The sequence below is a fragment of the Antennarius striatus genome, chromosome 12, assembly GCF_040054535.1.
Source record: "Antennarius striatus isolate MH-2024 chromosome 12, ASM4005453v1, whole genome shotgun sequence".
In the NCBI taxonomy this organism is placed as follows: Eukaryota; Metazoa; Chordata; class Actinopteri; order Lophiiformes; family Antennariidae; genus Antennarius; species Antennarius striatus.
In genome coordinates this window covers 17725563-17848266 of record NC_090787.1, presented here as the reverse complement: position 1 = coordinate 17848266, position 122704 = coordinate 17725563, and the positions used below count along the sequence as shown (strand labels likewise).

Here is a 122704-nt window from a genome sequence, read left to right as displayed (position 1 = left end):
TGTGCGCCGAATCTGGATCAGTGCCCAGTAGAGTAAAAGGAATCATGTCATGAGGGTAACCTGACAGTGGAGATGGATCTGCATCTCAGAACCTCAGCTAATAATATTTGGGGCCACCATTGCGTGAATGAATGAATGATTCTCTTCCTCAGCTGATGCGGAACAGTCTTGTGCATAACTCTCTGCATATCTAGATCTGCAGTATAAAAATAAAATAATTAATATATAGAACATTGTTTATTCAAGCAGATATTTTCCCCTCTGGTCTGCACAGTTTGCCAAGAGACCATATGGGAGGCTTTCAAAATCTTCTGGGACCGGCTGCCAGAGCAAGACGAGTACCAAAGCTGGATGAGTCAATGCCAGAACGGCACGGTCATGGCCAAGGATATGGGCATCTTCTTCAGCCAATCAGAGGAGCATCAGGCTCTGGTTAAAAAGGTTTGTGCATGACAGAATGTATATGGAGTAATGCACATCAGGATTACCACTCTACAGTTTATACTTACAACAGTGCATATCTTTTTTTTCATCCATAGAGAATGTCTCGAACAGGCATGAAAAGGTAGAAGAAAGTCTCCGCCTCTTTTTCCCCGATGCTCACCCAACATTTAAGTCATGAATTTGTTGTGTCAGCATTACATCTGAGTTTTGTAAATGTGTCTTTTTTTCCCCACCATGTGTAGTGAGCCCACCAGGTCCTGGCAACAAATGTGCAGGTAAGGTTGTCAAGGCTCTTCAACCTTACCTGTTCATATTCTTACCATCAGTCACCACACATGACATCATGCTCATTTGTTTGTGTTCTATTTGTGTTTATTAGATTAGATACCACTGCAATATTTACACTCTATATATAATTATAAATCCGTATATAATTTAATACTGGCAATATTTTATTCTTTGTGCTGTCATCAGCAGCATATACAGTACCTTTATACTATGGACCTGCATAGATGTGAAAACAAAGAATCCCGTAACGTTACACTCTGGTTACGTACATCTTGTAGTATCGGTCATTGTAGGCCATTCTCCTGTGGAGGGTTAATGAATCGTCAGTGACATCAGCATGAAGGTGCTTGCCAGAAAATACAATGATGTTACAGTTGAGTTCTTACCTCCTTCAGGGTCTAAAAGCCTCTTTTAATCTATTGAAGCCTGATCAGAAACCTCTAGACATAGGTTAACCATGGGTTAAACATAGTTTAAACATACAGTAGGTTAGAGGGCAGATGACTGCTACGAAAACCTTTAAATCTGGTGGATTTAAAAAAAAATTTGGATCCCCAATAAACTGCAAACAGTCACCTAGATACCATCCAAACAAAGGCTGATGTTTTCAATCAAGATCCATGGTTTATTCCCGGACATATTAAAGGACGTATATCTAAACACCGACAGTGTCACATAAGTTAAAAAAATGGATCAACGATGGCTGAAGGCCCGTCCTTCACTGAGTCTCATGGACATCTGTTCAGTTGTTTTTAAATAATCCTGCTGGGAAACCAACGGAAAAAAGAAAGTCAAAAACTAACTCGATACTGTCACAGGTTGCTAAATATTAGGAAATAACTGTATTTTACTGACGTTTACACGATTCAGTTTTACTGTTGTTTCATTCAACATGTTATTGGTATTCTCATAAGACAGTTTAGGACAACCATTAAAAGAAATGGGTCTGTCAGGTTATATAAGACTCAGTTTTCAGACAATATTGAATTTGTGGCCATTGATTCTGACATTTGTAGATTCGCTGGTTAAAAACTGAAATAAATAAATGACCCTAACCTTATGGTGATCATTTTTAAAACATGTTTTCACTGATGAGAGAATCTCTGATGTTCCACAGCACTCCAACACCAAACACAGCTGAGACTGCTGAGGCTCCTGAGCTCGGTTAGTGTTTCTCCTGTTAGCTTCCTGCAGTATATGCTCACCTATCGTTGGATTATCATCCTGTGTGTTTTCATGTACGTATCTACTCAGTAAGCTCTGAAAATCCTCTCTGTGTGTGACTCTGGCTGAGGAAAACTCCAGCCTGACATCTTCAAAATACTTTAAGTTCTTTAAGTAGCCTAATACATCAGGAATCTTGGCATATGCCAAAGCTTTCAGATCGCATGCATTTGAAATAAAACAGTTTCTTTATTTCTTTTCTTTTACCTAGAAGACCCAACTGGAGGAGAGGGGATGGATGGAGCTGCTGTGACAGTGCAGGAGGTAGAGGAGAGTCCGGTGAGTGCACACAGTTCTTTAACACGTCCTAGTGTTAGTAATCAGGTCTATCAGGCAGGTCTAACTACTCTATTACTGCTTATGTCCACAGCTGGACAATGACATTGCAGTGGAGTCTCCCACCTTCCCTGTGCTGGAGCAGGTGGTGGAGCTCAGTATCCTCCTGACCGGTGAGATGTACGACGACAAGCTGGACGATCCAGCCAGCCTCCAGTACCAGACACTCAGCCGGCAGCTCGCTGAAAAGGTTTGAGTCTGACGCTGTTTCCTCTGGCCTGTCGGTCTTTAAGACTCTCCTTAGTGCTACTGTATCTTGGCCTCAGCATGGACTAACTGCATCTCTTGGTTTATGGTCAGTGATGGATGGTAGCTTGCCTTGTTAATTTTGATAACACACACTTTAACAACAGCAGCAGTTAAAACCCAAGCTGTTGAGCAGGAGCTCAAAAACACAGATTTCATCATATGTATTTGGCTTTGGAAGAATAAGAATGTCTTATATTTTTATGGTGTGTCTTGGGAACAGATAAACTCTTGCATATGCACATGTGAACTCACCATTGGATGCGACCCCAGCGTTTGTACAGATGCTGGGAAAAATCAAATAGTTGTCTAGCAGTCAGCTCAATAGACGCATGTCGGAAAGCAAACAGAAGAACAATAACAGTATCACAAGCACACACTTGATTTTGTGTCGTTTTAGTAGGTACTGACCTACTTTTGTGTTCTTTTTGGAGATCTGGCATCAACACAGAATTTGCATGCCTTCAGTTATGTATCCCCTGCATCCAAACAGGCTATCTGTGAGAGAGAAGTGGGGTCCAGGGAAGGACTTACTGAATGTAGAAAAGGAGAAACTGGAGGATTTTTCACAGATTAAATAAACTAGGTCATTTAATCTGCAGAGAAACATTCATATTGCTTTTAAAGGAGGAGAAACGAGGCCCTGTAGATCAATAAAAAATGTTAAAGACAGTGCAGTAATCAGTCCACTGAGGTTTTATGATGCGGCCTCAGCACAAATCATTCAAGACCTTTGAGCCGCTTTAAGCAAAATGAGCTCTTCAGTAGCAATAAATCTGATTTAGTTTGCCAAGCAAGTTCACTGTAAGCTCATCAAAAATGAGCCATAAACCACTGATCATTTTTATCCCTTCAGATTGAGGATGCTCTGGAGGGCCTCCCTGGGTTTAAGAGTGTGTCTGTGCTGGACTTCAGGTTGGTCTCTGCTGTAGTTCAGCTCTGGACTGTCCACACATTAACGCACACACACACACTACCTCAGCTTTTAGCATTAACACAGTTTCCCTCTTCTTCTTCTCCATAGGCCCCAGAAGGACACCCATGGGTGAGTCACCAACGGCTGTGGTAGTTTGCCCTTACATGGTTCTCCCCCAGCTGTCTTGTGTTTAAGCCCACAGATCCCAATCAGCCATTCCTTAGATCTTGATTTGTGTGAGTGTGTGTGTGTGTGTGTGTATGTGTGTGTGTGTGTGTGTGTGTGTGTTTGTGTGTGTGTGTGTGGCATCACCATCATTTCACGCTGTGTTTACGTACCAGTGAGTGTGGACACATGTTGAGGTGTGTCACTAGTTGCCGACGGTAATGAACTTAGTTGAGTCACTCAGCTGTTAAGTGGGATCAGGACGGGTCCAAGAGGAGCAGGTGTTCCTCTATTGAGTAAATTATCAGGGATTTATGACCTGCTCCCTCTGCTCCTAGTAGAGGGTGAGGAGGAGGAAGGGCAGAGGAAGGAATGTGTAGGTCAGGGGATCAAAGGTGAAAAAGTGATGACCAGGTGTGGAAAGAGCATTGAGATGCTTTACTAATACTATAATTTATTACCAATGACAGTTAAAATTACTCCAAGAGAAAATATGCCGGTCTTACATGCCTTGCAAAATCAGGTGCATATGTGACACTATGACAGTCGACACACCATAACACTGGTAACCATAGTGATCAGACAAATGGGAGAGAGGAACATGATGCAACAGGAATAAAAGAACACTGTAGAAATAATAGTACTGAGTGCAACTCCTTTAAATCTGTATTCAAGTTTACTTCTTGCTGCATGGCAGACATAAAATGTAATATATATCAAACACCAACTCGGCAAATGCTGGTTTAGCATTAGCATCATTAGCTATACAGCCACAATGTGCAGATGCACTGCCCGGCCAAAACAAAAGTCACACACTCTAATATTTCGTGGGACTACCTGTAGCTTTGATTGCAGTGCACGTTTGCCGAGGCATTGTTTTGACAACCTCGGACAACGTCACAGCATTTATTTCTGTCCAGAATTGCATTAATTTTTGGCCGAGTTCTTGTATTGACGATAGGAGTCAAACCACTCTGCAAGGTCTTCTCCAGCACATCCCATAGAGTTTGAATGGGGTTAAGCTCAGGACTGTGGGGGCCAATTGATGTGTCAAAATGATTCCTCCCTGGACCGCTCTTTCACAATTAGAGTCCGATAAATTTTGCCATTGTTGTCCAGGAATACGATCGTGCCATCCGGGAGAAAAAATCCATTTATGGGATTGCCTGGTCATTCAGTACATTCAGATACTCAGCTGACTTCATTTTTTTGCTGAATAATATTGCTGAGCCTAGACTTGACCAACCGAAGCAACCCCTGATCATAACACTGCAATTTGCTTATTGAAACCCAAACGGTGACTTCTTTTTGTGGCCGGGCAGTGTACATTAAATACACAGAAAATATTTAAATCTCCTCATAGCCAAGCTATAATTGCCATTGCATGGTGCTGCTAGCTGCAGATGACAGGACGCAGCAGGAGTCGTCTTCCTGTCTGGCGTTCTACGTGTGAACCTGCGGGGAGAGAAACGGCCCGTCCTTCTAAATGTGTCTGAGCGCTGGCACGTGCTCCGCTGTTCGCCAGGAACCCATCAAACTAGGTCAGAGTGGAGCAGTCACATGAACGCTGATAGATGGCTTTTTCCAGGCACTGGAATGTCTTGTGAGGTTTCCGTGTTTAATATGATGATGTTGACCATCCTGCTGACTTTCTGATATTGACCATTTTTTGGCATATGCGGTTGGTCTCCTGCATTCCACGCTGGAGTAAATCACCCGACTCATTAGTCATCTGTGAGTGCCCCGCAAGTCTTTTAACACGTTTGGCTGTTAAGTCGTGCCAGTGTTGAAAAGATTTTCAAGGTCTTGGAAATCTGGCCTGTCATTCAGGAAATATTATTGTCTCCTATCTTAGTGTGTAAATTTGTGTAGAAGATGAAGGGTCAATGGATTTATGGTGTTGTGTCTCTGTTGATACCAAGTTTGGGCTCAAAAAGATGTACTGTAAATGAGACTTCCTCCTCTCACTTATTACTATTGCTATTGCTAATTATTCTTAACTTTTTGTACCTATATAAAAAATGGTTCCAAGCAGAAGAATCAAACTGTATCAAATGTTAAACCTGAGCTGCTAAGAGCTTCTAAAGGCTAACATTAGTGTCCCAATCTAAATATTAAAATATTCTTTTTGGAAACTGTAGTTTCAGATCATCTCACTACAAGCTTTTTATGTGTATTGTCATATATTCTACAGTTAACAGGATAAAATTATGGTCCTATTGTTAGCATAACAGTAATTAAATGTAATAAATTTTTTTACAGCAATAATACAATTCAATGCAATTATACTGTGTGGTCACTTTATTATATACAGCTGCTGATGAACTGGTCGCACTGGAATGACTTTCCAGTTTTGTCATTCCTAAATGTGAAAAATATTGGAAACACGTCTTAATACGAAGGAGTTCAGTGCAGCAGCACCAACCCGGTATCACAGTATGACCTTACTGGATCATGATAATGAACGAAAACCCAGCCTGGAAACTGATCATGGTGTGGATTCAATCTGTGTCATCAGGCGGGATGGAGTGGCGGTGGACTACGCTGTCACGGTGGTGGTGGATGGAGCAGGAGTCAGCAGTGAACAACTCAACTACCTGACCTTGCAGTCCAACCGGGTGGAGAACTCGTACCATGAGGTCAAGGAGCCTACGGTGGTCCACACCGTCAGCGAGGTCAAGAACCTGGACACTGAAGCCCTTCATTACGATGAGCTGGAGGGAGGTAAGATTATGCATGAGTGTCGAGCTGCAGAGGCCTTTCTTGACCTCTGACAGAGACCACACGTGCCACCATTACAGCCATTTATTTAATTGGGATAGCAGTGAAGAGAATATACTGGAAGAGGCCAGCGTACGCAGGGCAGGGAAAACATCCAAATGTCATATCAAATGCAGAGACAGGAGACCCAGCACTGATATTACAACATGTGCTACACCACTTGAGAAAATATTCCAGAGTTTTAATAGTCTCATCTGTTTCTTATTTGTCTGCTTTTTCTGTTAAAAAAGGCAGAGACATTTTTATATGAAGTTTTAGCTCAAAAGTCAGCCTCTTTTAACATATAACAGAGCCATCTGTTAAAAGAACTCTATTTTGTGCTCCAGTTAATTCTCGTCATTAAACAGTCTCCAAAGCAGAAGTACAGTAAGTAAATAAGATGTTAAAATGTGAACTTTCTCTTTTACTGTGGATTTTTAAGTCTTTTATTCTGGTTTACACTCAGTGAAGTTAAGTCTTTATCTGATTCAACGTGGGGAGTTGATGCCACCACACGTACCAGAGATTCCACATATGAAAACCTGGATCTCACAATATCCACAATTCTTTCACTGACAGTTCGGATGCATACTCGGGTGTGTTATCCTGCTATCACCAAATGTAGCCCTGAACCATTAGCCACTAGCACCCCTTTATAACACTGCAATATCAGAATATTTTTCAGAGTTGCAGTCTTCCGTCTCAACCGGTGTTATCTCCATTGAGGCATTCCATCAGATGACCTCTCTCTCTCTGGGATCACAAAAGTCTTTCCGTTTTTCACATGTGCACTCGTTCAAACTACTACATCTGTTCAATTTGGCCAGTGACTGAGTATGTTGGCATGTCCCCTTCCCCTGACCAGGTCCCCTGTCCACAGATGTGGAATCCATATCTGTTGTTAAATGTGCTAAGAAGCTCCCCTGGATATGAGCAGAAATGCTCACATTAATATCCCTGGACACGTAGAATGAATGTTAAGCAGTCTCATGTGGTTGATGTGTGGCTGTGGTATTTAAAGACAAAGCATAGACCAGTTTTCCGTTTTGGTCTGGATTCAGACAGCCTTGGCCTACAACAGCTGATACTCAATTTGGATTTTAGCACTGATTTGTGATTTACATTTATTCCAGAAAGTAATTCTGTCAAAATAAAAGCTTTATTGAAGTTACGTTACAGTTGAAAGAATTCTGTTCTCCAGACGCGACTATTTTAGGTATTTGGCCCATTTGCATTTTTTTTTTCTGTGACATTCTGTATTAATATTTGTTTCTCTGCTGGTTCCATAGTGTCTGAGGCCCCTGAGTCTGTCAGCACTGCAAGCAGAGCCACGGTCAGTGACAAGTTACCTCCACAACCATTAGAACAGCAGTCTGTCTTTAGTCCGTCCAGCAGCTTTGAGCTGCACAGAGTTGACGAATCGCATTTGTGTGGTTTGACAGCTATACTGTGGCTGATGTAGTGATAATGTGTAACTGGTTCGTGATACTTTCCAGACCACACCAGTGCAGGTAGGAGATGAGCTCACCAGCAAGGATCAAGTAAGGCTTTGAGGATTAGTTTGGCTCTTGCTATAATAATCCACTGCTATTCTGGGGCAAAAGATACAGTGAAAGAAGCCACAGCAAATAAAGACGTGAGGCAGCACATACAATTTTTTCAGACCATAATACTCGCTGAAGTCTGTATTTGTGCTGTTGTGTCATTGACTTTCCAATTGTGATGGCAACCAGACTTTAGCTTGCATTACATATATCTGCTGCTTCACTTTTTAGCTCAGCTGACGCAATGATTACGGTAATTTGGCTCATTACAGGAATTGGTATGGTTTGCTAAACTTCTCAACTGTAATTACTTTACAGTCAAAGAGCTGCTGGGCCACCAAAGTTCTTCATTTTAGATGCGGCTTCTTCTTTTTCCATCATTCTTTCAATTGATATTTGAAGAATGAGGCCCGCAGTATAGCATGGAAAAAAGAACCTCTTCAGTATTTCAACACATGTGCTTTGTGAAATTTTAAATATGAAGTAGAAACCATCATCAGTCTGTTTTTTTTGCAGATCAAAGACACTGATGATCCACCAGAGCTCATGATTCTAGAAAAGGGGGCTGAAGATGTCAACAAGGAAGGCATCTTGCCTGAGCTCTCTGAAACCAACACAGTGGCGACAGAAGAACACAACATCTTTATTCTGGAGGAGAATACAGTTGTGTCTCCAGCTCCCATTCCGGCCACCGGTGCACCTGGAGTGGACAGTGAGTGTTTCCATGATCCTAAAACATAAGCCTACATTTATGCAATTTATCCTCTTTGGATTTTTTTTTTTCAGTTCTACATTTCTGCAAATTTGATTGGTCTTTAAATACTTTTATCAGTCCAAAATCAATCTTTTTTTTAATCATACATATAGATCTGTGGTGATCTGCAGAATATTATCAGAATTGACTCTCGAAGATGGACATTTCTCTTGTTTTTGCTTTCCAGGCTTTGAGGAGGAAGCCCCTGTCCTGAAGGACAAAGTGCAGTTTCCTGTTGTAGAAACGTACCCACCAAAAGAGCTTCCAGATGAGCTTACCTCTCCAGAGCTACCAGATGTCGTCACGCTGCCAGAAGTGCCAGTGGAGGTCGAGGCTTCTGGTTCAGAGATAAATGTCTTGGAGGACCTGCTCCAGCCATCCACACCCACAGGAGCAGTGTTGTTTGAAGAGACTGGTTTGGAAGATGAGCTGAAAACAGAAAATGTCACCATAAATCCAGATGAAACAGTGGAAGTCAAAGTTGCAGCAGCGGGAGAAGATCTGATTACTGTTCTGGAAGAAGTTGCTGCGAATGAGGGAGAGATTCCAGAGGAGATTGAGAGCCTCACAACGGCTAATGAGACGTTGGAAGAAGAGCTTCTACCTGCTCAAGTCCCTTCTCCTGAGGTTGTAGATGTAGCACTAGAAGTACCAGTACCCACAACGCAAACAGTCCTGCTTCCTGTTGATGAAGACTTGGTAGAAGATGCAGTAGAAGAGTCCAACTTTAAAGGTGCTCCATCCGCAGATGAAGGAGTTAACTCTGAACAACCAGCAGAAGATGAAGATATGATGACCTATCCTGAAGAACCTGTTTTTGAAGAGGTTGGCATTGAAGAAGAATCAAAGAGCAACGGGCAAGAGGCTCTGCCTGAATCTCCAGGTGTAGAGGAGGAGACCCCAGATGCTCCAAAACTCTCAACGGAGGATCTGATAGAGGATGAGATCATATGGGTCAACAGAGATGAACCAACAGCGACAGATTTTCTGAGTCCACCGACGGCACTGTCTCCTGAAAGGGAGTCGCCCATCACCCAAGTCTCTGACATTAACCCCGCTGCCGAGGGACTACCTGACGCCGTGATGCCTTCACTGGTAGAAGTAAAGAAATTGATGTTAATGTTGAAAAAATTACATTTTTACATTCATTTTTTTTCATTGCTAGCTTTTCCTTTCAATGTTTAAAGTCAAACTGAAGTTTGAATTCTCAAATTTTGTGTGTTAAGATAACCTCAGGGGGACTAACACGCACATTAGTCCCCCCCCCAGTTCTTTCTGATTTCGAAATGGTGATAGAACCATTTTTCAAAAATTCATGACAACAGCATTGAAACAACATGCTTGGCTGTAGTTGACTGAAAAATGGTAAAATGACACAAATTTCTAATTCTGTGCAAAATACAAATGGAACTACTCCAGTGAGGAATGGGTCTACTCTGAGATATTCCAGTTGGACTCCCCAAGGGGGGGTTGCCCAATAAGAATCCAAATCAGTTTTGACCATCGGTTTGCAGGCATGTCAATAGAGATATATACTGTTCTGTCAGTTTGACTTTGAATTTCTACGGGTTCCACATTTGCATCTCATTTGGTAAAGCATCTCTTTTTAAAATCAGTGCACTTTTCATCCCTCAGATACAGACCATTAATGGCTTGGACGATGCCACTGTTCCAGACCAGAGCTACGATATGATCAACTATGGTTATGGTTTGATCAACCACACAGAAGAGGGAAGCACTAGTTTGCCGTCTGGAGTGGCACACGGCACAGATTATGTCAGTATCGCCATGCCTATGAACCCTGGAAGAGCTCTGATGGTGTTTTTCAGCCTGAGAGTGACCAACATGATTTTCTCAGATGATCTCTTTAACAAGAGTTCTCCAGAATACAAAGCTTTGGAGCAACGCTTCCTAGAACTGGTAAATATTTCAGTTACTGAGGTTTTGATGTTATTCTTCAGTGTTCTCGTTTGCATGCATCCTTGCGTCTTTGACACGCATTTTTTGACAGGGACGCACGATCATCAAAGAGCGTGTGTCCCTAGTACGCAAGCTTTAAATGCACTTCCATCCAGCAAAAATATCCACGATTTTTCCATTTCTCCACTTAAATTTCGAACCCAGGAATCGTTGTTATGTTTTGATCTTGCGCGAGTTTCTGCCTTATTAAAAATCGACCAAACGACAACACGACGTCTGCTCGTTTTACACGCTGCAGTGAGAGCGAAGAGTTGGTTAGACTCCCCAGAGCAAGCATAAGCTGGATCCTGTTGGGTTTCTCTGTCTGTTAAAGTGCTTTGAAATGTCTGCTGATGTGATTAAGCGCTATGCAAATAAAGGTTGATTGATCAACACCAAGCCTCTGAAGAAGGTACAAAAGTTGGATAAAAAGCACATGACAATGAGTGCTTTCTTGAATAAAAAACAATCAAAAGTTAATGAGGAAAAAGAGACAGATATTACTGACAGGTATTAAGAAGAGATATTACTGAAATTTGTGTGGAGAAGGCTCTGTCAGCTTGGTACAGTGTCCACAGGAGAATATGAATTAAAGGCAAAGAAAAATGTATTGAGTGAAAAACAAAAGTGAAAAAAACCCTGTATTACTTCTTTATTTATTTCTAAAATTGTTTCTTAAATGACTACTAGTCTTTAACATTTTGATAAAACACATAACACATTACTGTTTTTTTATTTTTTACTTACACAGTTATGATGTTGTTATTAATACAATTTAAATTAACAGTTTGTTTAGTTTATATATTGTACTACTGGCAAAACTCAATCCTTGCCTATACTTCTGTTGTATATTCTATTATTACGTTTGGAATACATAAAAATCATGCTGGTATGCACACATTTTTCTTGAAGCGCATCCCAGGGATGCACTACTTTCTTGAGGCAATACGAACTCTGGTTATTGGGTTTAAACTTGGTTTTCTCACAATAAATGCTGTTTTCGATCTTCTCTCAGCTTGTGCCCTACCTGCAGTCCAACCTGAGTAACTTTGAGAACCTAGAGATCCTGAACTTCAGAAATGGAAGCATCGTGGTCAACAGCCGGATGAAATTTGGCAAACCTGTACAACAAGGCGTCACTACCACTGTTTATCTCATTCTGGAGGACTTCTGTAACACAGCTTACCAGACCATGAACCTGGCCATCGATAAGTACTCATTGGATGTCGAGTCAGGTGTGTTCTCACTGAAGATTTTAGGTTTCGGCCAACAATCAGATAGCAAGTAATGCCTGATAAGTTCTTTATGTTAAGCTAATGTGCTGCAACCAGCTGCAAGTCCAAGTTTCATAATAAAAGCATAAATGTTGATACGTCTCTTTGAACTCTCAAAGAACAAATATTTCCCCAAGTCTTCAACTATTCTATTAATGGCTGTGATCTAATTACATTATTTTGTCAAACCCTGAATTCAGTAGTAAATTAAAAATAAAATGTAAAATGCTTAGACGTTGTCATCAAAAATCTTTTCAGATAACTGAGGAGGACAAACTTACTTGACTCTTAAATGATCGTCAGCCCTGTGGAACCTGTTGCCAACCTGCAGTTTCTCTTGATCCTGAAATATCACCTCCTAATGCTTTGGTTTCCAGGTGACCAGGCTGACCCCTGTAAATTCCAAGCATGCAACGAATACGCCGAGTGTAAAGTGAACAAGTGGTCAGGGGAGGCGGAATGTGTCTGCAGCGCTGGCTACTTCAGTGTGGACGGCCTGCCCTGTCAGAGTATCTGTGAGCTGCAGACAGACTTCTGCCTCAACGATGGCAAGTGTGACATAATCCCTGGCCAGGGAGCTATCTGCAGGTGAGACGTGAGGGAAATGATATGGATGTGGGAAAGAGTGTCTGAGTTGGCAGGTTCACAAGGCCAGTGTTTCATCACAATTAACCTGACAGCTTTGCAGACACTTGATTGCAGCTGCAGGAGGCCAGAATCCTGGCTTGTTTATTTAAAGGCCTTTTGTGTGATCATGTGGGAACAGGAAATCTAAAATTCAATCCAAACATTTGCTCAATACTTTATTTTTTCTTTTGGCTCCTGATACTTGGGAGGCAACTGTGTTGTAGTATTGACTTCATTCTAGTCCAAACTAAATATATGTGATAAAAATTTAATTTTACAACACAATTGATTTCAAAGATTAATCAGAAATATTCAAACATTATTATTATTATAATTTTTAACTTAAAAGTAGATGTGACCCCTGGTATGACATGTTGGGATCCTATGTTTAACATTATGATGTGCATTTTAAGCTCTAAAATATCATTTCTTTTGTCAAATGAAATATTGAACCTTGTGTAACTTGTCTATTTCCTTTTATAAATATTTGTGTCCGACCACATTTTCTCTTGTCCAAACATAAATTTTCATGGGTTAATGTGTGTCAAAATACTCAAATAATCCAAGTCAGTGACAGAAACATATCCTCTGGCTCTGTTGGGACTTTTGTCTGCAGTGCACTTTTTGAATGATTGCTAACAAATAGGAGACTGCGTGCCAAAAGAGTCTTTAGTTTTATATCACAGCATAAAACATATGGGTAGCTGAAGAGGCCGTCGAGTTTGTTTATTCGTCCAACCAAAAGTATTGTGTTTCTCCATGGAGACCGAAAACAAATATTTGAATGTTACTCCAGTTATTCCAATACAACATATTAATGTATTTATGAACAGAACATTTCGATTATAGACATGTTAATAACTATGTCAAGGCAAAATATGATTGAGATGTCATGTATTTTGACTCTTTTTAGTCATGGGTGTGCATTTTGTCTTCCTGATCCTTGAATGTGGAAAAGTTTTCATAGAGGAGTGTGGAATTAATTTATGACTGTATGCTATTATCTCAGGTGTCGCGTTGGAGAGAACTGGTGGTACCGAGGAGAACACTGTGAGGAGTATGTGTCTGAGCCGCTGGTGGTTGGCATAGCCGTGGCCTCCGTAGCTGGATTCCTATTGGTGGCCTCTGGGGTGATCTTCTTCCTTGCCAGGACGTTACGGGATCAGTACGACAAGGACGAGTCAGAAGACCCCATACGGTGAGGAGAAGCATGCACGCCACATGAAGTAGTTGAAGCATTGTGTCTGTCACAGTTGTTCACCATATATTCTGTATATATTTAATTTAAATACAGTTCTTAAAATGAATAATATATGTTGATTTAACCTGTAGAATCTTTCTTTATCTGCCTGTGAAAGAATCCTGAAAATAAGCAAACCTTGCTTTTATTTTTGACATGGAATAGAAAATACCAAGTTTGTTGTTTTTGAAGTTTTGTCTTCGCAAAGTAATCCTCTTTAATTTAAAGGAGTCTAGTTACTTTCCTGAAGGGACAGAATAAGTTGTGACATTTCATTACTGTTCCTCAGTGCAGCAGCCAAAGTTCTCCTTTTCACCATCCATGACCATCCCTCCCCCTTTGCCTGGATTTCGCTTGTCTTTCCTTTTGCAGACACAAATCTACCCAAAGTATCTGTTGTCCATCTGTGTGTGTGTGTGTGTGTGTGTGTGTGTGTGTGTGTGTGTGTGTGTGTGTGTATGTCTGGCGTGCTTCACTGAACAGCCTGTAGAGATACACTTAAACCTCTTCTAATTACCTGAACAGATATGATGCTGATCTATTTCCAAAAAGCTTTAATCACCAAAGACAATCAGATTTTCTGTCTTCAGGCACAAATGACCAGATGTATCCAGGGTTAAAACAGGCTAATGAACCCTGAAGTCTTATTTACTGCAGCTCAGTTTTCTCCTCTGGCTTCCAAGGTGATCCACTACCTCCGTCTCATCTTGCCCTCATGCTTTGACTGACTTCTCTGTTTTGCATGCTGCTCCACAGGGGGGCAGAGAGCCTCCCGTCTCTGGAGAGGGCGACCAAATACAACCCCATGTATGAGAGCGAGGCCACCACCGGCTACAGCCACTACTACCGACGCTATCCTGAGGCTCCTGTGTACAGCAGCGCCAGCGCCGAGGCCTCCACCGACTTCAGCAGTGAGGAGATACGACACATCTACGAGAACAGTGAACTGACCAAAGAGGTGTGTGTCGGTGTGTCGACTGCCATGGATATTGATGAAGAACGTGTCCCAGCCATTTTAACAGGGAATATTAAACTTTGTTAAATGTTAAACCATGAGTATTACAACACACTCCATATGGTGCCAATAAAGTAATTGTTTTATCATCCTGATAAACTGAGTATAAATACAGGTTATTGTCGGAAATGTGTGGTTGTGTCTTTACATCTTAAAAAGCTTATAAAAAAAGCCTTTTACAAATGGGAACATTCTGAAAACCATCTCGGACAATAAATCTCTTAGGAAAAGAAAAAAATAGTTTTTCTGCAGTCGTTTGAGTGACATAATGAAATAGAGGTGGTGTTTTTTCTGACTGCATTTTTGAAGTTGCAGTCATTGTACTTACGTAACTCATACACTTGTAGTTAAGTACAGATGGGAGATGCTCATTGCTAAAAACTATCTGGATGTGATAGTTGATAATTCAGTCGTATCCCCTTCATTTGACCTGAGGATCTGAGCTGGAATATCTGTTGTTGTAAACTTCTTTCAGCACCAGCTGGTTTTCGCTCCGTTGAAAAGGAAGGTTTTGTCCATAGAGTAAAATCTCCCATTTCCATTCAGGCAGAGCCTGTTCAGTTTACTGGTTTACTGTGTGATGCATTATATCCCCTCCCAACTGATATAATTTCTTTCTCCAGGAAATCCAAGACAGGATACGCATTATTGAGCTCTATGCTAAGGACCGGCAGTTTGCAGATTTTGTACGGCAGCATCAAGCGTGAGTGCCTCTCTTCATTTTCCTTTTATACTGCAATGAGATAAACACATGGACCAAATAAGACAGGATATGAGCAAATAGGGAGGAAAGTGACCTTGCGAGACTGTAGTGAAAAAAGGAATTTGTTGTTATTTGGAAGAGATGAAGTATTCCAGCCATGCCAAAACAATGTGGAAACAGTTTTATCATTGTTAAATCTTTGCCAGCCAGGCCCAGAGCAGCAAGACAGAACCCATTACGAGACCCAGAACTTCCCTTTTCTACCAACAGGATGGCAGAAGAGATGTGTTAAAGTGCAGCAAGGGTTTTGAAGTCAAGTCCATCTGTGGGTCATTGTTGCTGAGTTGCGGGTACTTCTTGTGTTGAAAATGAAATAAATATTTGATCTAGAAAGATCATAACTAGTATTTTTGTTTGTGTGTTTGTTTGTTCTGCAGTGTCATGGATACCCGCAGAGACAGCTCCTCCATGTAGACGTTTTCTCTGAACACAAGGTACAGTATGTTGTTCCTTACTGTAAGGTTTTTTTTTTTACACTTCCTCTTAAGACATTTATCACAAACACCAACCTCAGTAAGTGTGCATTAAAACATGCAAGAATACGTCTAACCAGGTTTAATATGTAACACTATTATAAAGTCCTTAACAAAAAAATGTCATGTAAGATCTAAATTTCAATAATAAATGGGTCCCACATCAGTAATGATGCAAAATTGGCATAATGGGCCCTGGAATGAAAGGTTTACCTCTGTAATCTAATGTTCAGCATGTTAATTCAGTGCTCAACTAGATAGGTTATAGGTACCAAAGTAACCTGTAGCTTTAAAAATGATAACTACAGGATTTATATCTGGGAAATGTGACACAAAGCATTCAAACCACTTTGTTTTGGACCACTTGGAACATGCATGCCTTTCTTTTCGTTTCGCCAGACGTTTGAAATCACTTCCATTATATGCAGTATGTGAAGCTGCACTCGGGAGATGGTAACTGAATACATTAACACTCGTTTGGAGCCTCGTGTGACAGCCCTGATTGCTGCCTGTAGAGAAATAGTCACACAACACCCCATGTGATACCAAAATTTGTCATTTTAGCATTTTGAACAAATATTTGTGACATTTTTGACAGAGCCTACCGATGATCCCTCCCCATACGGGTCAGTCCCTACATTCGTGGGCAAAGGAGTTGAACATTCTTGCTCCTTCCTGGGTGCCTTCTTCTGATTGGGTGAGATGACTGTGACATCAGATGGCGTATTTGCTGCTCATCTACCAGACGTCTCCCTTTGGCAAAAACTGTATCGCGTCCTCTTACTTGAAATGTTGTCATACACATCACAAAGCTGGCCACAGTAGTATTTCTGCTCAGTGGAACAATCATAATACATCATATGTATATGTTCTTAAAGGGGAGAACTTAAAACTGTGAATATGTGAATAGTTTTGCTGTTAGGGTGTTTCCTCGTCAGAATTTGTTCTCTTTAGGACTCACAGAGGCACCACAAGAGTTGCTCCTTTATTAGTCAATGGTGCTAACTTAATTTAAAGTATACTTTGAAATGACGTTATCGTTGATTATTTTTGTGACTGGAAAAGGCAAAGACATGCATCAAGTCTATGTGTACTGCTTTTCTGTATGCATTTAAACATTAAAGGAATAGTTCAACAATTAAGGAAATTGACATTCTCGCTGTCTGGCAGTAAGTGAGATGGGAAGATTGGTTTAACTGTTATCTGATATCTGATGGAACAGTTAAAATATGACTTTACAGTTAGCCACAATTAGCCTAGCCAGGCAAAGACTTAAAACAAACGGAGTCTACCCAAAATAGTACATAGATATGAAATTAAGTTGTTGTGTGTTCTTAAACGTTAGTGGAGCTGGCAGGCTGGTTTTGTGAGCACTGGGCAATGCTTCTTCCTGTTTACTGTCTTGGATCTGTGCTAAGCTAAACGGCTGATTGTTGTAGCCTTACATTTAAGATATGAAGTCATTTTGCTCGTCACAGATAAAATCCTCCCAGAAAGCACAAACATGCATTTCCTGAAGTTTTGAACTATTTCTTTGAGGTCGCCAAATTTGTTCATCAGTGTAAACGTAGCTTTTCGTAATCCAAACGCTGAGTGGAATTTTATTCCACCTATTCGTCTGCTGGCAGGTGACTCTTCTGCCTTTTTGACAACACCATCAATCTAAAGCTAATGTTGTGACTGGTAGACAGGAGAAAGTGGAAATAGTGATGATGGGAGAAGATGTGGAGAGCATGAACCCTCCATCACTCTACAGTCCAGAAATCAGTGAAAAACTTCTGAATGGAAAAAGGCTGTGAGGCATGGAGCCAGGGGTTTCAAACAGTGTTTCAGATGTTGCATGTCATTCAGCAGAAAAAACAGGGGAAAGCTGGCTGACAACCAACGTGCTATTTCAAGCAGTATCTACTGCTGAAAATACTTCAAGGTTAGCAGCCATTATCAAAAATGATCAACCTCGTGAAGCCACCTGCCAGAGTATTTCCAGTGTTTTCTTTGGCATTGTATTGCAATGTTCCTCCCTGAACGTATCGTGTATGATCCGCGATGTTCCTTGAGTGGACCTTCACAACTCAATACAATATATAGGTTTTTATCATTTGTTGACCAGCGTGGCTGTTGATCAGGAGGTCCGTATCACACGCGTAGATCACGCTCTAGATTCTTGTTTACATTGAATGCCTCTCGTCTTTTCCTCTCTGAAGTCCACTCAAGCAAAACACCAGTGAGGCAGACTCCTGTGACAGTTTTATGCCTTTTGCAAACTGCATGTTCTTTTTAAAAAAAAATTCCATGCATGCATATTTATGTCTGCATGGTTGTTACATCCCGTTTCAAAGCGGTGATGTATTGTTTGTTAATGTGTTCACCTTCACCCACTGTAAATAACACTGGAGCTATTAACAGTTGTCGGATGTGAATCGCGTGTGTTTCAAATGCTTCAATATACATGTATGATCATTTTCTTTTATACACCTGTTTCAGCATTTTAAAAGTGTTATATCTTCATGTAAAATTATGAATATAATATTGCAAGATGTGCAAAAATAAAATGTTTGACATGAAATGCAGACTCTGGTGATGGAATTTGGTACATCTGTGCAGGCTAGTATTGACTACATTTTTTAATCAAATATGTTCTTTGAATTATATTAATTAATTAATGACTAGAATTACAATTATCCTGCAAAATATGATGATTCATTTAAACACTCTGGGAGACATTTTTTACTTGTACATTTGCCTGTTAGCAGAAGAACATAAATGAGGAAATAGACTCAGTCCAAAGGTAAAAGATTTATGTCTGTCTCCAAAATCCACTAAGATCTACTCAATGTTCATTCATTCATCTTCAGCAACAGCACTAACCACTAGACCATTGTGCTGCCCCCTTATCCATATTTCATAGATTTTAATTTGAAAGGATAAAGTTTGTATTTGTTTCTGGCACTAATCCTCAAATCAAGGTCCCATTGTGGTCACATTCTGTAGGAGATGAAGAGAATATAAAATATTTCCATCAAGTTGTTCCTTATGCTTCAGTGTTTTTGCAAAATAAGACAAAAAGATTTATGTCAGAGGTGTCCTGGTTCACTTTTTCCCCATGCATAGTTTTGCAGTGAGAAGAATTTAAGCCAAAAAAGAGAAAGCCGGAGAAAGTTCTCGTTGTAAACAATTTTTTAAACTATTTTGTGCTTTTGGCTGATCTGGAGCAGGATCATCAAAATGGAAAAGGGTCATTAAGAAACCCAAGTCAAGTAGTCGGTCATTCAAGAACTGTAATACATGTAAATACATGTAGAAATCAACTGAGCCTGTTTATTCTAAGTCTGTGTGTAATGTAGATACAGTATATGTAGGACTACAGCAAAATTTACATTTTATTCTGTTCACATGTCAGTTATTCATTACATACCTGCCAATATAATTTGTATTCTTTCCTTCACCTTATGCACATTTCATTAAAAAAAAAATCAGTAACAAAGCTCGAATTATGCTGAAATGGATGCACCATAACGTCTATCAAAGATGAATGTGAGCAAAATTAATTGAAATCAGTTTTAAATGTGGATAAAAATGTCAAACCAACAAGCTGCAGAGAGCAACAGTGAGCTGTGACCCTTCAGAGAATTGGCAAAGCACGTGTGGAATTTCACAATAAAAGACTGTCCTTGGGGCTGTAATGATTCCATCTGATGTGGCCCAGGAGGACGGATGACTCGCCTGGTGAAGACCTCTACCATTGGCCCCGTCATCATCCAGAAAACCAAAAGAGAGGGAGAACACTTGATCGCCTCCTCAGAGTCACTGACGTATTGACTTTTTCAACTATGCTGTTGGAACAGGTGTTGAGCCTCTCGGATAATCCGAAGAGAAGATTAGCCTCAGCAGGTATGGATTATGGGCTCATCTGCAGCCATGACAGCCTCTAAAAGAGTGAGTACCAGTAACCTCCGCAAATGTGCTAGGATTTAATCTAATGCCTGCACACAAGTAAAGGAATTCCCCTGATGACAAAAATAAATAAATAAATTGAAATGAGAGGAAACTGAATCCAGCTGCTGTGCTTTTAGGTTTTTGGTATCACCAGTGTTCCAGAACTTTGGATTTTATTTGACGTGCTTGGTGAGGCAAATGGGTGATGGAGCACTGAATGACATTTGCTGTTAGAAAATTAAATAATCATGGTTATAAAGCTGGAGGGTGTGCCTTGTTTGTGTCTTTTTAAATGTGGTGATCACGTGTGGACTGTGTCTCTGCATTGGATCAGGTTGGATCTTTCACCTACATCTTTGCCATTGGGTAATAGGTGGAAAATAGAAATAAGTAAATGAGCGAGGAAGTCATGAAAACATGCCGACAGAATGACGTGTAATGTTTTCTTGCTGGTGAAGAGAAGTCCCAGGCCCACCAAGCCCCACTGGTGGAGGCTGTTTCTGATAAGATGGGCTGACATGTGTCCATGTGAGAAAAGGATGACCTGATACAGACCTCTGTTCAAGTTGCTGCCAAGTTGCTGGCTGTTCAACTATGACACTACAATGGTGTGCGATGAACCTCTGGGTGGGGGCCAGGTCTAATTTAACTCTATGCTTCACTGACTTTGGTGTTACTCCCTTAATGTTGGAGCTCCCATGGGTCTCACTGCTTTACACACAAAAGAAACTAAGTAAATAAATAACCATAATAAAAGTAATAATGTTTACAAAACGAACCTTTTTTATCTTTTCAATATTATTTTCCTCTTTATGGACCCCGGCTGATCTCATGTTGGAACAAGCCTTGACCCCCTTGTGGCCCCTCTAAAATGCAATGACGACAGTTTCTCTTAGGAACCAAGGCAAAGCAGGAATCTCGCTATACAAAACAGCTGTCATCGTGAGTTCCAGAGAAAAATAGAAGGCTGTGGCTGCATCTAAGGATTAAACGCATTAATAGATTATCTGCAGATTGTAATTGAAATCAGTCAGAAACGTGAATAAATGGCCTACTCAGTTTTCACTAAAGCTGCTTCTGTTTTCTGACAATATTCTATGTGAACATCCATCACGCAGCCTCAAGACTGATGAGAGAGGAATCTTTTCATTAATGAAGAGATAAAAAAGACACTGAGCAGATATTAAACGATACTGAGGTGTACATGAAAGAGTCAGTGACGGCTGCAAACATGCACCTAAACTTGGTCTCCATAATTTAAATGCTGAGGTAAATAGCTGAGGTAACGGGCTGCACTCAGGGGTCTCACAATGTTAAAAAAAATAATGCACTCTGTTATAAGGATCTAATCCAAAACATATGTTTATAGATAAACTAAGTTTTCTAATGTTTGGTTTCACAAAAATGTGTGAATTTCATGTGAATTGACTTATTTCTGTGGATTCAAACCGCAATGGAAACATTATTTTATTATTACGTCGAAATAGAATTTAGTCAGGGCCCGAAACACTAATAAGAAGAAAGAAAGAAGAAACTCCACTTTATTGTCCCCAACAAGGAAATGATCTTTTCACTCAGGCTATACATGCGTTACATATACATACATTTACATATGTATTAGACTTGCATATAATAAATTATTGTGCACATGGCGATGTTACACTTTACATATTTAAGAATGTGTTTTATCCAAACACAGACGTTACAGAAAAAAGTTGTGTTTTCTCTCTTCATGTTGTATTAAAGAGTTACATGGTTGGAATCATTGATGTTCTAATGACGAAAAATGATGATGGTGAAGGATTATCTCACAGATGCACCGAGGTGCAGCTAAACTTTATTATTCCTGTTAGTAGTTGATAATTGACGCTGTCTGTTGTGTCTGTGTGTCTCATAATTATTTTTTCTTTTAGCAATGGAATATCTTGTTGAGCTGAAATAAAAACTGAAGAAAGATTGATCAGCTTACATTATAGCATCACACACAAACACTTGCAGTGATGGGCTGTTGATGCTCCTCCTCCTGTGCCACCACAAGAGGGCCATATATCTGCATTCTACGACAACTGAATAAAATCAAACTCATTTTGAGTTGAATGACTATCTAGAAATGATGAGTTATTTCTATTGAGGAAATTATAAACTCTTTTACATGGTCTGACCTTTCTAAATAACATCTGACTGCTTTGTTCCAACAAACCCTTGAAGTAACCTAAACTCTGTTCATGGACAATCAAGTCCTGCCCTCCTGCCTCTACTCCAACACTGGCCTGTAGTCATACTGGTAAGTCTCCAGAGGTGTTATCTGATATCTCAGTAGGTCCGCAGCTCATCCCGGACTCAGGTTAAGTGTGTCATAAAAGTCAGGTGATAAATAACAGAGGTAACAGGAAGTGCAGCCCACACCTGCTGGCCATTACAGAGAAACTAAAGAGTTTACCTGGTGGTCCTGTTTCCAATCACAGAAGTCATTAAAGGTCAGGTATTGTAATGTGTTAAGGTCTGGTCCTTCATTAGGTTGAGCTGGTAGAAATAGTAGCTTAGTAACTTTAACCTGGACAACAGGTAGCCCAGAGGCAACAGAATAAGTCTAGCAACCTGAAAGCCAAATCCTGTTAGAAGCGCTCCTTATAACCAATATTTATAAAATGAAAAATTAGCTTTATTAAAACCGAGAAGTTAATTCATAACTAAGGGAACGACTCTTCCACCTGCCCTGCAGGCTGCATTCGCATTTGTTTTTTCAAAGGCTGTATTTCACACAGTTGGACTAGTCTTTCCCTTCTGTTTTCAGCATCATCAGACCCATCTCTCAGCTTCCCTCTTTACAGAAAATCTGAGGAGACTCCATCATAGCAGAAACCCTGATTCATGGGACGGATTCCCTTTGTGGTTTTGGCCAGAGTCTGAGCAAAAAAACCAGACTCACAATAAATCACATCACTGTATTCAACATCTCATTATTCCTCTGTAGTCTCTCCAGATTTAAAAAAGTTATTATTCTTATTGTTATTGGTAGTATTATTATTAAGTAATTATAAGAATTATAATTTGTGGATCTCAGACTCCAAAGAGTAAAAATAAATCAGTGGGCAACAAACTGATTTTACAAAATGAATGTGCCTCACAAAATCCTGATCACTGCAGCAGGCGGGCAATAAAAACAGCAGGAATCCCAGCTGAAACTCAGAAAATGACAGGGGGATGAACAAACCTGAAGACTGAGTCAGGCACATGCGAGTGGGTTCCAAATCTTACAAAGAAGTAAAACACAAGAGTTAGAGGTCCCAAACCCAACTACAGAGTTTGTGTCCTCTTACTACAGTCTGATGAAGAATGGAGTGAAGGGAATGAGCTTCCACAGGGGAAGACCAGGAGACAGCAATGGGCTGGATTAATCTCAGGTGTGCTTCATTTTGTGGCAGAAAGTGGATGGAGAGTGACCTCATAGCCATGCCTTACCCCCCCCCCCCCAGACAGTATCAGGTTTGGGCATGGAAGGGGAGGAAGAATAGGACTGATACCTGCTTGCCCAATTATTACTAATAGTCTAACTCTCCATCATCTTCTGGGGAGGAAGGAGGAGGAAGGGGAGGAAGAGCATATTACGCCCCATTACTTCTCTGAAAGAGATAGATAGAAGACGAGTAGGGGGATCTGGGGGAGGAAAAGCATGTGAGAACACCCGTTCTCACGTGCTTTTCCTCATCCATCTCCAACAGCTGGGTTAAAAACAAGTAAGTTTTAGGGAGGAGAAGGACATGTAGGAAGACTCCTCCTCCTCCTAAGCTATACTGTATTTTTCTCCTTCTCATCCTCAACTATTAATGAATGTTGGTCCTTTTCTGTCATTCTTCTTCTCCATTCTTCCCTGAAATCTTACTGCTTCTCCTCTCGTTCATCTCTTTCCTTCATTAGAATACTAACTTTTTCAGTCGCTCTTACAGAAGTTTCTCATTTCATCATGTCTTTTTACGTATTTTGACTTCTGTATTTTCATTCTATGAAGATTGTTGACCTATTACTGTCTCAGTGTTTTTCTGTGGGGGTGTGTCAGAAAGAGGACGGGAGAGAAAAGCGAACGGAATGGAGGGAGAAAGAATCTGCAGTTGCACATGGCTGGATTGCTGCTCCCCTCAGAGCCCACGTGCCTCACCAGCAGTTTGTGTACGTAATGGGTGACGGAGAGTTCATGTGTTCATCTCTGTATGTGGGTCATCCCTCAAACTGGTGTCAGTGGATTAGCATTAATTATCTCTGTTTTGGTTTTACAAGAAATTTAATTGCATGTAGACCTTACAAATTACTTCCACACCATGTTGTAAGAAAAAAAATGGGATGTTGGGAAATGCTATCCCATTTTCAGGGAACCCCTTTCTTTGTTTCTGCAAGATTTTCAGAGCTTGAACATCATACAAGTTTTAATTTTACTTGCTCTAAATCACAAGGTACCGACGTGCCAAGCAGCAGAGTTGTGTATTTGGACATCTTATTGGGCATCATTAAATTTATAGTAGCATCCAGATTAATATCTGGACAGCAATACAGAACTGCAGGAACTCAATGAATAAAATGAGGTGTTGATTTCAATTTACGTCAACCCTTTTTCCAACCTGGTCCCACTTCTCATCCAGAAGTCCCACTTGAAACATAATTCAGTGTATTTGGTGACTAAAAGCATTTTTTAATTTCCTTTCTTTTTTTTGTCTATTTGTGGCCCCGCAATGCGCTGGTGACATGTCTGGGGTGTACCCCACCTCTCACCCCTAGCCAGCTGGGATAAGCTCAACCAGATTCAGATAAATGGCGCATAAGTGGAAGAGTGAGGTTACAGGGAGAAGAGTTCAAGAAGGTGGAGGATTTTAAGTACTTATGGTCAACAGTCCAGAGCAATGGGGAGAGTGGAAAAGAGGTGAAGAAGCATGTCCAGGCAGGAGTGATGTGTGATAGAAGAGTTTCAGCTAAAAGGAAAGGTGTAAAAAACTGTGGTGAGACCAGAGATGTTGTTTGGTCTAGAGACAGTGTCACTGAGGAAAAGACAGGAGACAGAGCTGGAGGTAGCAGAGATGAAGATGCTGAGGTTCTCTCTGGGAGTGACCAGGAAGGATAGGATCAGAAATGAGTTTATCAGAGGGACAGCATGTTAGAGGTTTTGGAGATAAGGTCAGAGAGGCCAGACTGAGATGGTTTGGACATGTCCAGAGGAGAGAGAGTGAATATATTGGTAGAAGGATGCTGAGTTTTGAACTGCCAGGTAGGAGGCCTAGAGGAAGACCAAAGAGGAGGTTTATGGATGTAGTGAAAGAGGACATGAAGGTAGTTGGTGTGAGAAAAGAGGATGCAGAAGACAGGGTTAGATGGAGGCAGCTGATTCGCTGTGGCGACCGCTGAAGGGAAAAGCCGAAAGGAAAAGAAGAAGAAGTGGCTTGTCTCGTCTACAAGAAAATGGATTGACAGTCAAAGGGTTTTTCCTCTGTGGGCTACTTTGGAAGTCACAGGGTGATTTATGTCCCACAGCTGTGATTGTCCTGTTGGGAAATAGAGTGTGCCTGTCTGCGTGATGAGAGTAACGACATTAACAGTGATACAGATCTGTCCAAGTGAAACACTGTTCTGAAAACCTCCAGTGGCTGACGCAAGTGAAATCACTGATACCATACTGGTCTTTTTCTAAGCATGGAACATTCCACAGGTAAAGGGTGACTAACGAGGGGGGTGGATTCATTATCATCACCCTGGCAAAGAATGTGTTACTGAATGCGACACATACACTATTTTATGTTCCAGCCCAGCCCAAAATAATCATGAAATATTTATTCAGCACTTTAAGTTTGACTCGTCATGGTGCATTTATATTTTTAGCGTTTCCATGGCAACAACTTGTTCCCAGCAAGAGTGCGGTTTGCTGTGGAAGGATAATTTGTGAACTGAATTATTTATTTGACAGACTTTACACGCAGCCCTGGCTCTGCTCTCCTGATGATGTTGTTCTTGACATCAGTTGCTCAGGTTCACAACTCTGAGAAACAAAAAGGATGTTATTTTAAGTCTGAAAAAGGTTTGGGGTTAGGGTTAGGGTTTAGGGTTTAGGGTAAAGGGTTTAGGGGTTAGGGTAAGGGTTATGATTAGGGTTTACTGTTAGGGTTAGGGGAAGTGTTAGGATTAGGGTTAGGGGTTAGGTTTATGGGTTAGGATTAGAGGTTAGGGTTATGGGTACGGGTGTTAGGATTAGGGGTTTGTGTTATGGATTAATTAAATTTTTTTATTTTAATTTAATTTAATATACTTAAGAAATCCCCGAAGGGAGATTAAGAGCACACTCTAGTTAATCCAATCAAATCACATGCATATGTCAGTGTGTACAGGCCCTGAACAAACAAACACACACAAGGAGCCTGTGCGCATGCAGAGGAGGTACAGTAGCGGGCAGCTCCTTTGTGGTGCGCCACAAGTGAGCATCTTGTAAAGGGGGACGCCGCCTTGCTCAAGGGCGCCTTGGCAATGCTCCGGAGTTGAGCTGACACCTCCCACTGTCAGCTCACCTCCGGGTGTTTTTTTGGGTTGGAGCGGGAACGAACCGCCGATCTCTGAACATCGGATGACTCGCTCTACCGCGCACTCTACCACTGAGCCACCGCCGCCCCGATTAAGGATTAGGGTTTAGGATTTAGGGTTAGGGGTTAGGGTTTAGGGGTTATTGTTTAGGGTTAGGGATCAGGGTTAGGTTAAGATTTAAGATTAGGGTTATGGTTAGGTTTATAGGTTAAGGTTTAGGGTTAGGGTTGTGGAATGTGGTTAGGGTTATGGTTTAGGGTTATGGATTAGGGGTTAGAGTTAGGGGTTATCATTAGGGGTTAGGGTTATGTTTTAGGGTTAGGGTTTAGGATTAGGGTTATGGGTTAGGTTTATGAGTTAGGGTTAGAGGTTAAGGGTTATGGTTTTGGGTTGTGTTTAGGATTGTGGTTAGGGTTTAGGGTTAGGGTTATGGATTAGGGGTTAGGGTTAGGGGCTATTGTTGGGTGTTAGGGTTTATCGTTAGGGGTTAGGCTCAGGGGGTTAGGGTTAGGGGTTAGGGTTAAGGGTTATCGTTAGGGGTTAGGGTTAGGGTTAGGGGTTAGGAGTTAGGGTTCTCAAGAGTCAGTCCTTGAGTTGAGACACAACTACATTTTCCTGGAGGGAAAATAATCCACTTGTTACAATGTGGGGCAGAAATCTGAAATGAGAAAACAGGCGAGTGACAAAATAAATTATGGAAAAATAAAAGAAGAAAGTCCAATTTTATTATCCCCTACAGGGAAATGATCTTCTACACTCAGCTTTATACAGTTCATGCATATATGCGTTGGACCATGCATACATACATTGTTGTGTACAGACCCCTGAAACAAACACAACACACTAGGGACCTGTAGGCATGCAATTAGTGCAACAACAGCAAACAGTATATAGGAGAGGCAGAGTGACGGGTCGTAACTTCAGGGTGCACCCCAAATGAGCAGCTTGTAAGGGGGACGGAGCCTTGCTCAGGGGCACCTCGGCAGTGGCTGGGAGGTGAGCTGACACCTCCCACTGTCAGCTCACACTTTGAGGATGGCTGGGCAGGAGCGGGAATCGAACTGCCGCTCTCTGATCATAGGGCGCCCGCTCTACCGCTGTGCCACTGGCGCCCCGAAAAGCTAAGACATGATAGGATATGTAATGTGATGCAAATGTAGAAGTACCCCCCCTCCCTTCCCCTGGTAGGTGAATAACTGTACTAACAGCATATGCATTAAGCAACATGTCTGATATTTATAACTTCAAAAGGGGGTTTATTGTGAAATTAATAAATATTGTTAACATTTTCATGCAGGAAGATATTTTTAAGATGAATCTGAGCTCACATTTTGTCAAAAACAGCTTGAATTGTCATCCTTCTTTAATCAGCGGGAGGTTCAGAGCTGGTCCTCTGGCAGAGATACGAAACAGTTGGCTATTTATCATCCAGCATGAGTTGGATGTTTGGCAGTGGATATTCTTCTGTTTTGGTGATTGTTGTTGTGTTGTACAAACACAGACCCAAAGTCTGGGACAGTCTGCATAGAAAACCCCCAAAACAACATACTTTTGTTGTAGTGAGTTTCTTTTTCCCCACTGACATTAAAAATGCTGAATTAGTTTGAGCTTTTCTATCTTCTCCCATATTTTACCTACACCATTTAGTGGGCATAGTGGTGTGTTTACTTCATTATTTCTAATCGTTCTGGAACTGCTCAAGAATGCGAATAACATGATCTCATCTTCCTTGTTTCAGGCCTCCCAGACTTAAGTGATTCCTCACTGGGAATGACTGCTGCAGGGAAACCTCTTCTGCCTGTTAGCCCATCAGCTTCAAGTGACAGTCATGCATATTCTGATCTAAAAACACTGAGCCCACAAGATGATGTCATTCGCTTCAATGCTTGGTAGCCACAATGTTAAATGATAGCAACAGGAATTTAAAAAAAAGAAGCAACCCACAGTATTCTCCATTTACATCATCATGATTTTACAGTCTTGGATAGATTGTTGTCTCAGTTCTTGTTTCATAACTTACTCCTCTATACTGTTTATGAGGGAATCCTGCTGTTAGCTGTCATAAATATCCTTTCTCATTTTCTTTGGTTGACTTTCTGCGTGGAACAACAAAGCTTAATCATTCCCAAATGTCTTTTTTTGGCAGACCTGGACTCGGCAGTTCAAGCACAATGAAGAGTAGAATTAATGACATCACATTCCATTGATTTTTGTATTTTGATACGTTCTTGCTTTGAAAAGTTTTTGATCCATCATCATTCACCCGTTGTCTATAGTTTCTAATCCTTTGGAGGGTCAGATGGAACCCAACGTTGGGTCAGAGGTGGGGTACACGCTCAACACGTGCCCAGTTCACGAGAGGGCCGTCTCACCAAGAGACAAACAACCACTCTGGCTCACATTTGCATCTATGGGCAATCTAGAATCACCACTTCACCAATGCTGGACTAGTGGAGCATCCTTAGGAAACCCAACCAGAATGGAGACCAAACCTTGAATGTGAAGACCTCAACTCCTATAAGATCAGGGCAGTAGTGTCCTGTAATGTGTGCTGCTTCAAAATTCTACACTAGTCAGTCCAATCCGTGTTCATGTCTTTTGTTGAGCTGTAAAGTTTCACCTGTTGTAGTCTCGGGCTCATGGGAAATAATTTCTGCTTTTGCATCAATAAAAATAGTAGATTATTTATCTTATTGAAATATGTTGAGGAAAACAGGGTCGGTAAAGTCCAGGCTTAGACACTAGCATGCTATAAATATCAGTGGAATGTAAACCAGTATCTCTGGTAAATCTTGGCTCTTTATTTCAGGACGATTTCAGTTCTGCTCCAGAATTATGTCAAATTTGGTGTTTGTGTAAAATCCCTGAAAAGGGAATTAATTGAGTCAAGCTGCATGGACACACTATTTCATTGGACCACGAGGCTGATAACATGAAAGAAACATGAGTTCAATGACACGAGAACATCAACATGAGCAGTTTCCTTATCCATCAAACGTGTCATTGACTCCCGTTCTCCATTTACATTTGACCATATGTGGGTCTTCTGTGAGTGCGAACGTCTTGCGGATCATTGAGGTCGCAAGACGCCGAGTGGAAAAAGAAACCGGTCTTAGACAATATGCAGATGTAGAAAACAGTGAGGAGTCGAGAACCTCTGGGGACGCCTCCTCATATGGAGAGAGAAGCTGGAGTGTCTAATGTAAGTCTATAAGAAGCAGACAGTAGCAGGATTATCAGACTGTTCGTCATCATCAAGAGGTCAGACCAACTGTCTATAAGTTATTCTGCATGTGGAGCTTCAATTTCTTTCTTTTTAAGAGAATTTTTCATTCATTTTGCAATCTTGGAGCTGTAACTGCACCACTCAATGAATAACATTACATTTTATAATACAGAAAATACCAACACTTTGCACTTCATGTCATATTTTATTAAGCTGCGATAAGTCACTGTTAACTCTAGCACATTAGTATGTGTCCTATCTAAATGTCTAAGTAACGACATACTGTATATGAATACATGAAAATGATTATTTCCAGTCTATTAAATATTACACTGATAGAATTCACCAAGGCGACTCATGTTCTAACTCAAGTCTTGGGAGCAGCAGTACATCACTCTTTTGTTTTTAACTGATGAAAGAGCTTTTCTTTCACTTCAGGAAGTGCTAACCCCCTCAGCCAAATGCTGATCTTAGCATTGTTGACATTGTTTGGTTTTCAACCAATAGTAACGCTTCACTCTTGACATGCATATGGAAACCAGACGGTCCTTTACCCAAACAAATCTTTAGAACTTTAACTAGTGCGTGGAATCCACAAACTGTGGCCTAACCTGTCAGATAACTGGTAAACTATCCAGTCTTGTATGACGTGTCATGCGTAGAGTAATGCCCTGCTATATCCTCTGATATTGTAGTCCGGAAACTATCTCCACACTTTACTGACACTCTCATTGGTTTGCATGCATGGTGATGAAACTTGCCCTTGCAACCATCTGCTAGTAATATAGTGAACAGTTGAGGCAAAAAACCTCTAAAGACACACGTCAGTTTCAGTGTGTTAGTATCAGACAGTATGTCTAGTTATACTATGTGCAGTCGGCCAGGTGGATTAAAGAATGTTTTGGAAAATTTAAAAAGCCTGTGAGAGAGAAGGTGAAGTTGGGCTGAGTCTGGCATCAGGGAGCAAGGGTAGTTTTTCCAATCTCCATCGTCCGCCTGCAAGTCACCTGGTCACAATTAGACCTGGATGTCACTGCGCTTCCCTTCTATGACCTCAACAATCGTCGTCCGGCCAGAGCCGCTCCCACACACCAAGGACTGGAAACAAATCAATGCAGCAGAAACACACTTTAATATCAATGAATTTAGTTTCACCATGTGACTATCACACATGCAGAACATCCCAGATTTGCAAAAAGGCAAATTCTTCTTCATTAGCTTATTCCATTTGACTTCCTTTATCCTTTTCTTGAAGTCTTCGTTCATGCACATGAAGTTTGAAGAACACTGCTCACTCGTCTGATGATCGCTCGTCAATCAAATGTAGCTAAATGCTACATTTGATTGACTATATGCTTCAATATGAATGATTGTCAGTTGCATGTAAATAAATCTCAATATTAATACATAAGTTTTATGAATCTGGTTTCAGGACATCTATGCCTGACAAAGAGGCTGAATGAGTTTTAATGTATCTTAAGAACTAGAATTGGAGGAAACCATCGTGGAGTAATACACGCCATAATAGTTAAGCTGCTGTGGACTATTCTGCTGAAGGACTTCTGACTCTACATTTCTCATCACTGTCCGTTTCAGTACCTGGATTGCAGCTGTGTGTATACCTCGTCAATAGCATGCTCCCAGACTCAGTTTCATCTCTATGGACTGTGATTGTTCCTGATGGCTGTCACTATTGAACGTTTAACCCTCTTAGGGAGACGTAATGATTATCTGAGGTTCTTCCTTTCTAATTTCAGTTTTTCCTCACCTGTTTCAAGAATCCAAGGGTAGAGCGTGTTCCTCTCTACAGATTGTGAAGCCCTCATAGGCAAAATGTCATTTAAAAATTCGAGCTATACAAAAATAAGTTTTTTTGATTTATTGATTGTCCATAGCTAGTTTATTCTTTAATTTGACCTGACACTTGGGCTACTGCGGCCTGGTATTGCTTAAGTCTTAGAAGATGACAAAGGCAGTAATATTTTGTTTTTGAGTCCTGCAGATCATCGTATGGTTTAAGCTGTTCATGCTTTTATTCCTGTGTTGAACAAGGAACTGTATTCTTATCATATTCCCGCATGCAGAGCAACTTGCGTGATTTTGACCAAAAGAAGGAGAAATAAAATGTATACTTGGCTGAAGGACTGAAGAGTTGTTGGATAGAGTCAATCAGTCTATAGTTTAGCCCACTGTCTGGTAAATAAGCAGGTTTCACCTGAGGCTGAACGTTTCAAATCCTCTGTTCAGTGTCTGGAAACTAGTTTAATGGGAAACACAGGGATGAATAAATGAAAAAAGACTTAAGAGTTAGAACTTCCCACTTTTCTAATTAGGTGTTGGCCTGTTTAAAATCTTTCTTTAGGTTTTATTTGAGGAATCATACCTTATTGCCAGCAACCATATCCTGTCAACAAAGAAAATTCCCTTGAGAGAAAATAGGAGAAATAAACGAATAAAAATCCTTAGATCACTAATGATAATTGTGTTAGACATGAAAGCCAGTCACAGTGTTGTGCTTATTGATTTCTTCAGGTAAATGTCTGAATAATGAGCTCATTTGGATCAAATTAAATGCAATCAGGAATTAGTCTGGTCATTACAGCCCAGACTTTTGGTATGGAGAATATCTCCACATGTTGAAGAAGGTCAACAGCAGTCAGGAACATTGTCGAAAAACAGTGACTGAACAATGAGTGAAATGTGTGTTATATGTCTTGTTGAAGCGTATACTTAGTTGTCTCTGTGTGTTATTTCTCAGCAACAGAGGAAGACTGGAGTGTGGTTGATATGTATTCACCTAAGGACTGTTTAACATTCATGAAGCACCGTTAATGTGGATGATGTGAATTACATCAATCAATTTTTTTTCATTCTTCAGCAGGACTTGAAGGAAGATACGTGATCTTCTCTGTTTGTTGTTCTCTTCGCAAGAAGTCTTGCCGATGGATTTGGATGCAGTCCCAGGAGAAACTCCATCTCAATGTTGTTCTGCCTGTCCCCATGTCAGTGATCAGACATCCACTAAACTACCTTACCGTGAAAGTGCTGCTGCAACTACTTTTAGGAGTTTAAAATGAATATAGTTATCAAGTGGTGCAGGGTTGAGTTACTAATGAACATATGGTGTCTCAAATGGGGGGAAACATGAACAGTTCAGTGCTCACTCCAATGCTGATTAAAAGATGTCTGCAATGACTTGTTGGAGAGTGGGGCCATATGTTCACGATGTGATTGGACAGCTCTCAAAAGAAAACAAGTGATAACTTGTTACCTGATTTAATTCAAGGCTTAGCCGCACATTCTCAAACCAAGACTATATAAATCCCAGTACAAGTGATAGGCGATTTACAGTTTGTGTGTTCACATTAACAGATCAATCCACATATTTACAGTTTTGCCTACTCATTTACAAATTAATATACTCTTGGGAATCTTAACAGACATTTGAAAGTTTCTTGTTACAGATTTAGAAATCCCATTATTCAAGGATGAAACAATTCCCCTGCGATAGACGGTAGATTAGGAACATAGTAAACACCTGTAGATCACAGGCTGGAGAGTGTGTTTAAAGATATCCCACGATGAAGCACAGACATCTGAGGAAAAACACTGGCTATTTGTTTTTTTTAAATTCTGCAGTAATTTTACCTAGATGTAAGAGCTATAAAGACCAAACACTGCCACCTCTAAACCTATAATCCCTCTGAGGAAATGTAGCATCAGTTCTGTATTAATATTCATAATTACTGAATGTATAAATAACAATCTGCTAAATTGTTCACCTGAGGTAAACACATATGTCACTGCTCTGTCTGTTCTTATTGGGTTTCAACTTTCTCTATTTATTTCTGTTTAGATGATATACTTTTCTTTTTCTTTAATCCTGCTTCACTTCAGCCCAAAATAACCCGATGGGAGCCTGTCCCAATGATATAACGGGAATTTATAACTTAATTCTCTGGGGGAGAACAGACTGCATAAGACCACACCGATCTCTTTTCTGTTTGACCTATCTAAAGAAATGCTGCTTCAATTAAATGCAAAATTCCCTCATCTTTACTCTATTTTTATTGATCTTAAACTCTAAACAGCAGCGTTTTTGCCACCACAAGCTTGGGGGTTGATCCAGGATTTCATGAGTGATTCAGACCACTGAGGAGTGACTGAGAGCAGCTGCAGAGGGGTTTCTCCCCCTTGAAAACAGGGTAGAGACGACATCCCGCAGCACTACAGATGGATGGATTGATATTGTACACACTCAAGTAAATTGCCAAGATCTGTGATACAACAACATGAGCTGTCGGCTTCTTCTAAACCCGTATGATCATCAGGCTGCACATGTTCTTGCCGTTGTTTTCTTTTAAGTGATGTTTCGTCTCCAGCTTTCAATAGTTAACGTGTAATTTGAGTACAAAGTTCTTATAAATCCCATGTGCCACGTCTCTTTCCTTGAATCGCTTCAGTGAATTTATATGTTGCCATGGCCTGTCACTGTCAAAACAGACATTTTCACATAAGCTGTTCTTGTTAGAATTTTTTTTTGGGCAGACGGTAACTTTACTTTAAGTCTTTACTGGTTGAGTTTGACACTTGCCACAGAGACCTTTGACACCAATTCTATTCAGTATGGCCTCTTCCTCTTCCACTCAATCAATTGTTGAACTTCTATCATGTTCTGCTGTTGCCAACTCTCACCGTTTGACATAAAGACAAGTAGTGAAGTTCTACAGGGAGGTATGTGTTTCTCTTTTGATGCTGAACAAGAAGTGCAGTGTATTCATGTAGAACCTCGTATGTCATCATCTACCAGATGCTAATTTACAATATTTCAAATCTAATTTCTGTTTTTATTGGTGTTGAATCTTCCAGTCCAGATGGTTTAACAGATAAATGATGGGATAGAAAACTGGATTTAAGTAGTAATTATTTTTTTTAGAAACTATCCCAAAACAAATTTTCAGACTGCTACATCATTTATATTAAACTGTGGCTTTTGTATTATGTTCAGTTAGTTTTAAATGATGTTATGGGCTGATGTTGATGGGGGAATTATTTTCCAGAGTCCCTTGCACTGGTTTCCATTTGTTTTCACCTATTTTCTGGGCTGTGCTAAATCTGTTTAAGCACTTCTATCTTACTCCTTTCTGTCTTCCAGCGACTGTCTTAGTTTGATCCAAAGGTTTATTTGTCTTAATCACCCAGTGAAACAAGGACAGAGTCGAGACAAAAAAAAAGGCTTTAGCACAATCATAATACCAAGCCAGGAAAACAGACTCACTTCAATTAGACATTCTCTCCCTGTTGATTTAAGTTAGACCAATTTCTCCCAGTTGCGGGACCTCTTCGCACTATTTATTTTCCTGTCATTGAGTGACAAACCTGATAATATTTCAGGGGTGATGTCACATTGATTGAAAGAAAGCATTAAAAATACATTACATTTTACATCAAGCAATCAATCATCATCTAAACTTTGTTTCAGATGAAGCAATAGATACTACATTGTCCTCATTGTTTGCTAATTTATGGATACAACTTTTATGTTAATCAGGAAAAAAATGAATTAATAAACTTCTTTATTACAACAGGCTATATGTGACACCTCTGTCTTGACTCAAATAATGAATAGTGTTTTTAGAAAGCTTCATGCTACAGGGCCTCTTGCCCTGGTCAACAGTTAAGATAGAGAGTCCAGACACTGGTGGTGGTGGCGGCTGGTGGCTCTGCCGAAACTATCAGGCTGATGAGGCTAAAAAAAATGATGATGCTTGTAAATTTGCAAGAGTATATGCAGGCAAATCAGTTATATGGGCATGGAGATAAAGAAAAGGATATTTTAAATGCGCAGCAGAAAGATCGTAAGCTAACAAAGATGATCCACTGAAGACAGCCTGACATGACAACTGAGAGCCCTCAACCAGACAGCAGCATATTACAAGTCAACATTTTTGACATGATAAATAACCACAGCACCACAGAATGTAAATGAATAATTTTCCTAACTGAAAATGATGTCTATATGGAATCACTATTCTGACTTCACTATACGTTTAGAGGAAAGTTTTACAGTGCAGCTGGATTTTAATTTCTGGAGACAGTTTCACAATAAAATAAATGGTGAAGTGCAGGGAAAGAATGAAGGGAGTAGACGTGTACTATGTACAAACACATCTAAACAGTTTATTCGTTGGCTTCTGAAGGCCTCCTGTGTTTGCTCGGCTGTGCGCACACTGAACCCTTCTTCAGCACTGGTGTACAGTACAGGCTGGCCTCACACTGCCTGCCAAAGCTGCACCGTAAAACATGATGTCAGAATGTGTTGTAATGTTAAAACTAAATGTGATGTTGGATGCTTATTCGTAAAAGACCAAGCTGAGCAGTTTAGTGTCGGGAGATGAAAATGACTTTTGTGTGATGTGCATCTGCTATATGGGTTTAGTCATAAGTGTGTTATGAAAAGAATTTAACGGGGCACCTATTTAAAAAATGCCTGCTTTCCTGCTCTATTGATCTGCTTTTGATTTTGATGCCTGATGAACCAGAAGAATTATTCACAGAAAAATACAGTTCTTCTGCATTTGTTGATATAAATTTGGATTCTATTGAAGGAAAGGTAGTCGCAGTAACTTCAGTTTGGTCTGTCTCTCTTCTCACTTGCATCCAGCTGGTAAGAACCAGCCTTCCCCATCATTTGTAGTATGATTGATGGCCACCTGAAGAATATCCAACATTCACTGTCTTATGTTTTGGGTTTGCACATGTTATTAAATGTTACACTTGGGGGCGGCAGGGGCTCAGTGGTGGAGCAATGTCTATTTTGGGGCATCAAGCAGGAGCTGCCCACCATTCTACCTCCCACTGCATGCGTACAGGCCCCCTGTGTGTGTTTGCGTGTTCAGGGCCTCTACACACTAATATATATGCATGTGACTAACTAGAGTCTGTCACTAATTTCCCTTCGGGGATTAATCCACTATATAAAATAAGAAAAACGAAACAAAAAGAATTTACAGCTTGTTAAACACTCAGTTGATAATCACCATAATGCTCTAAAGAGCCAGTCAAAATGTCAATCTGTTTGTCGTGTGTCTGTATCTACAACATGTGTGTGTTGTGGAGTTGTTGAAACTATTTCTAGTTAAACAACACTGAGAGCACTGTGGCTTTTAAAAGACTTGGGGTGCAAACATCTGCAGATTTTTTTATTCCCATATCGGAGCCAGATATTCACTTAATGCCTGTGGATTTGTCTAGTATCTGCTGTCAGCTGTAAGCAGTGTATGTAATCCTCCCATCTAATGTTATTATTTATCCTTCAGATGGAGGGACGATCTTCACAAGCACACTCACTTACAGTACATAATAGCAAACACTTTTGCACAGTCACAGACGCAAGCACGCACGCACGCACGCACGCACGCACGCACACACACACACACACACACACACACACACAGAATTAGAACCACATTGAGCTTGTGGTTGCTCTCTTTTGTTCCACAGACATGTTTAGAGCGGATGAATTACATTTGTTTTTTTTCTCTGCCTGTTGGTCATCCTAAATCCTTTTGTGTCATCACCAATGATACGGTTGTCACCCATGGCTTTCTGGAAAGAAATATTTCCCACCATTTGGTAGTTGGCTGCCTATCATTGTAATTGTGGCTCTAGTTGTCACTGTGTAAAACAAAGAGTTGTCTGTTGTACAGGTACAGCATACATGTGTATCAACACTAAGTGTGTGTGTGTGTGTGTGTGTGTGTGTGTGTGTGTGTGTGTGTGTGTGTGTGTGTGTGTGTGTGTGTGTGTGTGTGCGCACTGTGACAGGGTCCAAGACTTTTGAGCTAATAAGTGATTATTTGGAGGACTATTCCATACATAATATTTTCCACTTTGCTACACAGAAGAGGAATCGGTACAGTTAAAATGTCAAAATGTGGTGCTATAGTGATGACACAGTGTGATTTCTGTGGTGTGAATGAATATTAGCCTTTTAATTGGAACCTTCATCCTAGTCCTCAGATGCCTTGACCTGGTATAGACATCTGAAACTTAACAGGCCACTCCAGTCGTGGCATCAGCAGAGTGGAAAAAGAGAATGGAAAAAACTAAATTATTGTCTTTTTCCATACTCAAATTTGCAACCAGTCCAAGTGAGGAAACTTAGCATATGCGCGACAGAGCTGTGAATGACCTTCTGCTCTTGGCCATCGCAGGAAATGTTTTCCAATCGTCTGAGAATATTGGCAGCAAGAAATCAAAGATGATAAAAAAAGCTTGAAGTTTTAACGTGTCATTTTCATATTGAGAAAAATTTTAGTGAGTGATTTTCCACAGAAGTATAAGTGAGCCATCCTCAGGCTTGGTGGCTGTTAGCCTGTGGACAACAAAGAGAAAATAATTTGATCCCTCAGTGTCGTCAGCCTTAATTGTGAAGGCTACTACGTTATTTGTACCTGTCCCTGACATGTGCTGAATGGTGCATGTTGGCAGGTGGAGCTGGTGCTATGTTGAAAAGTCATAAAATAAAGGGATGGAAAGGAATAAAATGACAAGCATGTGATGACAGAAACAGATAGAGGACAATGTTCCTGGCCCGTTGTCCTCCGGCACATTAATCCTTCACAAATCACAGGAATAGCCAGAAAGGAATCATGGATGTGTGCAGGAGAAGAGAATACCAGAAGAAAAGGGAACCTCACACTGATTTAAAGTAAGGAGATGTGAAAAAAAAAAGAATTAGTGAAAGATTAATGCATTTAGTAATTGTCTTTGCATTTTATTCAACTTATTATTATACCATTCATTGAAGATCAGTTCTCAGATGCGTTTTATAATCCAGTGCGCTTTATGTATGAAATGTTTCTTTTAAATAGGCCATTCATTGAAGGTGCGCCTTATAGTCCACTGTGCCTTATAGTGCGGAAAATACTGTATACAGTGGTACCTGTACTTATGAAATTAATTGGTTCTGGAAGAAATTTTGTAAGTATTAAATTTTTATGCAAATGCCCTGATCCGTTCAAGCCCCCCAAAATTCAGACATAAATGTTTTATAAAGCATTAAAATGCATCAAAACATAGTACAAATACATGTTAAATTTAGATTATTACCTAATAAATGAGATTCGTAGATAATGTAAAAAATAAAGAATAGAGTAAAGAATAAAAATGATGGTCATTTACCTCTTAACTGCTGTCCTAATTGTTTTTTGCCCTCTTTGGTTCATGCGCTCCTATCTCACGATGCCGAACAACAGAGTTAATTCCAGTCCTCCTTTTGAACTTCTCCAACCACCCACGCAATGCCTTAAACTCCTTAAACTTCCTTTTATTTTAATAACGTGGTGATTGTAGATGCATTACAGCCATATTCTTTGGTGAGATCAACCAAACGCATCCCTTTTTCATGCTTTTCTATGATCTCTTCCTCTGTTTTTACGGACAAAAAAACCTCTTTTCTTCATCTTTTCTTTTCCTCTTTTCTCTGTCACTTTCTTGGGGTCCATAGCGAATACTCAAAAAGTTAATATATTTGCGTAAAACACGTCAGAACACGTCATGGGTCGAGGGCTGAATGAAGAGGACGCTGCACGGACACCTATGCAGCGTCATTAGCCAATGAGGGACCTCCTCATTGGCTAAGAGGAGGTCCCTCTTAGCCAATGGGATGCCAGGATGCTAGGTAATAGCCAATGGCAGAGCAGCTCTAAGAATGTTGCGTTCAGGAACCTTTGGGAGCTGCGACTGGCAGCCCATACTGTGTTTGTAGCTTTCGTAACTCGAATTTCTTTCAAAACTAGAGGCAATATTTTCCTGCTGAGGGGTTTCGTAAGTAGAAAATTTCGTAAGTAGAGGTACCACTGTATATCTTTGGTCTTTTTAAATAAACAACCTGAGTACAGTTCTAATGTAGAAGTGTGGGAATGGTAAACCCTCTTAAAAGAGTGGGCTGAAAACCTAAGATGTGAACATTTATCGCAGATTATTCTGCCAAAAATATCCCTCCTAAATATGATGATATTTGCTCCTTGGTGGCTACAATCTCCTTCTCGGCTCCACACAAAGAAGAAAATAGAATAACTAAATGAAGGTAATACAGCTTTATTCAAGACACACTGAATAACAGAAATTAGCCATTTAGTTTGAGGCTGATTTGTACAGTCAGAGACTCTGCTGCTAATACATAAACAACTACATTCTACAAGAATAAGAGGTGGGATTTAAGAGCAGAGCAGAAGGAGCGGTGTTGGAGTGATGAGTTGAGGATGGTGGAAAATCAGGAAGCCTTTGAGCAAATGAAAAAATCAAGACGAGCGAGATGAAACAAAGAAACAAGAAGTGAGGGAGACAAAAACGTTAAAAGGTCTTGCATTCATAATCCAAAGTAAACTAGAAGTATATTTAATTTAATGTTCATAGAGTATTAAAGAAAAAGTGAATTAGTCAAACTGATGCGTCACTGAAAACTGTGGAGGTTACTTGGAGTGGAGCTAAATTCATGTCTTACATAATAACCATGGGGGGGTGGGGGTCATACTGTTATTCTATTAATATTATTATTATTATTATTAGCTCTTATTCTGATTGTAATCTTTCCTTATGTGCCTCCTTTAACCTTTGAACATTTATATCAATGAAATGATGTGAGAAATTCAGAGGAGAGATGGTTCTCTAAATATTTCAAATGTGAAAAGGATTCCAAGCTGCTTTTTTTTAAAGGGTCCCAATCTCCGCTTTGGTTGGGAAACAGTAAATCTATCATCTTGTCATCTACCTTGCACGTAAAACCTTAATGTGTAAAGCTATAGAGGAAGTATCTACATTTTTCAAATAGAGCAATGTAAAATGTGCTATTGCAGTATTCTGGGTTTACTTAAGTTAAATTACAAAAATATTGTCAGTAAAATTTACTTAAGTAAAAGTAGTTATTCTGAAAGATAAAACCTTCATGGACAAATGAGGATTAGATTGTTAACACTTTTGCTTATTAAGACTTAACTATTTTTTGTTTGATAGTAGATGCCACTGTTTCCCAATCTTGTGGTTTGGCCTTTTAAAAGTATCAAAAGATAAGTCGGAGGCATGTTGAAATGATTAATGGAAAAACAGAGAGAAAAGTCTTCTGGAAAAAATATGGTTCAGTTTTTGGACTCTATTGTTCTTTTTTCTTGTCAAAATTTGGGATAATTTTACCACTTTGTGTTTCAAGTACTTACATAAATGAAACCATATGAGAATTTTAGAGGAAATATCTCTTTGGTGGAACTACTAATGACTCATACACATCTGCTGGAGTCACAAATTAAAAAGATTGTGAATCAGTAGATTTAAATTTAAAGAAGGCCTTCACTTTTATATCTTGTTTTTCATGTCACATGTAAAAAACGACCATTGATGAAGACATACGATAAATATCGTGCTCTAAAAGTATGAAAGAGTAATGAAATTAAAATATTAAACAGAAATAAAACATTTACACTGCTTGAGTACATTAACTTTTTATTTGTCTATATCTTTATCTATCTTTATCTAGTTTGTTGTTTCCACAGAATTCTATGATTCATCCATTCTTTAATAACAAGTGACGAGGTCTGGGGTCCAAGTGCAACCATCTCATCAGGGACTTCCTCTGGACCTCTTCATTTCCTGTCTACATCATTTCCTGCCTCATGTGATGACACGTGGTATATAGTCAACTGGATTTAAAGGTGGAGATGTTGGACTAAATACACCCATATGCACGTGCAGCAGACATATGTGCGCCTTGCACAAACACAAACATTCCTTATCCTTGAGAACAAGTTCTGATTGAGTGTTTTGGCTCATCATGAATAAAATTGGCTGAAGAAAAACACACATGCACAAATGTGCACACAAACAAAAGCAAAAAATGTAACCCAGTGATTGTAAACCATGATCACAATGAATTAGTGTTTGTGATGCAGACATGTTTCAGTCAGCTGGTCTGTGGTTCACGTAATGCAAATCTGTTTTTTGTCATTGGCAAAAAATACATAAATATGAAAATTAGACATTGTTTCCATGGATAATGACAGCCATACCCACTGCACATCGCTTTTTGGAACAACTCAGCTTAGATGACTCTTCCAATTGCCTTTCAATCTTTTTCTCATTGAAGAGTGTCTTTGTTTATATGGAATTGTTGGGAACAGTTTGGTTGAGCCCACTCACATTACAGGGACTTGGTTCTGTCCCGGGGACCCAATAAGTGATCCTGTCAGCTTACTTTAACCTCTGTAGGACTTTTGTGGTTGCATTTAATATGTTATGGTTAAATTTAGAATCAAACTTATTTGGGGTTGGAGGATGTGTAAAATAAAATCCAGACATAATTTGATTGTGTATGATGTAGATGTGTTTTGGACTTAACAAAATCCCTCTACAGGTACACATACTGTATGTGACATACCGTGTTATGCATATGTGCTTAATGTGGTAGTTGTTTTTAAGGGAACCTTGCCTTTAATGGATAGAACAGCCAATTCTATATGACAGTAAATGGGAAAGGGAGTGAGTGAGTAGCTATGGGGTTGTGAATGGGAGTAAAGCCCATGTCCTTTGCAAGAGGACAAAGCCTCTGCACAATGTAACTCTGCACCATTTGTGCCCCCTGGTGTGATAGTTTAGGTAAATGAGTGAAAGAAAATAGAAAACAAGCAAGTAAGAACTAGAACCAAGGCAGTCAGAGACTGCAACATCCTGTGACACCCCTGAAGTTGCGGGATGTTGCAGTCTGTGAATTCAAAATTTTACCCTGACCTACTTTCACAGGTCAGGGTAAATCAAAGCATAGGTAAATCTAAGCACCAGCTTTGATCTATGCTCTCACTCACACTGGCCTTCTATCTTATCTGCTTCCGGAATGTACAATAGTTGAAATTTGACCTTGACCTAGTTTTCTCAAGGTCAAGGTCATCCTCTCATTTTTCATCCCCTTTGCCACCCGAGTACTGTGCGTTTTGTTTCATCTCTCTATCTGCAATGGTTGCGAAGATATTTGGTGGACTTACGGACGGACGGAAAGACGGACGGACACACAAACACTGACAATTACAATTCATCCCCTTCGTGGGATGTAACAATATTAAGCATAAAAGGGTCTCTGAGGATTGAAAGTAAACTAATTGGAGACAAACCAGACTCAACAAAAGAAAAAAGAGAAATGGCTAAAGAGCCAAAGGAGGGCTGGACAAGAAGTTTCACTCCTCTTCCAGCAAAAAAGAACATGAGATAGATAGAGACAAAATGCAAAAGAGAGGGAGAGATGAGGGAGGGTAATGGGAGTGGTTGTGTTTGCTGTATATATCCCCTACTTCCATTATAGGGCTATAGAAGGTGCAGGAGCAGCCTGCTGCACTCAGTCCGGTCCAGTGTGCTGCACCAGCACTGAGGAGCTCAAAGAAGCGGTCTAGCCCCTTTTGGACACACCCCACCCGACTCCAGCAGCAGCAGCACACCCGACTCAACCTGTTGCAGAAGATTTATTCAACCAGCGTCATGTTTCTGTCTTAATCCTGCTGCAAGATCTCTAAACTGGATTGATCTTGTTTCACAGCCAGTTAGTCAGCTCTGAGACTCAGAGCCGACCATCAACGCCACTAATGATGAGGATGCATTCAAGCGGCTTTCTTTTCTTAGTCCTCATGGCCTTTATCTCTGGGATTGTTCTCTCTGGGCCCTTAAGTTCTCGCAGAACCAGAGGTAGGTGATATCTGCACCTATGTTGTCCACACCAGGAGACACTGGTGACTCCCTGTGTTGCTCAGTCTACTGTCTGGTATTCCAGATGTTCAATGCTTCTGGATGACACTGGCTCAGTAATGCATTGATGGGTTTAATATGGTTATTCTCTGCACCCTGCCAAATGCATGCTGGGATATGCTTTGAAAGACAATTAGTAAGTTGGGTATTTGCAGCAATAATAACTGAATATTGAGAGACAGATGTACAGAAATCTATGTAGTGATTAAAAGTAATTAAATGTTTTTCCTAAGATATCTTTCCTTCTTTTATATTGTTCTGATATACAGTTATTACCAGATTCAGTTGTGATTATTAAAATATGGCTCTACTGTAGCTCCACCACGTGTTCCTCACAAACTGTACTGAGAAAAAGCACAGTCTACTGTTGAGGATGTGTTCTTCAGAGAAATTCAAAATTCAAAATTCAGTGATTTCAGAAAGAAAGTTGATTCTTTGAACTACGACTCATAAGCACTGACTGAAATTGACTGTTTTGTTTCTACTGTGTATTGTGTATTACTGTAAGGGCTTTGACATAATTAATATTTTGTTCATGGTTTTGTTATGATGTGAACCACAAACCTTCATGGAGCTGCTTGCCAGCCTTTCAAACTGTTTTGATTAGAAACCAGTGCATTATGGTCCCTGTTGTTCATCTGGTTCTCCTGACAACCAGGCGAGCAGACACAGCGACACAGCCCAGTTACTGCTCCCAAGTCATAATGACTGAGTTTCCAGTGTGAGGGTCAGCCTGATGCAATAATGTGACCACCATTAGAAAAATTTGATGTTTATAAGTTGGCCAATTATTTTACTAACTTCCTCAGGCCGGGTACGTTCTCTCATGTTTTATATTAGCGCTCTTATTTATCCTAGCACCTGAAGAGGAGGGCAGTAGACGTATAATTTCTGGCATCTCCAAATTGTTTCCTGAACAAATATGGAAAAAAACCACAACATCTTTCCATCGTAACCCAGCATATAATTATTTGAATGCTTTTGTTTAAAGCTTGAAGAGAACCAGTGTCAGAGCACCCAGACCTCTCACTCCCACAAACAGCGATTCTCCATCATGCCACAAATGAAAGCTAAACGAGTGTGTTATAACGTAATGAGCCCCTTCTGTCCAATTAGGGTATTCATGACGTTCTTGGAAAACAAAGTTTCCATAAACATCATGCATATTTACCATATTTTATTATTCTCTCTCTCTCTCTCTCTCTCTCTCTCTCTCTCTCTCTCTCTCTCTCTCTCTCTCTCTCACACACACACACACACACACACACACAACAATCACATACAACACACGCACACATGCACGCACGCACGCACACACGCATGCACACATGCACGCATGCACGCACGCACACACACACACACACACACACACACACACACACACACAGACATGCTGTTTAGTGAATCAGAGTTTAGTGCCCTTTGAAGATGCTCAGACAGGAGAGTAAGACCTCAGCATCCATGACGTTTTCAAATCAGACCCTGGTTTGTTCTTCTCAAGGGTTTTATTTTCCCTTAAATGTTTTTCTCCTCTACTTGGATTAAATAAATATATATAAATCTGAACGACTTATAATAAAATAAATAATTTGCCATGACGCAAATGTGAGACAATATATGGCCTGGAACATGCTGCTAAGCCAAGCAAAACAATTCCACATAACATTCAAACACTGATGAGAGAGAAACATTACATGTGAGAGGAAGAAGAGAGGAACGTAGAGGTTTGCATTGAAGAACAAGACAAATTTAAAGCACCTTGTAATTTAAAAGAGGATCAGGGTTAATACAAAGATAACTGCTGACCCATATGGGACGGCAGAAATAGACTGAAGCAGAAGTATGATATGGAGGAGTGCCAGATGGGAAGGAAAACATCTGTTGAATCTGGCAAAGAGGATAAATGTTGTGAAAGAAGAAGGTCAGAATTTTAACAAAAGCGGTTAACAAATGCGGGAGTGTAAACCCGGGCAAATCTCCCTAACGCTGGGCTGCAAGGTGAAGGTGAAGCATCAGATAGCATCCTGAGTTAGTCCAGAGTTACTTTTGGCCAGGTCAGATGTCATTTGCTCATGACCTAATTTAGTTTATACCATCTGTGCTCTAGCTAATGCAAGGTGCAGAGACGTTTTCACACTTAATTTCTTCAAATAAATGTGACTGTTTTACAAGACGGCCGTAAAACATCTGTTTCTGGGTTCGTGGTGCAGGAAACCAAGATTCCCTTGCTCCTCTCCTCTTCCAGGACGGACACCTAAGAGGCTGGAATACTAACTGCACTAAAGGCACCATGCATGCAAAAGCAAGATAATTGTGTGCAACAGAAAACGTTTGAACTGCAGTCAGTTTTAATGACCTCTATAGATGTGAATTTGTGGAATAAATTGAGTTTGTTTTGGGTGTTTTGCAGTCTGAGGAGCTCAGCTGTGATGTGCAGCTGCTCAAGGCCAACCAGCATTACTTCATTATTCTGTGTAACTTTCATCCACCAAATCTACCACAGTCATTTCAACAGAGTGGAAAAGTTCTTTTCCATTACATATTTTGAAACCAAAACAATCCTTGTGGCCGCTGTCCAAGATTTTTTTTTCTTCTTTCTGTTCAGACGTTGTTTCAGCTATTTCTGGTTCACTAGTTCACACATCAGAATGCGTGGAAAAGTCTTGTGATGATCTCAAGTTTATTTTCATTTTAACCATGAGCGTAGAGACAGAGGCTTTGATGTTGTCAGGCTGTAAGTCAGTTGTTGATGTTAAACTTCGCACGTTGCACAGATATATACACGTTTTTAATTTTCAAAAAAACAAACACACATAAAAATATCATGTTGCTCTGCAGTTTAAAGTGAAAAGAGCGTGTTATGGTGACAACCCCATTAACCCACTCCCTCTCCCAGAGGGTCGTTAATCACTGCTGATGATCCCAGATAGCTGCTCTGCTCAGCCAAACGCTGACTTTACAGTTTAAAGGCGTTTCTTCTTCTCAGGCCAGCTGGATTAGAGCCTCTTGCAATTAATCTCAAACAGAGTGATTGGTGAAGTATCGGTGACGTGTTTATCAAATGATTTGTGAATGGCAAACTCTGACTTGTTTATTGACTCACTCCCTGTATTCTGGTTCTGACGACTTGTTCATGTTCTCTCCATAAGAGGGTAAACTGCTTATGTCATGATAATGAACCTGAAACAGTTATGGAAATTAGATTAAAAGTATATTATGTAGGTCTGGAAGAACTATGGTCTGCATACATGTAAAATATACACAAATACATATGTATTTGTATAAGAGACTCAGGTATACTTTACACAACAAATACTTTGGACATGCTTATTACAATTTCATCCTAGTAGCCATGCATGGACAGAATAATTGTGTTATTCTGGGGTGTTCATTTAGAAAACCATGATTTTCCACATTATTCGTGGATGTAAACCAACAAACATGACTTTGCAGCTCAGCTGGATTTTTTTTTAATCAAGTTTTCCTCTGCAGATGATTAATTATTGGAACTGAGTGACTGGATCCTTTCCTGAAACTTTACTTATTTTACTATGGAAATACTGATAATTCCTAACAGTCCCAAAACAGTGTGTGGCCCGAGTGGTGCAGCTTTGGACAGGTTGTTGTGGGTCTGAGCCAGTGTTTGCTTGTACTGGGGTTCAAAATGCACTCCCAGAAGTTTCCCCTCCCTTTGAGCCAATTCCATTTGTGCTTCATTGGAAATATTGATGATAGAATAAAAGCTATTGCATTTTTGATGGGAAACACATAGCTTGGAAAGCGTGACAGTGTTTTTCAATTCAGGGCTTCCCCCTCTTTCACTGTCAGAGCCTGTTTTGGTGTTTGGAAGCCACAGGCAATATTCAACCCACAATGTTCCATTATTTCATTTAATACTGAAATATGAGTCAGGGACATGGGTTCTGAGGCGTATTGCACAAGTCACAATCCCAGGAGAAAGTCCATTTAATCTGGCAAAAATTGAAATTTGATATGTTTTTAAGTGTAACCAAACTGATAAATTTGCACAAATTGATTGACTAGAATAATGAATGCACTTTAATCCCTCCCATCACTGTACACCATTCTGAGAATTCACTAGTGTGGATATTTATTATTTTACGGGAGCAGTGGCCAAGTGTCAGTGACTTTGAGTCCAGCAACACTCAGCTAGGATTTCTATCATTTAGTAGCACGTGTGCTAAACACACACAAATACACACACACACACATGTTGGCCAAGTGTTCCTTCCAGTCACAACTTTGGATGCAGTTCACTTCAAGTAAAAGTATGAAACTCATTGAAGACGACCTATGATGCACTCCTTTCATTTAAGAATACCATTTTGCCAAGCAGCTCTGTGCAATGTCTCACCAAGACCTCAGATCAAGTTAAGTATTCATAGTTGTTTTGACCTATAAAAACCAGCTCATCTGAAACCTCTGCTGTCTGTGCCTCATTATGACTCAATGTTTGAGGCTTGTACAAATATCTGTCCCCAAACTCTACTGATTGGAGAGGCATTATGAATAATGCACTTCTGCCAGGAAATATGCAGGTTCTTGAAAAGTAAAGCCAACACGTGCGAGTGTGTGTGTGTGTGTGTGTGTGTGTGTGTGTGTGTGTGTGTGTGTGTGTGTGTGTGTGTGTGTGTGTGTGTGTGTGTGTGCGTTACCAACAGAAAGACATATATATATTTATAAAAACTATTGTTTATGTGTCAGTATTCCTTGTCCAACCTGTCCATCTTTTTTCCTTCAGGTTCTGATCTACAGACAGAACAACAAACAAAATGTTTAGCATCAGCTCTCTTGAGCCCATGTAATAATAATCTTTATTTTTTACTTCACTTCACTTCACCTCGTCACAACCTGTCTCCATCATTACATTGTGAATAACGAGACTGTTTTGAAGCTGCTTACTTTCACCCGTTATAGACTAACCTGTTCATCTGTGGAATGTCTATTGTTACTGTTGACTCTGTCACATCTTGTCTAAAATGTGTTGCTGGCAACATTTGCAAATTCAAGATGGTGCTGATGAGGGAAAACAATAAGTAACTAAATAATAAACAAGAATATAACAACTGTCTTTGGAATGTTTTCAATTTAGCATATTCAAGAAATCCTCAACCAATGACCACAGTCAGTTTCATATGGATTTTTGAAAGTGTCTCAACTCAACTTTTTTTTGGAATCTTTGTTTAAGAAAAGAAAATGATGTACTGTATTTCAGAGCGCAGACTGACTAGTCGTACAAACGCTTGATCCTGTAAGTGGGTGACCTCTGTACTACCTGAGCCAGTTTCACAAAGGATTACTCTGAGTTGTACCTACTTTATATTAATTATTATTATTATTATTATTATTATTATTATTATTATTATTATTATTATTATTATTGAGTGTTTCCTGTGTTTTTATTACATTATTTTTATATATGGATTGCTGTTATATACATTCATCTTTACTTTGTGTAATATATATTCACATCTTCCATTTATTTGGAACTTAATTTATATACTATTAAATCCCATCTCTTGTATAATACCTGCATGAAAAAGTATATATGTGTTCTATTTAAAGCCATTATAAACTTTGTGACTAACCTTCCCTCAACACAACACATTTTTAGTCCTCTTCACCTGTGTGTCATCAGTGTGGCGATGTTCTCAACAGAACACGTTTGAATGTTTGATGGAACATCGTGTCATCTACTGTCTCTCCAGTGAGACGTCAGAATATGAAAGTGCGTATCAACGCCACAGGAGACACCATCGTGATGAAGTTTTTACATCCTGATGCTGACACCAAACTTGAAGGCTACATTCTAGGTTATGGCAGCAGTTTGTTCTCCAAACAATTCATTCAGCTGCCTGAGAATGGAGAACCATACGAAAGTGAGATGGGTAAGAAAGTCTGTACACATCACCATCTTCTTAGTTATGACTAAACAAAGGATAAAAAAAATCAGCAGGACCTCAGATCTATACATTCCAGATCACTGTTTTCTGTGTTTAGATGCTGAGCCAAAATACCTTATAGCTGTCCGAGCCATGCCAAACAATGAGGTGAAGAGGCAGTGCACAGGTAATCCGACTACAAACACTAAAAAAATATGGTAAAAGTATCACTCAATTAAGCATGAGCAACTGGGAGGTAAAATAATATGTTAATTTGTTCAGGTAAAGTGGAACTGGAGAAACCACTTCACTTGGTCATCGGGTCGGTAACCCCTACTTCTGTCCTCCTGTCCTGGGGGAGTGTGCTGAAAACCCCCTATGAAGGCAATATCATGAACGACTGTCTTGAGGATGGGTGAGCTCACTATTTTACGGTCATGTACGACAACAGTAAGATGGTCAAATGCTGATATCTTTAAATGTTTTCAAAAGTCTTTCACTCTCACATGACTTATTGCAAATTCTGCAATAATGATCCTGCAAGTCAATGACTTGACAGTGCAAAATAGAGACACAGTATCTGAGACTGAGATAATTAGAGATGCATGTAGAGCTGCTTCCTGCAGGCAACTCAAGCACACTTCAAATATACATGCTCACACACATTCATTCAATTAAGCAGGATTTTACAAAAACAGACAAGTGGATTTTTGTGAGAATTGTTTGAAAGGAAGAACCAGGTTTCTTTAACATTGACAGATTTTGAAAAACTGTTCAGTCATATTGAAACCAAGCAAGGATTAAAAAATGAAACATAGTATAAGGATTAGGTACTGTATGTAGTGAGGAGAACAAACATAAGGATTTTTTGATTATTTTTGTTTCTTAATTAGAGATAAAGAGCTTGTCTGGCTCTGGTTGAGGTATCCTCAGCCTAAAGCCTACTGAGTTTATAATGACTGTTCCTCTTTCAGGACGATACATTGTGACTCATATCTGTAAAAGTTAACAAATAATCAAACTAATCACAAAACCATTGTTTCTTTTGCTTCTTTTCCTCAGTCACTACACTGTTCGTTATCGTGAAAAGAACAGGAAGTGGAACTACCAGACTTGCCCAACTAGCGACACGGTCATCGATAATCTGAAGCCAAATGGACTCTATGAGTTTGGTGTCCAGTCCAACACTAAGGATGGCTCTGGAAAGTGGAGCAAGCCTGTCATTCACAATATCAGCAGAGCAGGAATAGATGGTAAATACCATGCAACAACTAAAACAGTCAAAATAGAGGTGTGACATTTGTTTACATGAACATGCCGTCTCAAATCAAGTTTCATGACTCAAGTATAAATACGATTCATGGAAAAAAGGCCAAATTATTGCTACCAGCACCTACAAGGCACTCTCTAGCCTTCAGAATAAACATATTCCTAGTTTTCAATATCTCCACCACGGGGGTTGGGTTTGTTACCCATTTCCATTGAATGAATAGTCAGACAGTGAAAGTAATGACTGCTGGACTGACTCCCACAAATGTTGGAACAACGGTTCAGAGACTAGGACAGAACCCCTGGAATTTTCTAATGAATCTGGACACAATTTTTATAACTTTCACTAAAAATCCAAGAAGGGGCTGTTTTCACTATTTTCTGTAATTACAGAAAAACTACTGAACAGATTTTGGCAGGGTTGGTCATAGGCTAAGCAGACCAGTGTAGAATCTTGAAGGTATAAGCTTTCAGCTGGATTTTCCACGTAATTTTATGTGACAACATAATGGAGGATGATGATTCCAGGGGCTATGATGATTTCACCTGTAAATACTGTCATCGCTGATTTCTTCCCTGATTTTTGTGTTGTGTTTCTAGAGAAGACCATCAAAAAAATCTTTAAGTGTCCCAACAACACACCTATGGTATGTATTTATATGCATATACATATATAATATTTCTTAACAATAATGTAAATATCATATTATGAATTTGTTGTAAAAGTTGTTTTACTTGACAATCTTAATGTACTTGTATAAGGCTACAGAGATTTCAAATATGCTTCCAGTCCATCTAATTAGTATTTTTTCGGAACAGGGTTTATAATGGAGTCCATATTGTGCATTTAAGAGAGTGAACTTGTGTGATTGTCAGGATTGTTGCCTAATTTTCCATCTAACTGCTTAATGGAAATAGCAACATTGATTCAAAGGCGGACCCTGCCAAAAGAGCAGTCTGTAACTACATCTGAAATGGAAAAAAAGAGGTGACAGGAGAAAACTGAAATGGAGTGCAGAGTAGAATGGTGGCACTGATTTAGACAGCTTATGTGACATGTCACTGCTTCATACTTCTGGAACATCACAACTGTTGAGAATCAACAACATTTTTCTTTTCATAGACAAAAGGAAAGGGAGTCTGGAGGCAGATTACCAATACAACCACTTTCTGTAAATATTTTTAAGACTAATTCCTTCTCATTGTCTTTTTGTTTTTCATGTTTCAGAAACCTTTAACACCGGGTCCTCGCTCTTTACCACCTCTGCCCCCTGAAGGTAAGGTAATATGGACAAACTGCACCAAATAAACATCAAATGTATGCTTCATAATATACTACGATTTATTGCCTTTTAGAAGTCTTTTTCAGGATTTCTGCTGTAAAACTCAGGGCTGACAGAGTTTCTATTATCAGTTGTGTAAAGAATCTGTCCATAAGAACAGGTTTGCACAAAAGGTATGCACAAAGCTATAATTGAGCTACAGTGAGTGTAGCTACTGGTGACAAAACTCAAAAAATTTTATCAACCGATTCTTTTGTTCCATTAATTTAACTGAAAGTGTTAAAATTCTCTGGCTACTACCTCAACAGATTTGATCCACCGTTGAATGTTTTCACTCTAAAAATATTTTGTAGACCACATAAGAGCTAAAAAGACACAAACATCAGGTGAAATTATTTTGAAGAACAGAACTCAGTGCTTATGGGGAACTGGTTCTTGAAGATAACTCCCAACAACTCTTTGTTTTTCCAGAATAGGGTGAAATCTTATACTGTACATGACTCTTTTGACTAATATCTACCCTCCCTTGTCCTTTTCAGTTCACCATAACAAGACCCAGGCCAGACTGCCCCTCTCCAAATCTATATCACCAAAGACAACCCTTGGTAATGAATTTTCACCAGGGCAAAAAGCTCAATGAAAAACTCCCAAAAAATATGGTACACTACCCAGGAACTAAATAGACACGTATATCAGGTGACATAAGTTTTGGAGAACAAAACCAATTTTTCTGCTCTCGAACAAATTCATGACCATAACTCTTTTCCACAACTCTATTTTTCAGGAATAAAAGGACATCTTATATGTTACTCTTTTGACTTACATGTCTCTTCCCTTGTCCGTGTCAGTTCATCGTAACAAGACCCAACCCAGACTGCCCCTCTCCAAGTCTATATTACCAAAGACAACTCTTGGTAATGAATTTTCTGACACTTAATGTTTTCCCTAGAGCAAAAGGTTCAGTGAAAAACCTTTTTTGCCAGGAACTAAAAAGACACCTTGAGATACGGGTTTAGTTTATTCCGTGACCGCGCTCATAAGTCAAGCAACTTTAAAATAACTAAAATCATTTTAATTCATTACAAACTAGCAAAAAAGTTCCCTATCACCTCAGAATTATGGAAGAAAACATATTTTTTATCAACCAATAGACATGCAGACTTTCTTCTGCATAATAAATTATATATGTTACGTAAACAATGATAAAATATGAACGGGGGGTTCATACTTTACCACCCCCCAAAAGTCGCATGAACACACGAGCTATGTCTTTACTCCGTGAAATAGAACGTGATCCGGTCTCAGCTGATGTTGTATCCATCTGCCAACCAATGGCTTGTATCTCGGAGGCGGTAAAGGCTTGTATCTCAAAAGATTTGTTTGTTGAGCAGCTCGTATCTCAAGGTACTCAGTGCTGTTCTGGAACATGTTCATGACCATAATTCTTTTCCACAACTCCTTGTCTGGAAAGAAATCTTATATGTTATTCTTTTGACTTACATTTCTCATCCTTTGTCCTTTTCAGTTCACCATAACAAGACCAAGGCCAGACTGCCCCTTTCCAAGACCATGTCCCCCAAGACAACCCTTGGTAATGAAATTTCCGAGACTTATTGTTTTCAGCAGGGCAAAAAGTTCAGTGAAAAAAATTCCTAAACATTTTGTGCACTACCTAGGAACTAAAAAGACACAGTACAGTAGTACATTGAGATATGACTTTAATTCATTCTGTGACTGTGTTCGTAAGTTAAACAAATCATAACTCAAACTAATTGTCCATAAATCCATCCATTATCTTATCACTGCTTTTTTTGATGTCGCGGGTCATGGGCACCTGGAGCCTATCCAAGCTGGTTTAGGGCGTGAGTTGGGGGAAACTCCGGGCGCGGGTCCAGTGCACCGGGGATCCACACCGAGACACAGACAACCACGCACGCACACACTAATACATACGGTCAATTTGGGACTGGTCAGCTCACCTGGAGTGCATGTTTTTGGAGGTGGGAGGAAGCCAGAGAACCCGGAGAGAACCCTGACAGACATGGGGAGAACATGTAAACTCTGCAGAGCGGGACACAAACCCAGAACTGCCTTGCTGTGCGGTGACAGCGCTACCCACTGCACCCTAATGTAATTGTCCCCATTTAAAATAACTAAAATCAAGCCTTACAACCCACAAAATTATGAAAGAAAACACATTTTTATCAATCATGGGACATGCATACTTTACCTGTGCATAATTGTTTATATACAGTATAAGTTACATAAACTATGTTAAACCATCACTAATCTTGCAGTAAAAGTGGATTCAGATCTCAAGTTTGACAGCCAGATCAGGGCAATAGTTTAGTCAAGCTTTTATCATTTGAGGCAGCTGGCCAAAATAAAACCAATTCTCTCGAGGCAACAGTTTGAAATAGTAATCCACGCCTTTGTCACCACTAGGCTGGACTACTGTAATGCCCTTTATGTGGGGGTTAATGCTTCCTCCATCTCCCGTCTCCAGATGGTCCAAAACGCTGCTGCACATCTTTTGACCAGCACCCGTAAACATGAGCACATTACCCCCATTTTAGCCTCACTCCACTGGCTGCCCATGCATTTTAGGATCCATTTTAAAATTCTTTTATTTACTTTTAAATCCCTAAATGTTCTTGCCCCGCCCTACCTCTCTGAGCTTCTACACCCTTACGTGCCTACTCGCTCTCTCAGGTCAGCTGATCAGCTGCTCCTGAGTGTGCCCAAAACCAAAAGGAAGCTCAGAGGGGATGGTGCCTTTGCTGTTGTAGCTCCTAAATTATGGAATAATCTGCCTCAGCAAATCAGACAGGCCTCTTCTCTGTCTGTTTTTAAATCGCTTGTGAAAACCTACCTCTTCTCCTTGGCTTTTAACACCTAGCTAGACATAGGATTTTATTTTATTTTATCTTATTTTATTGCTCTGATTGTATGGCTTTTACTTTTACCCATGTTTTATGTTTTTAATTAATTAATTTTACTTACAATATTTGAGCCATTTTGTCTTTTATCTATAATGTTTTTATTATTCGTCTATACAACACTTTGGTTGACTGTGGTTGTTGTAAAGTGCTTAACAAATAAAGTTGGATTGGATTGGATAAACTATATTTAAGTATAAAAAGGAGTGAAAAAGTCATGGGTAAACACAAATATGTCTTTACCCCATGCACAAGAATGAAATCCGGTCTCAGCTGATGTTGTATCCATCCACCAATAAGCAGTGGTGTCCTGACGCTTGTATCTCAAATTTTAGCTCATATGTCAAACAAAAACATGGACGGAGAGAAGGCTTGTATTTCAAAAACTTCATTTGTTGAACAGCTTGTAACTGAAGGCACTACTGTATATTAATGCTGTTCTGGAAAAAGGTTCATGACTATTAGTCTTTTACACAACTCTGTTTTTTCGGGAATAAGAGAAAAACTTATATGTTACTCTTTTGGCTTACATTTGTCGTCCCTTGTCCTTTTCAGTTAACCCTAACAAAACCCAGGCCAGACTGCCCCTCTCCAAGACCATTTACCCCAAGACAACTCTTGGTAATGAAATGTCCAAGACTTAATGTTTTCAGCAGGGCAAAAAATTCAGTGAAAAACTCTCATGACATTTTGTGCACTACCTAGGAACTAAAAAGACACATACAGTAGTACCTTGAGATATGACTTTAATTCATTCTGTGACTGTGTTCGTAAGTCAAACAAATCATAACTCAAACTAATTGTCCATAAATCCATCCATTTTCTTATCACTGCTTTATTCGCTGTCGCGGGTCATGGGGAGCTGGAGCCTATCCCAGCTGGTTTAGGGCGTGAGGTGGGGGAAACTCCGGGCGTGAGTCCAGTGCACCGGGGAGCCACACAGAGACACAGACCACGCAGGCACACACTAATACCTACGGTCAATTTGGAACTGGCCAATTCACCTGGAGTGCATGTTTTTGGAGGTGGCAGGAAGCCAGAGAACCCGGAGAGAACCCACACAGACATGGTAAGAACATGCAAACTCCTCACAGAGTGGGACATGAGCCCAGAACCACCTTGCTGTGTAGCAACAATGCTACCCACTGCGCCATAAACTAATTGTCCCCACTGAAGATAACTAAAATCATTTAAATCCATTTAAAAGCCTTTAAACCCACAAAATTATGAAAGAAAACACATTTTTATCAACCAATAGACATGCATACTTTACCTGTGCATAATTATTTTTATAAAAGTTACATAAACTGTGTCAAAGTATGAAATGAAGCGCAAAAGTAATGGGAACACACAAATATGTCATACTCCACTTTCGAGAATGAGATCTGGTCTCAGCTGATGTTGTATCCATCCACCAATAAGCAATGGTGTCCTGACGCTTGTATCTCAAATTTGAGCTCATTTGTTAAACAAAAATATGGACGGAGAAAAGACTTGTATGTCAAAAACTTCATATGTTGAACAGCTTGTAACTCAAGGTACTATTGTATATCAGTGCTGTTCTGGAAAAAGGTTCATGACCATTAGTCTTTTAGACAACTGTTTTTTCAAGAATAGGGAAAAGGGAATCTTATATATTACTCTTTTGACTTACATTTGTCCTCTCTTGTCCTTTTCAGTTCACCCTAACAAGACCCAGGCCAGACTGCCCCTCTCCAAGACCATTTCCCCCAAGACAACTCTTGGTAATGAAATGTCCAAGACTTAATGTTTTCAGCAGGGCAAAAAATTCAGTGACAAACTTTCAAAACATTTTGTACCCTACCTAGGAACTAAAAAGACACAGTACAGTAGTACCTTGAGATATGAGTTTAATTCATTCTGTGCTAAAGTCAAACAAATCGTAACTCAAACTAATTGTCCCCATTTAAAATAACAAATTATTCTAATCCATTCCAAAGCCCCAAAGCCCTCAAAATTATGAAAGAATACACATTTTAATCAACCAATAGACATGCCTGCTTTATCTGTGTATAATTATTTATATTTAAGTTACATAAAGTATGATAAAGTGTGAAACCGAGCGCAAAAGTAATGCGAACACTTGAGCCAACGTCTTTACTCCGCACACAAGAATGAGATCCGGTCTAAGCTGATGTTGTATCCATCAGCCAACATGTGGGAAAGAATAAGATGCAGTCTCAGCTGATGTTGTATCCATCCACCAATTAGCAGTTGTGTCCTGAACCTTGTATCTCAAATTTTAGCTTATATTTTGAACCAAAAATATGGATGGAGCAAAGGCTTGTATGTCAAAAATCTCATATGTCGAGCTGCTTGCATCTCAAGGTACTGCTGTATATCAGTGCAGTTCTGGTACAGGCTCATAACCATAGCTCTTTTACACAACTCTGTTTTTGCAGGAATAGGAGGAAATCTTGTATATTACTCTTTTGACTTACATTTGTCCTCCGTCGTCCTTGTCAGTTCACCATAACAAGACCCAGGCCAGACTGCCACTCTCCAAGACTATATCACCCAAGACAACCCTTGGTAATGAATTTTTTGACAGTAGCTCATTTGTTTTCACCAGGGTGAAAAGCTCAGTCAAAAACTCCTGATGAACAAAACCCATTGTGCTGTTTTCGAACAGGTTCATGACCGTAACTCTTCTCCATGACTCTTTGATTTTCAGGAAGAGGAGGACATCTTAAATGTTACTCTTTTGACTTAAATCTCTCCTCCCTTGTCAGTTCACCATAACAGGACCCAGGGCAGACTGCCCCTCTCCAAGACCATATCCTCAAAGACAACATTTGGTAATGACTTTTCTGACCTGAAGTTGAGTTCAGAGGTCAGAAAAAATACTCTTGACCTGCATCTGACTGCTTGTCCTAACATCTCTCTAACTGTCCTGCACATCTTAGCTATTTTGTTTACTGTATGCATAACATTTCTTTAGATTTTATAAGACATGTTGTGACACATTCCTCAAGGTCTACTAAATACATTATATTTCTCAGCTTCCACCACAACTACTAGACAGGAATCTATGTCGACCCCTGGACCCACACCGCCTGTGGTCACCAATCAGCCAATCGGTAAACAGTGAATTATAGTTCTTTTTTAAAAAAACCTTTGTGGCTCTCATTTTGACTGTATGCAGTAATAAACTTGGCAGACTCCAAATGAGGGGCTGTCAATGCTTTACAGCAACCTTTATGATAAGTGCATGAACAAGACTGGCATGCTCTGATTGAGGGCAATTGATGTGGAACCAATGTCAGCTGTTTGGTCTGTAATTGGCGCAATGTTGGTTACCTTGGCTGGATGGCATTGGAGTTAAAAAAAAGGCTTACTGAAATTTATAATGATGGTCTCATGGTTCTGTTGTGGGCCCGACAGTTTTACAGTGGATTATTTGCAAAATATAATTGACATAATTGAAGTAAAAATGAGTTTAGAAAGAATGTGATGAGCAACTTGTCAGGTCTTGTTCAGCCATGACCTGGATAACTGAGAACCTACACAGATGTTTTGTTCAGCCAGGCAGTGCAGCGCAGCCTTATCTCGAATATACAGATCCTATTCTTTATATTCAATGTGTCTGTGGTTTTAGGCTTCTGCTTTCAATGCATTGTAGGTAATGTGAAATCTGCATGACATAACTGCTTGCACACGACATTCCTCTTCATCCAACAGGAACTGGAGCTGATGTATCATGCCATGTACTTGATTTACACTGTCTTTCAGTTCCTTGTCCATCTTCCAACAGTTGCCTTTTCAATATATTTGCAGCTGATCTAGATTTTTACTCATAAAAGCTCGGGTTTCAACATACAGACACTCCCTTTATTCATCTTAATATGACCAAATAATGTGTTCAATTTCAAATCCCATTTAAACTACATAACTGAAATAATTTTGTATTTTGTTGTGCTTGGTGAGCATTTGAAATCCAGCAAATTGGAAAATAAATTACTGTACTTAAAATGAATTGACTTCTTATTACCTCCATTGTGGAAATTTGTGAGGGAATAAGTACTAATAAAGACAGAATAATAAGACAAAATATATAGAGAAACAACAATATTAGTGGGTGCAAGTGATTGATGTTGTTTTTTTGGATTGTGATTAGCAGTTGCAGGAATTAACGAGAAGTAGCTGAATACATTAAGGTTTTGGTGTCATGGTATTTATGGCCCACAGGTTGCTGAAGTTTCCACTGTCATGGCCTGCATTGATTGAGGTCCCGTGTTAAAACTTACTGTAGTGACCCGTAATTTGTTTGTTGGCTATTTGAGAGGTGCTAAAGTTATGTAATGTTTGCTTTGAGTTTTTACTGTTTACCATTTTTACCTCTTTTTTCTGACTCATTTTCTTTCCCTAAAGTGAGAATTAATTTAGAAAGATCCATCACCATCCTGCAGCAAGTAACAATTTAATCTTCATGCTCATAGAAGCAGAGCCAATACTTTTGGGCAGATGTTCGTGGATATCCAGTCCATGATAGCTGAATCTGTCTTGTAGTAACACAGTTGTTAGTGTGCAAATATTTTCAATGGTTTGCCTTTGACATTAGACCCTGATTTCAGTTTACATTAGGTAGAAGTTGTTGTGTAGTCTGTGCTTCAGGCCACAATTAGCTCTGAGTTTACAGCCCAGCAGCTGTTGGTTCTCTTGCTGATCTACATTTTGGCTGTTCTATTAATGCCTTTATGTCGTGTTTGATCAATTTTCCGCAAAATTCAATGAAAATTTATTTTGGTTTAATATGTAAAACATTTTTAAATAATACTATATTTGAAACCACATATATAATGCTTTGAAATTTTATAGCACAGTTGTAGCTTCATGGCCATATTTTCTCTCTCCCACACAACCCAGGAGGAGGACATCTTTCCAGATCTATCTTGCCTCCTTTCTCAGAGACCCCATTAGATCCCGAGCTTCATCCTGTACCGCACATTATAGCCACTGTGGTCCCTGTGTCTGCCCCCCCCAGAAAGGTTGAGAAACATGGAAAGTATCCTCTGAGTGAACCAAAACAAAAGCCCCCATCCCCACCTCACACACAATCTCAACCAAATCCCAAGTTTAAACCACAGGCAATAACCCAACCTCCAGAATTTCAGACTGAGCCAAGGATGAAAACTCAATCTCAATCACAACCTCAACCAAGACTTCTTGACAGAACTCCGAAACTCCAACTAACATCCTCTCCTGTACTCCAGACTGTCTCTCATTTGACATCACAGCCCAAATTGCTGACCCAACCACAAACCCAGTTGCAGTTAACATCCCAGTCCATAACTGGTACACAGCTCCAACCACAATTAACATCCAAACCCAAACTCCAAGACGAACCGAAAGCTCAGCCGCGACCAAAACTGTTACAAACATCTCCTCCTATACTCCAAACCCAACAACAACCAACATATCGGGCCATATTCCAGACTGAACCACAACCCAAACAAACATCTCCTCCCATTCTCCAGACCCAACCCCATACGACATCTCAGATTATACTCCAGACTCAACCACAACCCCAACCACAATCAACAGTTAAAGCCAAAGCCAAGATCGAACCTCAACCACAACCCTTACAAACATCTCGTCCTACACTCCAAACCCAACAACAACCAACATCTCAGGCCATATTCCAGACTGAACCCCAACCCCAACCCCAATCAACATCCAAACCCAAACTGCAGGTGCAACCCGGACCAAAACCCAAACAAACATCTCCTCCCATTCTCCAGACCAAACCCCAACCGACATCTCAGGTTATACTCCAGACTCAACCACAACCCCAACCACAATCAACAGTGAAAACCAAACCCAAGATTGCCCTTCAACCACAACCCTTACAAACATCTCCTCCTACACTCCAAACCCAACAACAACCAACATCTCGGGCCATATTCCAGACTGAACCCCAACCCCAATCAACATCTAAACCCAAACTGCAGGTCCAACCCGAACCACAACCCAAACAAACATCTCCTCCCATACTCCAGACCCAACCCCAAATGACATCTCAGGTTATACTCCAGACTCAACCACAACCCCAACCACAATCAACAATTAAATCCAAACCCAAGGTTCAACCTCAACCACAACCCTTACAAACATCTCCTTCTAAACTCCAAACCCAACAACAACCAACATCTCGGACCATATTCCAGACTGAACCCCAACCCCAAACACAATCAACATCCAAACCCAAATTACCGGTGCGACCTGAACCACAAGCCCAACAAACATCTCCTCCCATTCTCCAGACCCAACCCCAACCAACATCTCAGGTTATTCTCCAGACTCAACCACAACCCCAACCACAATCAACAGTCAAAGCCAAACCTAAGATTGAGCCCCAACCACAACCCTTACAAACAATTCGTCCTACACTCCAAACCCAACAACAACCAACATCTCGGGTCATATTCCAGACTGAACCCCAACCCCAATCAACATCCAAACCCAAATTACAGGTGCGACCTGAACCACAACCCAAACAAACATCTCCCATTCTCCAGAACCAGCCTCTAACGACATCTCAGATTATACTCCAGACTCAACCACAACCTCAACCACAATCAACAATTAAAGCCAAACCCAAGATCGAACCTCAACCACAACCCATACAAACATCTCCTCCTACACTCCAAACCCAACAACAACCAACATCTCGGGCCATATTCCAGACTGAACCCCAACCCCAATCAACATCCAAACCAAAAATGCAGGTGCAACCCGAACCACAACCCCAACAAACATCTCCTCCCATACTCCAGACCCAACCCCAAACGACATCTCAGGTTATACTCCAGACCCAACCACAACCCCAACCACAAGCAACAGTCAAAGCCAAACCCAAAATTGCCCTTCAACCACAACCATTACAAACATCTCCTCCTACACTCCTAACCCAACAACAACCAACATCTCGGGCCATATTCCAGACTGAACCCCAACCCGAACCCCAATCAACATCCAAACCCAAACTGCAGGTGCAACCCGAACCACAACCCAAACAAACATCTCCTCCCATACTCCAGACCCAACCCCAAACGACATCTCAGGTTATACTCCAGACCCAGCCACAACCCCAACCACAATTAACAGTTAAAGCCAAACCTAAGATTGAGCCTCAACCACAACCCTTACAAACATCTCCTCTTACACTCCAAACCCAACAACCAACATCTCAGGCCATATTCCAGACTGAACCCCAACCCCAAACACAATCAACATCCAAACCCAAATTACAGGTGCGACCCGAACCACAACCCCAACAAACATCTCCTCCCATACTCCAGACCCAACCCCAAACGACATCTCAGGTTATACTCCAGACCCAACCACAACCCCAACCACAAGCAACAGTCAAAGCCAAACCCAAAATTGCCCTTCAACCACAACCATTACAAACATCTCCTCCTACACTCCAAACCCAACAACAACCAACATCTCGGGCCATATTCCAGACTGAACCCCAACCCGAACCCCAATCAACATCCAAACCCAAACTGCAGGTGCAACCCGAACCACAACCCAAACAAACATCTCCTCCCATACTCCAGACCCAACCCCAAACGACATCTCAGGTTATACTCCAGACTCAACCACAACCCCAACCACAATTAACAGTTAAAGCCAAACCTAAGATTAAGCCTCAACCACAACCCTTACAAACATCTCGTCCTACACTCCAAATCCAACAACAACCAACATCTCGGGCCATATTCCACACTGAACCCCAACCCCAAACACAATCAACATCTAAACCCAAATTACAGGTGCGACCTGAACCACAAGCCCAACAAACATCTCCTCCAATTCTCCAGACCCAACCCCAACCAACATCTCAGGTTATTCTCCAGACACAACCACAACCCCAACCACAATCAACAGTTAAAGCCAAACCCAAGATCGAACCTCAACCACAACCCTTACAAACAACTTGTCCTACACTCCAAACCCAACAACAACCAACATCTCGGACCATATTCCAGACTGAACCCCAACCCCAAACACAATCAACATCCAAACCCAAATTACAGGTGCGACCTGAACCACAAGCCAAACAAACATCTCCTCCCATTCTCCAGACTCAACCACAACCTCAACCACAATCAACAGTTAAAGCCAAACCCAAGATCGAACCTCAACCACAACCCATACAAACATCTCCTCCTATACTCCAAACCCAACAACAACCAACATCTCGGACCATATTCCAGACTGAACCCCAACCCCAACCCCAATCAACATCCAAACCCAAACTGCAGGTCCAACCCGAACCACAACCCAAACAAACATCTCCTCCCATACTCCAGACCCAACCCCAAATGACATCTCAGGTTATTCTCCAGACTCAACCACAACCCCAACCACAATCAACAGTCAAAGCCAAACCCAAGATTTCTCTTCAACCACAACCCTTAGAAACATCTAGTCCTACACTCCAAACCCAACAACCAACATCTCAGGCCATATTCCAGACTGAACCCCAACCCCAAACACAATCAACATCCAAACCCAAATTACAGGTGCGACCTGAACCACAAGCCAAACAAACATCTCCTCCCATACTCCAGACCCAACCCCAAACGACATTTCAGGTTATACTCCAGACTCAACCACAACCCCAACCACAATTAACAGTTAAAGCCAAACCCAAGATCGAGCCTCAACCACAACCCTTACAAACAACTTGTCCTACACTCCAAACCCAACAACAACCAACATCTCGGACCATATTCCAGACTGAACCCCAACCCCAAACACAATCAACATCCAAACCCAAATTACAGGTGCGACCTGAACCACAAGCCAAACAAACATCTCCTCCCATTCTCCAGACCCAACCCCAACCAACATCTCAGGTTATTCTCCAGACTCAACCACAACCCCAACCACAATCAACAGTCAAAGCCAAAACCAAGATTTCTCTCCAACCACAACCCTTAGAAACATCTCGTCCTACACTCCAAACCCAACAACCAACATCTCGGGCCATATTCCAGACTGAACCCCAACCCCAAACACAATCAACATCCAAACCCAAATTACAGGTGCGACCTGAACCACAACCCAAACAAACATCACCCATTCTCCAGACCCAACCCCTAACGACATCTCAGATTATACTCCAGACTCAACCACAACCTCAACCACAATCAACAGTTAAAGCCAAACCCAAGATTGAACCTCAACCACAACCCATACAAACATCTCCTCCTACACTCCAAACCCAACAACAACTAACATCTCGGGCCATATTCCAGACTGAGCCCCAACCCCAATCAACATCCAAACCCAAACTGCAGGTGCAACCCGAACCACAACCCAAACAAACATCTCCTCCCATACTCCAGACCCAACCCCAAACAGCATCTCAGGTTATTCTCCAGACTCAACCACAACCCCAACCACAATCAACAGTCAAAGCCAAACCTAAGATTGAACCTCAACCACAACCCTTACAAACAACTCGTCCTACACTCCAAACCCAAGAACAACCAACATCTTGGGCCATATTCCAGACTGAATCCCAACCCCAAACACAATCAACATCCAAACCAAAACTGCAGGTGCAACCCGAACCAAAACCCAAACAAACATCTCCTCCCATTCTCCAGACCAAACCCCAACCGACATCTCAGGTTATTCTCCAGACTCAACCACAACCCCAACCACAATCAACAGTCAAAGCCAAACCCAAGGTTGAGCCTCAACCACAACCCTTAAAAACATCTCGTCCTACACTCCAAACCCAACAACAACCAACATCTCGGGCCATATTCCAGACTGAACCGCAACCCCAAACACAGTCAACATCCAAACCCAAATTACAGGTGCGACCTGAACCACAACCCCAACAGACATCTCCTCCCATTTTCCAGACCAAACCCCAACCAACATCTCAGGTTATTCTCCAGACTCAACCACAACCCCAACCACAATCAACAGTCAAAGCCGAACCCAAGATTGCCCTTCAACCACAACCCATACAAACATCTCCTCCTACACTCCAAACCCAACAACAACCAACATCTCGGGCCATATTCCAGACTGAACCCCAACCCCAATCAACATCCAAACCAAAACTGCAGGTGCAACCCGAACCACAACCCAAACAAACATCTCCTCCCATTCTCCAGACCAAACCCCAACCAACATCTCAGGTTATTCTCCAGACTCAACCACAACCCCAACCACAATCAACAGTCAAAGCCAAACCCAAGGTTGAGCCTCAACCACAACCCTTAAAAACATCTCGTCCTACACTCCAAACCCAACAACAACCAACATCTAGGGCCATATTCCAGACTGAACCGCAACCCCAAACAATATCAACATCCAAACCCAAATTACAGGTGCGACCTGAACCACAACCCGAACAAACATCTCCTCCCATTCTCCAGACCCAACCCCAACCAACATCTCAGGTAATTCTCCAGACTCAACCACAACCCCAACCACAATCAACAGTCAAAGCTGAACCCAAGATTGCCCTTCAACCACAACCCTTACAAACATCTCCTCCTACACTCCAAACCCAACAACAACCAACATCTCGGGCCATATTCCACACTGAACCCCAACCCCAATCAACATCCAAACCAAAACTGCAGGTGCAACCCGAACCACAACCCAAACAAACATCTCCTCCCATTCTCCAGACCAAACCCCAACCAACATCTCAGGTTATTCTCCAGACTCAACCACAACCCCAACCACAATCAACCGTCAAAGCCGAACCCAAGGTTGAGCCTCAACCACAACCCTTAAAAACATCTCGTCCTACACTCCAAACCCAACAACAACCAACATCTCGGGCCATATTCCAGACTGAACCGCAACCCCAAACAATATCAACATCCAAACCCAAATTACAGGTGCGACCTGAACCACAACCCCAACAAACATCTCCTCCCACTCTCCAGACCCAACCCCAACCAACATCTCAGGTTATTCTCCAGACTCAACCACAACCCCAACCACAATCAACAGTCAAAGCTGAACCCAAGATTGCCCTTCAAACACAACCCTTACAAACATCTCCTCCTACACTCCAAACCCAACAACAACCAACATCTCGGGCCATATTCCACACTGAACCCCAACCCCAATCAACATCCAAACCAAAACTGCAGGTGCAACCCGAACCACAACCCAAACAAACATCTCCTCCCATTCTCCAGACCAAACCCCAACCAACATCTCAGGTTATTCTCCAGACTCAACCACAACCCCAACCACAATCAACAGTCAAAGCCGAACCCAAGGTTGAGCCTCAACCAAAACCTTTAAAAACATCTCGTCCTACACTCCAAACCCAACAACAACCAACATCTCGGGCCATATTCCAGACTGAACCCCAACCCCAAACAATATCAACATCCAAACCCAAATTACAGGTGCGACCTGAACCACAACCCCAACAAACATCTCCTCCCATTCTCCAGACCCAACCCCAACCAACATCTCAGGTAATTCTCCAGACTCAACCACAACCCCAACCACAATCAACAGTCAAAGCCGAACCCAAGATTGCCCTTCAACCACAACCCTTACAAACATCTCCTCCTACACTCCAAACCCAACAACAACCAACATCTTGGGCCATATTCCAGACTGAACCCCAACCCCAATCAACATCCAAACCCAAACTGCAGGTCCAACCCGAACCACAACCCAAACAAACATCTCCTCCCATTCTCCACACCCAACCCCAACCAACATCTCAGGTTATTCTCCAGACTCAACCACAACCGCAACCACAATCAACAGTTAAAGCCAAACGTAAGATTGAGCCTCAACCACAACCCTTACAAACAACTCATCCTACACTCCAAACCCAACAACAACCAACATCTCGGGGCATATTCCAGACTGAACCCCAACCCCAACCCCAATCAACATCCAAACCAAAACTGCAGGTGCAACCCGAACCACAACCCAAACAAACATCTCCCATACTCCAGACCGAATCCCAAACAGTATCTCAAGTCATACTCCAGACTCAACCACAACTCCAACCACAATCAACAGTCAAAGCCAAACGCAAGATCGAACCTCAACCACAACCCTTACAAACATCTCCTCCTACACTCCAAACCCCAAAACATCCAACATCTCAGGCCATATTCCAGACTGAACCCCAACCCCAAACACAATCAACATCCAAACCCAAATTCCAGGTGCTATCTGAAGCACAACCCCAACAAACATCTCCTCCCATACTCCAGACCCAATCTCAAACAGCATCTCAGGTTATTCTCCAGACTCAACCACAACCCCAACCACAATCAACAGTCAAAGCCAAACGCAAGATCGAACCTCAACCTCAACCCTTACAAACATCTCCTCCTACACTCCAAACCCAAAAACATCCAACATCTCGGGCCATATTCCAGACTCAACCCCAACCCCAAACACAATCAACATCCAAACCCAAATTAAAGTTGCTATCTGAACCACAACCCAAACAAACATCTCCTCCCATACTCCAGACCCAACACCAACCAACATCTCGGGCCACATTCCAGACTCAACCACAAACTCAAACACAATCAACATACAATCCCAAACCCGAGATGAAACCTCAACCACAACCCTTACGAACATCTCCCCCCATAATTATCACACCCCAACCAACATCTCGGACCATACTCCAGACTGAACCACAACCCCAAACAAAATCAACCTCAACACCCAAACTGCAGGTGCAACCCGAACCACAACCCAAACAAACATCACCTCACATACATCTGACAAAAACCCAACCAACATCTCAGTCAACCTCGAAACCTAAACTTCAGGTGCAAGGTCAACCACACCCCCAACAAGCATCTGCTCCCATATCCCCGACACAAAACCAACCAACATCTGGGGCCATATTTCAGACACAATCACAACACCAACAAACATCTTCTATTGTCCAGACCAAACCCCAAACAACATATCAGGCCATATTCCACACACAAACACAACCCAAACTCCAATCAACAGTCCAACTCAAACCCCAGATGCAACCTCAGCCACAACCCCAACAAACATTTCCTCCTGTACTTCAGACCCTACCCCAACCAACATCTCAAGCTACATTTTCAACTCAATCACAGCCTTTACCATATTCAACATCCAAACCCAAAGCCAAGATCCAACCTCAACCACAACCCCAGCATACTTCTCCCATACTCCAGACCCAATGCCAGCCCATATCTCAGGCCACATTCAAGGATCAACCACAGCCCCAACCACAATCAACATCCATACCCAAACCTCAGGTTCATCCTCAAACACAAGGAACATCTACCATACTCCATGCCCAGTTAACATTCACACCCACAACCACTCAACAACCCCAAATGCAATTAACATCCAAACCCAAACCTCAGATGCAACCTCAACCACAAACCAAACGACCATTCTCTCCTGTACTCCAGCCAACACCTCAAACCGTGATCCCAACTCAACAACCCCAACAACATTTAACATCTAAACCCACAACCAACATGCAACCTCAACCTCAAATTTTACAAACATCTTCTCCCACACTCCGCCAAGCCCAACCTACATCTCAGGCCATATTCCAGACTCAACCAAAACCCCAATCACAATTGACATCCAAACCCAAACCTCAGATGCAACCTCAACCACAACCCCAAAAAACATCTTCTCCCATACTCCACCAATCCAAGCCAACATCTCCGGCCATATTCCAGACTCAACCTCAAGTCCAACCACAGTTAACATTGAAACCCCAGATCCAAACTCAATCACAAGACCAGCAAACATCTCGCATATTTCAGACCCAAACCCATCCAACACCTCAGGCCATATTGAAAACTCTTCCTCAAACCCAACCACAATCATCATCCACAGTCAGACCGCAGATTGAACCTCAGCCACAACCCCAACAAACATCTCCTCCCATTCTCCAGACCCCATACCAACCCCAACCTAGACCACAGTCAACATCCAAGCCCAGGTCTGATATACAACCCTCAAAATCACAAACTCAACCACAATTGACATCTCAGAATATAACCCCTGCACAACCTCAACCTCAACTAACCTCACATCACATGTCTCACATACTTTCTGCACAACCTAATCCTCAACCAACCCACCCCATTTCCTACATTCATCCTATATTTCAGCCCTTAAATGAGACCCAACCTCTCTTGCAGTCTAGACCAAAGCCACATCTTCAATCACAACCCCAAACCACAGCACAGCTTCCGACTGAAACACAGCATCAGCCATTAAATCAGCTCGAACCCCAGGCCCAGCCGCATACACAAGCAACTATAGAAAGTCATACCCCTAAGAAATTTCAAGTAACGCCTCAGCTCACACAATTGGCAGATCATCAAACACCTCAACCAACATTTCAGCACATACCTCAGAACTTAACTCCACTAATGGTCCACATCCAGCCCCAAACTCAAGCTACAACTAAGCCAACAACCGAAACCAAACATCAGCTAAAAATCAAACAAGGTTATCAACTAAGCACAAAGCAGCAATCCCAACCAAAACCTAAAGAAAAGACACGTTTTTTCAAACCCCAACCAAAGAGAAAATCCAAGCCCAAACCAGGATCTCAAACAAAAGAACAGACAAAGTCACAAAAGAAAAAGACCAAATTTTATACAAGGAACCAGAAACAATTTGAACCAAAGATTCAACTCAAGACCCAGACACCCCCTGTCACTTATTCACAAACCATTCCCCCACCAAGACCTTCACCAAAGTCTCAGTCACTTGAACTTCTTACCAAGTTAAACCCAGCATCAAGTCCCCAACCACATCCTCATCCTGGGATTCAATTTCGGGCTCAGGCCGGGACCCATGATCCCAACAAGGTCACCCCAAGGCATTCTGTCCCTACGGGTAAAGACCCTACTTTTTGGCATCTGCAATCCACACAATTAATTTTCAAGACCTTGTCTAAAATGTCATTTTAAAAGGGGGCATATTGATTAAAATTTTTTCCGTATTGCATTAGTTTCAAAGGAAAATGTTCTAAAATCAGATCGATATTTTATTATCCGATTGTTAGAATATCATAAATAAATAACAGATTTTCAGATAACCTTGACACATTGCTAAAAATCCTTCCTTGCCATAGATGGTATATTTTGTCTCCTCAAATCCATGATTAAAAAATATGTGTTTGTAAATATATACATGTTCTCTAAAATTGGTGATAAAATTTTTAACTATGTGTAAAAAGTTTACTTTTCATGCCTGTCACAGTCACAATAAATACATATCATTCATAACTGCACTTACTTAAAAGGATTCTTAGATTTTAGTAAATAAGGGTAGAATATGCCCCCTTTAAAAGTCAAAAATATATTAAAATATCTAATATTTTAGATAAATAGTGAATTTTCTTTCACACAGCTCCTAGTCCACCAGAAGAGGGCAAGCCTGTACCAAGACCTGCCTTGGCTACAGAGAAGGCTGGTAGTTACAATCATGGTAAAAACCATGTCAAGTTTGTTCCATTAACATCTGTGCTTTCATCAAGTCACATGGAACACAGTGCTTTCAGTTGTACTTCAAACCATTGGACAATGTCACTGCTTCCCCATCTCCATCTCCATCTCCTACCACCCTACACAACCCACTCCTTCATTATCCCTGCCTCCATGTGTGCTTCCATTTTCAGCCAAGCCAAGCACACCCAACTCACCCTTGTCCTCTCACAATGAGAAAAGCCTGGCTAGCTTTTGATAACATTTATGCCTGTCATTTCATTCATTGTCCACTCTTTCCCATTCTTTCACAGTAGTGTGCCCTCATTTATTTCATCTAGGTAAAGCCAAGAAGTGGATTAGCCTCTAACCTTTTCAATTGCTTCTCTGCTTTTTTAGGTACTGATGTTGCCAAATCATCCATTGCTGAAGTTCCCCGTTCTCCCATCAGCTCATCAGTTCCTCCAGTTGGAAGAAACACGACTCTGTCTCACTCCCGCATTACTCCCCATTCCACTCGTAACACTGTACATGCGTTGTCCCCGTCCAAGAAATCATCCACGTCTCTCAGCTCCAACACACCCAGGGGTAATGAACCACTCACTTTGCTTTCTCTAACCACTTCTTCTTCTTTAAGCAGTTACCTCAGGTTGTCCTGTGGTGTCAGCACTCTTACATGCTGTGTGCTGCAGCCATGCAGTGACAGAAGACAAACTCGTGACTCTTGATTTTGCACATTATCTGTTAGAGAATGAGCCTTTCTCCTCCAGCTTCAGCTCCTCTTACATTCTGTGTTTTCCATACTTTGCCACATGTTCTCAGTGTGTATTTCACAGTTTTACCATGAGCAGCAGTTGGGTCTTTGAGGTCAGGATCATTAACATGATTTACAGTTGCTCACAGGAAGTAACTGTAAATCATGGGGAGGTGGGAAGTCTGGCTTACAGCACTGGCCAGGACAGACCACATTAGAAACCAAATGTGCCAAGGCAAGCGCAGTGCTACAGTTACCCCAACTACTCTCTCTTTTCCTTTCTTTTCTCTCTAAGACTTCCTTTATCAAACACACACACACACACACACACACACACACACACACACACACACACACACACACACACACACACACACACACACACACACACACACACACACACACACTTATTCACTCCCCAGAGAGCTATAGAAGGATAGAAGATGAAAAATATAAAATGACAGAATTTATGTTCAAAATCATTACAGTATAATTTCTATATCCAGAGCATCTGGATCTTGAACACATCCACAAATATCTGGTTTTGCAAGACACACACACGCACGCATGCACTCACGCACACACACACACACACACACGCACGCACGCACGCACGCACGCACACACACACACACACACACACACACACACACACACACAAAATCTGAGTTCTGTACCCTTTGAAGATCCTGAAGATGACAGTAAGACCTCAGCATCCACAAAGTTTTGAAACAGACCCTGGTTTAGAATGAATCATTTGATGCAATGACATTTTCTCTATGATTTCATTATTATTTTGTGTTACTATGATGACCACTTTCATAAAACATTTATAATAGACCCTTTTCTCCCTCTAACAGCTGATGGGGTGAACCACAGAGGCAATGCTCTCCCTAAACCAGTGTGGTCCAAAGAGAAACCTGGTAAAGACAAACAAAACGTTTACTGCCTTTCAGTTTCCTCTACCACTAACTTAAAGACACTGCTGCGTCTTGAGCAACACCGGCACACTGATCTGTGCTTTTGTCATAATTGTTTCATGCTTTATGGTTTTTCACTTGTCTGTTGGCGTGACATTTTGTGTTTGGTCATTGTCTGTGTGCAATACATATAGTGCCAGTTGGCTATACTCGACTGAGACTGAAGCCAAGACTTTTGCATCCATTCCATCTACCTTATTTAGTCTACAGTACCTATTATTATGAGCTGCTTTGAATTAGTCTGAGAACAGCTCTGGAACTGCTGGTTATGAAAGGTGAGTGTAGTTTGCTCTTTCTTTGCTCAGTCACCTTGTTTCCATTCTGCTGGGCAGGCTACGGTAATTAGGGTAATTGAAGCCATCTCAAGTAGCGTGATGTGTGTGGACCGCATGTATTAATGGTGATGCACTGCTTACTTTCGTGCATTAGAGTTGTGAAGAGAGATAGTGCTTCAGTCCCATGTGTGTGTTATTTCTGAAAACTTTGATGGTTTTGGAGGTCTTCAAGAAGTCACAAGACACCCTGAAGTAACTTTTCACACCACAGTTTTTGCCTGCTATGCTACGTACACATCCAAAACAAATGTTCTTCATAACTCTACCTACTGGCACATACCCGTACATATACTATATACCGTACTGTATATCCATCAATTTTATGGGATGCAGAAATAGATATACAGTCATAATCATCTTGTCTACAGCCACTTACCCACCTGGTGGGTCATGAGTCTGCTGAAACCTATTTCAGCTAGCTACGGGCAAAAGTTGGGGTACACCCTGGGCAAGATGCTGGGTCATTGCGGGGCCACACAAAAGACAAACAACCATGCACTCTCACACTCACATTTACAGACAATTTGGTGTGACCAATTCACTTAAGCTGTATGTTTCCGGGTTTGTGAGGAAGTTGGAGAACCCAGAGAGAACCCACACGAACACGGGGATAACAAATCAACTATGAACTGAAAGGAATTGAACTCAGAACCTTCTTGCTCAGAGGCATTTTTGTATTGTGCACAAATGTCTGTCTTAAACACTCTTATAGGAATCAGTTTTGCATTTACGCTTCAAATTGAGCATGTTTCAAACCTCTGTTCACTGGAGACATACGCACTTTGCACAGTATCCATCTGTGAAATTCCTAGTGTTGCAACAACTCCAGTGACGTGAGACACGATAAGTATTTCAGAGGGAATATTTTTCCAAACAGAATGTATTTTGATTGCATGCATTTACGTGTTCTCACCCCGAAAACTAAGTTATCTGACAGAAACCAGCTCTCAGACACTGTTTTCCATCACAGATCTGAGTCTTGGGCCTCTGGCACCATCTGACACTGGACTTCTGTTTGAGGGGTTTGTTTAGTGTATGGAAGGGAACCAAACACACCCTGTATAGAAACATTAGAAGCCAATTCAGATTAGATTGCAAGCTTTGCATTATAGACATGTTGTTGATATTTAATAGTTAACATCACATCTCATCACATTACATCACAATGGCCCGATTTCAATTTTCAACCCATTTAATCATGACGTCACTCTTCTGAGCTGTCAGTCGATCATCTCATACACTCAGTGTTTTTAGTATTTGGGAATATTGAGACTGACATTTAAATTACTGCACCGTCATATTATGTGGCTTTACGCATGCACATATGTTTTCAATTAGCTTTCGGCTGTACCATGTGTGAGTCAGAGGCAATCTAGGGATGGATTCTCAGTATTAATCAGTGAGACTTGTTGGCAGATGTTTCGGTTTGTCTTGATATCATCAACTCTTCTCTTGGGATATCAGTGATTTATGCAGACCAAGACAAGGTCAACCCTAGGAATAAACAAATACAAGAGAAATTTCTCTCTTTTTTTTTGGCCACAATCATTGGAGATTTACAGAATATTTTCAATAGAATGACCATTAATGCATCTCTGAGATAAGGACATTATTAATGGTGATAGGAGTGGATGTTCTGTAAGTGAATCACAACAGTTTAAATAGATTATCTCCAAGAAACTAAGATATGAAACATGTAAAGAGCACTTAGTGTGTCAAACCTCCAACACCGTCGCAACTTCCTCTATCACGTCAAGGAAGTTTACGCTTTTATAACTTTTCATTGTGGGAGAAACCTTGGGTTGAGAAATCTTAGTTTGGATCCAAAAATGTGTTTAGGGGTATATTTTCAAAATATAAAAAGGAATTTTTTTTTTTGGGTGGAGGGTAATTAAAATTATAAAAACTCATTGGACGTTACTCTTCTATTTATTTACTAAAGATTTCAGATTCCTTGGTTATTCCTCTGGGACCTGAGTATTTACACTGCTAGTTCATGGTTTCATGGGTACTAAACTATTGACATGGTTTTCATTTGTCACAGAAAATGATATTGCTTTGTGGCAACACTTCACAAAGCCTCTTTACATCATTTCACATGCAATCTGCTCAGCTTTCAAACGCATTATTGTTTCTTGTTTTACAACAATTTTCCCTCCTAAAATCTCCCTATTTTGGATTTTTAAACTTGCTTTAATCATTATTTCCTTATTTATGAACTAGTTGAGAATCAACTGCAGTGCTGACCATCTGTTCTCCGTCAAAGTGATTGTTGACATGGATTCATGTTTCCAACAATTCCCTGCAGTTCTGTATCCTCCTGTGCCTGCCAACAATGGACGTAACCTGGTGGAGGAACACAGTGATCAAGGTTAGGCCAACAGTGATGACCACACTGAGATCTGAACAAAGCTGCTCACACAACACATTAAGAAAAGACTTGACTTTAAGAGGTTCTAACTACAGTGGTTCTCAAATATTTTAAAAAATTCAAGTAGCAGCAATAATTGGGCATTTTGTACCAAAATCATATTCACTTTCTTGTTGAGAGTTAGATAAAAATATTGACAGGAATGTGTGCATGATGAATAGGAATTTGCAAAATGGCACTGGTTATCTGTTTAACTTAGCATAAGATTTGAGGCAGGAAGATGCAGGTTACCTGACTGTCCAAAGGTTATAAAATCCTTCATGCAACAAGTGAAAGTCATGATATAGTATGCTCGCAGTTTAATACTCATTAGACGGACTTTGTTGCTTTGGGACAAAATCAGGCTGGTAGTTAATCTCTAGCTCTAGATATTATACTAAGCTTAGCCAAGAAGCTGCTTCCTGTAGTTTCATAATTATATGATTGTTGTAAAAATCTTAACTAACTCTCGCCAGGAAAGTGAATAAATCATATTTCCCAAAATGTCAAACTTTTCCCCAAAGTAAGTTTGAACACAAAGACTACCAAGACTTTCTTTTCTACATCAGTGAACCTGAAGCGAACGCTTTTAATCTACTTTTGACAGGGTTCCTCATTGAGTGGCACTTGTTTTCTGTCTGTCTAATTTGTGTATCATTCATGCTTTAAATTTGTTTTTGTCTTGATGAAGCATGAAATCATTGTGATTTGTTTACTGGACCCATATAAATCAATTTATTGAATTGTAGTTCCTCAGAACATTTTTCCACAAGGTCAAGTTTCAGTTGCAAAGCTTTTGCACCATTGCAGTTTGGGAACCAATGTCTTATCAGCACAGATGTGCTTAGATTTCCAATTAAAAAGCATGCAAATAAATATAGTGTATACTTGAGGCAAACAGAATCTTTATGTCATCTTTATGCTACAGCTTTAATACATTTACGTACTTATATAAAACCCTTTGTCGTTAATACTTGGCTCTTAACATCCGTGATGTCAGTAGTTATTTTTGTAGACCTATTCCCCTTTAATGAGCCGAAGAAATATTACAAGTAACAAGCGAACTCTGATCTTTCAGCAGCCTGGAAAAAGATTCTGTGTTTCTCCGGTGAAGATGGCCAGAACAGATGGATCACAACTGTTTATGAGCTTGAGTCAGTTGAAGAGGGTGATGAACTAATCACTCCTCCTCTTGCTCTCTGTCCTCAGATAAACTCACGGACAAGAAACAGGGCGATAAGGAGTCCATCTTGAAGCCATTTGTTCTGGTCACAGCCAAGCCAAAGCAAGAGCGCCAACAGAAGACAACCACCCCTACCCCAGCAATAAACAGTGAGAGTGACCCAACCTTTCATGTATTTTAGGAGATAGTTTTGACTGTGATTATAATAAAACTGTCATTCCTAAAATGAGAAATTGAGATTTGATTGAAATAGTGTTTGATTTTGTAATGGTATTAGTGAGGAAGCCGCAGGATAGAAGGATGAAAACGCTCAAGCACAGGCCAGAGCAGGTGTTTGGGTTAGAGTTAGCTCGCAGCGACTCCATCAAACTAGCTTCACCTCCTTTCTCCTGGTTCCTTTCCAGGCAGCCCTTTTGACATGAGTGAAAACGGCTCGATATTCAGTACGGTGCCCACGTCAGACATAGACATCATGGGCAAGAAGCGCTTTGTAGGTAAGAATTCGTCAAGGCCGGTTGTCATCTAAAGAAAGACCCACATCCTCATGAAAAACAGAAGCTCTCTGACGACACTCTTCAGTACCGCGGGTATGCGTAAATGAATGACAGCTGCTGTTACTGTTCCCTTCTACAGCTCCACATGTGATCTACAAGACGGATAAAAAGCCAGATGAGCCGTGCTCTATCACCTCTTCCCTCAGCTATTTCACTGAAGAGGAGGGCAATGATTTGAATGTCACCAGTCCCCCCCGCATACCTCCCTCCAACGTCACCGTGGTTACCGTGGAGGGCTGCTCTTCTTTCGTCATTATTGACTGGGAGAAATCTGACAATGAAACTAAAGGTATGGTACGTAATTATGATATTTGACTGTTTTAGAGTGTTATATAAGTAGATATAGATATAAGACAAGTATAAGACACAACTGTGATGTGACCATTTGTGAGAGCAAGCTGTACAGATATGAATGAAACCACTTTGTGAGCCATACAGGTATATCATGTTGGGATGCTTCAGAAACCTTTAATATTCACACCTCAAGTTCTCATATCAACAACAGCGTTGAAATATGGATTAATGTTATTAGATGGACTGACATCCTGGCTCCTTTGTCAGAATATGACGTCGTATCCACCACCAAGGGACCCGATGGAGAGGAGGTGTCTGTTGTGACGACCAACCAAACACACACAGCAGTAGAGAATCTCAAACCAGAAAGCAGGTATGTGATGCTGACAATAAAAGAAATCTTGTGGAAAATGGAACACCAACCTAAATAACATTTATACTGAGTATTGTCAAGATAAATTCATTTATATATTCAGAATATAAAAGTATGGAGTGTGATCTGGTACTTGGAAAGGTGGCAGTTCACTTCCTGAGCCACTACCGAGGTGCCCTTGAGCAAGGCAAGACCCCCAGAAGCTGTACGTTGGGTGCTATATAGCTGCCCAACGCTCTACCATTATCCTCTACTAATTTGCATGCTTGCAGCCCCCTTGTGTGTGTGTGCGTGTGTGTATGTGTGTGTGTGTGTGTGTGTGTGTGTGTGTGTGTGTGTGTGTGTCCTGTTCATATGTGTGTGTGGATTTATAAGAGTGGAAAAAATACTTTCCCTATGGGGATTAATATAGTATAAAGAGATATTTCAAATTGCAAGTTTCCTACACATTATGGGCTTTGGTTAAGAGGAAACAGGCCAGTGGACACTGCAGAGATATCTTTAGATTTACTTGTTCTCTTCCAGCCTCTGCAGTAAATCATTTTGAGCATACAGAACTAACAAAGCTGCGCAACATATCAGAAAGTCTGGGATATGACAGGTTAATTGATTCTCTAATTAGATCTGTTCAGATTAATGACAATATTATATTTCCCAGTTCTAAAGATGGGTGAAATTTAGACTGAAAATACTTGAAAGCTTGCAAGACATCTTTCATCCCTTTGTTCTCTGTTTTATTTCAGTTACGAATTTCAAGTAACACCAAAGAATGAGCTGGGAACCGGTCCCTCCAGTGATCCTGTGTCTTTCAACACAGAATCAGGCAAGGTTTACAAACCATTTACTGTTAAAGTCTACAAACTGACATGTTTGCACTGACTGAAGAGGTTAATTTGTTGCATGATGTTACCACTGTGTGTGTGCCGCTAATGATCAGGACGTGATTAGTACTGCTTTGTATCTCTGAAGGAGGTCTATTAATCGGTTGTCTAATGATTTCAACATGGGTCTGACTGATTAACACTCCAGGGGCTCTTCATCTCACCAGATGTCCTCTGAGGCTCATTTTATTAGTGGCGTATCATCCACCTGGCAACCGGAGTCCTCTGAACAAACCAAAATGTCACCCATCATTAAGTGCAACCGGGATTTGCTCCAGCCGCCTGCAACCCTACGCAGGATAAACGGTTGCAGAATAAGAATGACTGAATGAATGAAGTGTCGCCCTGAGCTGATAAAACACCATGGGGAGAGGCTTTGCCAACTTGTCCTCCTGTTCTTGCTCCTGCTCCTGTTTGTACTGAATCAAAAAGAATGTAAAAATGAGCTCTGAATTGGTTCATTTTATATACTTTGCTTATGATTTGTTGTTTTATCAATGATTTTCACTCCCAACTTTCTCCATGCAGCGGATCCGCGAGTCAGTGAACAAGTTACAAGTAAATATTGTTTTTTTTAAGTATCTTTTAGCAAAATTTTTGAGTGTTAAACTGTCAATAGCACAAATACATAGATTATAGCCACTTCAATACTTTCATTTATTTACTTTTAATGAATTCTTGACAGGCAAAGCTGCCATCTGGAGTGGGTTCACGTTTCAGCCTGATGCCTACTCTGAATGCAATGGGATGATGTTTGTGAAGAGAACGTGGTACCGAAAGTTTGTGGGAATCCAGCTCTGCAACTCCCTGAGATATCAGATCTACCTGAGTGACTCTCTAAATGGTAATTTTACACTGAGCTAGAGGGGCATTCAGAGAGCGTACAACTCTGCAGAGGCCAATAGTACACTCTTCTCTGATATGCAAGTAGACCATTGCGTTTCCCAGAGTAGCCCCATTATAATTAGAATTACATTAAATTATGGATTAGTGTAGTTAAAGCCTCAAAACAACCTCTTAATGAGTCATCAGAAATATCTGCATAGAATTCCTGTGTACTCATATTTCCTTCATTATTATTTCACTGAATGGGAGACATTTCATGGGTGACGGCTTCTTTCTTGTCCCCTTTTATGTGTTTTAAACTGTTTGCTAAAAAATAGAGGGCTATTTTGGGGGTAAATATATGACCATTAAAGAATTAAAATTTATTAAGGTTTTAAGACACAGAGGAGATACTGACATGTCCTGTCAGACCACATGAAAGTGCTGCCACAACAGCGCTGACACACACGGGAAGTTTGGAGGTTTTCTGGAACAAAAAACATTCATTCTTTACAGTGGGCCTCCTTCACTGATGCATCAACACATTCTGGGTTATAAACACTGAGTGATGGATGAGCTATTTCAGCATAGAACTGATCTTTTTATTGCCTTGCTCCTGTGATCACCAGTAATAGTATTAAACTGGTGTCTCAACTTTGGTCAGTAACCTCCAATAACTTCAATTCCTGATGGAAGCTACATGACATGTGATAGTTGTTTTCTGTCAAGCTGAATATGATTTCACACCCATTCTGGTTTTGCTTTGTCTGCAGGGAAGTTCCACAACATTGGAGATCTGTCAGGGTACGGTGAGGACCACTGCCAGTTTGTGGACTCCCATCTGGATGGTCGGACTGGTATCCATACGCCTGTTGAAGACTTACCAAGCATTAAGGGTACTTTAAGATATCCACCGACCATTTCATATCAGTAGTTTTGTTTATTCTCTTTTTTCTGATGCTTCTTCACAACAGGGTTTTACAGGGCGTCGAGGCACGAACCCGTCACCTTTGGAGAAATTGGAGGGGCAACGCGTATTCCATACGTAGGATGGTATGAGTGTGGAAAATCCATTCCTGGGAAGTGGTAAGACCCCACAAGGCTGTCCAGGAAAGATGAATTCCTCTCTACTGGGGAACAAGAAGATGCTTGACTTTGTCTGAAAGAGGGTGGGTCTTTCTTCCATGTTACCATGGATACTGTACGCGAGGTCTGTCTGTTTCAACACAGCCAACACTCCCAGATCTGAACCTGAACAAGACTTAGAGTTGAGAACATTTGTAACTTAGATGTTCCTTTCAGTATTTATATCACAAATGTCACAACAGACAAAAGAATGCAGAATTTTGTGCGAAACAAAATGCTGAATACAGTATAATCATGAAGAAAATGTTGGGAAGCTGGCTCCCAAGGTGTAATAACTTGTGTGATATTATTTATCAAAGGGATTCTTACTGAATATGCTGATTGTGCTCTGCATTTTGAGATGAGAAAGAACAAATTGTTCTAAATGCTTGCATGTTGGTGAGCAAACACTGCCCAGTGTACAGAGAGGGGCCCATCATCATGTCATTGTACATTTGGATGATATAAAACACAAGTACACACAGACATGCAGAATCGACCTTCTGCTGGCCTTAAGGGATCATTAGCAGTTGCAGTTTGCACAGCATTAAACTTCTCATATTTGTATATTGTGTAAAAGACCATTTGTGAACCAGGGATCATGTAGTTCCATATATTTTGGGAAAAAGAATTGAAGTTTTAGCTTGATTGTTCCATTGTAAGGCAGCCAAAGCTCAATCCCAAAGTTTTTTTGGGATAAATTGTAAACATAGGATTTATGTATTTGTGACGCTTGTGCAGCCTTGATATATTTAATTAAAGATATAAACACATTTCTTAAATTTATAAACTCCAGCTTCAATGTGGAGATTGCATATGCAAAAAACATGTTTTTGTGTTCAGATTTCCCACAAAAATGTACAGTGTAAAAGCTATAAATGAGAAAAGAGAAAAATGAAGTGTTTTTCGCATCTGTCAGTATTGTGGAATATTTTTGATGTACCATGTATGTTTTCAGAAATAAAATGTAAATTTGTTTACCGATGTTTTTTCAATTGACTTCATGAAAAAGTTTGACTTGTTATAAAACCTTTGCTTAATCCCGTTCTTCCAAAGATGATTTACATTAACATATCTATCTCTATGGAAAATATGAAGCAGAGTGATTTAACTTTGAACAAAGTCTGGAAATCTGGAAGCAGCAAATCAAACTCGAGAGCCAGGCTAATCATTTTCCTATTTTCATTCTTAACACATAGTTGGTTGATATCAGTCTCTGTAATGAAGCTGAAAGCAAAGCGAATCTGCCAAAAAAGATGAATAAGGAATAGCGGACAGTAACTGTTTTGTGTTTAAATTCTGATGCAAATTTTCTGGAATACAAAGACACGTTGCTGAAACGGACCCATCAGAAGACTGACTTCAGCCTGGCAGACCAGGTTAAGAGCAACAGCAAATATACAAATCCAAACTTATCGTTAACAAAGCATGTGTGCCCGATTCTTCTCACTTAAAGAGACAAGTTGACATGAATGATTAGCCATATACTTGCATGTCACATGCCAAACCAACCACAACCCACCGGGAGGAAAATCAAATGGGAAAATGAGGGATGAGGAGAGAAGCCAACCTTAACAGAGACGTGAACTCAGAAACCACAGACAGAGAGAAAGAGAGAGTGAAAGAAGGCAGAGTCAAGCCAAGAGCAACTCAACATTAGGAAAACAAGCTAAAAATGGACTCCAACTGGGTCTCAATCATTTATTAGGTTCAAGAAAAAAGATGTTACAGTTTATACATAAACAACTAAACTCACTTAAAGGTGGAATCAATTCATTAGTAAAAACCAGTGATAGAATAAAAAGGAATAGCAAGCTTGACTGGAGGTGATATAAGTAGTAAATAAACTATACCTTCATCATCTCTGATCTGTGATCTACACCTCCCACAATTCTTCACTTAGTGTTCCCAACATGGGGTAGTTCCATCAAACACGTCATTATTACCAAAGTGTTGGTGAAATTAAAACAAAGGAAGAGAGAAAATCAGACAACATGAGGGCCGGTAACGTTTCATTCAGCGTCTGTGCACAGCAGCAAACTAAGCCGATGCGGATGCAGATCTTTCTCACAAAATGAAGTGTTACCATTAAAATAACAATAGACAGCTTGTGCAACAGCCTGTTCTTGTCTTCCGTATGAGATCGTACAGACTGGGTATACTTTTACTAGAAAGACATGATGGGGCGGAGCAGACGTTGGTGGTGGCGACGAGAAGAGGGGAAAAATAACACGAGGAATGGACACCGGGGGGCAGAACAGAGCGGCATGTTGTCGAGACAGCATTCAAACACGAACCATCAGACAGGGGGAGGGGGGGGGGGGTTCTGCTTTCATATTTGGACTTGATATTTGTATGAAGGTGGATGCAGAGCAGATTATTTTTCTTGCATTCACACCAAACAGTTGGAGCCACATAGAGAGGAGGGGTGTCGAGGGCAGTGTGAGGATCCATAACATCCACTGTCCTCTTTTACCGGTATCCAGGACCCGGCTGAGCGTAGCCCTGGCCGTACGGGGGCCGGTTACGGGCATACGGGTTTGCAGCTCCTGGTGGAGGGGTGACGGTGCTGCCAGGAGGCGGGGTGTATCCAGGTCGGGGTTGGTATCCTGAACCCGGCTGAGAGCTGGGAGGCATGCTGTAGTTGGCAGGTTGGGAGCCCTGGGAGGTATAGTTTTGAGGAGGAAAGGTTCCCGGTGGATACTGCTGGGCTCCCTGAGACGGATGGGGCTGCTGCTGGCCACCCTGGAAACCTGGAGCAGGGGCCGGGCCTGGTGCCGGAGCCTGGGAGGTGGGAGGGGGGTAGTTCTGAAATTGTTGCTGCTGCTGCGGCTGCGGCGGGCCAGGCTGAGGGGCTCCGGCCTGAGTGTTGTATCCTACAGAGAGGGGGGAGGACAAGAAGGACTCGCTTAAAGTCAGGCAAGAGAGGACCGGGAGCCACCTTAATTCACAACACACGTCTTTATTCTATTTAATACCCCACCAGGTTTACTCTTACCAGGATACTGCATTCCGTACTGCTGCTGCTGGGGCGGGCCACCTGGTTGCTGAGGTGGGTATCCCCCAGGAGCCTGGTACTGCTGGTACACCTGACCTGAGGGTACAGGAACACAAGAACCACTAAATGTAACAGCCAATAACCAATAAGAAGCAGAGTTACTCATATTCAGGGGCCCATAGCGAAAATATAAACTTAATTATCCACATTAATGCGGATCCCAAATATTACAGTTGTGTACTATTTTTCTGAGCTTCATGCAAATCGAAATCCAGTGTACCACGGAGTAAAGTAACATTCAATCTCATAGCTTTTTTTCAGATCAGGCGACTATCCAGGACGCATGAAGTAAATGATTGGAAATTGAGTGTCTATCGTCATGGAGACGCTTGTATATTAGATAGAAACACAGAGCAGTCTCAACATCTGCACCCACTAGAATGAAAGTGATCAACACCAGAAGCTGAACGTGTCCACGGAGGTAAGAGCAGTAAGAACTGCCTCGGGGCTAGAAAGCAGCATGCAGGGGTAACAAGTACAAGATGCAGCCGTTGAACGGAGGCTGACGTGTTCTAATAGCCTCACGTCAGGGCAAACTGCCTTCATCAGGACACGGATTTGTCCTTCGGACAGACCAGTGTGTGTTTGGAGGCAGTGACTACATTCTATTACCCCTGACTGTCCAGACTGCGTACGTGCTCATAGACAGGATGGCCTCCATTGCCTCTGAAATACTTTCAATGATTTGCCATCAACGGTTTTTCTTCCACACGGTAACCTCCAGATATCCAAGGATGTCTGAAGCATTATGTTACGCTTATTGACATCGGAGCAGCATGACATGTAATCCGTGATAGCTTACTTAAAAGTGATGTCATTGCACATATTTTCTATGTTTCCAAAACATGGGAACTTTTTTCTTTCCTTGTTATTCAGGTTTTCCACTGAATGCCTGAATACAAATGCAAAGACTTGGCAAACTGGTGTTTTCCATTAACATGGTTTAGCTCTTCTTCTTCCTGGCATATAAAATGGGGTGACGACGTGTGAAGAGCGCATGACGAGAGAAGGTACAATCATAAATGATTCATTTGGCTTTTTTTTTTAAACACTGGTAAAACTGGCACTGATATTGACACTTGATAATTAGTGGGAGTTTAACAAAGGCAAAGGATTGTGTGATGGAGCCAGGAGTGGCTGCTGGACCCACAGAACAGAGGATCAGGGGATTCATTTCACTCCAGTGGAGGTAAGAGGTCGGCTGTGAGCCTGCTGAGCTCACTGGACAAACAAACGGCTGGGGTCTCACAGAAAAGAAAAAAAAAAAAGATGGGAAAATGATGTTGATTGGAACAAAGAGACCGTTGGCTGTAGCTCTACTGACCTCTGAGCATGCCTCAGGAAGGAGTCATGAGAATAAGGTCCAATTCTTAAATAAACATTTCACACCAAACGCACATCTGCCCATCTGATACAGAGATTTCTTCATGTGTGAGAGGTTCGCTACGACATGTTTTGTAGCAACAGATACTTTTCTTTCGCAGATGTAAACTCGCTGAGGTTTCACAAGCATGTTGTTGTCATCTTTAAACGCATTTTCTCACCAGCATTCTCATTCTTTGATCTCTGTCTGCTTTATATAAATGCAAAATTAGACTCTTGTTATACAGGATGGAATTATTAAGTTTTGATCACAGTTGAGATTGAAGTCATCCTAACCTTCAATTATTGGGAATTGGAGATTGAAGCATTTAATCTGCTTCAATCTGCAACACATGTCAGTGGTCATGTTTTTTTCCCACCATTAATGTGAATGAAAGCATTATTGTTAAATCAGGTAGTCAACTTCCTGTGGTCACTCTTAAACACAAACACACACACACACACACAGACAGACACACAGACAGACACACACACACACACACACACACACACACACACACACAAATCTGTTTTCACTGTGTGTGTCTCTGTTCACCAGTTATGTGCTGTATAGCGACTATCTGGGGATTTTATGTGTCTTACCATCCATACCAGCTGGGTGTCCCTGCTGCACCCCTGGATAGGGAGCCTGTGGCTGGGGGGGCACTACTGGCTGAGGGGGTGCAGATGAGGAGGAGGTAATGCTGTCAGGTGTTCCTGAGCGGTCCTCTGGTGCAACAGCTGGAGGAGCTACAGAGAGGGAGACACAGAAGACACATGAATTCTGTTATGACTGAAACACAAACATCAACATGGTTTCACTTTTCTGCAGGCGAACGTCGTTCAGTACCCGGGGCCTGGTCCTCGCTCAGGCCAAAAGCAGAGATGACATTCTTGTTGACCTCATCCTGGTTTTTCAAGGGGTCAAAGGCTGACATGCTGGCTGCGCTGACTGGGGTGGCCTGTTTGTTAGTGGGGTCTGAAGCCACCACTTTTCCTTCACGTCCATCCACTGATTCTTAAAAACATCAGCAGCAGAGACACAGACAAAACGTAACAATGATACACTATTATTAAAAGATTTGTCATGAGAAAAATTTCCAGTAGAGGGTTCTGAAACACGGACCTGCCCCTCATGAAAGACATTGATTTTGTCTCTGCAGATGAGTAAAAAAATCATTTTGTTTGCACAGGCGTTGTCCATGTTGTTCTTCTACTCGAAACACATAAAGGTATGCACTTGTCCATTCAGTGAATTACATACAGCAGGTCATCAGTAGTGTACACGTGTCCACAGTGAAGTCAGACAGAATATATGTTGCTGAATGTAATTAATGTTGCAAATAGAGTATATAAATCCAGAAATCCCTTCACATAAAATAAATTAATAAATTATTCCCAAATTAACTGACACAGAAAATCTGTCTCAGCCTCGTGTCATCATCTCTGTGGATCTTACAATCGTTAGAGCGATTGTGTGGAATGTGAACAACTGTTATTTGTTGAAGGGGCCATGTGACTCCCATCAGAGGGATGGAGATAACTAAGAGAGAACGTCAGCAATATCTCAAACAAAAAAATCCATCAAACATGTGGACATAGCATGAGGGAACACATGCCACTGTCTTAGGAATAAATTCAGAACTTTAAATTGTTGGTAAACAGGATTCAAAGATGAAAAGTAATTTCATCTTATATTTAGATGTTGGAGTTTTCAGTCATTTATCAGGAATCAGACGTTCTTGTATAAAAAAAATGCACAAATACATTTTTTGACGCAACACAAACACGCAAACATTATTACTGGGCATGAATTTTAACAGATTCTAAACTTTGAGGCCATCAGTGTTAGACAGTTTAAAGGTTTATTTACAATGATTTTAAATAATGACTTATTTTAACATAAAATAGGCCAACCACTTTGACATGGATACAAAATGTTCTTTTAGAACTAAGACTTAAATACATACTGAACATGACATTTTGCTGCTACACTATAAGCATGTCATATTTCCTATTACCACTCTATAACATTCACAACACGTGTGGATTATGATATATGTCTGATAAGATAATATTTAGTGCCAGCACTGTGATGCAGGTGTGTGAATGTGTTTACCACTATCTGGTGCTGTGGCAGACAGACCAGGCTCTGTGGGGGGCTCCAGGCTGTCCAGGAGGTTGTTGACTTTATTCCTGAGCTCGATGAGCTCCCTGCGCAGGTACTTCACCTGACTGGACTCCAAAGGCCGCGGCTGACCATTCACTGTCGGGAAGATACCACATACGACACTGAATTAAGAATCTTTTTTAAAAAATTCCATTCTTGATCTAGCATCTTGACTTGACTGGTCCTTGTTCTTTGTTTTTGAGAGCCTTACACTTCCAGGATATAGTATTAGTACGGAACAGCTGACAATAAACTACAACCATGCAGAGGCATGTTGATTTTATACTGAAAAAAAAATTAAATGTTCTATTATGACATTAATTCCTTTGGGAAATTATGGGAAATAAAGCTAAGTTTAAAAGTGTTAAAGTAGGTCATTAATATAAAATAACACTATATTATACAGTAACATCTGTTACAGTAAAACAAATAGACTGGAAGCTTGAATGGGTCAGTTTGTTGTTCATTCATTTTCATTCATTCATTTTCTACTGCTTCATCCGCCGCAGCGGGTCACGGGGAGCTGGAGCCTAACTCAGCTGACACAGGGCGTGAGGCGGGGGACACTCCGGGCACGACGCCAGTGCACCGCAGAGCCACACAAAGACGAACAACCATGCACACACACACTCACTCACTCCTACGGGCAATTTGGGACCGGCCAATCAACCTCAAGCGCATGCTTTTGGAGATGGGAGGAAGCCGGAGAACCCGAAGAGAACAAACGCAGACATGGGGAGAACATGCAAACTCCGCACAGAGTGGGACTCGAACTCGGACCTGCCGTGAGGCGACAGCGCTACCCACTGCGCTACCGTGCCGCCCAGTTTGTTGTTCAGTAGAAGCTGTTTATACTTCAATGAATAGGAATACATTATGATGATCTGTTGCTATTCTGCTGGCTCCACACTGTTGATACTTGAGTTTAAAGGCGTCACTGATCACATGACTGAATCCATTAAGACACTCACAATCAGCTTCATAATCACACACTGACAATTAGGCATTCAATGAACAACAAAGCCTGTAAACGCCGAGCAAAAGGTCACTGATGTGTCACGATTGCTGAACAAAGGAGAAGTTCTGGCATCATGCAGCCAAACTGTTGATAAGAAAGGAAGTAATCACAATCAAGACAGTAGAGTGACCTGCCTCACATGGGTCACTCTACTGTCTTTTGGTTTTTTATCTTTGCAGTAAACATAAGTTTGCATTGAGGGTAGAAATTCCACCGCACAAGAAGTATTGTAGGAATTAAAAACGGCAGGCATTCCTCTGTCACACACATTTCTTTGTTTGAGTGCTGCAGAGATGTATGGTGTCATGAGGCTCCTCCAACACATGTCCAAGAACACAGACTCCACATGATAGAAAACGCAATAGAAAACATCACGTCATTACAGACTCGAGTAGAGTGAGTTCCTGTATTTATAATTTTATAGCAAGTATGGAATTTTGCATCTAAATTTGATGAATTGATTTGTAACATGCTACTCGGGATGGAGAATTCTCCAAAACACAATTTGGTCTATCCAGCTTCTTAACATAAGGATGCTGTCCAGGCTTTAAAAGAAAAGCATTTAAGAGAAACACAATTCATTGACAAAAACAAAAACACATGTAATGTAAAAAAGGCCTGCCAGGAGATAGAATCAGTGAAAACACAATGTTGTATTTTGACATTGTAAGATTGAGATCATGCTGCGTATATGGCTTTATAAGGGCACGTAGTTTTTAACCATGATTGAAACTAAACTCTCCCAGATGGTATGTCAGATGAGCAGGGCTCAACATTAAGGTTTACCCTCTTGAAAGGGGCAAGCAAATTTTGTGGGAGTGATCCATCTGGCATTTTATCATCACTGTTGAAAGGTCCACATGTGGAGTACCACTTGGGCACATGTGCAAAATGACGCATGCAAGCATTTCATCCTGGAGATGGGAGTTTATTTGGGTGAGGATAGATTACATGAACTAAACACATCCATTAAATGACCACTCCGTTTTAGTCCATACGTGAGCTCACTAGCTGCCATTGATACCTATAGACGACAATCACGTTTTTCAAAGTGGAGAACTGAGGGACAGTCTGGCAGAGCTCATCAGTGAAAATCAGACTTCTAATCATGAAATTTAGCGTCATGAAGACTGATCCAGTTACGGAACAAAGGATGAGGAAGACGAGAAGATGTGGCAGCTCAAGATGCAACAAAGTTTGCGTATGTCAGAGCTCACCTGCGAGCCAACACGGTTTGGCTCTGAGCGCAGTGATCGGTCAAGAACAGATAGAAAACACCGATAAATGTGTGGAGCGAAGGAGATCAGTTGGTACAAAGTGACGGCAGCCATTAAGCATTATTTGTATTAATTTGTAAAATTATCAAAACTTTAAAAAAAACAAAAAACACCTATAACAAATGTTGTGGTTGTTGTTCACAATACTAGGATGAGGCAAACCAATTAGGGAATTTAATTAAGTCTCTTGTACTTGATGTCACTGCCACAGGGCTAATCTCCTGTGTTGATTTAACCGGGCTGGGACAAATTTAACATTAAAATTAGGAACCAGTATAACTGGCACAAAAAGAATTTAAATATATCAGTCTATGCCCAATGTTTCATGTGTCTGATGCTCCAAAAACACAATAATGTCACTTCAAGTTTTCCAGAAAGGGGCCAGTTGAGATAGGCTCCAGCTCTTCGGTGGATTACGCGGAAGAAAATGGATGGATGGATGGATGGGCGGGTGCAGACCACGTAGATTTGAAGAGATGAGCTGATGTGTTTTGTCTGAAACATAAGCTGGACTGCCCTCCGGTGACGGGTTACTGCAACAGCTGATGAGAGACGACCTAGTCTACACTTCTCCATGTTGTCACAGGATTTAAGTAAATATCTAAAATGTATGGATTCCTTTTTAATGTTGATAAAAAGGCAAAAAGATAAATGATTCAATATCTTACCAAACAAAGTCAGTTTGAGTATTCTACTGCACTGGATGGCAAAAGATAAGTCGGAGCTGTCAAAAATAGTGATCAGGTCATCATCTAGAAAGAGGGAAGAGATCACATTATTCATTGTAAGGGAAATGTTTTCTAACAAAGTACATTTGTAAAGAATGACCAAAAAACATTTAGCGGAAGGACATGGTTAAGTAGTAATATGACTTTTTAAATAATTAGCATGTGCGTCATGAACAAACAAGCTTACAAAAAAAAAAAAGACTTTCATTGGTAAAACAAATTAGGATTGATGGTGTGTCCCTACTTACCTTCATCCTTGTATTTGATGGTAACTTCGTCATTGCTTTGCAGCTTTCCCCTGAAGACACGCTGCATCATGAGCACCAGCTCATCATAAGTAATGTCTTCATTATGAATAGGGATGCGTCTGATGTCGTCACCCAACTGGGCTTTGATGATGAGCTTCCCGCTCAGGTCCAGCTGGCCGTTCATGGTGCCGTCTGACCTCTTCTGCTCCCAACACTTCACACATAAGAGGACAGATAGCTTTAAAAAACAACTGTCTGAATAACATGCCTGTTTTTCTAGCTTTTCTTCTCTCATTCTTAATGAAGAAAAATGAAATTTTTTAAACCATATATTAGTAAAAGAAGTATGGCTTTAATTCTAAGAATTGACAATAAAAATGTTGAATGCTACTTCAACTACAAAATTGTGGTTGATGGTCACTTAAATGTGCATTTTACATTTAGAATAATGTTGGGGCATTAAATAAATCAATATAATCAAAATTCATTTATAATTACAATTTAACCAAGACATCATTAGAATGGATCTGTGAAAATAGAATGACGCTCTGGGGAAAATATTGGCTAACAAGGTTATTTATAACGTAAATGTAGTTACTATATTTAAAAAAAATTCTACAGGTTCAATTCATCTAGCAACTCTTCCATGATGGGAGAGCTTCTGCAGCTTCTTAAAAATGTTATGTTATTATAATACTTACGAAAACAGAACTTCTTTTTTACTAATCCAAAAGTTTCCTTCAATTTAGGAACGACATTAACCATAAAAAATTGTAATCTGATAATATAATCTAAATTCAATGATGAAGATACAGATGGTACATGACACACAGTTCAACTTAAATTGCAGGGTTTAAGGGCTATATATTAATCAACGGAAGGGTTACAGCCTTCCGTGTTACCGTTTAACTTCTGGTCTAAAATATCAATCAATCGTTCTGATAAGTGAAATAAAGTATCAACCCATGTTAAGATTCTACTTAAAAATATGTCAAGTGATTATTTGCAGTACTTGCTAAGATGGTGAAACTATCTATATGTGCTCAGAATGCAAATACCGTAACTGTTACTGTCATTCATATGAATGGGTGCGCGTCGGCTCCGAGTCACTGGACGTGCGGAGTACTGGTTTGATAACAACATAATGACGTTACTTGTTGATGATCTGGCCTATACATTATGACGTCACAACCATGCATGTCATTTCAGAAAAACTACGGGTTTGACTGTGTTGGGCAGATGAGTAATTGGCTGGATGCTAGGGATTGGGTGGTAGCTAACGTTTAGGATTTAGCTGAAGTTTTATTTACTGGGGGAAACATTTTAATTTCCATTCTACCTCTCTACCAAATGATCGGCTGCTGCATTCGAATTAAATGAGTAATGTCTTAAAAAGAGTCCAGATTACGTTATTTGTATAAGAAGATCAATCGCAGTCATCTGTCAGTGGCCCAATAACAGGAATCTGTGGACTGCTAACGTTTGCTAGGCCTGTTTATGCTTTCAGTCAATGTCAACAACGTAAACTAAAATATACCGAATAAAAATTAATGACGTGCTTGGGTAATTTCAGTTAGCTACCGTTATTAACGTTAATGTCACCTAATAACAATCATAAAGCAAAAAGCGGTTTCCTGTGCTACGTTCTCTTAACTTGTGATAGCAATGGTACCATAAATTCAGTTAAACAAACCTTATTTTAATTCAGACACAGTTAACATATTAAGTTATTGTTTAAAAAAGACAAAAATGAAAATATATGTTTTTTAACTTGAATAAAAAAGCGGTCTCGACCACTGAATAGACAAGCTAGTGGCACCCTGCGTAGAGGAGCAGCCCAGTTAGCGGCTAACCACTCAGCTGACTAGCGAGCACACCACCCACGTAGCGATCGAGGCTACCTGCTAAAAACAAAACAACACCTTATCTGGACTCTGAATAAAATAATGTAAATTACCCGAATCCGACAACTTGACCACGTTGTGTTTCACCGGTTTCCCCACACCGTGAGAATCAAATCAGTCGGCTAGCCTAGCCTGACCCGGGTACCAGCATCAGGAAGTGATCTCCAACCTGTGAACGTCAACCAGTACGTGGCATTCATTTCGCGCATGCGCAAACGATCAGAGACGAGGTCCACCGTTTTGAGTGACTCACTAAAGTAAATATTAACCATGAGTACATGTGGGAACATTAATTACAACATCTTTGAAACAATTATGTTTGATAGATGTTTATGAATTGTAAAAAGAGGGCTGGATACATGGCAGAGCACACATTTTATAGCACATCAAAGCAGATTCAATACATTTTCCCCTTAACACTGCATGATAGGTTCGTAAAAACCATTTCCTTAATTATACAGTAACTCCCCATTTATTGCAATCAAACAGGATGAAGGGTGGCGATATACACACTACAAGAGTTTTCCTACACTACATGGAATGATATAAAAGATAACAATACAGACAGATATTGTGATCAGACTTAACTTTAATAATAGTTTATAATTTCAAGGGAAAATGATACTGTGAGGAATTAACATTCATGTGAGTTCCAATCCCAACAAGGCAGTCAGACTGCAGCATCCCACGACACCCCTTAATTCAAAATTTTACCCAGACCTACTTGCATAGGTCCAAGATCAAAGCTAGCGCTCTGACCTACTTTTTTACTCACGCTGACCTTCTCCCTCGTCTTTCTATCTTATCTGCTTCCTGAGTGTACATAAGTTGAAATTTGACCTTGACCTAGTTTTCTCAAGGTCAAAGTCATCATCTCATTTTCATCCCCTTTGCCGCCTGAGTAATGTGCTTTTTGTTTCATCTTTCTATCTGTAACGGCTGAGAAAATATTTGGTGGACATACAGTACTAATGAATGAAAGAACGGACGAACACACGAACACTGACAATTACAATACCTCACTGCTTTGAAGTGGAATGTAATAAATATTTCAGTTTAAAATTAATAAAGTAAATATGTTCTATGTTATCTTACTAAGGAGCATAACCTTGTAGAAAAGAAACCTCTCCCCAGTTTCATAGCACAATTTCTTGGAAAATGTTAAATATGGGAACATAAATGCAATGACAAGTGTACTTGCATAGGTATGAACGTCTCTAAATCTATTCTATTAGAAATATGACATTTCCAAAGTGACAAACAACTATGACATATTTCTCTGAAGTTCAAGCTGCGGTCCACTCTCAGTCATGAGGAAGGTCCGAAATCCAATGCCATTTTTACGAATGTTCAGATGATGCAGACTTAACTAACATTTATTTCCTTTAAAGTTAAGGTGACAAAATTTTATCAGTTTGTTGCACACCTTGAATATCAGAGAACATGGGTGTCTAATGTATGATATTACAATGACAATGATTATAAATAAATAAATATTATTATTGTTATTATTATTATAAATTAAGAAAAACAAGTGTTTTGTCCAGTCACAGCTTTCTTCACTCTTTTATTTCTTCTTCTTCTCCTGAGTGGTGTTGAACCATGAGTCTAAAAGCTTTTTCATGTAATATAACTGCCAGGCGTGTACTTGAACAGCGATCACCATGATGACGTACATAACAGTCACAGCAGAGAAGCCAAAAATGAAGCGGTAGGCCTTTCCATGGCGGTAGAGCTGCTGTGCTACAGGAAACATCTCCATTCCACCATAAATCAGTGGAGCTACGGAGAACAGTCCTGCACTGATCATGGATAGGACCAGGTAACTGATATTGTTATTTGGAAGTGACAGGCTGCTGCACAGCAGTGGAAGGACGCTGAGAAGGTAGGGGTACTCCCACTGGTAAGGGATTGATACTGTGTCATGTGATACCAGGTCAAAATGGCTGACAGTCACCTGCGCAGCCACCAGGAGCCAGACCACAAGGTGGACAAGATTTAATTTCCGTACCTCCAACTTCAGTGATGCACTGTACAACAGATACCAGACAAGCATTAGTGGTATTTGCAGATGTCAGTAACATTCAGAAATATCATTCATATTTATTAATCATGATAGGAAATTGTACTTGCCTCATTTGGTAATGTGGAGCCACCCTCTCTCTGTGTTTAAATTCACTTCCATTGATACCAACACCTCCAGCACCTCTGGGACTGACACGGGATGTCATTTTGAGGGAGACCTACATGAAATACAATCCCTTTCAAAATTAAAAACTTGACAGAAAAATTAGCAAGTGCTGTATTGATTGAATTACTTGATCTTGTTTGACAACTGTGAAATGCGTTTTTCAATGTATTTTCAGCCCAAAGATCTGCTCAGATGTTGGACACAAAATGAAGCTATCAGAGGTGAGATAAAATAAATGTGTGGTGATCTAAAATAAGTCACAATGAGGGAGACATTTGTATGACTCCGATAAAAAGGTGCTAAAAATTATTTTCTGAAAATACTTCAGGCGCATAATCTCGTCTGTAGCACCGGCTAGTGCAGGTGTGTTAGCTTACGTTGCTATAGTAGCTAAACACGTTCAGCATTGCATTGAAGAAGAAAAGAACTTAATGATGGCGATAGTTTCGTTGCATCAACAAGAGATCACAACCTCTGTGACTCCACAGTTTTAAAAATTGCCATTAATACTTACAATACAGCGCACTTCCGGAGCTCCTTGTTTGAATTTGTACTGACAAAAGCTATGACAATGGATGTACGAACACTTTTGCGCATGCGCTGAGTCGACACCGAATCCTACCCACGTGATCCAGCGCAGCATCAGCATCTCCTCACCATGAACGGTCCAGCTTCAGACATGACGCCCGTTTTGAGTTTTTAAAGACAGATTTACAGCATAAATGTTACAACAGCAGTCAAAGGCATATCATACTCCACATATTTATTTATTTTACACTCTAGTTCTTTAGCAAATAAGCATAAGCCCTAATTGTTTCATGTCATACCGTCTTAACTTACCACTGGTACACTGCCTTATGTTTTAACCAGCTATATTTGGACAGGTTCCCACCCAAATAATAATTTAAAAAATTGCCCCCCATTCTCCACAGTCAATTCATCTATGTGGTTTTCAGTCATCTGCCTCATTCAGATTTTTTTACTGCCTGTCTGTGACCATAGAGACAGATTTGTCAAAAACTTTCTTAAAATATACAATATTTATTTAGAAAAAACAACAACAACATGGAAATAACAACAAATGTAAAATAATATTACTCAAAAACTTTGGTTACGATGACAATAATAGAACCATGGTTAAAAGTAGAATTATATATTCATTTTATTTAAATAGTTGGCATACTTTATGTCCATTGTCATTACATGTAAGTGATTAGCAAATAGAATTAAATGTGGTAAAATTATAATGAATTGCTGCAGCATTAAAATTCAAAACACTTAAATAGTCTGACTATCTAAACACTTAAATAGTCTGACTATTTAAGTGTTTAATTTCAAAACACCCATCCCTGATTTATTTTCTGAATATGACAAAACTCTCACTCATTTATTATTGATATCCCCACTAAACTAAAAAAGTCTCATAAACAGTAAAATGGAGTAGAAGGTAGCTGGTTGAAATATAAGTTAATAACAATTGCTCTTTAGGTGTGTTTGAATTTTCTTGTAGTGAGAAGGGTTTACTTGAAGTTTAGAGCTGATCATCTGAAAATGTTTTTAAAAAAATGTTTTGTTAAAAATGTTTTTTTTTAAAAATTGTATCGTCTATACTTCTATAATGCCATGATTCTATTAAATTCACAGAAAGGCATTGTGCAAAGTTCTATTTATATTTTGTAGTCATCATCAATGAAGTGTTGACAATTATAATACTGTAACATGCTTGTTAGTTCGTTGTATTTTTGAACAAAAATGGACATCCTGGTGAACAAAATGTTTCTTTACAGCAATACAACCACAAATGTAAATGCAAAAATAAAAGCAATAATTTTTTGATACATTCTTACTCATGGGAGCAATTTGGTCAGGAACATATATCATGAGTATTATTTAAACTGTCTGCTTCTAGATGTGAGGAAATGCCTTACCATTAGCAATTCAGTTGTCCCTAGTATATGTAAGTAATTCATATACCTTAACTATATGAATATACCTTAAATAATGTAATTTGGTTTGCTCTTACACTGTATTTTATAAATCCAGTTATTTTTTTGGTCAGAAGTACATTGTAAACAAAACCCAGCACTTTGCAGATTTGCAGAAAGATTATTTGATATACTTGTCATGATCAACAGAGATGGACAAAAAGTATATTATAAAAAGCTCTGCAAAAAAGAGAAAAATTAAACTTCCATCAAAAATGAATGCCTTTATGTGCTGTACTGTTATTCACATTCTTCACCACATGGGGCAGCTGCCAGTTTTGAGAGGTACATGAGTAAAATCTATCTGCTGTTGCAAGAGCGCAACTAAATTGTCAAATATTTCCCTTTTCATACATTGTACCTTCAAATCTGGTAAAGAGGAAATCATTCCTTTCCCAATAACATGGCTTTAGGGATATGCAGTACAAAATGCTTCTGTATTTACCAATTGTCATGTGGAGATTTTCCACAAGGTATTTTAGGTGATCTCAAATGACAATAGGAATAGATGGCTAACATTATATTAATACTGCTCAATCTAAGGTGGTTTATGAAAACTTTTTATACTATATAAAAATATGGCCCCACTTCGTTCTTGCTGAATTCCTTCTTTCCATGGAGTGTGTGGTTCTACATTGGATACAATAAAAACCCAGAAAAGGAGGAGTGCACATACTGCCCAGCATAAAGTCCTGAAGCCTGATCTGAGGGCATCTGAATATAAACAGTGTCCCCTGGCTGTAAGGGTAATACAGCACTCCCTGATGCTTGATCTAGGAAACCTTTTTTGTATTCATCATATGTATACATTACTGGCTCATTGTTCCTCATCAAAGCCACCCACACATTGGCTCCTTTGCAATGAATGTGGTAGGCAAAGTAATAAATGCCAGGCATATCACAGGTAAAAACACCAGTGTCTGGGTTGTAGTTTTGTCGGCCATTGTACAAAAGCTTGTCAAAGACAACTGGAGTGCCGACAGGTGGAAATGGAGTTGTTATCACAGCCGTAAATGCTGGCATTTCCAAACCACTGGCCCCCATGACTTCTGCCCCATGGCCTCCATACTTGCCCTTTTTACCATAAGAACCAGCCTTAACACCGTCTAGCCCAGGGCCCATTTGAGAGAGCACTCCAGTCATTTCTGGAGATTGACCAGCTTCTCCTGGTGGGCCTGGTGGTCCAGGGGGGCCAGGCCGACCAGGTTGTCCAGGTGGTCCTGATGCTCCATCTTTTCCAGGAGGTCCAATTGGACCAATAAGACCTTGAATCCCCTCACCTGCAATGCCTGGTGGACCGGGAGGACCAGTGTCTCCTTTTAGCCCTGGAAGACCAGGAGTCCCAGTTGGTCCTGCTACCCCATCCATTCCAGGAATTCCTTTTGGGCCTTGAGGCCCCATTTCACCAGGTAGTCCTCCTTGTCCCTTTGGCCCAGGAATTCCTGAAGGACCAGGGGGACCAGGTAGACCTTTATGTCCAATGTCTCCTTTGGCACCCGTCAGCCCTGGAGGGCCTCTTGGTCCTGGCTCTCCACGCTCACCAGACAGGCCATCCTTCCCAGGTATCCCAGAAGAACCAGGTTCACCCTGTGTTCCATCAGCCCCTTTAGGTCCTCCTTCTCCACAGTCCCCTTTAGGACCTGGTGCACCTAAACCTCCTGGAGGTCCAGTAGGGCCTGGTGGACCAGAGGGACCACTTGGTCCAGGGGGACCAACCATACCAGGTGGCCCTCCATAACCCTTATCTCCTTTTGGTCCTGGAAGTCCAGGTGGCCCACCCATTCCTTTATCTCCCTTTAATCCTTGTAGTCCTGGTTTCCCAAATCCAGGCAGCCCTGGCTTTCCTGGCAAACCTGGTGGCCCTGGATGACCCTTCCCACCTGGCATGCCTGGTTGTCCTGGCAGGCCATTTTGTCCTGGCTTTCCTTGACCCGGTACCCCTGGAGGGCCAGTTTGTCCTCCTTCACCAGGTGGTCCAGCTGGTCCTTGTTCACCAGGATGTCCTTTTTCTCCTGGTGGTCCCTGTGGTCCTGGTGCTCCATTTAATCCAGGTTTTCCAAAACCAGGGAGACCTCTTGGGCCAGCAGGTCCTGGAAACCCTGGGAGACCTTTGTGACCAGGCTGTCCTGGCGGGCCCATCCCCTTGTCTCCTTTGGGCCCTTGTAATCCGGGAAGCCCTGGCAGACCTTTGTGACCTGGCTCACCTTTGGAACCTGGTTGGCCTGGTAATCCCTGCACACCAGGTTTTCCTATTCCAGGTAGCCCAGGTGGCCCAGGTGGACCTGAAGGCCCTGGCTGTCCAGCTGGCCCTTCCTCACCCCTAGGGCCCATTTCTCCTGGTGGTCCAAGATCACCATTTCCTCCCGGTTTTCCTGGCAACCCAGATAAACCTGGTTTGCCCATTCCAGGCACCCCTGGTGGACCAGGAGGTCCAGGTTGTCCTACAGGTCCTGGTTGACAATCACCAGGAGGTCCAGGAGGTCCTGCAGGTCCCTCTGGGCCAGGTGGCCCGGCTGGACCTGGCTGTCCTTGAGGAAATCCCTCAGGACCACTAGGGATTGTCTGACCTGTAATGAATCACGGACACATTCAAAACAGAAATGATGAATTAGAAAATTCATGAATAAAAATATAAATATAAAAATTATAAATTAGGTTCCATAAACCTCACATTCATCCACATTAAAGTGGACAAAATCTAATAATATTCCTTCACTTCACAATTTTCAAGTAAATAAATGACTAAAAGCCAATGCAATAAAAAAATGTGTGCCCTTATTCTTGTTGGAAAAGATAATGTGATCTGCTTGCAATGTCTGAATGTATGTTCATTGAAGATTGCCAGCTTGTTGAAAATATTGATTTTTTTGTGTGTCTGTCTTGGGTCTCAGGCATCCAGGTAGAGGTAAATTAAGGTTTCAATCTACCCTAAACAAGTCCAGTTGATTCTATTTTTGCTTTTCTTGATTTTACTTCCTTACCTTTATCATGGCCACCATTGAAACCGCCCCCTTTCCGGACAACTTCTTTGCCCTTGTGCATGGGCATCTGGGGTAGCTCCTTCCTGTAGTGGGGATATTGCATATAGGGCATCTCTTTACCAAGGTACTGTTGTTGTGGAAAGCCTTCTTTGCCCACGCCCATGTGTTGGAGATGCTGCATCGGCTGGTATGGCTGAGGATGTTGCTTGTGTCCATAGTATGCACCTCCATTCACATATGTGAGAACTACAAGCTGTAGCAGTGTCACAAAAGTGGGAGCAGGGAAAGGACGCATGTCCAAGGCCTGTGTGGAATGTGGAAAAGACAAACGATGAGAGTAGTCTGTATCTATTTTAAAATTCTGTACATTTTTATGTATTTCAAACACTGGTATGGTTACAGGTCAAGTCAACAATGTTCATTAGCAAAAATGAGCATTCATTCATTCATTCATTCATCTTCCAACCCGCTTAATCTGCTAACGCAGGTCGCGGGGTAGCCAGTGCCTATCCTGGCAGTCTCAGGGCGTGAGGCGGGGGACACTCCGGGCACGACGCCAGTGCACCGCGGAGCCACATAGATACAAACAAACAACCATTCACACACACACACTCCTATGGTCAATTTGGGACCGGCCAATCAACCTGAAGCGCATGCTTTTGGAGGTGGGAGGAAGCCGGAGAACCCGGAGAGAACCCACGCAGACACGGGGAGAGCATGCGAACTCCGCACAGAGCGGGACTCGAACCCGGGTCCTCCGTATATTCTGTTTTCCTCTAATGGATACACACTGGAGCTACACAAACTTGCATAGAGTGGTGTACTTTTTGGACTTGACATTTGTGAGTGTCCTCTCTGTGGTGTTTGAAGAATACAGAATGCCCTCTATTTCTGATTCTGCTTTGGGCTACATGGTTAAGTTAAACATTACCCATTTGTAACTGACTGTGTAAGAATTATTCTGGTAATCTATCAAGGTCTATTGAAAGAAACAGCTGGCATTTATTTGACTGCTTTTTATTTCATTTAATGCTGAGGGATAATTAGTAAACACCTGACAAGATATCAGCAACAACAAATGAACTATAACAGAATTTGTTCAATGCACTTCAAAGGATATGACTACAAATAGCTGCACAAATTCTTCAATGTCTTTCTTTGACTGGAGATACATATTCATCACATTACACAAAACAACATAAGAATAGAATTTTAAGTCCATTAATTTTTGAGTAAATCTTAATGAATGTTTTGAGAATAACCCATGAGCCACATTGACAATTACTTTTAGTTCATGACTTATGAAGGCAACAATATGTTTTGGCTTCTGAAAATAACCGATCCTCTGATATGCGAATGTGTTCAAAATACGTCACGACTTTACGTTGTTAATATGTAATATTTAAGTCTCCTTAAGGTTAGGGTAACTATATATGTTCATTTAAATGATTTATAACATTCTGCATATTAATTATAGACTATTACGTTTGAACAAAAAGTTGAAAAAATATTAATTTCAAATTATTGAGGAAGTTGAAGAGAGTGGTTAAGGGTCATATGAAATTCAGCCTACCAATAAGAATGTTAAAAGTTTTAATTTACAGCAGCACTCTCATTGGCATGCGTTCTTGCGTCTTTGACGCACACTTTTTGATGATCATCAGACAACGTGCATCCCTGGGATGCAAGCTTTAAATACTTACAATAAAACGTAGCACAATTGATGCTGCCTTTTTCCACAAGATAATATTGTGAAAAATGTACTTCCATTCAACAAAATTATTCACAATTTAATAATATCTCACCTTTAAATTTCGAACCCCGAAATTGCCATTATGTTTTGATCTTGTGTGAGTTTCTCGTCACAAGACTGACCTGCGTGATTTAGCATTTTTAAAATCAACCAAACGGAAACACGACGTCTGCTGGTTATACACGCTGCAGTGCGAGAGCGATGAGGAGTACAGTATTCTTTCATTACTCGCGGTTAATGTGTTCCAGGACCACCCGCAAAAAAACGAAAATCCGCAATAAAGCAACCAAATATTTATTTTATTACTTACGTATAATTGAACCGTTTATGAACCCTCCCTATACTGATACTAAACCACCTTAGAAGTTGCAACATGTTTAGGAGTCATAGCAAGGGTTTAACAAAGAAAAAAATTCCACTTCACAAGGCAAAGGTAAACTTTCAGGAGGAATCTTGAGTCTGGGAACACATTGCACATACAGATGCTGTTAGCCAATAGTGTGTGCATACAGTCTCACGTGATGACAGCTCATGGGAGACACTTGCTCCTCGCCTCTCACTTTCCTTTATCCTCGATAAAATGAAACTTACATCTCATTGAGGATAATATACGGTATACATATAATTTTAAAAATCCACAATATACGCATCTTGAAGCGTCAATTATCGAGGGATTACTGTATTTCATATCATCATGCCTCCGAAAAAGATGCAAAAGTTGGAGAAAAACCAAGTGACAATGAGTGCTTTCTTAAATAATAAAGAAACAAAAGTTGAGAAGAAAAAGAGACAGACATTACTGTGGATATTGTGCATAAAGACACAGAAGAAGCCAAGCAAAAACCAGAAAAAATCTGAACATCTGTAACGCAAACGACTGTTTGCATGGGTGAGGCACAGCGAAATGTCAGCACCCAAAACAAAATAATGAAGGAGCATTGGTTGAGTGTCCACAGGAAATATAAATATAAATGAAAGGAAAAGAAAACTATAGAGTGAAAAGCAAAATGTTTCAAAATATTAAATCCTAGCAATTAAAAATTTTTAAAATCTTTTTTTTTTTTTTACAATTCTACGCTTTTTTTAAAACTTATACAGTTATGACATTGTTATTGATAAAATCATTAAAATTGACAGTTTTTTGTTTTTATATTGTGCTATTGGCAAAATTCAATCCTTGCATACGGCTTCTACTGTATATTCTATTATTGCTTTTGGGATGCGTAAAATTTTTTTTTGAAGTGAATCCCAGGGATGGACTACTTTCATGAAGTAAAATGATCTCTGATACAGTACTCAAATTAACAGGCAGATAAACCATTGACGTTTCACTGAAATAATCTGTATTCACCAGTGAACCGCTAGAGGGAGCCACACGAAACGTTCCGCTGGCGCCCAGATGTTTAACACCAGGAACTTTTTCCTCAGCATTTGACTGAATATCTTTAAAGGATTTCCATGAGAATAAATTCAATCCTGGACACTGAAGACTGTGTTTAACATATTCATCTAGGCACAAAAAAGAAATCCTTTAACAGTGAAGTGTTTTATTTTTTTAAAAATTAATCCCCTGTAATACATACAACCACACACTAGGAGGCCTGTAAGCAGGCAATGGGAGGTAGCGTGGCGGGCAGCCCCTTCTTGAAGAAGCGCTCAAATGAGCAGCTTGTGAGGGGGACAGGGCCTTGCACAAGGGTGCCTCAGTAGTGCTCCGGTGGGGAGCTGACACCTCCCACTGTCAGCTCATACTCCGGGTGTTTTCTTGGGCAGGAGCAGTAATTGAACTGCCGATCTTAGAACATTGGACAACCCCATTGCCACCCCTTTCAGCAGTTTCACTGGTGATTTAGTATTTCAGAGAGGGTAGTCGTCATTTTACCAGTCTCCAAAGCATACATGGCAAAACATCCACTGGCAAGATGCCTCAATAGCCTCAGCTACCACTTAACAAATGAGTGGGTGAATGGTAGCTTGTGTTGTTGAACACTTTTTGTGGTCAGTCTGACTAAAAATGTTGTGTATAGGTACAGTCCAAAAGCGGCCTGTCAGGAGAACAAGAATTATACATCAAAAACATGAGTTGTCCTCTTTATTCACTCTGCTGAGGAGAAAAATCTGGCGGTGGCTGTTTTTTGTCCGTTGGCCCGTGCTTAGACATCTGTTGGAAAAAGTAAAATTTATAGAAGTCCAGCTGTGAAGTTCGGATCGCCTCTTTGTCTCTTACAACCTAAGACCACAGCTCTTTGAGGTAAATGGTCAGTAGCAGAGAAAGGAAAAGAGGTTTTGTTTGGCTCCACCACCAATGACTAACTTACTCTACGCTGCTGTTGAGTGCTTATTTTATTCAGTCATTCTTGACATGTACCATTTATCATTCCAGTGTCAGTTTATTCATCTCTTACCATTTTCTCCCTCCAGGTTCAACTAAAGTCCTGGTCCCATTTTTACTACAACTCATCCATAGTTTTTGCAATTCTTAGCATCGACACCATCACTGACTCTTTGGATCTCTTCCGCCCTCTGACCTTTTCTCGGGTGACTGGTAATTTTGACATGGTCGTGCCACTGTCTTCCTCAAAGAGTGCGGGCCTTTGAGAGAAGCCCACTTAGTTTCCACAGTGACAGAAACCAGACATGCCAAAGAGTCCAAAGGAATGTAACTTACTTTTCCAAAAAAGAGCTTTGTGTGTATTGAGCAGAAGATGTGGCGTGTTAAACATAAGTGAGATCTATAAACAATGCACGGAGAAGATGGACTGGACCAAAAATGTTGATATCTGAGTGTAAAGTGTGACAGAGTCACCTCAACATCACTCTCCATTTCTCCAAGGTTCAAGTCAACAGTGTGGATCCATAGTAACTGACAAAGGAAGATCGAGACATCTCAATGTATATTATTATCTTGATGATGGAAAAATAAGACCCACTGAAGATATATTTACTCACTTCTGTGAGTAAAGAAATTCAACAAAAATGCTTTGAGGTAAAAGTGTTTTAAATTTTTGAGAAACAGTTTAAAAAAATCTATCTATCTATCTGTCTGTCTGTCTGTCTGTCTGTCTGTCTGTCTGTCTGTCTGTCTGTCTGTCTGTCTGTCTGTCTGTCTGTCTGTCTGTCTGTCTGTCTGTCTGTCTGTCTGTCTGTCTGTCTGTCCGTCCGTCCGTCCGTCGGTCCATCCATCCATCCGTATGTGTTTGTATGTCTGTGTGTGTGCGTGCTTGTGCGTGCGTGTGACTATAGATGGGAGGGGCCATGAGGGACAATGAGGGTCTGTTCCTTGCCACATAACAATACTCTCACGCTGCCTTGGTGACCACCGAGTGATAGAAACACCTCCTGTCTTTACCTGGTTTTCTTCTCAGAACCACATTCTTCTCGGAAAGTGTTGCCTCCAGATTCTGACATAAACATGAACTAGCAGTTTCCATGTTTTAATAGCGCACTGATAACAAAGTGGCCATAAACAGGTTGATGATGCCAACTTTATCCTGAAACGTTGGTGTCATCACTCCTTCCGTGTTCAAATGGGTGTCAGACAAGGAGCTACTCATATAAATGTGCCACAGCTGTGAGAAGTCATGACGGCGTGGGTGAGGAGTTGCAAGCCTTTTCTCACATTTGTATGATTTAGTGCTAGTAATTTTTCAAACATTGGTGTAAAACAATCTGCCTCCTTCAACGCTGACTTTCTGACATGCAACCATTTGTAAAAGGAACAGTAACCATGTTCTACATTTTCATGCCAGACAGAATGTCACCCATGTGGGATTCAGTTTTACCTTTTCCTATTCACGAGGCAGGAGCAGACACGCACACCTAGTGGATAAACTGTGGACAAAAGACACAAAAACACATGTGCAATGGACATACAGTGCAGTTATGGACCACGCAGTGATTAGCGAGTAGCTGATTATCCATGAGGAATCAGATGACCTGTCCTGAATGAAGGTTCTTATGCTAGAATTTTTGGAGAATTTTAAGACACCGTTTTAGCATCTTTCATAATATTTTTTCCCATAATACAATGGTCATACTAAAGAGTGGATATGATGATGCAAACGTCAGCATGCTAACATGCTAAAAATGATGCATAAGCAAATGTGCTGCAGGAATAATGTATACTGTATACTGTAATTGGTTTTGGTATTTTAGCATACAGATATTTGCATATTAGAAATAAATGCAATACAGCTGAGGCAAAGTAACATCAACTTAGCTTTGTTGACCTCTGTGTGGAACAAATGAATGTTTTTCTGATGATGGCACCACAAGAAGAATTAAGATTTTGAGATATTTCAGTCAAAATCACAACTTACATCCTGTAAAGTCATTATTCCCATTCTAGGGACCATACATACTTTCCTGGTCGACCCTCCAGAAGCTGTTAAAATGTCTGAGTCTGAAAAAAGAATGCTACATAACTACAACTATTACAAACACACAGAGACTAGTAAAGCTAATATTTGTGTTGAATGTTCAGGTAAATGTTATTTATATCCTTATTTTATTATGAAAATACAAATTCAAGTTGAGTATTACAGATAATTCGAAATCATCAATGTAGTTTTTTCAGACAGAGTTGCATGCAATTTCCTCCGGGATTAATAAAGTATCTATCTATCTATCTATCTATCTATCTATCTATCTATCTATCTATCTATCTATCTATCTATCTATCTATCTATCTATCTATCTATCTATCTATCTATCTATCTATCTATCTATCTATCTATCTATCTATCTATCTATCTATCTATCTATCTATCTATCTATCTATCTATCTATCTATCTATCTATCTCTAATATACAGTATATAACCCAACACGTTAACTGGCAACAGGGAGGAATGTTTTTAACCCAAAATTTTCAGTATCTGCTGCCTAAATTATGTGTAACTGGTCAGACGTCACTCAGCTCACAGCATGTTCTTTCTGGCCTAGACGGCCTTAAAATAAACAAATGTTAAAGTAGTCTGCATCATAAGTAATGGATGTATGCACGTCTGTTTCCATGACTACTTCCAGATGTCCGTCTTTTCACACAGTAAATTGACCATCAGTTGTGTGACATGAGAGGACTCCTGGGCATTGTGTGTGTATATAAGGTGTTGTTTCTGCAGAGTCAACCTTCCCCTGGTGGAAGCCGAGGTGTTAGCTACTCATCAAACAAGCTGCCGTCCATAGAATTTAATTAAAACAGCTGCAGCTGTGCAGCAAATGTGTAAAGAAAGAATACAGGTCTCAAAAACACTTTTCTGTCAAACCCAGCCTCAGCTTTGTCAGAAACTCTACTCCACCATCGGGGACTGGGAGGAAGGCAGTGCTTCAAATATGATGATGAAGATGATGATGATGATGATGATGATGATGATGATTATGAAAGGTGTTTATTTTGTATATGTAATTCAAAAGAAATTAAAACACATAAATAAGTATAGCAGTAAATAAAACAAATATGGATACATAACACAATTTAGGGATTTTATGCTCAAAAAGGAGTCGGGACAAGTAACCACATAATGAAAAGGTTAAAAATTATATAATTTCTACCTTTTTCATCTTCTCAAAAGAATCCATGCACCAAAATTCATAAATCTTGTTCCAAGTCAATGTACAACCCAGTAGATCTTTTTAATCAAGTGAGGTCTAGAATGTGATTAACACAGATGATTGGGTTTAAAATGGATCACAGCAAATTAAAAAAAGGCTTTTGCTGGAAGACTTTTAAGCATTTAATTAACTACAGTGGAAAACATTATTAAAGCAACTACAATATCAGAAAATGGCTTATTTATCACATACAATGTTTCTGTGTGACACCAGCACTAACATTAAACACTGACCACAAACCTTGCTATTGTTTCAAGAGTCAAAATGAAAAACATCTGTTGGTTTCTTAGGTTATATTATACATACCACACAATCAAGCAATTTCTCCCGTGGGGATCAATAAGGCATTCTGATTCCGATTCTGGTTCTGATTCTTGTTCTGATTCTGATTCTGATTCTGCACGCACAGTGACAGAGCTCAGCTGATTGGACAGAACAGACAGACTCACACAGTTTGTGTGTGAAATTCCTTCAGAAAGTCTCCTCTCATGTATCGAAGGACGATGGAAACACACAGCTGAGTGTCTGCTATCACCATGTCTCCAGACACATCTGTCTGGTCTCCCTCCCTTGTCAGATGCAGACCCTCTCCTCCCACTGCTTCCCTCTCTTCCTGTGCCTCTGGACAAACACAGCCATGCCTGTTCTTCACAATCCCTGCCTCATCTCCCTCTGTTTGCCCTCACCAGTGCTTTTCTTCCTTTGGAAACACCCTGGTTCAGTGACCTGAAGCCACCCAGAGACTTTCCAGAGGGCAGCGGAGATCAGAGGGCGAGAATTTGTGCTTCTTTGAACCAAAGAGACGACAGGTAAAGGAGCTATAGCCCACAAATGATGAGATAAAGAGGACAAATTGTATTAATAAGGTTGATAATCAATCTTACAGTTTTTGACACGAGCACACATGCATATGTATTTATTGTTTTTCCTTTGTTTGTTTCTATACAGAAGGAGCATTTATATTCTCCCACTGAGTGAAATGACGCCTCTGACTTGCATCTAAACAGGCCTCCTGACCAAAACACAGTGCTGACAACTCTCTGAACATGTCTGGTGCACCACCCTGCCCTTCCTCACCTCACCGCAAACCATCAACCAATTTAATCTCAGGCCAGCAGCACTCATGAACTCCATGTTGGTGAGTGCCCTGACATTGTGGTCTCTCAGTAAAAAGAGAAAAAAAAAACATTTGCAGCTCTGCAACTCCCTAAATGCAGCTTTTATCACAAATCTCACCTCATAAAATTAACACCTCTTCCAGCTGCGCAGCAAACCTCTTCACTCAAACAAAATCCTGAACACAAAACAGAAATTCAACTACGTTCACCACGCACGGATGCATGCACGGACACACACACACACACACACACACACACACACACACACACACACACACACACACACACACACACACACACCCACACACACACGCTCACACACTCAGACCAACAACCACAGCTGTGCTGCTAAATGACCAAAGTGTTTACTTCTTCTTCTTCTATTATTCCTGGTTGTCCTTGGGAACTTTTGTCTGGTATGTTCCTAAAGTGTGCATAACGTGTACAGCTGGGCAGAATGTTGTGTGCACAGCATACACACTAAAACACAAATACAGGCACCATTTGAAAAGTTACTTCTTGTGCACAATTTTCTTTTTTGCTCACTAAAGCCTTTGCTAGGGCTACGCAGCGATTTCATACTACGATGCAACGCAAAGATTGATTAAGAAAAGATGATGGGATTGAATGGGAAAGAACTTTAAATCAGTGCTTAGGAAAAAAAAGAGTCGTGCAACAATAATGCCCTTTACAAAAGTCACAGTTGAATGCTGCTGGTTATTCACATACAGTAGATGAGATGAGATTTAGCTGCATTTTAATAATCAAATGTGAAAGAAATACTTCAACATTGACACCAGAATCAAGACAGTTCATCTAATTTTCGAGAATAATTTTTCAAAATCCATATGAAACATGGTTCAGCTAATCCACATGGCCAAAGTAGGGCAAAATTATTTTCCCTGCCGGTAATTTCAGTCGTCACAGAAACATTTGGTCATGGCAGATAATTGAGTAAGTTTACTATAATAAAAGCAGAAAACCCTTATTGTCTAATAATGATGTGTGTTAATTAATACAACTCTCATTTCATCAGATGAAAACTGACATTTTTCATCGCTCAGCTTCAGTTTGACAACTATTTGTCGAATTCTTTGTATCCACCTGTAGAATACCTGATCAGCAGGAGGAATTCTGGATATCACCGTACCATTAAGAATTCATGCTCATCACATGAAGTATTTAACAGTCGCTGTGACCGAGCATGATAGAACACATGGACGGATCTGCATGTGTTTGCTCTGCAGCCTCTTCTCACCAAACTGCTGCTCATACAGGTGACAGTTTGGCTTCAGCTTTCTACATATACACACATGCACACAAAACATTTGCAGTTCATTGCAAATTTACCCCTTGTCTTCACAGACCAATGCACAGCATTAAGGAGGCAGGAGGAGAGCAGGATAACTGTACGTTGTTCCTGTAAAGGCCTGGAAAATACCAGCTTAACTTAAACAAAGTTCAGCCGAATCCCGGTTGACGATCTGCAGAAGCGATGCTACATCCACACCTCAAGGCCACATTGAATCGGCAATCAGGCCATTAAAAATCAGATTACTTTTGAAGATGCTTCAGTTTAAAATTTAAAAGCTTAGGTTTGATTTGGTCTTTGAATTAACTACAACATTCTAAAACAATGTAAAACAAATATTGTTTTGACTGATAAAACTTAAGTCTTACTCATTTTAAGAGGTACTGGATGCACAGTGTGCGGAAAATACTAGTAACCGAATCCACAGAATGCGCTGTTTCATAGAGGATGTAAAAGTAATGATGAAAAAAAAAACACTTTTCACATAAAAAAGACTAAAATGGAATTAAATTCACTTTGCATGCGACACAGGATTGATAACTTAGGGCAGTGCTTACCTTTGTGATTGGCCGTTGATGGAGAAAATAATCACTGTCGTCAATCTAACAAACAGAAATGCTGCACACAGAGGGAACCCTAAAATATGTGCTCATAACAGACACACACCTTGTGGACATAGCTTATATCTGCTGGAGGGTGGAGCCACTAGGGTGGGTGGAGAAGACAGAAAGAGCAAATGATGGGATGGAGACTTGACTAAAGGTAAATATACTGTAGCTCCAGAAAAACTTTTTCCATAATTTATAGTGGCAAAACAAGCTCACACGCCACTGCTGAGAGCTCACAGGGGATGACCGTGATAAACAGGAATGTTAACCTCATTAGTGTGTGATCTGTGGGCTACCGTGAGCAGTAAAACACCAGTGGGGCTGGTTGTTCAGGATCACCTGTTCTAGAACCCACTGGGGAAAATCTGTAAATGAAGCATAAACACTAAATAAAAATATTTATGAGACATTATGCATAAAAGTCCTCCAGGTGCCAGCAGTAACTGCACGCTTATATATTTAATGTATGAGCAAATATTTTTACCATTCAAGTGATGACAAATGAAACTTCAGTATGTTCTATGGAACTTCTGGTTTTAACTGCAACATCCCACAACTTACCCTGACCTACTTTCAAGGTAGGTTAGGGTACCCTGACTAGTGCATAGACTAGTGCACATGGAGAAGGCCAGTGTGAGTAAGACCATAGATCAAAGCTAGTGCACAGGGAGATCAAAGCACTAGCTTTAATCTATGGTCTTACTCACACTGGCCTTCTCCCTTGTGTTTCTATCTTATCCGGTTCCTGAGATTACAAAAGTTGAAATTTGACCTTGACCTAGCTTTCTCAAGGTTAAGGTCATCATCTCATTTTCATCCCCTTTGTGCTTTTTGTTTCATCTTTCTATCAGCAACAGTTGCAAAGACATTTGGTGGACATACTAACGTGAACACTGACCATCACAAGACATTACATACAAGATTTAACATTAAATAATGAGACAAAAATCAAACCTGAGCTTTAGCAGTCAGAATATGTCATACAATTAATAAACATAATGATTTTAAATAGTTATTAAAGTGTAATGTACTCTAAACTAGAATCACTTTGAATCAGTGCACTCATTATACTTTAATGCATCAATAGTGCAACTTTTTATAGATATTTACATCCAATACTTCTGTAATAGAATTAAAACTTGGATGCATGACTGTTTTTTCCCTTTGTGTTTTATTTTACTTCCATATATTAGTAAAATCAAAGAAAAAGACAACCATGACAGGATCCTATTTCATTCACGTGAGGGTCATCTTCGTTCAGTGTAGCAGTTTCCCCTCTGCTTGGAGTCTGCAAGCAGAGGGGAATATGTTATCCATGCCTTCACATCTGTTAGCAAAGAGTCTGACACATTCAGTGAGCATTAAATGTGCTGCTAAGTGATGTGATGAGGCATTCATTCACGGCCGGGAACTAAAACGACTGTTTCCCCTGAGAGACTTTTTTTTGGTCTGTGATGACAGACACTTTCCAGGGCAGGTTTGACACCTGTCTACAACTTGGTAACTGTCACATATCCAGGTTGAACTATTATACTGTATGTATGCGGTCTAACCTTTGCACTGGACGTCAGCCATGACTGTGTGCTCTCTGTTTTATTTCATTACCTTGCACCCTGTGGCTTCAGATGCAGAACAGAGGCTGGCACTGTGTCCTGGTGGAGGGTGACTTAATGCATGTGTGCATATGAGTGATGGGAGCTGTGTGCGCTTCCAAAGTGATGAGGTGGTGCTAAAGGGTGGATGTCCTGTATCATCTCCCACAGCCAAGTGTCAGCTTGGTCACCTGACTACTCCCAGTATGCCTCAGCAGATTAGGACATTCAGCCTTTTGTGAGGACATGTTTAGTGAAACACGGCAATAAAGGTCACAACTTCCATTGTGTTTTCTCATGTGGGTGAAAAAAGCTCTCATGACGTCAACCATCATTATTGGAGTGAGCTGTTTATTTCAGCATCTTCATATCTAATACTACCTATAACCTTAATATCAAATACTATAATGTACCTTAGTAAGTACCAGAGCTGGTGATGGTTTCCCACCCACACAAACACACACACACACACACACACACACACACACACACACACACACACACACACACACACACACACACACACACACACACACACACACACACACACACACATAAAACTCATATAAATGCAATAAAACACCATAAATGGATCAGACTAGTGCACACACACACACACACACACACACACACACACACACACACACACACACACACACACACACACACACACACACACGCACACACACACACACACACACACACACACACACACACACACCACACTTCATGTTATGGTGTGAAAGGTACACGTTGGTGGGGGGTAATGAGTTTTGTGTGTTTGTCCTGGAGCTTGGGTTCTCTTCCTGTTCCATTAATGAATCTTCAGTAGGCCTCAGGCCTGCCTCTCGCCAGTCGGCCTGCATCTGTCGCCCTACATGCTGCTAAAGTGTGAAAGTAGAAACTGATCACTGTCTGAGACCTGGAGCTCCCTCTAACAATGACTCATGTCACCTCATTCTAACTGTTCTGGTGCCAAATGTAGTCTACAACATGTAGTTAACTCAAAGCTGTGCTGAGTGTTACATCAATAACAGACGGAACTACTATGTGTGATGTGAAAATAGTAAAACAAACACACCTGCTGCTACAGTTCCAACCAGCTGAACAGGCAGATATCTCTTTTAAATAAAGCTTTGCAGTAATTTGTGACTAGTCTGACTTCTAGAGTTGAAAGATAAATTGTTTAACCCTTGTTGTTGCCAATACTGAGCTGTTTGCTGTTACCAAATCAAACCAGAGCAGTGGAAATAGTTCCATATGACAGAAACTGTGTTTTCCAAAAACAACTTCAAATGCTAGTGGGATTGAAGAATCTTAACCCATTCTTCGCAGGTAAAAAGTTTCTTGCCTGTAACCACAGATAGATAGTTGTTGTAGGGTCCCATTCACTCACTCTTTTTTCAAGAGTTTAGCTTGATGCATTTTTTAAATATTTGCACAGCTGTGAGTTTAAATTTTACAGTCATAAAGTTGAGAAAATCAGCCCGTCACTACAGTAACTCGCGGTTACCAATCTGTTTTTAATGGTTGACAGTGGCAATCCCATAGTCCTGTGACATATTCGGATGAGTTTATGGCATCATTTGTAAGGCTTCCACATTCCTTCCTCTTGCTTTCTCCACCATGAGGCAATCTTGGAATTTGCAGTGTAAGCAGGAGTAAACACCTGAAAATGTCCGTGTCGCCTCGACTGTAGGGACAGAGAGATGTGGAATTTAGAGCTGTCAGAAAACCCCCAAAATACAAGTGATCTATTAACATGAGAATGTCAGGTTCAGTGTTTTAGAACTTTCTTTTTTAAAGTGCATAATAACCAAAATCTAGTCTGAAAATATTTATGCTCCTCTTGCCACATTGGGAGTCCACACTAAGTTAATATTGACCTCTTTGTGATGTCATCCACAGGCATGGGAATTCTTTCAGCAGGCAACAACTAAATCAGGGTTAGACCCACAATGCTTTTCAACAAGTGTGTGATCAGCTTCTTTCTTTTTAGACTTTTACTATTTTGAACTTTTGCCCCAGTGCCCAGAGCAGTGATCCTTGACCTACCTTTGCCGACCCCACAGGTCGCAGTGAACCAACCCCACACCAGAACAATGGAGGCCAGTAAACCAAGAGAATTCAAACTACGTCAAGATTAATTGAAGTATGCTGCATCAATCATGTTTGAGTGGACACTGCCTCAGCAGCACATGAGCTATGAAGTAACTATGCAGGAGTGTCAGTGTCACAACTTCAGGAATGGTGACCTTGGATGGATGGTTAGACCACCATGGTCCAGACAGAAATAACTGAACAACTGGAGAAAAAGAAATTTCTGAAATTTGGTTCACAAATTGAAGGAACATTTATATAAGTATTTTGAATTCCTTTGACTTAAGGTGAAAATGTTAGTCCCCATCAGCCTCACAGCACTAACTAGCATATTGACATTAGAAAGAAAGACAGAAATTCATTCTTTTTTTCTTTTCATTCATTCATTTCATTCGCCTGCCACTGTGGCAACATAACTTAAAGTTACTTAGATACATGTTTTTCGTGATGGTGGGGGGGAACCAGAGTACCCAGAGAAAATCCATTCAGAACATTCATATTGGGAATGCTGGGGTTTGAACCCATGCCTCAGTAGCTGAAGAAATAAAGTATATCAGTCGGAGGAGATTATATGTAATAATACATAGATTTTAATGATCGTCCGTGCCGTGACGATGCTAGCAATGCTATCGGTAGTCCACAATGATCTAAAAAAAAAAAAAAAACACTGAAGGCTGGTGATGGCCTTTTTAGCTTCTGTGGTTCAGTTGTGTGGAGCAAGCTGTCTGCTGATCGGAGGTTCATAACAGTTGTAGACCTTAAAAAAAACCAAGTAGCTTTGGGTCTTTGTCACCTCATCACAGGTGGTGATGACCAGACTGTCACAGCCGTCATCCTGCACCTGCAACACTCTGCCCAGCTACGTCTCACTTCTTGTCTTCTACTATCGGTCCAGCCATAAATCGTTGGGTTTAAAAGTCCCCCAGCTCACAAAAAAAATGCCCCTCTCAACACCAACAGGTCCAGAGGGTTGTTATTTAGTTTTTTAAGAAAACAGCTCTGTTGCTCACGTAGTTGGACTCTCAGGACTTCCCATACCTCCTTCTCTCATGGACCTCAACCTAAAAAAAAAAGAAAAATGTGGGGTTTGACAAATAAGATGTTGTAATGGCGTCATAATAAAACTTTATTTAATGTCAAAATGATTGTCCATTTGCCGTACATTATTTGTATCCGCTACAGGCTTTGAGTAAAGGACAACACAAACTACTTGATCAGATATTTTTAAAGAATCATCTCCTGAAGTGGAAGTCAGCGCATCAAGATCAACCTGTGAGCTCATCCACTATGACCACTGTTGTGAGTTTGCTGTAAATATACATGTTGTCCACACACTTTCCTGCTCACGGCTGAGACAAGTCTTCACACAACACTGTTGCAGCAAAGCAGTCATACTAGCACATAGGCATACACATGCACAAACAAGAACACAGTCTCCGTAGTCTCTTCATTCACCGTTAAGAAACATACATACCCAGCACCCCACCCACAATCCCTTTCCCCAATCAACAGGCTGTAACATTCCAGTCTCTCACCCGGGCCTGTGCAACGATGACATCACTTTAGCGAGGGTGACGGCCATGCTGTTTAAAAGGCATAAGGTGGCTTGATGAACTGTGTTAAAAAACTGTCCCTGTCGCTTATTGGATCATAAAAATATTCATTCATTCATTCATTTTCCAACCCGCTTAATCCGCTAATGCAGGTCGCAGGGTACCCAGTGCCTATCCTGGCAGTCTCAGGGCGTGAGGCGGGGGACACTCCGGGCACGACGCCAGTGTACCGCGGAGCCACATACAAACAAACATACATTCACACACACACTCACTCCTATGGTCAATTTGGGACCGGCCAAGTAACCTGAAGCGCATGCTTTTGGAGGTGGGAGGAAGCCGGAGAACCCGGAGAGAACCCACGCAGACACGGGGAGAGCATGCGAACTCCGCACAGAGCGGGACTCGAACCCGGGTCCGCCGTGTTGTGAGGCAGCAGCGCTAACCACTGCGCCACCGTGCCGCCCCATAAAAATATTGTACAAATTTAATATTTTACTGTTAATCACAAGCAGAGATTGATTTAAAATCATTAGACATTAGAGTAATATGCTTTTGAAAGGAGTGTAGGCGTAAACGGCTAACAGATAGCAGACGATTTTATAGAAGTAGTTCAAAATTTGTGAATGAAAAATCAGTTTTTGTTTTTTTGAAAAAGGTTCACATGAAATAACTGATGTGTGGCAGTGGATGGCACCGTCACCTCACAGCAAGAGTTTCCTGGTTTCAATCTCTGAGGGACTTCTGTGTGTGGAGTTTGCATATCCCCTCTATGTCTCATGGGTTCAGTTCAGTTTCCTCTCACAACCAAACACATGCAGTGTTGGTGACTCTAATATTACAAGAGGCATAAGCGGTACAGCTAGCAAGAAGCAGATGTTTCCTCCAAAGTAAAAATTTAGCATCTTGCCAGCGTCTGAAGATGAATAGAGTGATTTGCACACAACATCTGTTTGGTGTAAGCCTCACTGACTACAAGCAGCATCTCATTGTGTGACACAGTGAGGCTGCATGGTTTTATATTGGCACCAGCAGAGAGATCATTTAGGTGCAGGTGAGGATCGATGGACCGTTATTAATCAAGACATTGTGCTTGACAAATACAACTGCTACAATCAATAAAAATAGATCCATCATGTTAAGTAATCTACTAGTAGATTGTAGATAAAAGGTCTTTTTCACTTTCGATGAGATTGCATCTGGTTTCTAAACTGGGCATCCAGACTTTGTTGATACAGACCTGTTAATTATAACTTTGGGACTCAAACAATACTATTAAGCCTTATATGCCCAGCTCTGCCATCAACGAATATAGTGAACAGTTCAATAACATCAGGTGACACTTTGTTCCACCCTCCATCCCACGTGATGTTAAAAGCATTAAATGCGCAGACTTTAATCAAGATATTGAAGAAAAAATATTAATACACTGAACTACTTATTCAACACACTCCCTAATGTGACTCCTGTCATTAGATGTATTTGTTGGAGTAAATCTTTATGGGAGCAGAAATTCACAGCTGTGGGATAATCCAGAACAGCCCAGAGTCACAAATATGTACAGAAGCCCACATCCTCACTCATCACACTATGATACTACTGCCTCATTCCTTTACACCTACATTACCAACCTGGCAACTACAGTGTCGTATATGAGAGATAAAGTGTAAGACATGTCAGAGGAACACAGATAGTCTGCAGATGCAAGTTATTCCAGATTTACTAGTCGGCATGAAAGAGACAAGGAGTGATGGCATGTTTTAACGTGTTAAAGTACATGGTCACAGATGAACATGACATTAAGTAGGTATTTTAGGTTTATTTCTGGTCCCCACTCTGGTCCTCCACATCAGTGATGTGTTTTCAGACATTCATTCCTTCCAAAAATAAAGCAATGCCCCCCATTAGGTGAAATGGTAAGCCATTTGTCCAGGTGCTTGGTGAAGGGCATTGTGGGTAGGGTATTCTGCAGCGAGGTGTTACTATGTGTGGAATGCTCATAGGACTCAATGTTGACCTGGAACAAACACATAGCAAGCTGGGATACAGCGAAATGGGGACAAGACACCTCCAGATTCAGTGTTTTCCCATTGTAAATGTACAGGATCGTAAATTTACACCAGGAATTATTTTTATTTTTACTACAGTGAGGCCACTTCATAAAAAACATTATAAACATGATGAAATGAAAAGAGGATTTTTATTGGACAGTCAAAGGACAAAGACAAAAGTATCGTTGGTTTTGACACAAGAAATAATGTTCCATAAATATTGTTCAGTATTAAACATCTCACCAAGAGACCAATTGGAAATCAATCAACCAGCTGGCTAAAAATGGTACACTTACAGAAAAGCTGCTTAATTTCTACTATGTTCTTAAATAAATAATTTTAATTAAATTGGAAAAACCTTCAAGACTTTAAATAACAAAATAACCTGAAATAAAATACATATGCTTAAAATACAAGCAAACTACACCAATGAATTCACACTCCACTATATTTCATTCATCATATAACCTGTCATGTTTCTGTTAGTCGCACACAAAACATAAAAGGACTGGTCAATGTGTGGTTTGTGCCTGAAATAAACTGAAATAAAAGTTAAGTGTTGGCAAGGGCATACAGTTGATACTGCATACAGTTCATATCCCCAAATGAGTCATATCGTAAATAATTTGCAGTACATATACATTAATAAGTGTACTTTCACAATAACCTTGACATGGTTTACATAAAATGCAAAACTGAAAATAATACACAGCCATTTACATTTCAAGGACGAAAACTTTACACAGCATGAAGTGTCACAAAGTTCTTGAAGATGGGAGAACGTTCCATTGAAGGTAATAATAATAATAATAATAATAATAATAATATTCTCAGCGGATACTGAATTTAGATTGTAAATTACATGTAACACTTTCATGTATCAATATAAAAGTAAATATATTAAAAGAAAACCCTCATGTAGATGTCTTACACGCATACACTTTAATACTGAGAGGACAGTTTCACTGGGGTCTGCTCATTATAAAAATTGGTAAAACAACCTCCCCACTGTGTTTAAACCAGTCTGTGAGAGGGTTTAATTCCGTTGTAACACTGAGACTTTTAGTTTGAGGCCTGTGCAGATTGTTTTGGTTCTGGAGATTCAATAGCCTTCAAAAAATGTATTTATTTTGCATTTGGTGATTGCCTTTTTTTTTGCAGCCCTGGAGGTTTCCACCAATGTAATAATGAAAAACAAATATGTTGTACCTGAGAAGTTTCAGGACATCCAAATCAATCTGAACTGTTACAGGTAATGTAGATAGTCTTTTCCCTGCTATAGAGCGATATCACCATGAGAACTAAACCCAGTCTCTTCGATCTGAATGTGCTTCTCGGAAAGAATCAACAGTGGAACCAGACAGCGGTAACTTTACAGAATTCTAATGATTGTTCTGTCTTCACCACACAAAATGTGTTTAGTGTAGCACAGAGGAACACTGGATTCAGAGTCTTAGAGGCCTCTTTTATTGTTCCCTGTCAATCATTAGTACAGTGTAACTCTATTCTTGGACTGCTAGTTGCAAGGTGGGAGACCTTAGAATAAAACCTTCATTGTAAACCGCACTATCTATAGACTAGTTTCTGGTTAATACATCAGCAAACAGACCACACACACAGATATACATGCAAACATGTTCTATATACAGTACAAGGGAACTGAGTGAGCCCGACAGACCTCCCAAAGGCTGACCGCTCAAACTCAGTGAAATATAGATATCGGTGTTTATTTACTTTTTTCTCTGTTCTCCCATTAAAAACAGGTACCAACACAGATAATTTTTTTTTTCCTCCCCAAAATATTTTATTCATAGCTGTAACCTGGTAAATCGAGTTAAAAGTTAAAGTTGACTGCGTGCCAGGGAGATAGAACTTTTTGTTTTTAAAATCGTTTGAACGACGGATGATTTTTGGCCCAGAAAAGTTTATATGGGGTGTTCATGCAGAATGAAAAAGAAAATACACAACAGATGGATGAGGAATGTGTCGAGGCTTCCACTGACTGGATCCTGATCAGCCAGACACTGTTAGCCCAACAGGTCACACTGTGTCAGGCACAACAAGATATCTGGGCCTTGAACCAGGAGCTACACTTAAAACACTCAAGGAGTAGAACAACTACTGTTTATGACTTTTTTTTAAAACTTCATAATTAACTCATGTTCTGGATGCAGCTTGTGAAACTCCTGACTTCAAAAACTCATCATATCAATTTATTACATTAGTATATTACAAACTATTGCCTCCACAAATCATATCTAGTTTTCTAGCTGCTCAGGGAAAAATATTAATTTCACAGCAAAATAAGACCTTGGTGTTTAATTTAAAGATATACAGGTCGTAGTCAACCTATGAACACAACTGTTTTTGAGACATTGTTTATAAGCTGAATTGTTCGTAAGTCATCATTTATTCAATTTCAATCTATAATAGCAATTTGAGGTCATTTTAATGTCATTACTAGGGTAAAAAAACCACATAATATTATGTTATTGTACAATAAATCAGAATAAAAACATATAATATCACTAGTGGGACCCCGTGGAAATTCCACGATAAAACAATAATATCAGACTTCGTTTGTTTTCTTTTTTTTCTTCGCCGTCACAAGAAAACAGACCACTGTGTCCAACGAAGTCGTAACGGCTCCGTGTGTGTGGGACGGACGAACGCGGAGACGAAGGCCGCTTCGGTGTTACGGTCCAGCCATTCGGGTAGACACCGGCTTTGTGAGTTCGGTCCTGTTGAATAAAGCATCGGGGTTCCCCACACGACAACTTGAGGTCCGTCACAATCAAAGAATATAAACCGCTATGTTTGACGAAGCCAAAACGGCTACGTAACTAAGAGACATGGACAAATGTGAAGACCGGAGCTAACTTGGCTAGCAGCCTGAACTGATCCGGTTTGCAGCCGAGTGTGAAGCGGTGGGGATGAGGATCAGCACCTCCAAATCTGAGGCCATGGTCCTCAGCAGGAAGCCAGTGGACCGCCTTCTCCGAGTGCGGAATGAAGTCCTTCCACAAAGGAAGGAGTTTAAGGAGTTTGGGGTCCTGTTCGCGAGGGAGGGAACAATGGAACGTGAGATTGGAGATTGGAGAATTCTGGCAGCAGGAGCAGTATTGCAGTCGCTTTACCAAACTGTTGCCACAGAGGGAGCTAAGCCGAGAGGCAAAGCTCTCCATCTACCGTTCAATCTTCATTCCTACCCTCTCCTATTGTCATGAGCAATGGGTCATGACCGAAAGAACGAGATCGTAGATGCAAGTGGCAGAAATGGGCTTTCTCAGGCGGATAGCTGGTGTCTCCCTTAGAGATAAGGTGAGAAACACTAATGTTCGCGAGGGGCTCAGAGTAGAGCCGCTGCTCTTTCGCGTGGAAACGAGTCAGCTGATGTTGGGCATCTGGTGTGGATGCCTTCGGGGCGCCGCCCTAGGGAAGTGTTCCAGGCACATCCAGCTGGGAGGAGAGCTCTGGGCAGACCCAGGACCAGATGGAGGGATTATATCTGAACACTGGCCTTGGAACGCCTTGGGATCCCCCAGTCAGAGCTGGTGGATGTGGCCGGGGAAAGGGAAGTTTGGGGCTCCCTGTTGAAGCTGCTGCCCCCTCAACTCGACTACGGATAAGCGGAAGAAGAAGATGGATGGATTGCCCCCAGGGGCTGTGCTAGCAGGAAGCGCAAGAGTGAGACAAACAGGTGGAAGAGACGACAGCGTTGTTTTACTGAAGTGTTACAGGCACTGTTTGGAAAAACCAGCAAATAACAATTTTAAAAATCTTTCTGTGTTAATATCTCATGTTCCAACACCTCCACACCTACGGCTTATAGACAGGTGTGGCCTATAGTCCTGACTATGGTATATGGATGAATAGAGAATTGGATGATGATTATTGATTCATCATTTCAATGCAAACACATACTGCTGGGCGGCTTGTGAATTTCACTGAAGTATTAGTATTCTTCTCAAATCTGGAATTCAAGTTGTTGTTCATGTTTTTTGTTCATCTAAATCTGAAATTGAATTAACTGAATCAACATACCAAACTGTTTTTACACTGCAGTATATCATTTATAATTCAATGTAGAATGTCTCCTTTGTGTTTTTACATGTGTGTGCACTGAATGGTCTCCTTTGTTGTTTATTCACAATGAAAATGGGATCCTTGTTAGGACACAATGACACATACCATTTACAGTCTGCTGATGATTATTTTGACTTCAGATCAGAAGACCTCTTCCCCAAAGCTCAATTTAGACTTCAGCCGATTCCACAAGATGAAAGTCAACCATTGGTGCAGTGGGTCTGATTCCTACTGCTGGTATGTCTCTCATAAAATGTCTATTTGTATGAGAAGGTTAGGGTATACAGGAAGATGAGCATGTGCTGTATGTACACATGATGACTGTCCCTCTGGAGGGTGATGTGGTGGGAACAGATTATAGCTGGACCACCAGCTACGATCCTGCAGACAGGACGCCGACTCATCAAGTGACGAGTGTTTATTGAATGGAACAAACCAGTAGGTAGAGAAACACGTTTCCTTCCACATCACTAAAACAGCAGACAACCACAGGTCCTCAGACACTTAAACTGGACTGTTCCTTGGCCTAACATCTGCAATGATGGATAGAGGATGACACATAACTCCCCTGCAGTCATGTGTCAGACACATGCACACAAACAGAAAGCATACACATGGAAAACACTGCTGAAACTCTTTCCCTTGAACACACAGAGCCTGTACTGTCTCAATAACCACGGCAACATTGATTATGTGAAAATAAATCTGAGGGGGAAGGATTATTGCATGGATCACAAACTTTAATTGGAGGTAAACACATGTGAGCAATGAAGCTTCACAGTACCACCCAGGAGACATTCAAAGTCACGTGTTCAGAACTCACCGTTACCCATTTATCCAGTACACACAAAGGGTTACACCATGTTCCTTTGTCTTTTTTTAGTTCAATTTATACAAACATATGTTAATTTTGAAATAAGTTCATCTATATGTTAAAAAAAGGAAAAAGTCAGTTTTGGTCATATTTGAATTAAAAATTGTTGGTTTTTTTGGATTCTGAAAACTTTTTGAAGGAATAGCCACAATGTTTTTATTTAACTCATTCCAAATGACCACCCTCTTTCTAAATAAATCCATCCCTCAAAACGCATAAAGTTTAGGGAGCTATGAACAACATGGTTGGCATGTTGCATTCCCCACGTTGGAGGCGTGTCAGTCCACCAGAAAGGTCACCAGGGTTGTGACTGCTTGTCATGTAGTCAAACAAAGGAGAACTGCAAAACAGCAAAACACAGTTTATTTTTAATCCTTGGAATATTCATACAGAAAGCATACAATGTTTAATGAAGTTTATCTTCTTTATAAAACATTTAACAATTTGTAAAAATCATACATATAATAATACAATATACTAGCGGGAACCCGTGTAAATTCCACAATAAAACAATAATATCAGACTTCATACCAAACATATGAAAACAAGTTTTTTGTTATTATAAACAACGCTACACAATGTAGTCAAAAATAAACGTGGTGACTCAACGACTTTGTGTCGGCAAATCAGACAATGTAACGTTGAGGTACAGCCAGTGATTATACTTGGATCATATCATTGGTTTTTATTTTCATATAGACCTACACTGCTGGAGACTCAACATCCAGACTCACTGAGTTCCTCTCTCCTTCCCCTTCTCTCCAACCATCTCTGTTACTCCTCCTCTTCTCCGATCTCACCCTCCAAGTCTCCAATCACACCCTACTAACTAAACTTCTTCCCTGGAGTCTCTGTGCTCTATGTCCTCACAGGTTTTTCTCAGGTTCACCCCTCATCTGCCCATCTGCTATGGACCTGCTCTTCCCATCCCACCAGTACCACCCCTAACCTAATTATCGGCTGGGGTCCGGCTTCCTTTTTC

General features: G+C 40.6%; 5 protein-coding genes and 1 long non-coding RNA gene across 17 annotated transcripts; 2 read left to right on the top strand and 4 right to left on the bottom strand.

The window, feature by feature from the left end:
• The first annotated feature begins 543 nt into the window (after positions 1-543).
• On the top strand, positions 544-18507 carry impg2a (interphotoreceptor matrix proteoglycan 2a). Of its 2 annotated transcripts, XM_068329540.1 has the most exons (19): positions 544-565; positions 687-719; positions 1850-1896; positions 2168-2235; positions 2327-2482; positions 3395-3453; positions 3563-3583; positions 6138-6343; positions 7669-7712; positions 8440-8635; positions 8865-9778; positions 10313-10597; positions 11652-11871; positions 12288-12498; positions 13547-13735; positions 14534-14735; positions 15416-15495; positions 15933-15989; positions 16627-18507. In XM_068329540.1, exons 1-18 carry the CDS (start codon positions 558-560, stop codon positions 15967-15969), a joined length of 2976 nt encoding a protein of 991 aa, XP_068185641.1. In that variant the 5' UTR covers positions 544-557; the 3' UTR covers positions 15970-15989; positions 16627-18507. The 2 variants fall into 2 exon arrangements, with proteins under 2 accessions (XP_068185641.1, XP_068185642.1); XM_068329541.1 differs by lacking the exons at positions 15933-15989; positions 16627-18507 and adding an exon at positions 15766-15820.
• Positions 6200-12331, bottom strand: LOC137605119 (uncharacterized). Its single transcript, XR_011037692.1, has 3 exons — positions 12192-12331; positions 8956-9106; positions 6200-6333 (listed from the first exon to the last, which is right to left on the bottom strand). It is a non-coding gene; the product is annotated as an uncharacterized lncRNA (long non-coding RNA).
• A 24521-nt stretch (positions 18508-43028) lies between the features above and the next one.
• On the top strand, positions 43029-81121 carry LOC137605521 (mucin-2). Of its 10 annotated transcripts, XM_068330245.1 has the most exons (30): positions 43034-43470; positions 48293-48352; positions 49260-49439; positions 49552-49620; positions 49716-49848; positions 50496-50686; positions 51303-51349; positions 51931-51979; positions 52525-52590; positions 52834-52899; positions 53511-53576; positions 55480-55545; positions 56604-56669; positions 57412-57477; positions 57678-57743; positions 57948-58025; positions 59812-69837; positions 70354-70431; positions 70827-71015; positions 72042-72104; positions 74805-74867; positions 76116-76238; positions 76494-76583; positions 76723-76932; positions 77205-77310; positions 78054-78133; positions 78720-78749; positions 78877-79035; positions 79790-79912; positions 79991-81121. In XM_068330245.1, exons 1-30 carry the CDS (start codon positions 43371-43373, stop codon positions 80104-80106), a joined length of 12825 nt encoding a protein of 4274 aa, XP_068186346.1. In that variant the 5' UTR covers positions 43034-43370; the 3' UTR covers positions 80107-81121. The 10 variants fall into 10 exon arrangements, 9 of the variants coding, with proteins under 9 accessions (XP_068186355.1, XP_068186356.1, XP_068186357.1 ...); XM_068330246.1 differs by lacking the exon at positions 48293-48352; XM_068330252.1 differs by lacking the exon at positions 52834-52899.
• Positions 81122-81828: 707 nt separating this feature from the next.
• tfg (trafficking from ER to golgi regulator) lies at positions 81829-92100 on the bottom strand. Of its 2 annotated transcripts, none has more exons than XM_068329843.1 (8): positions 91960-92100; positions 90003-90216; positions 89695-89778; positions 86681-86827; positions 85412-85579; positions 85165-85311; positions 83140-83235; positions 81829-83017 (listed from the first exon to the last, which is right to left on the bottom strand). In XM_068329843.1, exons 2-8 carry the CDS (start codon positions 90184-90186, stop codon positions 82614-82616), a joined length of 1230 nt encoding a protein of 409 aa, XP_068185944.1. In that variant the 5' UTR covers positions 90187-90216; positions 91960-92100; the 3' UTR covers positions 81829-82613. The 2 variants fall into 2 exon arrangements, with proteins under 2 accessions (XP_068185944.1, XP_068185945.1); XM_068329844.1 differs by having other exon boundaries at positions 85412-85573.
• A 1365-nt stretch (positions 92101-93465) lies between these two features.
• jagn1a (jagunal homolog 1a) lies at positions 93466-94684 on the bottom strand. Its single transcript, XM_068330057.1, is given in 4 exon segments — positions 93466-93671; positions 93674-93936; positions 94040-94149; positions 94612-94684. Coding segments are annotated over 3 exon segments (567 nt in total). The 5' UTR covers positions 94138-94149; positions 94612-94684.
• Positions 94685-96712: 2028 nt separating this feature from the next.
• Positions 96713-99358, bottom strand: col8a1a (collagen, type VIII, alpha 1a). The gene is made up of 2 exons (XM_068329768.1): positions 99064-99358; positions 96713-98649 (listed from the first exon to the last, which is right to left on the bottom strand). Exons 1-2 carry the CDS (start codon positions 99356-99358, stop codon positions 96713-96715), a joined length of 2232 nt encoding a protein of 743 aa, XP_068185869.1.
• Between the last annotated feature and the right edge of the window lie 23346 nt (positions 99359-122704).

Coding starts and splice junctions, on each gene's coding strand:
- impg2a (XM_068329540.1), top strand. Junction 6,344..7,668: donor TTACGATGAGCTGGAGGGAG/GTAAGATTATGC, acceptor CTGGTTCCATAG/TGTCTGAGGCCCCTGAGTCT. Junction 13,736..14,533: donor GAGTCAGAAGACCCCATACG/GTGAGGAGAAGC, acceptor GCTGCTCCACAG/GGGGGCAGAGAGCCTCCCGT.
- LOC137605521 (XM_068330245.1), top strand. CDS start 43,371: ATGATGAGGATGCATTCAAGCGGCTTTCTTTTCTTAGTCCTCATGGCC. Junction 55,546..56,603: donor TTACCCCAAGACAACTCTTG/GTAATGAAATGT, acceptor TGTCCTTTTCAG/TTCACCCTAACAAGACCCAG. Junction 69,838..70,353: donor AAGGCATTCTGTCCCTACGG/GTAAAGACCCTA, acceptor TCTTTCACACAG/CTCCTAGTCCACCAGAAGAG.
- tfg (XM_068329843.1), bottom strand. CDS start 90,186: ATGAACGGCCAGCTGGACCTGAGCGGGAAGCTCATCATCAAAGCCCAG. Junction 85,580..86,680: donor TGCCACAGCACCAGATAGTG/GTAAACACATTC, acceptor GATGTTTTTAAG/AATCAGTGGATGGACGTGAA. Junction 85,312..85,411: donor GAGCGAGGACCAGGCCCCGG/GTACTGAACGAC, acceptor CCCTCTCTGTAG/CTCCTCCAGCTGTTGCACCA.
- col8a1a (XM_068329768.1), bottom strand. CDS start 99,358: ATGCGTCCTTTCCCTGCTCCCACTTTTGTGACACTGCTACAGCTTGTA. Junction 98,650..99,063: donor CAATGGTGGCCATGATAAAG/GTAAGGAAGTAA, acceptor GATTCATTACAG/GTCAGACAATCCCTAGTGGT.